The 144,179-nt window shown below is 32.8% G+C and overlaps 8 protein-coding genes across 9 annotated transcripts in view; 4 read left to right on the top strand and 4 right to left on the bottom strand.

The window, feature by feature from the left end:
- The first annotated feature begins 3,039 nt into the window (after positions 1-3,039).
- On the top strand, positions 3,040-5,773 carry LOC106787158. Its single transcript, XM_014749276.1, has 5 exons — positions 3,040-3,550; positions 4,002-4,109; positions 4,172-4,387; positions 4,502-4,822; positions 4,894-5,773. Exons 1-5 carry the CDS (start codon positions 3,197-3,199, stop codon positions 4,978-4,980), a joined length of 1,086 nt encoding a protein of 361 aa, XP_014604762.1. The 5' UTR covers positions 3,040-3,196; the 3' UTR covers positions 4,981-5,773.
- A 53,073-nt stretch (positions 5,774-58,846) lies between these two features.
- Positions 58,847-65,600, top strand: LOC106787166 (otopetrin-3-like). The gene is made up of 10 exons (XM_014749286.1): positions 58,847-58,872; positions 58,952-59,113; positions 59,326-59,567; positions 59,747-59,922; positions 60,152-60,318; positions 60,657-60,921; positions 62,537-62,787; positions 63,169-63,302; positions 63,388-63,623; positions 63,737-65,600. The coding sequence occupies exons 1-10, from the start codon at positions 58,856-58,858 to the stop codon at positions 64,031-64,033; spliced, it is 1,947 nt and encodes a 648-aa protein (XP_014604772.1). The 5' UTR covers positions 58,847-58,855; the 3' UTR covers positions 64,034-65,600.
- Positions 65,601-69,301: 3,701 nt separating this feature from the next.
- Positions 69,302-71,637, bottom strand: LOC106787165 (RING-box protein 1A). The gene is made up of 5 exons (XM_014749285.1): positions 71,504-71,637; positions 71,334-71,361; positions 71,097-71,218; positions 70,710-70,795; positions 69,302-70,552 (listed from the first exon to the last, which is right to left on the bottom strand). The coding sequence occupies exons 1-5, from the start codon at positions 71,627-71,629 to the stop codon at positions 70,540-70,542; spliced, it is 375 nt and encodes a 124-aa protein (XP_014604771.1). The 5' UTR covers positions 71,630-71,637; the 3' UTR covers positions 69,302-70,539.
- Positions 71,638-71,722: 85 nt separating this feature from the next.
- LOC106787164 (vacuolar-sorting protein SNF8) lies at positions 71,723-72,992 on the top strand. The gene is made up of 2 exons (XM_014749284.1): positions 71,723-72,731; positions 72,827-72,992. Exon 1 carries the CDS (start codon positions 71,937-71,939, stop codon positions 72,690-72,692), a length of 756 nt encoding a protein of 251 aa, XP_014604770.1. The 5' UTR covers positions 71,723-71,936; the 3' UTR covers positions 72,693-72,731; positions 72,827-72,992.
- On the bottom strand, positions 72,688-75,533 carry LOC106787163 (myosin heavy chain, clone 203-like). Its single transcript, XM_014749282.1, has 7 exons — positions 75,242-75,533; positions 75,064-75,148; positions 74,498-74,984; positions 73,415-74,426; positions 73,219-73,347; positions 72,989-73,150; positions 72,688-72,898 (listed from the first exon to the last, which is right to left on the bottom strand). Exons 1-7 carry the CDS (start codon positions 75,277-75,279, stop codon positions 72,871-72,873), a joined length of 1,941 nt encoding a protein of 646 aa, XP_014604768.1. The 5' UTR covers positions 75,280-75,533; the 3' UTR covers positions 72,688-72,870.
- Positions 75,534-76,944: 1,411 nt separating this feature from the next.
- On the bottom strand, positions 76,945-80,902 carry LOC106787162 (RIB43A-like with coiled-coils protein 2). The gene is made up of 8 exons (XM_014749281.1): positions 80,840-80,902; positions 80,242-80,761; positions 79,746-79,886; positions 79,090-79,253; positions 78,314-78,554; positions 77,612-77,839; positions 77,153-77,259; positions 76,945-77,086 (listed from the first exon to the last, which is right to left on the bottom strand). The coding sequence occupies exons 2-8, from the start codon at positions 80,362-80,364 to the stop codon at positions 76,945-76,947; spliced, it is 1,146 nt and encodes a 381-aa protein (XP_014604767.1). The 5' UTR covers positions 80,365-80,761; positions 80,840-80,902.
- A 3,684-nt stretch (positions 80,903-84,586) lies between these two features.
- On the top strand, positions 84,587-139,575 carry LOC106787160. The gene is made up of 8 exons (XM_014749278.1): positions 84,587-86,092; positions 130,671-130,806; positions 132,150-132,345; positions 132,689-132,899; positions 132,978-133,302; positions 133,389-133,655; positions 133,754-136,799; positions 136,981-139,575. The coding sequence occupies exons 1-8, from the start codon at positions 85,540-85,542 to the stop codon at positions 137,368-137,370; spliced, it is 5,124 nt and encodes a 1,707-aa protein (XP_014604764.1). The 5' UTR covers positions 84,587-85,539; the 3' UTR covers positions 137,371-139,575.
- Positions 139,576-141,239: 1,664 nt separating this feature from the next.
- Positions 141,240-144,179, bottom strand: part of LOC106787161 (centrin-2-like) — a 47,472-nt gene continuing 44,532 nt past the window's right edge. For both annotated transcript variants that reach the window (XM_014749279.1, XM_014749280.1), the window contains exon 7: positions 141,240-143,821. In XM_014749279.1, coding sequence (XP_014604765.1) covers positions 143,739-143,821 — 83 coding nt within the window. In that variant the 3' untranslated portion in view covers positions 141,240-143,738. The remainder of the gene's footprint in view (positions 143,822-144,179) is intronic.

The raw sequence follows: 144,179 nt of genomic DNA, 5'->3' as shown, positions 1-144,179 counted from the left end.
CCGGAAGAATGATGGTTGACTACACACCCTTAGGTTCTATCCTACAAACTACCCCCATTCCCTACCGCCATTATCATCAAACCGACTAAAATACATTTCGAAAAGAGATTTTAGATGAATAGTACTATTGATGACAAGCAACATTTCATTCAAATCTCGATTAAATCCTTTTCATTCGAATTATTCCTATTAATTTCATTCGAATGATATTCAAATTCATTTATTCATCATTTATTTTCTTCTCGAACCATTTTTATATACGTATTTGAGTAATAAAAAATACTATTTAATAATAAGGAATAAACGTAATATACAATTTTTAGCGCATCCTAAAATATCTTAACACCTTTAGCGATCATTTCGGAAAAAACTTGTAACATTTGCAATTAATTGTTCTTATCATTCGAGTGAATTTTGAAACGTCTACATTTTACCAATCGTTGGTTGTTTACCATTCAAGAAAATCGCGTTCAGTAAAGAAGATTTAACGTCATATTAATGATGCATTAATTAACATGAAAAAGATATAAATAATAGTAAAGATGAAATATTAAATGAGCAATTATTTTGATTTTAAATTGTATTTTTATTTGAACAAAATATAAAATATATATGATAAATTATCAACGAATGGTATCTCAACTGCTGATAATATAGGAATCATGAAAACAAAATTCTGTTTGTTTAATTATAAAATGAATAAGTTAGTTAAGTGAAACTGACCTCTTTAGGATAATAAAAGGACGAATAGGCGAATCATTTCGCACGATTACGTTTGTTTGATCGATAAACATTTCTCAAAGTTTATTTTTCGGTATTAACTTCGGTTGCTACTAAAATGACGTGTGCTCTTGGATAATGGTGTAGGTAGAAGAAAAATCGTTCTACCGTATTTTACACGCTGGGATAATTATAAATAAAAGGACAAGACAAAGTGTGTGGATATTTTATCGTCGTTATGTGCGATCGATCGAGATGGAAACCTAGGGCGTATTGTTACTCTACCAAGAAAATAAAATCAGTTTCAGGCTCGAAGTATGTATGCACGTATCTATGTATGTATGTTACGCTGCGTGAGGGGTTACAAATAAAATTATTTTCTCTCGGATACACCTAATTTAACCAAATTTTATTCGCTCTTTTATTTTATTATGAATTTTTTCCACGAAAAAAGACATTGCTAAACTTTGATTCATTTAAAATGATAAATTGAGAGAGAACGCATTTAAATCGAAACAAACGCAATATTTAATTCTAAAAAATTGGCTTGAGAACAAATTATTAATAAATTATTTTTAATATAACAATCAATTTGTCATTTCCAATGTGAAAAATTGATGAAATGTTGGTATTCAAATTGTTTGTGTGCATCTGAATGGAAACAATTATTCTGCTTACTATTTAAAACACATCATGATGTTTTTTAAATGTTATTCTTTATAGATGGGAACGTCAAATTCCAAAGGATGAAGATTATTGGCAAGAATATTTTCGAAAAGAAGAACTAAATCTAATAGTAAGAGATTTCTATCCAAACTTAACGTTTTATCCTTCGATCCAACACTATCCTCGAACTTTAAATAATAGAATTCGTAATAACGATGACGCGAATACTTTAAATAATTTAATTTGCAACGATAATAAAACTTTTTTAGAATCTATACAGAATGATACATCATTTAAGGTAAATTTGTTTACGAAAGACAATAATTTCGTGAGTAATACTTCATTTACTGTTCTTCCTGGTGCATCGGAAAAGTCTTTTACCAAATTTAATGCATCAAACAAAAAATTTAAGATGTCTGCTAAAGAAAATATTTCATTAGGAAACAAATCTTCTAGTTTATTTCCCGATAATGATCTTTTCAAATATTCTACTCGATACGCTCACGAAGCTTTGAAACGTTTAGCCAAAAAAATGCATTTTAGTAGAAGAAAATTAAATGAAAGAACGACAAAAGTTTGTCCATTGGAAACAATGGAAGAAGATTCTAAAGAAATTGTAGACAAATCTGAAGAAAAATTTGCTAAGATTACGCGTACATCGTTGCAATTCTTATCCGGTTATGAAGTTGACGAAAAAGTTGTACATTATTGTCCACGTACGAGCTCGTCGAGAAATTTTTTAAACAAATTACCAATCATGTCATATTTTCCACGTAGAAAAAATCAAGATCGTTGTCTTTCGTGTTTATACAAATCCCTCGAAGAAATTGGTGCATCTTTAAGTAAAAGTGAAGACGAGAAAAGGAGAAAGAAACGAATACTCGAAGGAAAACTATCAATTAATTATGATAGCGATGACGATAGTGTCAATTTTGTTGAATTAAAAGATCAAGAAAATGTAAATGAATTCAAGACGTACGAAAAAGAAATGAAATTCGATCTAACGCAAGAAAAAAAACATATTGTTGAAGAAGACAAACTCAGTTTGCAGGGAATACAAGGAACAACGAACGAAATGAAAGAAACTGAAGGATTGTTGCAAGTATCGGAATTAAAATCGACGACTAACGTTGGTAAAAAAATCAAATTGGAAAAATCCGTGACAATGTCCTTGGACAAATCCAAAGAACCTGTTTCAAATTCGGACGAGGACGAATCGAGTATTACGTACATAGAAAATTCTTCGACTAAATTGAAATACAAACCGGCTTGTCACGTGCCAACAATTTTGTGTCACCCATTGGAACCATTGAGAGCATTGAAATTAAGAAAATCAACGAGCATGCAAACGCGTATGGCAATAAACGAATCAACGGAATCAACAATAGTCGAGTTGGACGATGAAAATCTTAAAATTGCGTCTAAAAAAATTGGAAAAGAAGAAACCCTAAAAGATTCTAAAAACAATCTTACCGAAATTGATTCGAAACCTGTTAAGAAATTGACAAAAATCAAATCGGTTTCAGAAAATCTGATACCCGATGGCGACGAGGATGCTACTAATGTAATTAACGATAAGAAAAATAAAAATCTGTTAAGAAGAAGTTCTAGTTGTACGAATTTCGAAGAAATTTTAAAGGATTTTACAAAAGGTACAGAATTCGTGTCACCTGTGTTGCATTCTTTGAACGAGGAAGAACAAGAACAACCTAAACAACAACGTTATTCTCTGTTTACGAAAAATGAGATCGAAGAAACATTAAAAGATTTGGAGATACGTAATGTATCACCTATATTAGCATTGTCTACTATGTGCGATATGTTTTTAAATCGAATTTTAGAATTGAACGACAATAGAGATAAGAGTAGGGATAAGATTGCAAAAAGTTTGGTTAAATTATTGATAGAATCTAAACGTTATACGAATCCCGATAAATTTCCTTCTGATCTGATTTTTTCCTCTAAACAGCGACCATTGTTAAACGGTCAACGATTGAGACGCATCCTACCCTTAGATTCTTACAATCTGATCGCACCTTTTTTGGGAATGCCTGAACATTATCCAAGGTTACCCTTCTCCCTTCCTAAATTACTGAAATTTCGAACGACCAAACAACGATCTGATCAATCTGATTCTACCCAAGAAATTTCGGAAGATTTAATCGTACGTTGAACGATAAATAAATATAAATCTCGATTAATTTGATAGAATAAAATAATAAAATAAAATCAGAATAGAATAACCCTATAGGTATTTACTTATTGTTAATATTATACGGGTTAAGAAGTTAAAACACTGTTAATAATGCAAAAGGTAGGATAAATTGTCGCGTGACGTAGCACTGCGTCATACTTAACCCAATCATGCGATTTAATCTCGATCAAACACGGCTCGGTTATCACTTTGCTAAGTACGCAACGAGAAAATTGTCATTTGGCATAGAAGTGAATTTTAGCGTGCACCGGAAAAGAAATTAACCCGTGTTACTGAGTTTTCGGTTTTCACATATTTTTTAAACATTTAATTATTTTCTTCTATCATTATAATCTCCATGAGAATAATTTATTATAATCGTCTCTAAAAAAATTGTATTAAATTATTATTTAATTCATAGGTACACCCACCTAAGTCCATGAAAGATAGCATGATTTTAGACGATGAAACGAAAAGAACACGATCGAATAATCCTTACGAACTATTTATGAAGAAGGAAAGGCGCAAGGTAAAAATACAAAAAAAGGTATTTTCCAAGTTATTTCTTTTATTTGAAGTGTTGTCCCTTAGGCTATCGTTTGGCGTCCCTTGACGGAATCCGACTTGAGGGGCTACGATCCAGAAGCTACTCTTCGCATGAGAGCCGACAAGATTACTACAGATATATGTGAGGAATTTTGCGAATGGTTGAGGAGTTTAGGTGGATTAGAAAAAGGAATCAATGAAACTGTTCTCAAAGACATGTTCGAAATTAGCTTCTCAGCTGACGTATGCAAATCAACTCAAGTGAGTTAATCATTTATATTATACAAAGATCCTATACACAATATTATTCTGCACTGCGATGTGATATTACAATGTAATTAAAAATTATTTGTTTTTTAAAATCAAAAAAACAAGATTAATGTAAAAGAAATGGCAACAGTTCCGACAGACGTAGCCTTGGCAAGATTATGTCAAAAATCAAGCGTATTGGCAACAACCAGAAAACAACTGGAAAGAGATGCCAAAGCTGAAAGTAAACCTAAACGCGTTTTGGCATTTGGCACCTCGATGCCATCCGAATTATTATTCATACCACCTGAAAATCAGGTAAGGGAAAAGTGGTTAGAGTGTAAAAACGTACCACTCGAACTCGAAACGATGGACGTTGTTTGGGATGGGATTATTCATTTGAAAAGCGTGCAAGCTTTCATCAAATGGCTTCATCTTCATCCTGAGGTATTTCAATTTATATTAAATATTTTCTTTTCTAATATATAACGATTGATCATTTTATTTTATAATCATAGGTAAGCCTACCGGAAATATTCAAACGTTCTGAAATTACGAAAACAAATGAAAAAAGTCATGCGAAGGAAAAAATCAATGCGGAATGATCGATTGATAAACCGTATCGTAAATTTGTCGTTAATTTATTGAACGTTTAGAAGTTTATTTGACGAGTTAATCGATTCTAACGAATATAACGAAAGAAAATGTTTTGGTAGATGAGATATATGTACACTGTCGTCGTGTAACCAACGATTTAGCTCGGATTTTCAACGCGCAAACACCAGCAGGCGTGCCAACCAATAATACCGTTCGATAACACGATACCAAACGCCTGTTTCATGTATGTGGCGTACGGTTAACCCCTAAAGCCAACGCAGTATCCCCAAACTATTAGGAATCGACGGTTAAAATTCTAACAGCGTTAAACCAAACCGTTCATTTGCCTATTCGACAAAAACTATCAAAAATACTGCCGAATAATCTTTAATCATTCTTATTTTTATGTTTAGGGCTAAATTCATTAGTTAATTACTTCATAAAAACATAATATATTAAAGTATACTATTTTATAATTTTTCATCTTTCCAAATTTTTCAATTGTAAATTTACAAAAAGTATGCTTAAGTAAATTGGGTGCATTTAGTGTCGAAAAATCGTTAATGGAAGAAAGTATTGATAGAAAATCTTGCATGTTAGATGTATAACTTATGAGATCATCGTTAGGCACCTTCCTCCCTTATCCCTCCAGCCCTTACCCACCTGTCGATAATGACGTAGGACTGTCGACCATAAGAAATATTGTAAAACGTAAATTTAAAGCAAAACTCGGCTTCGTGGCATCTGCTTGCGACAGGAACACGTTCGGAGGTATCGTTTTTTCTATCGCATTGGTTTCAAACCCGGTAAGAATAAAGAAAAAAAAAAGAAAAATACATCTGTGCAGTATTCTTCTTCTTCTTCTTCTTCTTCTTCTTCTTTTTCTTTTGATAGGAGACATTTGGATTTCATTTTTTATCCTTAACAAATAATTTCGCGATAACGAGGATGTCGGATGATAACTTTTTTTCGTTCGTTTTTAAAAATCGGTGCTAGAGTTTTCATTTTTATTTTAATAAAAATAAAAGATGGATAGGAGTAATTAGTATTAACTTTTACAGTAATCATTATTCTTCGATTAAAAAACAACGTAAATTAAAATTTGTTCTTAATTATTTGCCTCCCGAAAAAAAAGGCAATATATAAAATATTCAAAAGAAGAAGAAGAAAAAGAAAGAGAGAAATTCTAGATGGAAATAGGAAAAAGTAGAAAGGAAAGGACGGTGTCCTAGAAGTTGTAGGTACCTGTAACTCGCGCAAACACGTGTAAAAATCTAAACCACATAGACCGCAAAGACACAGTCGCCCAGTCGACGGTTTTCCTCCTTTCCCTCGCACGTTAATTGAGCTAAAAGGAAGGAAAAAGAGCACACGTACACAACACACACACTCACTCATACACCCACCCACCCACGCGTAGTAGTACTAGGTTTACAAGCATACTCCTTTGCTATTCGTTATTCGCGGAGCTTTTTATTCTTTCTGTTCCAGGAATTTCCCACGAGGCCTTCCTCCCCCCTTTCTTCTTTAGTCCCTTTTACCCTCTTTCTTTCCCGCTCCTTTTTTCTATTTCACTTGCTAAAGTAAAAAAGAGAGAAAGAGAGAGAGATAGATAACAAGTTGATGGTAGTATAGGTGTGTGTGTATACACATAGAAAAATGATACAAGTTGTAGTAGAAAAGTAGAAGAAGAAGAAGAAGAAGAATAAGGGAAACGAAAAAATGGAGACCCCCGGAAGATGATGATGATGGGCACAAAGGATTCTCCTGCAACCAGAAAAAAAAAAAAGAACGGACGAGCATGGAAAACGAAGAACCGAATGATGAGAGAGGAACGAGACGTAAGCTGGACCAACCAGAACTAAGGGAGGAGGGTTGCAACGCTCGTGGGAGTTGCAACAGGGGAAAGGAACTTCGGAAAAGAATATCGGTGCATTGGTCATCGTTTCGGTTCACTACGAACGAAGATTTTCGCTCGAGCGAAAAATTTAACAAGGCACACGCTTCCGATACCGACAATAGCCAACTTTCTCGACTACCCTCAACCCCCACACCCCTTCTCCGTCCTTATTCTTCAACCCCTCTCACCCTTAAACAGAATGCTCCGATTTTAATTACCTCAATTTCAACTTCCACTTGGTCGTACCATTATTCCCTTCGTCTATTCGTCTGTCTGTCTATCTGTCTAGGATTGGCAAATGAAGGAAAAGTTAAACCGATCGAACTGTTGCCAGAGAATTCTTCTTTCCTGTCTTTGAAAATTTAGGTTGGTAATTAGGAGATTAGTCGATAGCAGAAAAAACGTTTGAATGTTTTTCTTCATTAATTGTCTTATTTTTTTCTTCGAGATTTATATTTAATTCTAAAAAATATAATTTTAGTTTGTTTTTATTGTACGGACACACGAATACGTGTGGAAAATAATTTGACGAATATTTATTGAAAATTGAATGAGAATATGATACGATAGAATTTATTGAAAATACGCAAGCTAATATAATATTTACCATCGTATGTTTAATATTAAATAAATAAATAAATAAAAATCGATTGGCAACGCGACTCGTCCTAGTTTTATTTTACAAATCTTCGATAGTACAATCTACGAAAGAGATATTATAATAATAATAATAATAATAATAATAATTAATAGAAAATCAGAATATAATAACGAAGAAAGGAATTTCCAAGACGTCTAACAACCATGACGACGACTTTGCAAAGAGAAATACTAAAGAAGTTAAAGGGTAGAATAGTAACTAGGGATAGGCAGAGAGAAATTTCAAACAAACCCTCGCACGGTACCAACCTACCTACCTACCTACCTACCACCCATTTCTATCTCGATAATAAACGAAACGACAGATTGTAATTACATGTACCAAGGCGATAATAGTATAAAACCGCAGAAACGTTTTGGAATTCAGTCCTGTTCTGTTGTAAACGTTCGTTCCTACGAGAAACTGGTTTTCCCTGTTTGCCAGTTTAATTTTCCTATCGTTGAGTATCGTTGAGTATCGTATCGCATCGTATCGTATCGTATCGTATCCTATCGTATCGCATTGCATCCCATAGCAAGCCAGAAATTTTCTGCTTAATCGAAATAACGATAAACCATAATAGGAATATGCATTAACATTTTACGTTTTAGTTATACCGTTAAACAATTAAACGCTATTATCATATTCCCCCATTTTTTCTTTCTTTTTTTTATATTTCATTGAAATAACAATAAACGCGAATAATTTCTATTCAAAGAAACTATAATTTTTTCTTAACAATTCTCAATTGCAATTATTGACAATTAATAAACGAATCGATAAACGAATATTTTTTATTCAAATCCTCTGTCAAATTCCTTTAGATTCTTGATCTTGATCTTTCTCTTTCTCTCTCTCTCTTATATTCATAGGAAAAAAATAAGAATATGATAAAAAGAGTGAGATAGGAGTATGTATACATGCATGCATGCATATAATGCATAGAAGGAACGAAGAATGAGAGAGAGAGAGAGAGAGAGAGAATCGTGAAGCAATTCTTCTCGTATTCCCTTCGTATCTACTTTGCAGTCAATCTACTTTACGAAAAGCTCGACTATCTACCTATATACCTATCTATCTACCTGCCTACCTGCCTACCTGCCTACCTACTTCCTTCCTTCCTTCCTTCCTTCCTTCCTTTCTTTGTGACTTTCTTTAGAAATCTCGAACGAGAAGTTGCGGCAAGAAAAGATAGGCGATCGAAAGGCAGAATAATTTTTAACTGCGAACTTGCCGAAATGAATAATACATGATCGAAAAGAAAGAGATAGATATATACAGAGTGTACCCGTAAAAAAGGTGGTATAACCAAATGGTGAAGCGGGAGGGAAACGGGAATGATTGTAGATGTAAAAATCAGTCGACAAAAAAAATAAGTAACAAATATTTTCCCTTTTCGAAATATACACTCTGTCTAGAGTAAGAACATGTTTCGTAATATGTAGGTGAAACTCATTTCTGGAATGTACAAGGGACACTATAATAATTCATAAAATATAATCATGTGGTCTGTACTATTTAATTTTGTTTCAAAGTAATGCAACTTTTATGTACATTCATAATTTTGGATCTAAATTAAAGAGTGATCAATTCGTATACCTTTTTCTGTTAAGATAAATAATTATTGTCAATGTGTTTGGAAATATTTAAATGTGTAATAATTTTGTTGTTTGCATTCTGCAAACGAAAATACACTTTTTTTTTGTTTTTTTAGTAGACCTTAATTTAGCTGACAATGTTCGGGGGGAGGTGGATTTTTAATTATCGAAAAATGCGATGTTCGTTGCGTAAAAAAAAACCTTGTGTATAGGTCTCCCTAGGAAGAACATTTAGAAAATCAATGACGAGGGAACAAAATTAACTATTGACTTTAGTAAAGGCACCAAACTCGAGCTCATTAAGCGTAGGTACAAGGACGTTGACGTTGTGACATCGAACCCACTTAATTACTTAAAATCAAGCTACCAATCGATAACGACTTTGTAAATTTTCTAATAGAATGACCGTCCATACGATACGACGAAAATGTAAAATCGATACAAGCAAGGAACACATTTATATTTTATTGGGTTTCACCGATAAGTATATTATAATATTATAATTTCCAAATTTGGAAATTTACCCTGTAGTATTTTATTTAACAATAAAGGAAACATTGTAATATTTTCAATGAAAAATTCCATCCTTGATATATAACAAAAGAGAATTATGCAATATAAAAGAGATTTAAACTTTAAATTATGTTAATATTTGTAATATCTTATTATTCAATTTTAAATTATCTATTATTTATTCATTTGAAGATCTTATTAACGACATCATCGGTGTCGTTTCAATGTAATTATTAAGAACCCAAAGTTACAAAACACTCATAAATACTTCTCAGTTAAACCACTCAACTCTGGATAAAATAGTTTTCAAGTATTTATAGTAACATGTATATACCTTACTTTTATATATATATATATATATATTTACATTGAAATCTTACAAGTGTAACAAACTTGTGAGTTTTGTGAACTTTGGTTAGTTCGAACGGCAGTAATTCGTCGGAAGGGAATATTTTTAAAAATGAAAAAAGGAAACGAAAAACGGCTGATAAAAAATAAAAAAAATAAAAAAGATAAAGAGAGAAAGAAAGAAAGAAAGCCGACACAAACAATGAAAACCAACTATCCCTTATTTCTTTTTTTTTGTTTCGTTCAAAAACACAGGTGGCAAAGAAACGTGCTTCTAGGGCGATTCGCTTCGTAACACGTTCGTCGCTCGTGACATACGAAACGGTATAAAACGCGTAAGTGTATCTATCGTAGACCATACACATATACACTATCGAGCAACACATATACAGTGACTCTAAAAAATATTCTAAAACAATAATCACGACTAAGCCTTACAGTTCCATATTTTATTATTTATATTAAACAATCATATTGGTTATTGTTTTTTAACAAACATATATAATTTATTTAACAAATTGTATCATTGATTAGAACTCGAACTATCATTTAATTCTAATTATTTCTATACGACAAAATATGCAGTCTCCGAAGATTTATATGGTTCCCATGTAAATTTTATACTTTTATTCAGGTTAAAAATATAATATATATATAAATGATTTCATTCATTTATAATTAAAAAAATAATAAATGAATTATTGTTGGAAAGAATAATTAGAACGATTTATAAACGACCAAAGTATAAAATCTAAATAGTTGGTAATAGTTTAATGGCTGAATATTTTTTGGAGTCACTGTATATATAGGAAAAAAAAAAAAGAGATACAGAAATAAAAGAGAGAGTGTGTGAGAAAAAAAGAGAGAGAGAGAGAGAGAGAGGAAGAGACTTGTATGTATACTCTTTCGTAAATCATTTGCGGGAAACATTTCCTGTTACCGGTGCTAACTCATTCGATCTATTGTTATAAAAGTATCTAACATGTATTTGTTAATTGTTGTTTTCATTTTCCGCAAGTTATTTTCTATCTCTGTATTATTTTGCATGTATATATATATATCTAGTTTTTTTTTATTTTTTATTTTTTCACTCATACGCGTATTTATCCTCTCTACGTGGTGACAAAGTAAATATTAAATTTATCGAAAAGTTTGTGCCGATTTTAAAAAAATTATCTCTAAAAGTTGTACAAATTGTTCTATTTTTTGTGAAGAGTGCATACCATTTATTTTTATAATGAATTATTCTGTTATATACGAAATTTCTTTGTATTCAAGTTCATAGTATACTGTATCGTTGAATTCGTATTTATATGGGCTTTAATACTGTTAAGTCAAAAATACTAATTGCTATTTAAAAAAATAAATGTAGCCGCCGTAAGAAACATTAGGAAAAGAATTTTTCTTCGATTTTTTTTTTTATTGCAATGTATAGTCAATCAAAAACAGATTAAACTTTGTTTAAAGTATTATTTTGTCAGGTTATATATCGCAAGTAATTAAAAAATCGTGACTAGTGTTATGTGGGACGACCTGTATATATATATATATATATATATTTGAAATATATAAAAATAAATATATAAATAAATGGTTTACTTCACGTCTGAGATGTCTACGCGTCGGCACCTATGGACCATCGATCCGGGAACAGAACTCTGTTATCGTTTTCCGGAATAATCCGACGATAAAATAACGTTAAAGTTAACGAANTATATATATATATATATATATAGATATGAAGTATATAAACGTATATATAGAAGTAAATGCAATACTTCACTCTAACGACTTCCACGCGTCGGCACCTATGGACCATCGATCCGGGAACAGAACTCTGTTATCGTTTTCCGGAATAATCCGACGATAAAATAACGTTAAAGTTAACGAAGTGTGGACCTAACGAATAAACGAGAGTTTCTTTTGATCCGCGATACAAAACGTGAAACTGCTTGCTTTATCTCTCTCTCGAATTAATTGGCAGGAGGCAGGATTTAAGAAAAAAAAAAAAATATCTGAGGTGAACGCATATAGGAGAAAAATAGAAAAACAAAAAGAAGAAGAAGAAGAAAAAGGGGGATAAAAAAAAAGAAAATTTCGTAACTAAGAAAAACTTCAAGGTGAAGCAGGAAACGTTCAATCACTATATGGGCTCCTATAGAATCTTCCCGATTGAATCGTTAACAAATACCGATCCAAGTTGGTATAAGAGAGTGGGGGATCCTTGTAAAGGAACGTAATGGAACGTAAGGGGGGTGTGTTAAAGAAGATGAAGAACCTTAGCTGCCCTTACTGCTTTTACTGCTGGTTAGAATGAAATTTAGTTTTCCGTTAAACGGAACGTCGATGCAGCCTATCCCTGCACGAATTAGTTATTACCAGTTGAAAGAAAATGAACCTAAGAAAATCTACTTTCCTTAACTAAGGAAAAAAACAAAACAAAATATATATCTCGTTGACCAAAGTAGAGTCAGCAAACCAAAAAAAAAAAAAAAACAAGTCGAAAATAATTTGATAATTCTTTCTACTTAGAAAGTTAATTACAAACAATTCCAAAGCGTGTATTAGACTTGTTCCTAATTCTCATAAACGTTTGCAGAAACGAATCTCGTTTTCCTACTCGATTCAAAACCCGTAATGAACTTTACCCGACATCCGGTTTCACCCGGAAGGCCACTCCCAATACTACGGTAAACCTTCTCCTCCTCCTCCTCCTCCTCTTTCAGTATCGTTACATAGACATTCGTACGAAATACAAATGCGTATACTGCACGTGCATGTAGACAGAGGATATACGCAAAACACACATATACAACTAAAAACCAACAACGATTCTTCTATTTCGTTCGTGCGTCACGTACTTCCATGTATTATTGTAAAGGACGGTTTACGTTGATGACGAACCTTTACCGTGTTTCCTCCACCTCCTATTACCCGGTCCCCTTACCCCTTATCTCCCCGCCTTTTATGTTTCTGTCCGAGTTGTTCAGTCTTTCGGTATCCTTTGACCCGTTGACGTCTCTGTCCAGTTTAAATAATTTCTTTCGTAGTATCTGTTTGCGTTTGATATGAACGGTAAAATATAGAGCTGCGATCGAAGCAACCCTTTTAACTCCACCCCCCACACCTCCGTTTTCCTTCCAACAACCCTCCCCCTCTTCTTTTACACAAACGATTTAAATTCCGATCAATGTCCAATAGTGCAAAGAGTAATTAAAGGCTAAAGGTTTGCCCAAGTTTTTGATTAAACGCGTGTTAAAAACAATTAATGAAAGAATATTTTCAATTGTATTTTTTTTTTTTTTTTTATGTTTTTACGTTTCTTTATTTGTCCTCAAAAGAAATGGACAAAGTTTTTAGTTCTAAATTTGATAGACCCTCTGGTTCTACTTTTTTTCGAATTAAATTCGGTGTATAAGTTTGTAACCAACCATTGGTCAATGAGAAATCGGTTAACCCAAAGAGTTCAATGGGGAGAATCGTTGTCAGTGAGAAAAAAAAACAATTAACGATGTTTCGAAGGACTGTAAAAAAAAAAAAAAGAATGAAAAGGCGGCACTGGTTTCCCTATTTTTTGTTTTTTTTTTTTTGTTTATAAATATCATGCATCGCAAAGAAGATGATGGACGACGACGATTGGAGAAAGAGAGAGATAGAAGAAACCTCAACCCCCATGAGAGAATTTTTGCGTAGGCTTATATTCAAACGCGTGTGACATCGGCGGCCAACCCTTCTCTACTTCTTCTACTCCTTCTTCTTCTTCAAAAGTAAGCAAAGCAATTAGACAGAATTATGAAAGGAAAGAGAATGAGAAATAGTATGAGAGAAAAAAAGAGAAAAAGCAAGAGAGAGAGAAAACGCGTGTAAAAGGGGAACAAACCGGGTGAAAAGTGGGTGGTCGACACTTCCACTTGGTTTAACCAAACCCTCGGCCATGGGACGAGCATACATCGTCTTCTTTTCAAACCCTCTCGAGAGATTCGTACGCGTTACCAGTCCCTACAGTATATGCATTATATACATATATATATAAAACAGTATTTTAAATTAACACGCGTTTCGATAATAACCAAGACAAATTATTTCTTCCACTTGTCATACATCCATTTATCTTTCAATCCAATAAAATAACATATATATTTTAGAAATATTATCTTATGAAAAATCTTGTTAAAATATTGTCAGAATTTTTTTTCAGATCGTATCTATATATATCTATTACATATATATAAAACATATAGAGAAACATACGTTGAAAACGTTTCTATTATCCATTAGTAGAAAAAGTATATAAATCCAATACACGCTTATGTGGTATCCACATGTTCGATCTTACAAGAACCCAGCTAGAAAGCTTCTCTCTCTCTCTCTCTCTTTCTTTCTCTCTCTCACTCACTCTTACGTTGTGGAAACGAACGAAGAGTATGGGGGATCGATAGGGGATGCTGAGCTCTGCATAGGGTGGCATAGGTTCGCATCGTTGCAGAGAAGGCCGCAAAGTATATTTACATACGGAGCCTCGGTCAAAGCCTTTACTTTGCACCGAGTATTCATGCACTCCGTTCCTGTCACGACATTCTACGCTGGACCGAAGAAAATCCACCATACTCTACTCTACTCATCCCTTATTCGACCGAATTTAGAATGATACTCTAGGATTCTGAAAGATACGCGTATGAAAGGCTATAAATGTATATATACCGAAATAACAACTATCCCAGGAGTCTCATACACATGATATTTAACAAGTTTAAAATGGATAAGAATCGTGTTAAAGATCCGAATAATCAACAAATTCAAAAATTCATTAAGTTCCCCTTTTATTTTAATCACTATCGAATAAAACAAGCAATTGTTTTAACAACACAAATATCAAATTAGTATTGTATAATCTAGTAAAAGTTAATTTCATTTGCATTAAATTAAATGATAAGGTGGATAAATTAGATCAGTCGAACTTTATATAATAATATATTATTTTCATATATTATTTTCTTGATATTTAAAAATAGAAAAAATATATTTTGTACAAGATTAAAAAATATAATAAGAATATAATATTTCGTATCAAGGAAAATCAATCAAAGTTAATCTAAAATACATTTGCCCGGAGTTTGTCAGGAAAAGCAATAGAAGTAGGAAGAGCAATGGGGGTCGGAGTTTCTCTTTTGACACTGATTTAGAAGCTATAAGTCAAATCCGACGCGCAATTACCCTCCTCCCATCTCCCCCATCGTCAGGGACACCCTCAATCGCCCTACAGGCTGGCTCCTCTTCCGTTCGCCACAGGGATGCCTCCTCGCGTGATTTTACCCTACGGGTTTATGTCCTACTCGAAAAATTGTTGAAAAAATATTAGTTCGAAAAAAGAACGTTTTTCTCGGTATCGAATTTAACTTTTTTTCCTTATCTTATCTTTTTTTTCTTTCCTCTACTTTTTCTTCTTCTTCTTCTCTTCTCCTTTTTTTTGTTTTTATTGTATTTTCTCTATGATAACAAGTTTCCTGTTTCATGGGAGAAAGTAGGGAGAATATAGAGTAGACGAGTTTCGATGAGTTTATAGTCGATGAGAAAACTGTTGGGTAATCCAATTTTCGTAACGCGGATCGGTTTTTCGAGTAGCGTTTACAAAATTTTTCTTTAGAAAATTTTTCTATAACAAAAACAAGTAGCACACGCGATTTACCAAGAGAGTATTTGTAACTAAACGATAATATCAATCGATTATCGGATAAATGTTACGCAATCGATATTGTGAGAGAATTTATGAAATATTTTACGATTAAAACGTGTGTCAAATGTTTCCTCGTTTAAAAAGGACTACGATTGAATAATTAATCTATGTATATGTGTGACTGTGTTATGTGAATTGGTAATAGAATTGAATCTCATTTGAATTTGTGAAATAAATTAATGAGAAAAATTTAGTCAAACGAATAAACAATATACCACTCTGCCCACGCCAGTTCGGTATATTTTTATTAAGATTTTCCTAGTTGAAAATCTTTTTTTTTAGGTGAAAAGGAATGCGTAGGAGAGATTATCAAGAAGATTTCTCATAGATACTTGGATACTCGGAAGTGGGTGGATATCATGCTAGGTAGAGTAATCCAAGTCGTTGGCAGGTGCTTAGGAAAGTTTCAATTGTACTCTTCGTGCGTGTTACCAGCAACGTTGCTACCCCTTCATCGTCTCCCACGATACTGATAAGCACTAACCCAAAGTGAAACAGAGAGGGAAAGAGAGAGAAAATGAGAAGGGTGAGGGGTTAAGATGGAGATAAGGTTAGAGGAAGGATTGGTTGGTTAGCAGGTGTACACCACCACCAGCAGTAGCAGCAGCAGCAGCAGCTTTGCGTTTGGTACTCGAGTGCTAGTAATATTTATTAAACGATATTTCCCTAATTATCTCTGTTACGAGCTACTCCTACTCGCGTATCCGAATCTTCTTGCAAATAAGTACTCTCATAAAGTCGCGAAAGAAGTTGTTCTTGTTACATTGGTCGAAAGTTAAACTATTCTCAAAAGTGTAGACATAAACATCAGAAATGTGGAATAAAAAGAAATGAATACGTTTTACAAGCGAGTTTTTCCTATTTTATCTACCCTATCTTTCTCTCTCTCTCTCTCACTATCTTCTCTCATTTCTTTTTTCATTTCATTTGTTTCTTCATATTATTTCTTTATTATTCACTTCATTCTTACACCGTTTCTGCTTCACTCTTTTCGGTTAGATGCAAGAAACTTTCGATGTTACCTCCAAAAAAGTTTGATAATTAAACACCCTAGAAATCTAAACGTTGTCTTATTGTTAATTTAAATCATTCGAAAATGTGTTTGCCGTATTATTTTTTACTGTTATTATTTAGGTAATCATGAAAAATTATTGGGAAACGAGTTATTCGTTGATTTTTAACGATTATGAGAATGAAAGTGTATTAACGATTGTACAAATGATCTAATAAAAATGATCGCAAGTAACGCATAATAATGGTAAAGGGCTTATAAAATATTCGAAATAACAGTTAACCGTGAAGAGTGAGAGAAAGAGAGAGAGAGAGATAGAATAGTAGCTGGTTCGATAAGACACCTCTCCGTATTCTGCAAGACACCACTATTCCTCTAAACCGAAGAAAAGAATCTCGCCAACAACAGTTTCCTCGCTTTCGAAACGAGCTTCGTTATCGCGCACGATGTTTATTACAAGAAGTTGGAAAAGCTCCCGACGATAATTGGATGTCTTAAAGAGTCGAAAAATTGGTACCCTCTAAAGAACAAGAAGAACACGAAAATGAACAAAAAGGAACATGAAAGAAGAAGATGCTTTCTACGAAAGAGAAATAAAACACGAAATAAAAACGAAGGAAATAATAATAATAATCATAATAATAATAATAATAATAATAATAATAATAATCGATTCGCAAGCCGACCAACGATCTTCTTCCAAGAAAATAGGGGTTGGAGGAGAACAAAAAAAAAGGGGATTTGAGTTCCGTAAAATAAAACATACAAAAATAAAAAGATCTTCGATTCAATTTCGCACTAAAGGTTTGTCCGAAATAATAAACTATGATAAAGTGAAAAACGAAAAAGAAAAATTTGAGAAAGATGGGTGTACAGTTGGAAAATGTAACGATCAAAATAAACCCGGCGGACAAATTCTTCTTTCGTGGACTCTCTCTCTCTCCTCTCTTTCTTTTTTTCTCTTTCTCCTTTCTCCCTTCCCTCAACCCCTTGCAACACCAGAGTCGTGTGATTGCGCCTCGAAATAGAGCGGAATAAAATTCACGGCTCTCTCGAATGGGAAGGTAATTACGTGTAATTTATATTACTTGCCATTGACATGCAAATCCACGAGCCATGCATGTCTGTCCCTGATATCTTCCCTCTACCAACACCCCACCCCACCCCTTCCCCTATCCTTTGCTCACACCTTTGCTAACCCAACCCCCTACTCCCATCTTCCCCCCTGTCACCCTGTGACACCTTCCTAATTCGCCCATCTTTCCGACACCCAACTACTCTTTCCATCTTTCTCTCACTTTTCTCGACTACCAACTCAAACTCAGCTCGTTTCACAATTTTCTACGACTTCTAACTCCATCCGAGTCCCTTCTCTTCTTTGGTACTACCACTACCACCACCACATTTCTCGGTAATTTCGTTCATTTCTGCACTAGGTGGTCAGTGCAATCGCGGACCGTTTAAAATGACACTATGAAAGAAAATAAAATGCATCAAGCCTTACCGAAAAACGTTTCATCTTATCTTAACATTTCTTCTTCCCTTTTTTTTTTAATCATTGTATAAATGATATATATATTTTACGATTAATCATCGATCTAGATTGTAAACGAATGTTAAACAAACACTTAAAGTATAAGTATTATAAAAGTCTCATTGATTTAAAATAGAAATGTCGAAGAATATATTCGACGACTTGTTGCTGGGTGGATCGTACCACCATAACCACCCCATAGCTATTTTAATATCAGATTATTCGTCATATAGTTCGGAGGTTATAGGTGCCTAGAAGAGAATTAGATATTTCTCCAGTTAATAGATAGAAATAAACGAACGGATAGATGATAAATAGATGTGTGTATGAGTGAATGTATTTGTGTGTGTGGGGGATAATCGGGGATAGAGGAACGAGCCCTCTCGTTGAAAGCGAGAACGAAAGGGAAAACGAACTAAGGGAAATGAAGGATAGACGAACGAACGAACGAACGATTGAACGAACGAACGAACGAACGACGGCTTAGATACGCTCGAATTGACCAATAGCGCGACCAGTCTTTTGATCTAAACTAAAATACTAGCCCGAAACAACGGGCAAAGCAAATCTGCTCAAAGTGCTTGCTTGCTTGCCCTCTTCAAAGTACTTCAGTTTCGTTCATCTCTCTCTCTCTCTAGTTCTAGGCTACGACATACCCCAATGACCAATTATCTTTGTATCTTTGCCGATGACAAGCGAACCGCGCGTAAACTGTCAACAGGGGAAAGGGTTTCGAACGTGTCAACTTATCGGCAAAACCTTCGTCAGGAAAGAGAGCCCAACTCTTTCTCTTCCTCCCCATCTCTCTCTCTCTCTTCTACCGAATCATTGTATAGTTTCTTTTTAACCCTTTTTCCCAAAAGTTGTTATCTTTCTTTACAACAACAACAACCAAATTCCCTACCGAATATTTTGAACAAGGTGAACAAATCTTCAAATAACTTAAGTGTTTCGCTTTTGTGTGATACTTGGTTTTTTATTTTTTTACTTTGACGAATTATTCGAAATCGACTCACCTTCTATATACTAGTTTTTTATTTTATTCCACGTATTGAAAATCGAAACAATAGTTATCCGATGTGAAATAGAACAACGCGGATTATTCTACGTTCCTCTTAGACGTCTTAGTAACTTCTTGCAAATTAACGTTTAAACGTCTCTCGTTTGATCTTCGATGAGCTTTGATATAAGCGTAGGAATACTACTACGAAATATTAATATTCCGAGATGAAATGAATTCGGTGAATCCCGATTTGTATGAGTATGACAATTAACGTGGAAATATAATGGATCGTTAACGCCGTCCTCGTTAACCACCAAGAACGTTTTATAACTATATAACTATATATAATATTCATTCGCGATATTTTGTACGCCAGAAACAGTAACGATTATTGTTACATCTAAACTTTTTTGTTTATTACCCCCCGTAATTGAATGCATTCAAACAATAAAAATATATATATTTTTGATATTATACTATATAATAACATATAAAAGGGATTAATATTAATTACATTTTTTTTTAATACGATAACAAATAATTGCCCTTTTTAAGAAATCCAAAAATGATTAGGGTAGAATAAGATTTTTCAAACGAATATTAATCGACAACAACTGTAACGTCATCCACAATAAAACAAACAAAAAATGTAATATTAATAAAATATAATTATATATGTAAAAAGAGTTATAAACACTAATAGTTGATTAGTTCGACTATTTATTCAAAAGAGTAGAAAGCAATCTACGAGCAAGCCACAGAAGTCCTAGTTTTGGTTCGTATCAAACACACATAGATAAAATAACGACAGTAGCAGAGTATCACAGGTTATCTAGGTACTCTCGATGTCTCCTTTCATTTAGCATTTCCTCGTTCTACGGACTAATCTTGCAATAGTAATCCTCCTGTCCCTTCGTGAAGGGACATTGCGCGCGATTGTACACGTTAAATCAAATCGCCGACGTGACGTTCATTCCTAAATAACGCACGTCGCATACTAACGCTTCCAAGTTCCTCTCTCTCTCTCTCACACACACTAACTAACTCTCTTTGACTCTCTTTTCTCTGAAAAAAATTAGCAACGAAATTAAAACATCATTCGTTATACATAGTTCGACTAACTTTCAAACAAACTTCATGAATATTTTCATAAGAAAAAAAAAAAATTAGTATAATAACTAATCGCTGTGATATATAAAATTTCAATCCATATGATAACAGAAAAAATGTTGTTCCAAATAACGAGGGATCAAATCAAAATTACGTTGCAATAATTTGTTCATGAATTTTAACAAACGTCGATGAAAACAGTATAAGGGTGGAAGGTAGTAGCCGAGTCGTTTCCATCCGAGAGAACATTGCGTTAATTCCAGCATGACGTTACATTAATTCCAAATTGATTTTGAACAAGAACAGGGTGGGAGGGAGGGAGGGAGAAATAGAATAGGAAAGATAGAGAAGATGCGAGAAGACCGAAGGGCAGCAGCAACCCGGTAACGTTGTTGCGTCTCTTCCATGACGAAGGATCACCGATCCACGGAATACCCGGCTTAGTTCGCTCGTAATTACAGGCCCAGGACAAGGCTTAGCCCTTCCTTATTTATAAGCGAGCTGTGCCACGACTTACGACATCGACTGACTCACGATAGTGCTGTTCTATCCCTTTTCCCGAGCCAGGGTTTGTCATTCCCTGCGATCCTCATTTCTGCCATCATCAAATCAAAATCCTAAAACTTTACGCGACGTTCGGTAATCCAAAAAAAAATGTAGAACAAATTTAACGACATGTTAACACTGTGACGGAATCTGAAATCTTAGAAACAAAGTTTTAAGGGTTACGGGATTGCTTTTTATTTGTCGACATGCCATTGGTATATACTATATTTTGATGAAAGAAAGTGAGACGTGTCTCAGTTTATCCTAACAATAAGTTAAAACCAAGATCGCAATTTAAAATCCGCAGCGCGCGCATCGCCGCTAACCGTTGGTCACGTCAGCGGTGATCGCATAAGGGAGGGTAGTTAGGGTGGAAAGGAAGGAAGGAAGGAAGGAAGGAAGGAAGGAAGGAAGGAAGAGGTTGTTCGGAGGGAGAACAGGGAAGATGGTAAAGTAGTGGTACAACTAGAAATACTAATAGTAGTGGTGGTAGTAGTGGAAACGGTGTAGTGGTGCTAGGGTGGCGGGTGGTGGTAGTACCTGGTGCAAAGTAGAAACTAGGGGTTGAGGGAAGGTAGATGAAGGGGTAGTAGAAAGAGAAAAGAATGGGAGAGAGGGTGCGAGAGAAAGGTGGAAGCGGTAGGACACCAGCAGCAGTAGTAGTAGTAGTAGTAGTGGTAGGAGGAGGGGTCGGCAAGTGGCCGAGAGGAGTGAACGACGGAGGTGCCAGTGGCGAAGGGTAGAAAAGGGAAAGGGCTCCAAAGGAGGAGGGGGAGGGTGTTGTAATGAAGCCTTGGCGGGAAAGGGAGGAGGATAGGAGAGATGGGTCGATGAAGATGAGAAGAGCGAGGGGAGGAAGAACCTGCTAACAGGTCGAAAGAGAGAGGGAAAGAGGGGTTGGCTCTTTCTCCTCGAAACTAGGAGAAAAAGAGAGACGGTATAGTTGTTCCTACGAGGAGAATACTGAATGAAAGACGGAGATAGATAGAATGTGTGTTAGAACGAGGAACGCAGATATATATAAATGTGTGTGTGTATATATAGGGGATGAGGGAGAGAGTTGGACGTATGCAGAATAACGAGGAAGAGGGAGAGAGATAGAAATAGAATGAGCGAGCGAGACCGGGTTGGTCAAGTGAAGTGGGGTGTTTGAGGGAAAAGGAAGATGTCACGGCACGATGCTGCTGCTGCTGGTGGTGGTAGTGCTGGTACTGGTGGTGGTGCTGGTGGTGGTGCTGGTGCTGGTGGTGGTGCTGGTTCTGATGGTGGGAGTGCGAGAAAGGGTGGGAGGACCAACGACACCGCGAAGAGAAGAGAGAGGGGTTCTTCGAACCAAGGGACAGCGCCATAAGAGGGTTGATGGTGGCCCGGGGTGCCCCCGGTATGCCAGTCGCGCGTCAAACTCCCGAAGGAAAGCACGTACGAAGGTTCGACGTTACGCTACCGTCGTATAACTACCCCTAAAAACTACTCCTTTTAGTTTTTAATCCACGTACTTTTATTTTTTCGGTTCGAATCCTATTGCCATTATTTGACGAAAAATTTCACGAAGAACTTCACGTGTTTCGTTGGTTCCTTTTTCTTCTTCTTTCTTTTTTTCATTTCCTGCGTTCGTAATCTTTTTCTATTTTCCTTTTCTTTTTTTGTTTGTTTGTAATTTTGTCAAGGAGTGTCTGGACGTTAACAAAATTGGACACGGTCAGTGGAGCAGGTGTTGAACGTCTCCTTCAACAAAGATCCATCGCGCAGATCCTTTCCCGGAAGATCTTTTCTACGCGCTGCTTTAATTCTACAATCTCGTCTCGTACTTAAAAACAAAAAATAATTCCAAGAGGAAGAAGATGAAGAAGAAGATGAAGAAGAAGAGAATGTATCGACAGGTAACGTTGTTCTTTATTGTTTCTTCATTTTTCCATCATACTTTTGAGAAAACACTCATATAGGTCGCGTAAAATTACGATATAATATTCTGTCTTTATGCGCGCGCATTCTTTTTCTTTTTCTCTCTTAGAATGTAATAAAAAAAAAAAAAAACAAAGAACAATTTACGCGATTTACATTCCTTTGTAGAAAATCGAAACACTCTTTCGTATCGATATTCTCGAGTATTATCTATGACACGTTTTTTGTTATCAAACCTGATGTACGAATTATCCTATGAATTTCAATACGGAAAATGAGAAAAGAACCCTTTTATTACGTCGTATTCCGTCTTTAAACCTACCTTGCCAATATTTTATAGTAGACATTTTTATTCGTTTTTCATGGATGCACGTATAACGAAAACGATCGGTATTTTCTCAGTTAGAAATTGTCTTTCTCAGTTCTACGTGAGAACGTAAAACACCCATTTTTATTCACCTTGCATCGAACTATTTTAAAACTGTGTGATCGTTTATCGATAGATTTATTGATCAAACTTTAAAATAACTTTAAGTGGAATGTATAAAAAGAAAAAAATATCCATCGTTTTTCATTTTGTTGTAAAATGAAATTAATTCGTATGAAAGATAAAATGTTGAAAGAAATTAATGTAATTAATTACTTTGACAGAAAAAAATTATTCTAAAACTGGTTCTATAAAAATGGTGATTTTATCCCGTTTGACCGTCCCACGTTTAATTACAAATAATTATATTTGAAATGTGGCTATACGACTAATAATATAACGTATTTAACAATATCAGGGTGAAATATTTTTCCAACGCCTACACACGTAAACTAAAAACAAATATTATATTAAATAATATATATCCATGATCACTAAAATATATTACTTGAAAATTTAGCTCTCTTACTAAATTTCCATGTTTTTCTAGATTAAATTAAATGAACAACGTATCGTGTTACGATATCAAAGTAACTAGATCAAAAAAAAGTGCAGAATTTTTCAGATAAAAAAGAAAAAAAAAAGAAAAGAATTATATTTAACGTAGACCAAAAGATAATTTCTTTTCATCGATCGTAAAAGGAACAAAGATCGAGTATTATCAAAAGACAAGCAATTACCGTATGCGTCAGTTGGTCCAGTTGACTAAACCCAAAGAGAAAGTATCCAATCCCTATTGCGTCTTGCACAGTCACATCGTTTTAATCTCTACGTCCTTCCTTTCCTTCCCTTTTTTTTTCTTTTTTCCAACAAAGGACTATGCGCTTTTTAATATGCGACATTCCGTATAGCTTAAAAAAAAAATGAATAATAAAAAAAAAAAAGAAACCCACCCCCCTGCACTCATACATTTTTCTCATCAAACTTTTCGACCTAAAGGTAATTGACTTATTTAAATTATTACTATCATGATATACAAATAATGAAATAAAAAAATACGTCAATCAAATTGACGATGAAAAATATTATAAATCTTTTTTTCTATCATTGTATATATTATTTATTAAAAAACCGTTCGTCGAATAGATAAAAATTCGAACTCGCGGCCGAAATGAAAGTTCGGAAGAGCCGGCCTCTCGAGTTTGTTTAAGTTTCTCGTGAAATATCTGTACGCATCGTTCCTTTCTAGTTTCACGAAGCCTCCCCTTTTATCATCCCTCTTCCCTCATCCCTCCGTTTTACCACCGAACCTCCTATTCTACCTACTCCTTCGTCCTACCCACTTTTAACGCTCGATCACGAAAGTTTCTCGTTTAAAACCTTGTGTACCATTGTCGCCCGTAAAAGCATCCGTAATTTATTTTACAACATCACAGTCGTTACTTCCGTTTCCTTTAACCGTTAATTTCCTAACCTTTTCCTTTCTTTTTTTTTCCCCCTCCCCCCCTTGACTCTTTTTATCATTCTTCGTAATTTATCTTGATACTACAACGTGATTTTATTTTTATTTTTCTTTTCTTTTTTCTACATTGATATTTGAATAAAAAAATGTACACCGTATATTATATAATATGACATTAAAATGCAAAATTTTGTTGTACTAATTTAATACGTTTTTAACATCGAAAAATTACAATACTCCGGTAAATTGATATTAACGAAAATAGCATTATTCGCGAATTTTGTTTGATAATTTTAATTTGCTTGACGGAAATTATTATTAAAAACTTCAATGTAAGAGTAAATGAGATCTATTCGATTTAATCTCTTGGTGTTCGAGTGTTTAACATCGTCATTGAGTCACAGTAATACGACATTTAAACTTCCCTTTTCTTTCTCTTGAAATTATAAGAGGATAAAAAATGGCAAAGTTCGTTAAATGGAATGAAAAATTTCTAGCTGAACCGGGTATTAAAATAAATTTTCTCTCTTGGATCTTTTCAACAAAATTATTACTGTTTTTACGAATAGAGAATGGAAACGGGATAAGGAAAGATAAAGAAAGAAAATTCAGATAGAATAATGTATACATTTGTAATCAAAAATAAATGCAAAATTCAAAACACGAGTGACCAAATCAAAAAATGAATGGTTATTGATAACTATATCAAATTTATTCATACGTTTGCACTTTTTTAGTTTTTATTCGATAAAGAATATAGAAAATATTGCATATCGTCGAAATAATATTTACATAATATTTTCCATATTCATATTAAAAAAAAAAAAAAAAAAAAAAAAAATAAAAGAATAATACTTGAAAAACGTCATACTAGTTGTACGAACAGTTAAAACAATTCTGATATTAAATACGAATATCGATAATTATAAAAGTGGACTTATAAAAAAGAACTTACTTTACGATTTATGATTTAAGTAATTATCTACCGGTCATAATTAACGTAACAATTATTTATAAAAAAAATACAAGAAAAAAGAGAGAAGAAAAGGAAATAATATTAATATTAATAATTTGATTATAACTCTAACGAATAAACTTCGCTGTCGCGTAATTAACAAGTTGTTGCACGATTGTAATATATATATATATACAAAATAAAATAAAATAAAATAAAAATAGAGAAAATATATAATAAAAGGGGTAAAATAAGGATAAGTAAGGAAAAGCGAGGAAAGAGGAATGAAGCGATGAGATGATAACTATCCCTGCCGACAACGAATAAGGTGATGGCGACAAGCTACGTAATATTCAACCCTCGGCTAAACAGCGCGAAACTCCTGAGAGAAGCTGAAACGACGTTTAAGGAAATCTTCCCTTAAGTCGAACGCCCCCGCCCCGCCTCACCCGTCCCGTAACGTTTAACGCAATTGGGGGGCTCATTTAAAAATCCCATCAAAAATGTACTTGGAAATATCTGCGTGCTCTTACCCCCATTCCTACCCACCCCCCCCCACATCTCTGTCTAACCCACACCACCTTTCTTCTCACTTTCTCTCTCACTCTCTCCCTCATCCTTTTTTTTACTTTTCTTCTACCCCTCGAACCCCCTTAGGCTATTTCTACAACCCAACCAACGATCATCCTTCTCCTTTATCCTATCTCTCCTTATTCGGCACTAACCACCCCCCAACCCCAACTCCAACCCAACCCCTCTTCTTCTCTTTTCCTTTCTACCTTTCTTTTTTTATATCCCACGTTTCAATACTTCTCCAGTTTCCGGGGGCTGGAAAAAAACTACCGGTTAGCATCGACGAAAAGAAATTGAGACCGAAAGTATCCACTGATTGGATTGTAACTTCGATTTACGCGATGCTACGTTTTTTTCTCCTCTTCTACTATTTCTTACGTAACATTTGTACACACGCAATTTCGTATTTTCCAAATCGAGTCTTTTGCAAATTTACCGCGATCTTGTCGACTAGAATAAAGTGCATCATTGACATCCATATCCTTCGATTCTGCAGTCTTGTTTTTCGAGATTTGATATCTAAAAAGATTAAGAAAACAACATGAAATACATTTGAAGAAAATATTCGGAGATGAAGGTAAAATATATTTCAAAAATAATATAATTATATTCTCTTGTCTCTCGATAAAAAAATGATTAATTATCAATAAATAAAATCACATGATATACAATGATTATTATTGTAATAACGTGAAAAATATATTCCCTGCAAAAATGAGGGGGAACAAAAATGAAACTAGACGTTTAAACACGGTACCTACTACGAGTTCATTAGCAATCGTCAATAATTGAAAATCTTATTCCGCGAAAGTTGATCTTCGTTATTCGTAAAACAGGATGAAACGAATCTAGCTAGCTAGCTAGCTAGCTACTGTACGAGTGACCAATGAGCTGAGTCGTTGAAAGCTCGAAAAACGAGCGCTGTGAATGATTCGATGATTGCGCTTGCTTTCTCGAAAATTCGTTTTTCCTGACCGAAGAGCAAAACGATGGAAGTAACGAGCCCCCATTGTACGCGAACCACTTGATTTTTCTTTTTTTCCAGCCTAAAATTATACCCCCCCTCATCCTTCCTTCTCCTCCTCCCCCGTTTATATTCTATTTTATTTCTTTCTTTCGCTTTTTTTTTTTTTTCAACTATTCGTATATGCGATCGTACAGATCGATGATTAAATAAAACAGACGGTATCGTTTAAAAGAATATTTTCTTTTTTATTTTTTTCTTTCTTTCTTTCTTTCTTGCTTGCTTTCTTTCATTTTGACGGAAAATATTGCGTCAGGATAGTCGTTCGTTGCATTATCGATAAAAATAAAAAGAAAAAAAAGAAGAAAAAAAAAAGAAAAGAAAAAGACTATAACTTGCTCTGGCGAGTTGTTTATTCTTTTTTTTTTTTCTCTCTCTCTCTCTCTCATCGAAGGGATAAAATATTTTATTGAATGAAACTCTTAAAATTTTATGACAGCGGGAATCGGGTCGCACTTTTTTACGACATCTTTCCCTATCTTTTTTTCTCTCACTTTCTCTCTCTCTCTCTCTCTCTCTCTGTGTTTCGCGGTGACGGGAAAGCAACGATGCGAAAAGCTGAGCTTTCCAGTCAATAACAATCGTAGCGAAGTGTACGCCAGCAAAATTAAATTTCCGTTGTTCGATCGGTACTCATGAGAACACCACCAACTCGTCTCGTTCCCTTCCGTTCCCTTCCCTTTCCCTTCTCGTTCCCTTCCATTTCGTTTCGTTTAGTTTCGACTCACTCGTTCGACAATTTTTCTATTTGCGCTTCGCGAATAAGAATTCTTCTACGACTAAATTAAGAAGGAACGTGTTTTCTATCAATTATTATAGTTTTGTTATCTCCCTTTTTTCCGATAAACAATCCTAAATGCAATTATTCATAAGATTTCTACGTTGTTTCAAAAAAAAAAAAAAACATTCCGATAGTTGTAAAATAAATATTTAAATCGATGATCGATCCATTTGTTGCCTAAATTATTCGATTGAGGATAAAATTATATTTTTGTATAACAATTCGGCGAGAGTTTTTCTTGTTTTTTCTTTTTTTTTCTTTTTTGGAGGTTAATATAAAGCTTAGTTAAGACCGAACTCGAAGAAAAGATGAAAAAGTCAAGACGTTATCGAGTGTTAAGAGGCAGCTTCCGGCGACGTTGTCCCTTTAAAAGCAACTTCCCGTCGCGATATCTTAATCTTTAATTATCGCGCCTTCCTAGCACCCTTAATTATGACGTAATTGCAATTAGATAGGGTATCTGTGTCCTACAGGAAAAGTTCGACGCCCGCAACCTAAGGTCTGAGATAGGTCTAAGGTTTAACCACGTCGATTAAAACTTCAGTACGATTATTTCAAATGTCACAAACCAATTATAATTGGTCGAATTCAAATAATTCTTATTAATGTTTTCAATTATGGTAAATTTATATGTAAATCATATACGTTTGAATAATTAATTGTGCAACGGGTGCCATAAAAATCACTGACTTAAACATCAACGTAAAAAAAAATCCTCATAGGATTCTCCCAATGAAATCTTTAGACAATTCAAACTTGGTTCTAACAAAATCCTAAAATATACCTCGAAACACAACCCTATTACAATTCCAATTCAATCTGAAACCTAAACGCAACCGTAAAGCCATCCTATTTCAGTAAAAATGCAATTCTAAAGCAACCATCTTTAAAGCTACTGCAATTTTGATAAAACTCGAACAAAAACCTTAGATAGTTTTGATAGAATTTTACAGTAATTCTGACATAAGCTTAAAACACAAGTTTCCAACAACCCATTGAACATAATTCTACAATAATCCATATACAAACTGAAAAACAATATTGAAGAAATCCCTAAAGGATCTCTAACACAAATCATAATCCTGACGAGATTGATGCAATTCTGTCAAAAAATCTAATTGCAATTAAAACGCAATCTTTGATTCACGCTAATTAATAAATACAATCTTAATACAAGTTTATCACATATCTTAAATAAATTCAATTGCGATCGAAACAACACTGACAGCATCTTCACTTTACTTCTAAATACAATTGTACACAGAAACCAAATGCAATCTTAAATCAAGTCTATTAAAATCCCGATACAATTCTAACTTAACTTTGACAGAATTCGATTGAAATTCTGTTATAACCAAGTCGACAAAGTTATCGTATATCTTCGATAACATGATTACTGAAACTTTGAACAAATAGTATTGATAATAATGAAAAGTATAAAAAAGAAAATAGGAGGAGGATAATTTTAAAAGATATTATAATTGTATAAATAATAGTAATAGTAATAGTTTCGATTTTAGATTCAAAGTCGATAAATAATACGTGTTAAGAAAATAGGAGTATTAGCCCTGTTAGAAAGATTCACGCCTCGTCGTCGTTCCTTTAATGCATTCGGCGATGAATATAAAAAAGGGAAAAACGCATTAGGGTTGCGTCATCGGGTGGAACGCGCTAGACTATATATTTTTTCCAGGAAAGACAGGAAACGATTACCCCTTGGTGCGAACGTAATTACGATAGGACGAGGAGGAGGAGGAAGAGGAGGTAGGGGTTGGAGGGGGTGGTACGAGGCTTACATGTAAATTGCTGCTTAAAGCCCGATCGTGCGCGTCAATCCCACCAGCTTAGATTAGAAAAAAGCAAGAAGCTTCTTACATGCCTGACTAGCCACCGGGGCTCGGTTGCCTGCCCCTCGTTGAAAGGATAGAACGCAGGAAAAAAGTAGAAGAAGAAGAAGAAGAAGAAGAAGAAGACAAAATGAAGTAGACGAAGAAGACTTGTTAAAAGAGAAATGGAAGAAGAAAATGAACTAGAGACGGGAACTAAAAAGAAAACAAGAAGAAGAAGACCAGACTAGACTAGATCAAGCGAATTGCATGTCCACTTTGGCGATGAAGAATTTTTTCATCGTAAATTTGATCAATCCGATAAATCTAACACTTTTTTTTTATCTTTTCAAAGTTATACTGATTAAATAATAATTGCAAGATATAATTGGTAATCTTTGAAATTTGCGTAAAGATTATGTTTAACAATTAGAATTGATTGCACGGATTTATTGCATACGATAAATCTAAACTTCAAAGTCTAAAAAACATATTACAAATAAAGAAAAAAGAAAATAAGTTAAATAAAGAATGATATTTCTTAAAGATTTAGCCGGAATAGGATGTTATAGGGAAAAAATTGAGTCAGTGCCAATAGATTTATTCGTATAACTGTATATATATATATGCATATGTATATCTATCCACCTATGCGTTAGTAGTGTATCTATGTATATAAAAGTATTTTTGCATTCCGTTATAAAATACTCTCGTCTAGAAGAACATTCTCTGAAGAATATCGTAAGAAATGGTGAAGATATATAGTTGCTCGACAGCTCGCACCAATTCTCACATAGGAAAAATGGAAAAGAAACGTAAAAGAACGTTGACGTACTACCTACCTACCTATCTACCAACCTATCTATACACACACATACACATAAATATATATATATATATATATATATATATATATATAGGTGTATAGTTATAGGTAAAAGGAAGTATATTCGAGCCCCCAACGTCGATCCTATCTGCAAAGCATACGTCGGCCCTCGTTTATGTATTTTCCTCTTCCTCGAAAGGGATCGAGAGTGTCGTGAAAGGAACCGTGAAGAGTCAAGAAGACCGTCTCGAATCGTCTCGAACTTCTCTAACGTGAGTAGGAGCAACGTTGAATTCAGAGGATGATTGATTTCACAGATAAATTCCGCGCCTCTTGCCACCTACTCTTACCCTGACGCAACCCTTCCACCCTTCCACCTTTACTTCCATCGCGTACCCTTCGATAACCATATTTCTTCGCGCGAATTCAAAGGGAGAAGAAGCTTTTTACGAATAACGCACCAAATTGCCTTCGTGATTATGTACATATATATCATATATATATGTATGTATATATATATATATCGATATCTTCTTATATCTCACGATAGTCGCATTTGTAAAATCATCGTTACGATTTCAAATATGCTACACGAAGAAATTGTCCCTCCCCTAATTTTTCTTTTCTTTTCTTTTTTCTTACGCACGATTTATTTATCTCACGTGAAAATTATTCATCGAGTTTTGAATGTTAACTTTTTGTTCACGCGATAATACACCTTGGACAAATTAGAAACTATTGAAAATACCGTGGATGATCGTTTAAAAAAAAAGAAAAAAGGGAGCAAATTATTTGTTTCAATTGTTTTACCGAAAAAGAAGAAAAAATTAAAACGGAAAAAAACAGGACCAGATATAAACGTTAATTGTTGTTGATTGGAAAATATAAAACGCGTAAATGGGGATACTTCGGCAAAACGATGAGATTTTGTTCCCATGGGCAATGTTAGAAAAGACAAATGTATATAATACTAACCGGTGTTACTCGGAACGATCGTTTGAAGAGCGTACCAAAAAATCGTGAGCCCTTTTAACGATTGGAAATGGAAATGAAAAAGAAAAAAATTAAATTCCCCGTTTCCGTCTCTAATAGAACGGTGAACTATTCGACGTCGTTGTCGTCGTCGTCGTCGTCGTCGGTTGCAGCATTTCGAGGGAAACGACCGACGATCAAATTAGAACCGAAGCCTCCAAGAGTTGTAAAATTTTATTTTATTCGTCGGGGGACGTAGGCGGGGGTGGGGGACTTGGGGCAACCGGCAATTCGGTTTAGATTTGTCCTTGCCAACTTTTTTCTTCTCTTTCTAATTTTTTTTTTTTTTATCAACGATTCGAATTGACCATTCGGTTGCATGCATCTTTGATAGTTTTGACTCTTCTTTAATCTGATTGCGATATTTTGTTTTTCATTGATCTCCGATTAAAAGAAAAACTATCGCGTCACAATTTGATAATTGTTTAAATAATAATAATAATAATAATATAAGGGGTGTGGAGAGAGATGTGTGCGAAATAGTTTGAATAATCTGATGATATTGGGATGTTGTTGCTCTATCGATCGATCGATCGATCGATGATTGGTGCAAGGCACAATCTCGAAAAGAAGGATTCTCGATAAACGTGGACGAATTGAAGCCAGAATCGGTTGGTACCTGCCACAAATGCTCTATGAACGTGCATCGTCGAACGAGGAGGATACCGTTGGTTTGCGTCAAGAGCACGTGAGAGTTGGAATCGTATTCCTGGTAAATATCCCTTTTCTATATAACCCGAATAGTACCTAAAGAAGTATATAGGAATCAAGAGAGAAAGATATAGAAGTATATAAGTGAATAAGTTAGTGTAGATATATATACACACATATATATATATGAGAAGTGTATGTAAGTGAATCCAGTATGTAACAGAATGAGTTGGAAGTATTTCTGCATAGGTATGTGTAAACGTGAGTGAATGAGTGAGTTAGTTAGAGAGAGAGAGAGAGAAAGAGAGTATGAATGTATGAGTGTAGGAGTTTACGTGTGAGAGAAAAGGGTGGTGGAGGTTGCACCCGGAGTAATAGCGGCTGAACCATCCGGCAGAAAATCTCTTTCGCTGAATACGTTCTCTCTACTATGGGGAAACGAGATAGAGAAAGATAGATAAAGAGATGAAGTGAACGTGCATGAAAGATAAAAAGAGAGAAACGTATTATAATGGATATATACGCAAGCAACGGGGTGCAATGCATACCAAGGCCTTTCTAACCATTTACGTGTACTCAACCCCCCCACGTTTAGGCTGACTCTTTTTAGGCCGCACCTGTAGGGTCACCTTCTACTGGTCAACCCTGTATTATCTATCCTGCGCATGCGAGAGAGAAATAGAGAATAAGAGAAAGAGAGAGAATTGATCTCGATCCGGCACTTTGCAAGCACAGAATAGTACCACGACGATTACCCTTTTACTGTGTACGTTCTATCTACGTGCACGTGTATATCTGTGTGTGTGTGTGTGTGTGTGTGTCAGATAGTCACGATTATCGGCATTGTTCTCTCTCTCTCTCTCTCTCTCTCTCTCTTTATCTCTTCTAGGAATATCGTTCTATTATCGTATCTCCTCATTTAACGCAATCTTCCAACTATTTGATTTCTTCCTAAGCTCGTTCTCAACGTACGTGCCTCTTTACTACACCTTTTTTCATATAACTGCATTATTATACTTACTTATTATTACCGATCATCATTCTCTTTCTTTCTCTCTCGAGAAATTAAACTTCAATTCGTGGAAAATGTCGAGGATCTTTTTTTTTTAATAAGAACTAAACAGAGAGAACTTGGTAAAAATAGATAGAAGAATTTAGTGACTTTGCACGTTTCATAAATAATTAAAGTTTCATTTGTATTGTTCAATGGTCAGGGTTTAGTCAAGATCATTAACTTCGATGTGTTTCGAATAACATCGTGGATTTACGATAACTATCTCTCTCTCTCTTTGCGGTATACTCGTGTGGTACACTAAACACATAGAACAATTTTTTTTAATAATGATACTCAATGATACTCGATCATTGATAGCTGCAAACCAAACGTGAAAAGAAGGATTCTCGGTAAACGTACACGAATTCCACTTCAAACGTACCAGATTGCATTTGCTTTCTACGTGTTTGTGCATGTGCATCTGTGTGTTTAATTTAATATTATTAGGTGTCTTTGAAGTTTATTTATCGAGAAAATTATTGGGACACCCTATAGGCACAAAATTATTTATTACACATATTATATATATATATATTCATTTATTTAGATACGTTTATATATAAAACTCTAGCACATGTGTTACTGACTGTTTGCATGTTTTATATTTAAAATAAAGAATGTTCCTGCTGAGAACTCACATTAAATTATAAATATATACATTTTTAAATATATAATTATTGAAATATTAATTATTAATTAGTCGATTGATGATTATTATACAATTGGAAAGAAAAACTATGAAAATATGTGTTGGCTCTTGAATTGTTTGAATTTTTCATCGAATTCCAAATGAAACAAAAATGGTTCAATGAAATATCGTTAAACGAAAAATGTATAATATTACTGTTAACTCGATAGAGTAGTAGTTATAGCATAATCGATTGGTGGAGGATTAAACGTTGAAATTTCGCGTGTCGTCGTTTTGCAAGGTCAATTTCATCATCATCATCATCATCATCATTGGACACACACACACACACAAACAAGCGGGTAGACAAAATTCCTCGGGTAAATTCGCGGCAATAGTTGGTTAGCAACAGAAATCGTTTGGATTTCATGCGACGTTTTCCGTTTATCAACGATTACTACAGTCGAGACTGTATTTAATGAGAGACAGGGCTAATCGCTTACGGCTCGATGAACAACGAACAAGCGGTTAATGATCCGACGTTATGGCTGGATTATGAAGTTGAACGACGATCATGATCGCGCCTATATGACCGGCACGTGCAACTATATATATATATATATAAATAAATAATTGTATATACACGCGCGAGAGAATCGTTCATTTGGCCTAATCGATTAAATCTACGCGAATACAAAGATTCAAAATTGGACAAATATTTTTCTTCCATTTTGAAATAGAAATTTATAAGACCGAATTGATTACTATGAATAATTTGACACTACCTTTGAGAAAACTCTTCATGCAAACTCTTCATGCAAAATCTCTTATCTTTTTTCCCCATAGATTTAATTTTTTTTTTGTAATAATTTTTTCAATTAAATGATATTACTCGCGTAAATGTTCGTAACAAATGTTAAGATATCGTTATTGCGAGGAGCAAGTTATCGATTTTTAATTAAAAAGATATAAAGAAATAATGTACGTATTTAAAAGAAGAAAAAGAAAACCAACCAACCCCCATGCTCCTTCCCAAAGAAACGTTACGTATAATTTTCGTGCTATTCTATTGAAATTAAAAAAAAAAAAATAAATATGATATTTCTTAAGAACAAAGATACATCTTTTTAATTAAAAATGTTACATCGTTAAAAAGCTCGGAGGAAAGGTTACGACATCGTCGTTAAGAGTTAAAAAAATGAAATAGATAGATAGATAGATATAAAAAAAAAGAAAGAAAAGAAGAAAGAAAAAAAAAGAAGAGAGAAAAATAGCAGATAGATGGAGAGGAAAGTTTATTCGATTTGAGCAGTAAATTCGAGGTAGATCTGAATAATCGTAAATCGGAGTAACAACAAGGCCGTAACAATGGCGCATACACGCGGGTCACCTAGTTCGTTCGCAAAAATTAACGCTTAAGCCCCGCCACCCCCAACCCAAACCCCAATCCCAACCCCAACCCCCCTCAGATAAAGCAATTCTAAACGATCGTTGATCCCGATAAGCTTCGGGTTAGCGTACTCGGATATTCGGCGCATTCACCGACACATACAAACGTAAAATATATATATATATGTATATATACACATACACGCAAACATGTGATAGAGAAAAGCCACGGTAGTATACATCGCTTACCGATCGTTGCCATGACTCGTTGCAGCACGTTCATGCCACGACCTATGCTGCTACTATTTACTGCATCTTTTTTTTTTCTCTCTTCTTTTTTCCTTTTTTTTTTTTATCCACCTGCTACCACCCTTTTAGCCACCACACACACCCCACACGTACCCCAACTTCTACCCTATACGCTACGCTCTTTATCTTTCTCGTATTTCGTAGCACACGGTGGTGATATAGGCACCTGTAGTAGTGTATACCTTGGAGTTATCGTCCTGATATTTTCGGCCAACGGATTTAACCCCTTTCCTCCTCCCCCCCCCCTCTCTCTCTCTCTCTCTAACGCTACCAATTTCTTTCCCTTTTTTTCTCTCTCTCTCTACTCTCTTCGAGAGCGTAGGATTATTATTCTTTTTCTTCTTTTTTTTTCGTTTATTTCCTGTTTGTTAAAAAATAGGAAATATCGATTCCAACGAGCAACGGGCAAGAAACAGAGAAACTAGAGATAGAAAATATTTTGTCGAGTATGTTACTTGAGTTATCGATACTCTGTGCTAATGGTACTCGAATTTTTCTTTTATTTTTTTTTTTTTTTCGTTGGTTCTGTTCTATTTCTTTTTTTTTCTTTTTCTTTTGTTTATCGAAGTTTCGTTTCTTTTCTAGTTTTAGTCAACTCACGATCGACGTACTCTCTCTCTCTCTCTTTTTCTCTCTCTTTCTACGCATAATTAAAGTCAACGAGAACTTAGATTGGCGAGAATTTCGCAGTCGTTCCATTCCTTTCCTTTCGTTTCCTTTCGTTTCGTTTCCTTTCACGAGCTAGTGGAAGAGATTGATGCTTCGCAGTTAGAGAAACTTTAGCGAAAGTCTTTAATTGGAAAAGACGAACGAAGTAAGAGTAAGTAGGTGTTACGAGAATAGAGATGGATGATGACCTTGAATCGTGTATCACTCAAACGCCATTTTTATTTATTCGAATGAAAATCATCGAGAAAACGATAAGGAAATCATTGATTTTTATTTATTATGATTTGTGCAACAATTATATAAAAATTGGAATGCATTGAAGAAAAATATTGAAATGAAATAATTTCGGATAGTAAACGAATTTATTTCGGAATCCTTCTCGTATTACATTTCGTTATAAATTTTCTCTTTCGTCATGTTGCCATCTTCAAAATTCTCGGGGTATTAGACGAATGGAAAAGGACGTAGACTTATGCGAAAAGGAGGTTGGTTATATAGCGAAAATATAAGGATGAAAATCTTTCCTCCTTTCGTTCCTCTATCTTCTTGATGCTTTCCAAACTAAACTACATTCACCATTGGTCTTTTTTACTTTTACGTGCGAACAGTCGAGTTCGAGGAATTTCAAAAGCAACATTCTAACACGTGAAGGAAGACGACGATTATTATTAAACGATCCTTCCTTCAAATGAGAAAATCAATGAAAACTTTTATCAACATTTTCAACAACAACAACAACAAATCATTTGCCATCGATATTACTTTCCTTAAACTTTTATTCCTATCATGAGAAAATTATACTTTATACTACTTACAAAATTCCATTCTCTTAGGATTTTAATTATAACACCATAATAATAAAAATGGTCGAGAATAAACGTAGGGTGTTAATTCGATAAATATGATTAAGCTTAAGAATAAAATGTTCTCTCTCTCTCTCTCTGTCGAGAAAAAAAAGTAAAAAAGAAATTATTGGCTGACCATAACGGTCCGTAACTACTACTACTTAGGTAGTACCTTTGGCTGGCTTATATCGACTTACACTACTGCGGTTGCCTTAATCTCGAAGCATATCCCTACTATCCAGTATCGAGTAATTCCTAATGGAATCTGTTGAGAGTAAAGGAAAGGTGGAAGACGGAAGGTATATCTAAATTCATTACAGTCTATTTCACGAAGTTTAATTAAATAAGAAACTCGAAAGAGGATCTTTCCTCGAATCCGATGAAGAAGGGAAATGAAAGAGAAAGGACAATAAAGCATTTGATAGAAAGGAACAGGAAGAAGAAGAAAAGAAAGAATAAGAGGAAGAAGAAGAAGAAGGAGAAGAAGAAGAAGAAGAAGGGAAAAGTATCGAAAGTCGAATACTTTGAATTAAACGAGCATCTATTTCTTTTCATTAAATAAAAAGAGAAATAAGATACACCTTTTGTTTTTTCTTCTTTCTTCTTTTCTTTGAACGTTTAACATCTTCTTTATTTTATTAATATTTCCCCCTCTGACTCTCTTCATTCTTCATTCGCATACGTTTCGTGGTTAAATTACTACACGTAGATCTGTATGATATGTGTGTACACGAATATCCCGCATATATAAAAATAGAAATTTATTATTATGTCAAAAGTTGACGTCGGTCAAAATGAAAATGTAACTTTTACGTTAATCGAATAATCTCGCGTAGGATATTGCAATATGTATAGTTATATAAAAATTCGTGAAAAAGACTGTAAAAACGGGTTATGGTAAAATGTGTAGGTTAGAAAAGGTCAAAGTAGAATTATCCTTTGACAATTTGTTACAATTAATGAAACTTTGGTTAGTCGTATACGTTAAGTATGACAATTTTTTTTTTTATCCTATGCTGATATATGGTGCCTATAGATGTATGTTTTATCGTTTAAACATTGAACAAGTTTTCTATTTAATATCGTAAAAAGAATCTATCGTTTTGCCTACACAATAGCATGACTCTCTCTCTCTCAAAAAAAAAAAAAAGATCAGATGCATAATATTTGTTCGTTTGATCGTTGGGTTACTTGTAATTCGAGAAAGAAACAAGAGGGATAAAATATAACGACAAAAAAATTAAAACAAAAAAAAAAAGAGGAAGAACCCGGGCAACGCTTGTTCGATATTCCGGCGAGATTGAGCTGCGTAAAAATTCATAACGCGTATGACAAATATTGGAAAACAAGCTTGTCCAAATTTTATTTTGCAATCAACGAGTCGTAGTATTATAAAAAGAAAATAATCAAAAGAAAAATAAATTAGAGCGCGATACCAAAAAATCTCTCTCTCTCTCTCTCTCTCTCTCTCTCTCTGACTTTAATTCAGATCAATGATTCCCGCATATCGCGTGAATAAGATTAATATATAAATGTATCATTTCGTATACAATTTGTATTTCTCGATACGAGTGAAAGAAAAAAAAAATTACAAAAAATTACATACTCGTAATGGAAATCATCCCTTCATAAAACGGATAACAACAAAAATATTAATATATCACTTTACCGAATAAAGAATATGAAGAAAAAAGAAAAAAATAATAATAAAAGTGAGAAAATGAGTGTCTCAATTATCATCGTCTAGGCGACGTTCCAATTTTCTAGTGGAAAATCGTCTATGTAAATGAGAACGTCCAGAAGGACATTGCTTTTCAAAGTTACCCCCCTATGACAATGAGAACGTGCGAGTGGCATAGACGTACATAATACCAACACATACACACACGCAGAGACAGATCTTCTCGAGCAACCTCTCTCTCACACAAATCCACACATAGAGAGAGAGAGAGAGAGAGAGAGAGAGAGAGAGAGAGAGATGCAAGCACATATTCTCTCAATATAGCAGAGACAATGAAGTTAGTATGAGAATGAGAGAAGACTAGAGAGAAAGCTGTCAGATGGCAAAGTCATGATAGTAGTCGATGCACACCGTGCCAAGAGCTAGTATTCGCGAACAACGCGTCTATCCTGTTCATAGACGCGTTCATATGGCACAATGTGTGCGGTTACAGTACTAACATAGATGCTACCCAACTTGTGCTAGAGTCACCGACTAACTGAGAGTAACCAATTGAAACAGAAAGAGAAAGAGAGAGAGAGAGAGAGTATGAGAGTGAACATCCAACCAAACGACAACGACAACGACAACGACGACGACGACGATGAGGAGAAGAAGGAGGGTGAGGGTGTGGGTGGAGGGTGTGGGTGAGGGTGAGGGGGAGAAGGACGAATCGTATCTCAAACGGAAGGCGCAATGCTCATTGTTTCAACTCCACGCTCCTCTCCGACGTTTGACGACGCCGGTGAAACAGACGTTTCCTTCAAACCAAACGCCCACAACTTTATAGACACCCCATCCCCCTGTTGTATCGTTTCGATCAACGCGCTCTGCTTGAAACTTCTATACGTAAATATGTTCACGCGTAAGATTGGATTGGGTGGGAGAGAGGGTATCCTCTATAAAGTTATTGAATTAATATTTCCTAAAGTTTCGATTTGTTTTTTTAAACACGCGAGAGTTTTCTTTCTTAAGTAATCAATAAGTTTGATTTAATCGATATTGTCATTTTTGGATAATCAACAGGATTGTGTTGAATTTTTCTTTCGTGTCACGTTCGAGAATCTTACGTCTCCCCTTAGTGGGGATTTTTTTTTATTCTCGTTTGCATAATTATCTCATAGTTTTCTTGAATAATTGTTATTTTTTTTAAATCGTTACGCGAATACTACCTTTTGTATAATTAAATATATAACAATACCTTTTTTGTTTGAAAAAAAACAAACTTTTGTTTCTATTTATAAAGTGTGAAAACTTGGGATGGGGGTGGGAGGGTTGTTTAAGAAATTAACGGGACGATTAGCATCGCGTGAAAATCGATCTCGAGTTTCGAGAATGAACGAGGACCCTCAAAGAGAAGAGGGTGGAAAGGAAACCACCCTGCTCGAGGCAGCCGTTTACCTCGTTCACTCGTTCATTCGTTCGTTTTATTCGTCTTATCGCTCGGTTTACTCGTTCTAATCCCTTTGTGCCTATTTCTATCTCTTTCTAACACACACACACACACATACACGTATAACGTAGGAAAGAGAAAGAGCAACAAGACGTATGTATGTGTGTGTGTGGGGATGTGTAGGGGGTGGCTTAAACCATTCGTTGAGTGTCTCTCTTGCCTTACGATTACTTCCACCACCCTTTTCGCGAATGAGCAAGAAGAACGCATCACCTCCAACCCTTCGACGACTCCCACCACCATGATGAACACAGTCAGCCTCGACTGAACTTCAGTCACCCAGCTGGAAACGTTACGCTGCGTTTCCATCCGAGCAACTAATTCTACGACAACGATGAACTAACGGGGTACTTCAATGTGCATTCTATTAAACTTTATTTATTCAAATATATTCTAAACACATATTATTTTTAATAGAAATTTCTCGACACGATATATATATATAATAAACATTCAATATTATTTGTTCTATAACACGATTATTATATTATTTAACACCGTGCAAAATATATTGTGTATGAAATGTGCGCGTGAAGATATATAAAAAAAAAAAAGGGGTGAATAAATGAAGGGTAAGATGTAAGGGATGAGTGAGTAAAAGAAGTGGGGATTAGCGTTGAGTAATCGGTGCTGTGTAAAACTGAAGGGTAAGGCTAGGCTTACTACTTGTACGCGACTATGACGATGATCATTAAACCGTAACGAATAGGAAGAAGATCGATGAAAAAGATTGAAAGGTCGTTCTTTATAAGTATTATACTTAACTTTAATCGTCGTTTATAACGAAACCGCAGGACACGTTCATCTAGTTGCTGATCACGCTTATTCTTTCTACCAGACACTCATGCTGTTAGGTTATATTTATTAGCCTAATAGGACCCCTTCTTTTCCTACTCTTAACGTTTTTTCTTTCTCGGTGTTAATACTACGAGCTGTACTTTTCTTTTCCCCATAGATAAAAGACACGACGCTTTTAACATTAGCCCTTTCTTTGCTTCCGAATAAAGTGACTACCGACTGAAAAAGAATAGGAAAATAAATAGTAACATTTTAGTTACTACTCGTTAGTAACTAAATTATTACTCGGTAAAAATTTACCGTATCGATTTTAGAGAGATGCACTTTTTTTTTAAAAAAAGAAAATAAATTTTAAATCGATTGAGGCCCTATAAAAAAAATTGTATAAATCAGCGTATTAAAATTTTCAGACAACGACGACGACGACGACGACGACGAACCTCCGGTACGTACACCGTTCTCTAGTTTTCCTTTTCTAAATGTTAATTCGATTACGTCTTCGAAGTAATGTTTAATAAAAAAAAAAAAGAAACAAACCCTTGGACGAGAAACAGAGGAAGGAAGGAAGGTAGGTAGGGAGAACACAAGTCTTGTGCTTGGAGGGCAAAAAAAAAAAGAAAAAAGGGTAATTTTATTTCTCCGATTTTAAGCGATGCTCCGAGCCCTAATTTTGTTAAATGAGTTGTTTGCTAACTCGGTTAAATTCGCAAGCAGACAGGCGGCCAGCCAACCAGCCAGCCAGCCAGCCAACCAGCCAACCAACCAGCCAACCAGCCAACCAGCTATCACCCGATCCGTTCTGCCGACCAACGTCGAACCGGTCGACAGGGTCTCGTACGGGTAATGGTTTGACATGGTTATTGACGTTTCAGTCTGCAATCTAATTATTTGATATACGTGCTTGTCTGCCATCACTGTGGAATACAGATACGTCAACCATCAATGTCCTCCTCTTAGCGGCTTTGTCATTCCTCTTCTGTCACTATACTAAACTGCTACTACTCGTTATACTACTTGTTCTTTCTCGATACTTCTGTTACACCTTTTAATAAAAACAAAATTACAAAAAAATAGACAATCTTAGAAGCCCCTACTTTCGTTCATACTTAAATTCTACGATAATTGGTCAAAACGATCGTGTTTGAATTTTTCTTAATATCATTCTATTATAAAATTCGCATCACAATAATTTAATTTATAATATATTGTACATGTAAATGTTAGTTAGAAAAAGTAAAAAATTTCAGGGACAATCTGATCTATATTATTACGTATATATAATACCTTTTTTAAAACAATGATGGGACAACCTAAGATTTTCTCTAAATCGGTTAGAATTTGTTTGTTTCTGACAACTAGTATCATATCCAAAAGATTGTTGATCGAAATATTCGTGTAGAAATGTTCTAGACAACTCATAGACGAGTACTTGTAAATCTAATGAATATTATTAATGTACAAATGATTCTAAAATTATTTAGATACCTTATAATTATTCCATAATTCAGGAACTACGTTGACCCGCATCAAACCGAAATGCCGTGGCATCATCTACGCAACGGAACAGATTTACTGCGGTTGAAATGTCATTCAATTTTGATTATGCACGGTACGTAATTTTGTCATCGATGTAATTCAGTCATCGAGAAACATTAGTGTCATCTGTCAGCGTGAAACACGTTCATTTGTATAAACGTGGAAGCATCGACATATTCGGTTTATATCTACCAACCAGCTGCGGACGTTACCAACGTTTGAAAAGTGAATAGTAATATTGTCGATACAACGATCACAAATACGAAAGTTAATCGATATATGCATATGTAATATGCAACATCAATCGAAATTTTCAAGTATTCGAGAGAGAGAGAGTTCAGAAAACACTTTACGGAATTCGATTAGAATAGAATTATTATTTTCATTTTATACACATATTGTTTCATTTATTATTCAATCGAACTTGTTCTTCGTTTTATTTTATTATTCACCCCTTTTACGGGTTCGAGTTACATTATTACGAATACCTTTTCTCACCCCTTTTATGATTTCCACATTTCTAAAGAAAGTGTCGCGTCTTTTACCACTTTTATGAACTCAACGGATCAGGGTTTGGTTTCTTTTTTCTTTTTTTTTTTCCTAACAAAATTAATAATATAACGCGTTAGCATTATATTGGATTTAATATTAGAACTATGGGCAATTAATGTACATTCATTTCTATCGTATCAGTTAATTTGCAACGAATCATTCGGATATATTTTAATCAGTGTTTCCCAACATATTGCAAACGTTCCCGACTGAGAGCCAATTTGAATATTAAGGAGGTCAATTAGCAAATTGACATCACTTCATCAACGTTTTTGTTAAAAATTCACATTCACATTCGCATTAATAATTAATCTTATATTCATTAATACAGAAAATCCAATCGATAACACTTTCACTCTTACCCTCGTGTGTTTATTCGAAACATTTCTATCAGTTTGATAATTTCTTCTAAATGTTACGAAATTAAAATACAATCCTCGCGGAATGAATTAATATTGTCGATGAAACGTTTCTCGAATTAGAAATAAGTAATCAAGATTGAAAAATTATATCGTAAAAAAAATATTACATTATTGAACAATTTAAACTAATTAAATAATAAAAGTTGAAAGAGATATGCAAGAGAAAATAAAAAAAAACAAAAGCAAAAAGAAAAAGATAATGACAAAGGCAGTAACAATAAGAAGCAAGAGAAAAGGGGAGGGGGGGGGGGGGGTTGGGAGAAAATGTTAACGGTTGGTTGTAGCTTGAAGGTACTAGAAAGGAAAGGTATCCCGTTCAACCTATATATTAAGTATGTATGCGAGTATGGAGTACCTAATTACTGTCTGATCACAAGGGGTAGTTGGTTGTACTACTACTACTCCATAACAGTGTTACGTTATAGGCTGGCTTGCAATATACACTCGTTCCCTCATTCCCCTGACTACCCCATGACTCCCCCTTGACTCCCAATTCCCATTTTCCCCTTACCCCTTTGCACATCAGAGAAACAACAACAGTATGCGTCTTTGTTCTTGGTGTTGGTAGTGGTCCTTTTCCGGTCCTTCCATCCTCTACATACATACATAATACATACATACATACTACTACTATTACTGCAATACAACCTAGCGAGCGAATCTCTGTAAACCAAACTACTTACGAGCGCGATGGTAGTTTAGCTGCTGGTGCACCATAGTTTCCATGCTACGCCACCGTCGCACTTAACATAATTACAAGGACGCTCGCTGTCGCATTGTTTCGCGTCACGATGCCTTCGGGACAAACGCCGATAAAGCTCTAACTTTCCCTACTATCCTGTTGTTAGTTTACCACTAGCCCTTCCCCCCCCCACCCCGACCCTTCTTCTTCTTCTTGCTGACCAATTTTCACTATTATTTTACATATATATTATATAAACGCGCGTGTATTTGTATATATAGTTTTTCTTTTAATATTTTATTCTATTCTTTGCACAAATATATATATATATATGTTTTCTATAATTTAAATTTATTATACAAATGTATTATAAAATGTAATTAAAACAAATATTATTTTGTCAAACGAATCATCGAGTATGCTATAACATTATCGTCATATTTCTACAAAGTTACATTTATATATATATATATATAAAAACATATTTTTGAAAATTACAATACAATAATGAAAACTTTAGCGTGTAACTTTATACGGAACCAACGAATCTATTAAAATCCGAACCAAGAAAATGAAAGCAAAAAAACCGAAATAGGAGATTTTCGGTGTAGCGCGTGTAAAGAAGAAAAAAAAAAGAAAAAAAAATACAGACAGGAACGAAATCAAAGGACCAAGTAGAAACGATCGAATTCGGTTTTGGGGGATAGGTGGGTGGGGGTTCAAATATTCGCTATAGTCAAGAGAGAAGGAAATTCACTAGCTTAATGTAAAAAACGAGCGCTTTAGCTGACGCCTCGACCTATGCGCGTGCGTGCATGCATGCACTCGTGCACGTTCACACACACAAACAAATTCACATTCACATAGGATAGACCGATTCACGATGATCCTCGGCACTATGAAGTCGCCTTTTTAAGCTTCCCAACCCCACACCCCCTCTTCTGCACTCCTCCTCCCCTTTCCCCGATATTCTCTCGTCTACTAATAGGGTGCCCTGTCAAATTGCGCTTTTCACGAACCTGTCTCTCTCTCTCTCTCTCTCTCTCTCTCTCTCTCTTTCTCTCTTTCTCGTTTTTTTCTTTTTTTACCTTTCTAGCTATAGAGACGACGGCTTTTCTATGGCAAAAGAGCACAGTTACGAATGGAATGTATGGGTGCACATGCATACACACAGGTTGCACACCACCACCACTACCTTCTACTACTACCATTTCTCCTAATCGCTAGTACTCCTACGCATACCACTCGAATACGTGAGAACTACTCGTACGTGTTGGTTTATACGAAATTGTCATCACTGCATTGCAAGTTACTTTGGACAAGGACCTAACAATACTACTACTATCATACTCTTTTCCGCAATAAGAAATTTACTATCCTTGAAGAAGACCACTCACATTTCTTTTGGGATTATTATATCTTTCGAAAAAGTAACACTATCTTATTTTCCGTTAGGTTTTCTTCTTCTCATTTTTATTTTCCCTTATCTTTTCATCTACGTTTTTCCTTTTTTTTTCTTTTTCATTTATTAAATAAATTGTAATTTATTTATATCTCATATAATGAAAATACTTTTACATTAATATAATATTATTTAAAATATTTAGTGAAATGGGTCGGTGAAAGGGTTATCGATAATAGCTCAAACACACTCATACATACATACATACACACATACACGCATGTATATTCATCGTAGGGAGCTTATCAAGTTCATTAGGGCAACGATTAATCGAGAGAACAGAATGTTTAACGATCGGCAGCTTATAATTTTGTTGCATACCCCGACATAATATCATAAGCACTAATTAAATGTGAGTCATGCGTAACGATCGCCCTGATAGGCCGACTACCGTAATTTGACTGCGTATTACCACCGGGATGTAATAGAATCAATAATAATTATGCACGCGTGAACGTAACAGGTAAGTCCTCTTAATCGTCTAACAGTTATTCTGCTAACCGGAATACCGGAATCCTGTATTTTATTCTTATTATTGTTATTATTATTGTTGCAGTTGTTGTTTTTGTTATTATTGCTATTCTTCTTCTTCTTCTTCTTCTTCTTCTTCTGATAAAATCCATTCAAATTTAATTTAAACCATTGCACAGATTATTGTTAACACAGATACAAGAGAGAAGAGTATAACAAATAAAAATAAAATAGGAAGGGGTTGAATAGACTAAAGGGGGCATAGTTGAACGAAAAACAAACGAACAAGAGATAATATAATTGGTTGGTTTCATTTGTATAATAAAACAAAACAATTATCATTAACAGAACGAATGATTTTCGATTTGAAATATATCGCAATCTGACGCAAGCTCATGGGTCATATTAGATATTTTTTTATTTTTTTTATAGTTAGCATAAAAAATGCAACACATAGAAATGACAAAGAAGAAGAAGAAGATTCTATGAGATTGTTTGTTCTAATCCAAGTAAAACGAAGGTCCTATTATATCGGTGTGATAAATTACAGATGAAAAATGTAAGAAGATATGAAATAATTCATAAAAAAAATGATGGTCAACAGGGAAGAAAAGTAAAATATACAATTATTGGACGCAGACGTCCGGGTTTCGTGACAGGCGAGCCGTTTCATTAAACTTGGTTCGTTGTCGACGAAACCTGCACGATCTATGACCGCATCAACGATTGTGGACAAGATTTTTCTACTAATTTCAAAAGCTCATCATCATTATCATCGTCATCGTCATACCGATCTACGAAGAAGAACGATTCAACGAAAGAAACAAAAAAGAATAAGAAACAAGAAGTGAAGATGGTTCGTTCCATCATTGATTATCTTTCGACTCCTTATTATCGGAAATTAATCGCTAAGGAAAAAGGGGCATACAAAAAGAATGAAGAAAAATAATGGGGTGACGATGAAGTGTGGAAACGTGACACCACGTGGAAGTAAAGAAAGAACGAAAAAAAAAAGAAAAAAATTGGAAAAAATATGTTAAATAAAGGAAGAGTATAAAAAAAATAAAATAACGTGTCACCTGCAACGACGATGATTAACAGCAGTCTACTATGTAACAGGTATAGTATATTCATTACGTTGACTTCTTCTTCTTCTTATTATTATTATTATTCTTTTCCACGCGAAACGTCACGTGTGTCGCGTGTATAGAAACAAAATGAAAAATAATAAAAAACAAAAAAGTAATAAAAATATAAAATAAAAACGAGAGAAGGGGAGAAAAAAAAAAGGATAAATAAGGGAAGGAAAAAAAGGAAGAAAATTCAACGGCTGTCGTTAATTACCGAAGTCTCTCTACCTCCCCCTTTGGATGGTAGTATGAAATTAGAGAGAGATTAATATCGGCAGCGATAATATAACGCAACCACCCCCTTTTCCCTCCCCTTGCCCCTGCCACTCCCTCCCTAGTAGCAGCGGCTGCGTCTGATGGAATAAAAATAAAGTCTGCGAGCACAGATCCCCTTCTTCTTCTTTTTCGTTTTGTTTATTTCTTCCGAAAGGGAAAGAAAAAAATAGAAAAAGAAAAAAAAAACCCCATATTAACAAGATCGCAACTAAAAGTGGGGATCGAGTACGTGTAATAGAGTTTTGAAAAAGTTGTTTGGTTTGTTAGTTAACAAAAAACCATTTTCCCTCCCCGTGTGTTTATAATATTATGAAGATTTATTTATAACACTTTTACCGATCGTGAATAATAATAGAAGATAAAAATTGTATTAGAGAAATATTTGGGTTTATTAAATTAATTAATAAATAATATATAAAACGTTCACACCGATTATTATTGTCAATTGAAGAAGTAGAAAATGCTGTAATAGAATTTTTTGAAATAATATAGAATAAAACGTGAAAATAAATTTTTTAAATTGCATTTGCAGCGATTAGAACGTTTGAAATTTTACACAAATGATTTTCAAACAGTATTCCACGTAACTTTCCCAAAGATTAAACGAATCGTTGTGTTAAATATATTACATTATATTAATAACATTTATCGTATTACGTAGGAAAGGTATCATCAAATATTACTATACCCATAAATGTTCCATTGAACCGAAACTGTTAAGAGACCGCTATTATAAATCATGCAATACCCATGAAGTTTGACTGTATTTAATTTATCCCTGCATTAATACCATTCTATAAAACTATATATTACAGAAAAAAAAAAAAGGAAATATATAATATAATATATCGTTGAGAGATAAACTATATGTGTGTTATACATGATAAAATGAGTTTACCTTGATCGAATATTCTTCCAACAAGAAATCTTAATACAAAGTATACATTACAAACAAACAAAAAATAAAAAATATATATATAATATAATATATCCTTGTGATAAACAAAATGAAATGAAAAATATGAAAATGAATATAATTAACGCTATATGTATATTATACATGATAAAACAAGTTTAACTTGATCGAATATTCTTCCGACAAGAAATCTTAGTACAAAGTAAAGGGCTCGTATTATCGTAGTCGTTAGGCGATAAACTCTCGGTTCTATCCTTTCGTTATGCGTCAGACATACGATAGGAGAAAATGCGTTAAGGGTGGAAGGAGATTGGGGATCGTAGCAACGTTGCTACGAAGTAATAGTAATAGTAATAGTAGTAGTAGTAGTAGTAGTAGTAGTAGTTGTACTAGTAGGTATGCATCACTCGAGGTCTGCTTAGGGGTTTACTTAACTTGAGATTAGCTCGAGGTTAATTCACTTAGAAGGAGTCGGGCTCGGGCACTGCTTCGGGCTGCTATTAGGTATTACTACTAGCATTAGTATTACCAGTTTACTCGAGCCCCGTTACCAGAGAACATGCGCACACACCATGGAACTGCCGTCGTCGTCCTCGTCCTCGTCCTCGTCGTCGTCTTTCTCTTTCTCATTCCACTTTGTTCACATATGTTCCCTTCCTTCCTTCCTTCCTACCCCTATGTATCTTTCTCCAACCATTCTCTCTCTTTCCTTTTCTATCAACCCGTAAATTCTACTATCTTAAGTTGTTACAAGATTCGTTATGAGAAAGTCCTTGGTATCCCTTAATTAACTCCAAGATTTCGCGCTATGTTAAAGTAAAACAAGATTTAGGATTACTACGCGCGAACTACGATACCTTATAAATGTTTTAATTGGGTATCTAAATATAATTCTGATTATTTCAACATTTTTATATTTCATATCATTTTAAATGTGTGTTCCATGGTTATTAATATTGACTTTTATTACACGGTTTTATTATTGTATTTTTTTCCTAAACAAAATTCGCACAAATAATTTTCAAAATATTTAAATTATACGAAATTTTTTGAAACATACAATCAAAAGAGCAGAACGGTTTATATATGACACAGTAAATCAACCTTAAACAAAAAATATTGTCTATAGAAGCCGCATAAAAAAAAAGAAAGGAAGGAACTTATGGGACAACCTAATAGACCAACACGAACACTTTCACGTTCCGCGTGAACGAGGATCTCATTCGTCCGTCGTTTAATGACGTTTCCCTTTTCCTTTCTTTAATTCTTTTTTTCTTCTTCATCCCCCAATTCGATCCTCTAAACGAGAAGAAGATTTTTTAGGTTTTTTTGTTTTTGTCTTCTATCGATCCAACAAATATCTTTCAATTCCATTTCAATCGCATTTACACACACACACACACACACGATCCAATCTCGTTGAATTACGCGAGATCGCTAATCGCATCGTTATCGATCTTTCGTTGGTTGGTTATAAAATAGCATGGATTTTCTCTTGAATAAAAAACAAAGAATCACAAAAAAAAAGGTTGACAGAGAAAGGGAACGTAAAGGTGGAAAAAAACCGGTTTGCGTTTTCGCTTAAACGCCAATCGGGATTCGCTTGTAACGATTCGAATGCGTAAGAATGGCGATAACGAATCGTTTTTTCCTATGTCGAAACGATCGAAAAAGTGAACATGAATTCTCTCGTTCGTGATCGTCAATCGTGTGTCCACGTGTATGGGTCGTACGCGCATGTTCAAAGAATCATTCGAATTGACCGACTGAAACTTGTTCGATAGAAAATAAACTTTACGATTTGTAAAACCGTAAAATCAAAACTATAAATTTCTCTTCTTGATTTGTTAATTGTACATTTTTGGGGAAATTTATTTCATGAAGTTTTTCATTTATATCGAGTATGTTTCTTATATAGTGTTATACAAAATGTAAGAATCTATGTGTGCTATATGTTCATTATTAATTATTGTATATATTATAATATACTTTGTATATATTTCAATAAATGAAATTATTTTCAGTAAATAAATTCTTTGATTAAAATCTGTGTATGACGATAAATATAATAATAATAATAATTTAAAAATAAAATAATAAGAGTACTTTACTGTTGCATAAAATTAAACTGCACAATTTTAGAAAAGAACAGAAAAAAAAAACAAGAAAAACGGGAACAAATTAGATTAATAAAAAAAAAAAAAAGAAAAATGATTGTTCATTTTTAGCGACAAATTAACCACCCTCACGGTAGATTGCATCAAAATATTATACTTTTTACACGATTGCAACAAATATTGATATTTACTACTGAAATTGCATAGAGTAAACCGGACATCCTCGTACTACTTTACTCTTCTACAAAAACAAAAAGAAATAAAATAAAAAGAAACGTATTTCACTAACTATACACAACATATAATATATATATAAAATATTCATTGAGAGGTTTATTCGATACCTTCTGTCTACAGTAATCCCTTTTTTAATACTTTTTAAACGAAAGGATACTCGAATAACGGTCAATTTCAATCACTCGAATATAATAACAATAGGAAATACGTTTGACAGATCGATTTCTTTATCGTTTCAGTGCTTCCTTATACAAGATTTCCAATCGCAAAATCCAAGATAATTGACTATGCTAGAAGGTAGAAATATAAAAATGCGAATATCAATATTTACGAATAATAGAGAGAATTATATCGAGAAAAATATTCAATAAATCTCCACATATGCGTACGCATACACACACACACACACATCCAATCAGAAAAAAGAAAGAAAAAGGAAAAGAATAGAGTAGATAGAAATGATTTTAATTATAAACAGTGTTGTATCGCAAAGTGGTGAGCACCAGGCGTGGTATTAAACCCAGAGGGTTCGTTTTTCGTCCCGAAACCCAGTGACTGCTTTCCACTAAAGAACATTCATCCCGTTTCTATTGAAATCTAACCAATCTCTTTCTCTTTCTCTTTTTTTCTCTTTTTCTCTCTCTCTATTCCATCATGCTTCGCTATCACTATTGCAATCCTATTATTTTATTAGAACATCTTTAGATGCTAGGATACGTTCATTCAACTTTTATCTTTTGATAGAAACTTATTATCGGTTGGTTGATTCTTTTTTATTATTATTATTATTATTATTCTTTTCTACATTTTCTTTATTTTATATATTCGATATGTCTATATTGGGATTATCTTTCTGTTCATATCTTTTCTATCAAATTATTTTTATTCACACTTGATATTGAATATTAACTTTTAGTTGAAAGTATATTCATAATTCTAAAAGTCTTACAAATTAATTGAGATTTTTGTAATCTATTCGAATATATGATATTTCGGGGCCTGATTTATCTTCTTTATTCTCAAGTATGACAAGTATATCAAATATATTTTATTGATTATTATTAAACTTAGATCATTGATACCTTATATAATCTGAACACTTTTAAAGAATATTCATTTCTATTAAAAAAAAGTACAAGTCTCTCGAAATTCTCAAAAAAGAAACCTAATCCCTAGAATCGAAAAACATTCTAACAATTTTTAAAACATTAAATTTATCTAAAAAAAAAAAAAAACAGAAACATTGATACCAATAAAGATATACAAGAAACTACGACTAAACAAACAACAGTGCATACATTATAAAGTACCCCTTTGAAGAAAAACCAAATGTGTTGATATTGGAAACATCCGAACGTCATTAAAGATGCATTCTCAACATTCGACGGGTAGGATGGGGGTTGTTAGGGGGAGGGAAAGGTATAGTAATACTCCAATAGTTGAAGTATACGGAGAACGGTGATCGAACTGTCCGAACAAATCATAGTATCGTCCAGTTCGTGTTACTCAGCTTCTATTTCGTTCCTTTACTCTCTCTGTCTCTCTCTCTTTTTTTTTCTATTACTCTTTCTCTCTCTCTCTCTCTCTCTCTCTCACTCTCTTATCGTACCTTCGAAACCATTCTCTCGTTTGCTCGCGAACGTTGGTCGGCGCTAACAGGAAGCGATGACAGCTCTTCTGACAGCCACGTGACGTTTGCGGCCATGCCAGCAGGCATCTAATTATCGTTCCCTATGTGGGCGGACTAAAACTACCGGGTGTCCTTTTACAAAATATCATATTCGTGATCGATCTCGTCGACTTAGTTAATTTTTTTTTATTATTTTTTCTCTTTTTTTTCTTGTATCTATTTCACTCGTCGTTGTTCTTTTTTGTTTTTCTTTCTTCTCGTAATTATTCTCTATCGCAGGAACAATATCTTTAAATTATTAATTTTTCGATATGTATTATATATCTTTGGAAAAAAAAAAGAAGAAAATTATAATAATATTAAATGATTCTCTCTCTGATATGCATTGTATTTTTTTTTGGAAATAATATTGTAATTAATTTTATCTATCGAAAGTATGAGATTATTTTATTTATCATTACATTTGTTTTAAATTTGTATTATTATTATTATTATAACTGGCAAAATGATCTATTATCTATAATAATTATTTGTACGTAACAAGCATATTAAATCAAATGTAATAATAAAATTGATTGTGAAATGATTTGTGACACCAGGTATGTTGAATGTAAAACAAGACATATTCTATAACACACGTATAGATGTATTACAAATAAGAGTCATTATATATTTTATCAGTGTCATTATAATTTGCACCTCGTGAATCATGTTACATAATATAATTAAGAGATAAATAACAGATATGATATATGTATAACCCGATGATAATAAAAATGATCTAATAAGTTAATATTTGAAAAAATAAAAAAGTGGAAAAGAAATTATATTAATAGTTACAATGACAAGAATTAAAAATTGTGCAAGATAACAACACGAACTTGAAAATATATACTGATTAAGTACAATACGCGAACAATATAGACTAAAAAGAAAAAACAAATTACTAGAAAAAAAATCACATTGTTTTATTTCCATAAATAAGAATAAAATAAACGAATAAACGATATTGCTGCGAAAAGGATGGCTGGATGGATTATAATTACGTTACTCGATCGAGCAAAAAGTTACACGATAGATTGTACGTGTAGTGACGTAACTGAACGAAATCGGGTATTGTTCAGAAACTCTGAACAACTCCACCCTATATTTCTCGACGTACGTATTCTAGGGGTAGCTAGGTAGGTAGGTAGGTAGGTAGGTAGGTAGCTAGCTAGCCATAGAACTACCCTCGCTAGCAATACCACCCACCACTACTACTATTACTACCCTTTGCAATGCAATCCCTTCGAACATAGTAGAATCTCTTTTCATCTCTTTTCCTCTACGTTCGTCGTCATCGTTGTCTTCGTCATAGTCGTTGCTGTTGCTGTTGCTGCTTGTTCTGAAAAGCTGTTCCTGATCATTCGCGCGTACTATATTATTTTTCTCTCGGTAAACTAGAACGACAGAGAGGGTATTATAGTGGTAGGGGTAACGTTATCAAACCAAAGCATTGTCTAACTTTAATTGAAAATATTGGAATAAATTTTCCAATAGATGCCGCCAATGAAACCGTCCGCAGCCCTGAGTGCCCACTTTCTCTCTCTCTCTCTCACTCTCTCTCTTTTATACTGTATTCTCTATAGAGAGGTTGGTTCCCACCGGTGGGTTGCTGTTGACCACGATCTACAGATGAAAGAGAATGAGAGAATGAATGAATGAATGAACGAGGGAGAGAGAGAGAGAGAGAAACATCGACAGGTTGGTGAGAAAGGACAGGTAAATAGCCCGTTCGCGGTTCGATTTATAACGGGTGCAGCAGTATCGTTCGTGCAAAAATGACACTCGACTCTTGCAATCATTCGAGCGTTTTTGGACGATCGAAAGAGCGGCAACCAGGCAGGCAACCAGGCAACTAACCAACCAACTCTGTTCATAGGTGGTCCTCGTCGATCACTGCCCCATTGCCTATTTCTCTTTCCATTTTATTTCCGCACGACACAATCACAGGACAAGTCGCATCAACAATTTCAGTGATCCGGCAAATCAAGTTCGGTCCGTTGACTTCGTATTCGAAATATGCATCGGGCGCCGGCATTCGCATACCAACCGAAAGAAATCTTTTTTATCGTTCATACGTTTCCTTTTTTATTTGTTCAAACCTTTTTTCCTTTATACTTTACTTATTTTTCTTCTTTCATTTTCTCTCTCTCTCTCTAAATATAAGATAGTTTAATATATCTTACGTTCTGGATGTTTCTAAATCCGCGATGACAAATAGTAAACGAATAACTAATTAATATTTCTTATGGGTCGTTTTGGTTATTCATTTTACAATAAATAAGTCAAGAGATAAAAAATAATGGGGAAGAAAAAGTATTAGGATTTTAACGAATGTTATAAATGAATCATATGAACAAATACACTAGTCCAATAATTAATATTCTGATATCTTCGCGATTATAACAATTAACGGAGGACACAAATGGATTTCGTATGCGCGCGCGGACGCGCCCTTTTTCCCGGTTTTCGCGACGAACGGTAATGACGCTAACGAATCATCGTAATAACGGCATTTCGAGTCCTCACGATCGACTCTAACTCTCCCTACACCCCCTTCATCTATCTATCTATCTATCTTTTACCAATATAGGCCCTACAATCCCCCCATCTCTCCCTTTCCTCCCTCTAACCCTCTCCTTCTCTCTCTCTCTCTCTCGTTCAACCGCTTATCGAAGTCGATCATTCAATTTCGCGCTGCAAATTGTCCTTGCCGGAAACTCATATCCGGGCACTTCCGGTAGCCCTCCTCCATCTCTGCGTTCCCCACCCCATGAAAGAACCCAACCTATCTCTCTCTCTCTCTCTCTTTCAAGGACGATCAGGAGTCCCAGAAACAGGGAACCACCACCAGTAGCATCACCACCATCACCATCACCATCACCATCACCATAACCATCACCAGGCCGCCATCGCAGTTCAACCCGATGGCTCTTCTTGCTAAGCAGCTAGGAGGATGAGAGACGAACTCTCTTCCGGTTCGTACCCACCCCCCAAACCCAACCCCTTCATCCCTCAACCTATCCTCCTTCTATTCCTCATCCTCTTCTTCTCCTACTCGTCCTCGTCCTCGTCCTCCTCTTCAGAATCCATTTCGCTTCATAGGGCATCATCATCCAGGGACCGAGTTTCACCTGAACTTTACTGGTAGTCCTAGTCTACCTCTCGCTGTTCTATCTTTTCTTTTTTTTTTCTTTTTTAGTCAAGAAAAATAATGAAACAATCGTTAACTCTACGTTAATATCTAACATCATAAACAGAGAAGGAATTTAAGGGATGATAACGAGACCTGCTAAAGCATCAGAATGCATCAACATAAACTGTGATATATTTTTTCTAAAATAATAAATGTTTCTCTCTTTCTTTTTTATCGTTTTATTTCTCTTTTCAAATATCATTACGAATCATTTCCGCACGATTTAATTTCTCATTTACGTCATTACCTTTCTCCTATCCCCGAAGAATAAAATCGCATTATTATTTAAGAAGAAAAAAAAAAAGAACGATGGAAGGTACAAAAAAGTACATCCACGACAGAGAAATAATTGGAATATTTCAAACAAAAATTCTTACTTTCCCGACAATGAAATTTCCTTTTTTTTTTATTTCATCAATTAAGTGTTATATTTAAAAAATGTTCACGCTATTATTACGAAAAGAAAAAAATAGTAATAATGGAAACGTAAGGAAAAAAGAAAAGTCGCGATAACGAATTGATTGACGAAAAATTGAAGTGAGAAATTGATTGACCGATTAGAAATGATGGGGTTGAGAAGTTTGTAACTATATTGCATGCATAGATTGTTATAATATTGGCATCATAGTGGGTATATAATATTCCGCATAATTTTATGAGACTTTTAACATCGCGACAGAGTTTATAGGGCGATCTTTTAGAGCGTAACGAGTACGAACGGCTGTAGAATTACGTCGAGCGTAAACCGATAATGACGCCTGGCATCATCCTTTTACATACACACACGCATACACGCATGCACACACGAGAGAAAAAGAGAGAGAGAGAGAGTGGTAGGAATATACATATTTACCGAAACGCTTCGTGAAAATTTAGATTGTTCCCGCTAAACGATACTAATTGCAACCATTGCAGATACTTGTTAGCAAGCCAAAGGCTCGATTACGTTCGTTCCCTCGTATTTTCATTCGTAATTTTCATTTCAAAGTATATATATGTATATATATGTATGTGTGTATACGTATAAGATCCATGCACATCCATCTTATGCACGAGGAAGAAATTCACGTATGCAATTTTAAGTTTATTCTCAAGATTGGTGATAGTAGTAGATTGTTTCATCTTTAAATTCTACTGTATTTACAATATATTATTATTGTAATATATTAGTAATAGTATATTAAGTATTTGTTAAATAATTACTTAATATACTATTACTGGACATTCTAAGTTTAGATCGCGAATTTCGATTATTCTTCATCTTCAAATATATACGTCTCGAACGAAAATAACAAATTGTAAATATTTGTACGATCAATATATACTCGTTTTTTATTTAGTAGAATAATATTTTTAAAATGCATTTTATTTGTTTGAAATTAGCAGGAAAGTTAGTAGGGACGATTTTAAGAGAAATTTAAAGGATCTTATGTAAATGATGAGTACCAACTATCAAGGGATGATTATACTCGAAATACTAAATCATTTGTAAAACATTTATATCTGCAATCGATGCAACAACAAGAAAAAAAGATTAAAGAAAATCGTACTAAATGCAATATTTAGTTTTGGAATTATGAAATTTGGTTTCGTTTCGTTTCGTGAAACATAAGTTAAAAGGATATCTACAGCATTATCGATAACTCATTAGGACAATGTACATTCAAACTAAATGATATTTATAATTTCGAAGAAGGACCCATCGTCAAGATGCAACACGTTTGTTCAATCGAAACTAAACGATTCTATCTACTTTTCACTGAAATTGGTCAAACAAAATAACATTTCCAATCTCGTTGTTCAATTTACAAACGTGCTAATAAAACATGCAAGTAAAATGAAAGAAAAAAGAGTTATTCCCGATCGTTGGTACGTGGAACTACGAGAGTACGTTCGTAACATTCGAAAACGAAACTTCTGATCCTAACATCGAGATCCTTTTCTTTACTTTTCTTTTCCAAATTGCAATTTTTCATTTTATCAACGAAAGTATTCAATAAACAACATTTTCATACGCGAATAAAAACGTATGCACGTTAAAAAAAAATTGCATTTAAAATTATAAATTATCGTACGAATTATAATAAAATGTGTTAATACATAATTTTCGTTATTTCGAAATAGAATTGTGTTTAAATCGTCCTGTTTTCTGCAAGCAGAGAAAGACAAGGAAAGAGGGGATGAGAGAGAGGTGAGAAGGGAAGGGAAAGGGTGAGGTAGAAACAAACTAGGCTACGTGTGGTTGCTATAATACGCGTTTCATTCCAGTGACGCGGATCTAACGATAACGTCACAGTTTCCCCAGGATTCCTTTCATAACGATTCAAACGAAAGTTTTGCCAGTTTAACGCCAACACACACACACGCATTTATATATATATATATATATATATATATATATATACATATACACAATCGACTAGTTTTACATTACAGTAGGTCTTTGCAAAATTATCATCGATAAATCGTTTTGTATTTTCCTATGTGAAGAAGTATACGTGTTCATTGTTTAAAAAAAAAAACGTTTCAATTTAACCGTTCACACTCGATTTATATTTCGAGAAAAACTGTTAAGGGTGGTTTTTTACTTCACAAACGTAGGACAATAAAGAAAAAGAAAATTAAAAAAGAAAAAAAAAACGAAGAGGAAGAAGAAGAAGAGAAAGTAGTTGGACGCTCCTGCTAAAAATTCAAACTCGCGAATTTACTGTAGAATAAATTTCAAAGTTTTCAGTCAGAAGGCGTATCTTCTTTCTCTCTTTATCTGTGTGTGTGTGTGTTCTTCACATCCCCAACGACGGCAAATCTGAAAAGTTTGACGCATTGTCGTTGAATAATCGGAAACGATTGTCGTGGCACCTTCGAATAAAGAAAAAGATCGTGAAAGAGAGAAAGAGAGAGAGGCATTGTTGAAAAAAAGGGGGAAGAAGAAGATTTTCAAACGCTTTTACTTCTCACTAAAACATTCGTCTATAAATATTAATCCTTTCTATTCTATTCGTAACTGTGCAAATGGCTAATATTATCAAGTAAGTAGATTATTATTATTATTTAATAGAAATTGTATTATACTTTGTTTGTTAGGATTTATTAATTATTATTCGAAAGTAGTGAATCGAAGGAATCAACGTTATCAGTGCCTACGCCAGTGACGATTAATACTGAAATGGAGAACAACAAGAATTTGTCTTCCCATGGAAGAACAAATAATCCGAGAAGAGAAAGCAATGGATTTAATGCTGTTATAAATCACAAGAGAGGACTATTTGGGTAAATATTATTTATTAAATAAAACTATTACTGTTTAAAAATAATTTTTTTTTTGTCAAAATGTGTGATATTAACTGATTGATTTTGAAAACGTATCATCAATTATTTTCTTTGATTTTATTATTCAATATAATGTTATATATCAGTTTAATTTTTATTTGATTGAATTGTTGCAAATGAAAAATATATAATTTATTGTTCTCCATTAACAGAGCACTCATTTCTGGAATAGGCAGTAATATGTCATTGCCATCTTGCATGCCACACGATCAAGATTTTTTACAAGGACAACCTCCGAACTTAGGATTACCTGTTTCACTTCGTACTAATCATAAAAATCTAGATCAGTATCGTTCCGATGACGAACGTCGAAAATTACATCGTACGAATTATTTACAATTAACACCTGTTAATACAGCTTGCGTATCTTTGACTGCTCTCGACAACGATAAAGGTGAATTACATTTATTTTTCCTTCGAATTTTTTAATAAATCGAATAAAAAAATTAATTGAAAAAAATACTTTTACTTTGGGGAGAGAGAGCCATGGTTTAAGTGAAGTATTTTATTTCTATATAATAAAACTTGTAAAATATTAAATATAAGATATATTTAACAATTTGAATCTCTTAGCAAAAGCTCCAATTTTAAAAGTCACGCAATCAACCTCGCAGGATCCGAAAAATAAAAATCTAAGTGATCTGGTATCCACTGTAAGCATGCTTTACGCTAAATTGTTGATAGTAATCGGAATAGCATTACCAATAACAGCAAGCATCACTCATAAAGTACCAATAGTATTAAATCAGGTATGTCGAATAATGCATATCAATTATTTCAATTATCTCTTCTACTTCTTTTTTTTTTTATCGAAAATAAAATATAACATATATGTGAAATGATGTTAAAAAATATTAAAAAACAATTATTTTTTTTATTTTATTAACTTTCTATCTCTCTATTGTTGAACTCTTTTTTTTGTTGTTGTTGTAAATTTTCATACATCAAAGGTTTACGAAGGTAACTGGACTTTTTCAGGGTTTTTATTTATACCTTTACCTTGGAAGCGTTACTTTCGTGATCACCATGTACGCCAGCATGTTGAAAGACAAAGCTGTAAAAAAGCTGATATTGCAGGGCAAAAGACAGGAAGAGACCTTTACCTTTGATGAAAAGGGTGCACGCGTTCACACTAACCAGGTACAATTCTTCTATTATTATTTTTCTTTTTTCTTTTCTTTTCTTTTCTTTTCTTTTCTTTTTACTCCCCTTGTATATTCCATATTTTTATTTCTCTCTTTCGTCATTCTTTATTAACGTAAAAAGATAAAAAGAAAATTCATTTTCTCGTTTACAATTAATTATCTCGAGGAAAACATTTTGATATTGATTTGTAATAATAGATAATAAAACAATGACAATACAAATACGAAAAAATAAACAAAAAGGAAAAGAAAAAGGGTGGTTGTTGAGTTTGAGTAGCCCCAATTTTGATTCCCTCATTTTTGTTCTTCTTCTTCTTCTTCTTTTCTCTCTCTCAGACACAACAATATGGAAGCTTTTGTCTGAGATTCGGTGCTGTAGGATTTGGTGCCGGTTCATTGGTATTTACCGGATTGCAAATTGGGGCGGAAATAGCTTCCGGGCCATTCAGGGCGATTACACCAGCCGCTAGATTACTCCTGATCACAGCTCAGATGCACTTTATATTCCTTAACAGTAAAAATCTTGAATTGGCAAGATTAGGTGCACTCGGTAAATTAGGTCTTATGCATATGATAGCAACGAATCTTTGCGAATGGCTTCAGGTAAGTTGAAAGAAGAAAAAAAAAACAAAAAAAAGAACCGTATTAATTTATTTCGTAGAAATATTATTATTTAATTTTTTCCCCCTCGATTGTAACCCAATACGTTTGTTTGTTAAGAATTCGAATTCGTTGGCACAAAATTTCACACATTTGTGATTATTTAATAATAGTTGGAAGTAATTATTAACAATTCACTGTTTCTATTTTGAATCTCTATTAATAATCATTAGAGAAACACAATATAGACTTTCCTATTCACCTACATAGCTATCTAACCAACACGAATGCACTATAGTATTCACTATACGTATTATCCGTTTAGGTGTAGAACGTGGATGCGCATATTATCAACATATCATTACTTTAACAGCATATAATGAAGTATACACACATATACGTACGTAGTTTATCGTATACTCGGCCCAAATCAATATGACGTCATTTGGGTATAGTAATTCGAATTAATTTAAATAAAAAAAAAGGCTTTTGATTATCGTAAAAAAATAATAAAAAATTCTAAACGTGCCAGAAACAAATATTGAAGGTTTGAAGTATAGAAAAAAAAAAAAAATAATATGAATATGCATAAATTCAACACATCAAATAACAACACACGGCATGGCGCTCATCGAAAATTACGTTCCCATGATCGATAAGCTTTTAATACCTACGTGAATCGATTAAACGAATTTGGTATTTATCGAAATCGAACGTAATATTTATCGGCATCGAATTCTATATGAATATCGAAAACGATTGGCAAAGCCCGCACGCAACCCTGATGTTTGTCGAAATCGAAATCGGCGCTTATCGATATTGAAAATAATAATTTTCGCGATAAAACGGGACGACGACGAACTTTCGGCATTCGAAACAGAGTCACGCGAATATATAACCAATTGGTACACATATCGGAAATAACGCGGACAAGAGTGAGAGAAAAAAGAAAAACAAAAAATACATAAAGAGAGAAAGAGAAAAATTTGCAACGATTTTATTGATCAAAAATTAATTCCTAATTGATTGAGAGATGAAAAAGATTAACCCTTTCGTTTCCGAAATAAACTTTAGTACGATATGTGAGTATGCATTTTATGTGCAAATGAAAAAAGTCCATGGGCACACGCATGTTGCGATTGTTATTTTTAAATAATTAAATTTAAAGATAAATTGCATTAATTTTTTGTCAATAGCGCAAAAATATAGGACACATCGCAATTTCTGTATAGTGCATTCGAGAATTGATTAAAATTACAATCTCATTATAAACATTTTTACATAATATTATATAATATGTAGCATATTATGTTCTATGGTATACTATAGAATTTATATAGATAATTGTTTCCAATATGAGAGAACATATAATACAGAATACCACAATATATAATACTGCAATACCTATATACTGAATTATCTCCATTAGAAATAAGGCTTTTATACAGTATATATATATATATATACTGTATAAAATATACTACTTCTACATAATATATATTACAGTATAATATATTATACAATATAATATATACACATAAGTATCTCTAATATAAAAAGAAAAGGTATTGAATTTTTCTAAGACTTGTCTAAATGACAAAACTTTGTGAAATTTTAGGCTCTCATCGAGGAAACACATAACGAAATTGATCAACTGGGTCACGCATACGAGGGTGAAGAAGAGATGCTGAAATCACTTTTAAGAGATGCCAGTCCTTTTTTATTTCCTTGCACGATCGAATTCAGTTTGATATGTGCGGTAATACTTTTCGAGATGTGGAAAAGAACTGACGAAAGAATCGAAACTAAAGGTATACGTTCTACCAGATCTATGCATCGACTTAGTATCGATTGTACCAGTGCACACAGGTATTCTTTTTTTATTTACATCAAATTTAAACAAATAAAATGTATACAAAAATATTCTAATCCCATCTATTAATTGTGATAAATCGATTTCAATTGTTTCGATGACTATAAAAGAAAATAAAATATTGTCAATCGTGTTAAAGTCTTGATTATTAATTAGATTGTTCGAAAAAATCGTGTCAATTTTTACACACAATAATTCAATAAATAAATCGTCACGAACTTTTCGAATAATTTAATATATTCAAAATTCAATTATAAATCTACAAATGTGTAAATCATTAATCAAATATTAGATCAATCAAATTTCTCCCCTCTCTCTAAAACATTCTAAACGTTAAATTAATCATTTCCAACATGAAATATTACTTTTTTCTTTAGAGGACTCTTTGGTGGAATACTCCTAGTAGCAGCTACAATTTTAAGTTTAATCATGTTCTTCGTATTAAGAGAAACAAAACACAAAATGGCAATCGAACAAGTAACAGCCTTAGAAGCTGCGATCTTATCATTGGGTAATCCACTTAATCCGATCTAACAAACTCTAACTTTAGATTATTATTAATTTAATCGGACTATGTGATATCTACAAAACGACAGGTGCAATAGCTTCGATATCCGGTGCTCTGAAAATTCAACATTTGAACGAGAAAAAATGTTCTAAAACACCAAGATTAGATTCAACCCTTTTAACAGCTGCCCAATCTGGTGTTTACTTGCATTGTCTATTTGGAATAGTTGGTAGCTTGTTAACCATGGGTCCTATGTGGGTGTTATCCTTGATCACAGATTTTTTAACGTTGATACAAAGCACCTGTCAAACTTTACTCGTTAAAGTAAGTTTTTAAATGCTATTTATTGATATTAAAACAAAAATAATGTCTCATATTTTTTTCTTTCTTTTTTAAACATTTCTTTTTTTGATTACAATAATAATATCGCGTTTTAGATCGCATGGAAACGACGTTGTACTACTGGAAAAGAAAAACCTGGTAAAGAACTGATCACGTTTTTAATAGTTGTGAATATAGCATTGTGGACTGTGAATACTTTGGAAAAATCTCGTGCTGGTGTACGTCCAGATCATCTTCATCTGTTTGGTGTCTGGGCTTGGACCATTATTACCCATGTATCCATGCCACTTGCTATCTTCTATCGTTTCCATTCAGCTATTTGTCTATTCGAAGTATGGAAAAGTTGTTACAAGTACAGACCGTCTAACGAAAATTCACGTGCAATTTGTTAAAAAATTGCAACTCAAAAAAACATTATTTCTACCGCAGTCATGTGTTATGTACCCTTATTTCGATCATAAATTATCTTTTTATGTTTTTTAACAATTAATAAAAGAATTTTGACTCTCACACACATAAGAGGATAACGAGAAAGTTTAACTGTATATGAGTATAGTATATAAGACGAAGTACATCTAACTAGATTAATTATTGAAATATTATTAATTAGAAACAATTATTTTTTTAATCGCGAATCTTTACAAAATGTAGTCATGGTAAATTTATTTTTTACTGTATACTATACATTGACGTAAAGAACCAATAGGAGAGAAAAAAAAAAGTAGTATTTTCTTTAAAACATAAAGAAAACGTCTACTTTCTTTTGAACACATTATCGAGAATAAAATAAAGTAATAAGAAAAGAAACTATAATTAATCTCTAGCACACATTTTTTCAAGTCCTTTATATCAACCAAAGTTCGCGAAGCTTTTAATATAAAATGTCAAAATATTATTACACGAGTTCGAACAAACGCATTTCCACAATCCACTCTTTTTCCATCTACCGAAGGGATAGAGATAGACTCTCCTCTTCGATGACCTTTTCATAAAAATTCATCCAAGCGTAAAAATAACGATCCACAATTTCGAATATCGTGTCCACAAAAATAGAGACGGGAAGGGAAAAAAAAAAAAAAAAAAAAACATTAGACCCCTTTTGAAAAAAGGAAAAAAAAAGAAACTGAGAAGACTTTAGGAAAAGTGGAGATGGGTAGGTAGATGATGGGTGGGTTGGTGGGTGGGGAGTGGTTTTCAGTAAGGAGAAAAAAAAAAGGAAAAGGGTATCTCGCGATGAGAATGAGAAGAAAATAGGGAAAGAAGTATAACAATAGTTGGAAATTGACGGAAAGATTTCTACTATCCTTCGGTAAGTTTTATCGATGTACTCGAAGAAGAAAAAGAAAAGGAAGAAGAAGAAGAATAAAAAAAGGAAAAGGGACCGAAGGCCGAGGATAGGGTTGTAAGAGGAGGTTACGAAACGATGGTTGGGAACGTCGACATTTTGATACGGTTTACGCCGTAAACACATTTCGGTGGCAATCACGTCACGAAGGGAGCAAGTCGGTGGTCGAAAGGGAAAGGGAGGGAAAGGGAAGAGCAGTAGCCGATGGTGGATACCTCGAAGGGAGTAAGAGAGAGAGAGAGAGAGAAAGAGGAATAGTGTGCTCGGTGAAGAGCTCTTAGGCAACCCTTTGTGTTGCTCCTAGCACCTCTGCCTCTCTGGCCCTGAAGAGGGCGACCCGGGTTCTCGGGCAAAGCCCTCTGATTTACTTAGCCCATCGAGTGCTCTCGGACTCCTCCGACCAAGAATACTGTATATGCTACTACTACTACTACTACTATTACAACTACTACTATTACTATATACTACAAACTATGCTTCTCGTACCTACTACTGTCCTCCTACTCTATCATCATGCTGATTTAGACGAATTTCTACATCCAAGTCTTCTTCTTTCATATATCTTTTAAACTAACCTACATAAATTAACTCTCATATTAGTTATGACTTTCTCTTTTTAACTATCTCTCTCTCTCTCTCTCTATGATAATTCGAGTCTTATTTAATTTGTTTTTTTTTCTCTTTCAATCTCTGATTTTTCATACAAGATATATTCGTAAAAATATTGCTGATCGAGTATTTAAAAATCTAATTGATCTATATAATAATATTAATAATAAGAATAATAAGAATAATATGTACATTTTTTGTTTGATTTCTTATATTATACTGCAATCTGTAATTAAATTAAAGTAAGATAATTATATTGTACTTTATGCAATTAAATTTCAAATTCGCGAAAAAAGTCATTTAATAAATCCCGTTACATTAGAGTGTCCGATACACTTTTAAAAATTGATTTCGAGGAAGAAGACGGTACTCCGATCATATACTCCGTGCTTTTAAAAAACAATACACATTTATTTCGATTAATTAACAATTATTTCATCTATATCAAACACTAATATATTTTTTATTAATATTTCAAATTGTTTTAAAGTTCTTGACCAGCGATAACATCGAGTTAAACATTTTAACCGTAAAAATCAAAAAAACTTGGATGGCCCAAATACCCTTTTAGACAAACCCTGTAATTTAACATTGCTTTTTCGAGGACAGTTGATTCGAATTTCGGTCGAGTCGTGGTCAAGGGTTCGTTTGATGGAAACGAAGGATGTGTTGAAGAGTACACCACAGATGTCCGAGAAATCCCAAAAATCGTTCGAATTCGTTACTTGTCGCTTGCTTAAAAAGAACTCGAACCGAAAAACAAACAAAAATAAAATGCGATGAGATAAGAAGATCGAACAACTGCTTATTCAAGGAGTCACTATTCTTTCACACTTATCTTACTTTTTCTTCTCCCTATTTTCCCGTTTTCTTTTTTCTTTTTTCTTTTTTCTCCCTCCCTATTCCCCATTCCCATCTAACAAAGATTTACTTCCACTAACACTAAACTCCACAAACTATCACCATTACCACCATCACAACCATTGTTTTATCGCTATTCTTTCGCGAATCTTTTTTCCCCCTCTTTCCTCAAAACTTTTTCTAATCTATTCTCATTTCGATTTTTTCCCAACGCAAAAAATATTCTATCTCATTTCTTTTTTTACCTCTCGTGTTTCGAAATGCAATCCACGATTTTTAACTTAAAGAAGAAGAAGAAGAAGAAGAAGAAAAAAAAGCAACATTTTCGTTTTACTTTCGTCGTCGTCGTGAAAAAAAAAAAAAAAATTATTTTCATTTTTATTTTTACCGCAAAGCTCCTTCGAGAAGGATTTCCTTGATTTTTCCGGACGTTTTATATATTTGACGTTGGCGAAAGAAACGGGTCGACAACAAACCTCCTCCTCCTCCTCCTCCTCCTCCTCCTCCTCCCTCCCCCTTAACCACCCACTCCAAGCAACCCCTTTTGCCCGTTCACACCAGGAAATCTCACGATTTATCGGTGTACCGAACTACCTCCTCACCCTTCCACCCCCACCCCTCTACACTCTTGTGTTTCTTGGTAGAACTCAGAATCCTTCTGACACCCTACACGTCGATGATTTCTATCAGGTGTGTATGGTAAAGAGAACGGATAAGAAAAGGACAACGAGAGGAGGAATAAAAGAAACCCTGATATATCCGCCAAACAGGAGGGGATCTTGAAACGCCCTGCGGATTTATCGGCACCAAGGATAATGGATGGTCTAGACGAGATTTTGGTTTTTTTAGTTTCTTTTTTCTTCTTTATTTTTTTTTTTTTTTAAATAATACCATAAGTAAGTACTTACTACCACCGCGACGATCAATCGAGGCTCGAAACTGTGAAGTGTGAACTTTAAACGTTTGCCAATTTTAAAATTTAACGCATCGTCGATCGGATTGCAGAAATTTTTTTACTTTATTATTTTTCTTTAATCTATATAAATCTTAAAAACAAAAAGATATATATGGAAGATATAAAATATGGATTTATATTAATAATTTTTAATGAGATTTAAACGCGAATGTGATAATAAAACGATTAAGTATATTAGAAGAAATGATGTAAAACTTCAAGCAAACTTAAATAACAAGAATAAAAAGAACAAGAAAAAACAATCTAATCCCCGATAATATATATTTAGTAATAAAAAGTCTTTATATACCGCGATGTGTTAATTAAACGTATTCACCGGGTAACGATAATGTTTAAGATATCTCGTGCAAATGTTAAAGAGAACTGCATAAAGATTCCGAAGGATAAGTATGCTAGCGAATAACAACATTCAAATGGAAAGAAGGGAAATGCTCCGATCGGTCGATTCTTGAGAATGTATTTAATTCGATTGGCCTTTGCCGCCATCGGGCAAGCAGACGAGAAGGGTGAGAAAGAGACAAAAAAAATAAAGAGAGGTAGAGAGAGAGAAAGAGAGAAATAGGAGGGTAGGTAGAGACCATTGTGGGGGTTGAGAGAACCTCTGTTTCCGGAGGAAATGAGGGCTTCGCGACTCTCTCTCTCCCATCTCTCCCATTTCCCCTCCCCCAACTCCCTCTTCCTCACGTCATCACCCACTCCAACCCGAACTCTTCCCTCTCTAAACCCCCACCCACCCCCAGTCATCTCTTCACCATCCGATAACCAAGCATCCTTTCGTGTTCGACAAGGATGACGAAAATCGTATTTATATTCCATCTCTCGAGCTCAGGTAAATATTTCCAGTGGGTACGCACCTGAGAAGAGTGTCGCGAAACGAAATTCTACAGTGTCAAGGGAAAGGGAGAAAGCTCTACCTTCAAAATCAACCTCGTTTCACGGACTACCGAGCTTTTTACGAATTTATCCATAAAGAAAAAAAAACAAAAATCTCAACTTCTTACTTCCTTCTTTTTTTTCCTTTTTCCATACCTAAGACATCTTATTTTCCGCTTATATAATAATTAAGAATTGAGGAAGTTGAAAATTGTCGTTAATTATTTCAATTATTCTTTCATTTCGTAATTTCATATTCATAAATCTGCGCGAACTGCATTACTATTTCCAGCCAAATAAATATATATAAATATAATAAGATATACACGCGAAATATGTGTCAGATTTTTAACGAGGATAATGCAATACAAAGATTTATATATGATAACTGCGATTTAACACGACGCGTATAAAGAAAATAAAAACGAAAAATAATAAATCTATAGAAAATAAAAGAGAAATGAAAAAAAGATAATATTTCTCGGGTGTCGCGAATTCAGTGATAGTATCTTCCCTCTTACGAGGGAGAAGGGGCGGGAGCAGTGGGTGGACGAGGAGGAAGAAGAGGAAGAGGAGAAGAAGGTGAGGGGGTGTCTATCGTAGAAGTCGGTCGACGTTTCACAAATGTAATTTTCGCTGTATGCCCGGATTAGAAGAAGCTGGGCTTCTTCTCTTCGTCGAGTTCTCGTTTTGCGGCTTGATAAGTATTGCCCGATTTGGTTCCTCAATGCATCGCGACTGGAAAAGGTATTCGAAAGATGATCTTGAAACGATCGATCGGGCTCCACATGACGTCAGGAGCCAAGCTGGTTTTATACAAAGCCCGGCTATTCGTGATCAAGAAGAGAGAGAGAGAGAGAGAGAGAGAGAGAGACGTTGCCTCGTACAACCTCGAATCTCATTCAACACCGCGACATCTCTTTTAGGATATAAGGAAGAATATCCATGATTGGAAATATATCGTCTTTTTCCCTTGCCGATAGAAAAGACGTTAAAACCTGTCATAATGTTAGATAAGCTTTATTGAACAATCGTATTTTTCTCCTCTTCTTGTTCTTCTTCTTGTTCTTCTTGTTCTTCTTCTCCTTCTTATTATTATTATTTTCTTTTTCTCCTCTCCTTTTTTCCTTTACAAAAGGGCTTACTATCTAAGTTCAACGAAAAGTAACGTGAATTGCGAAAAATTGATATAAAATTCGTTTAATTTTTAATTTAATTAAATTTAATAAATGTCCTTTTTAATTTTATTTATCGTTTAGCCTACTTGTCAATGCCGCTGCGTGAAACAAGGATGATACAACACTTCTTTTTTCTCTTTTATCTTAAATTATATTATATTCTATTATATTATGTTATATTATATATTATATTAAATTAAATTAAATTGTGTAGCATTGCGTGGTTCTATTTCGATTTTTCGAATAAAGACAGATCGGGATTCGAGACGGTAGGACGAAACTTTTGCACGGGAAAAATCTTTCGGATAATCCGATCATCCTTAGCTTCGCCGTAAAAAGATTATTCGCGGGTAAAAAGGTTGCGAAAAGAATTCGAGGCCGTTGCAGTAGATTCGTTTTCATTTTGCAAATGATATAGTTTAAATTAACTAATATTGAATTAATAAATTAAATATATATCGGGTTGATCGAAAAATTCCTGTCGATTTTTATAAGTATAATTCAAAAATAATATATTTTTTATTGATAAATCGGTATGTGAATTTTTTAGATAACTATGAAAAATTCGTGCTGATTTCGAATGAAAATTTTACAACAGCACATTTATATTTTCATATATAATTTTTAATATGTTTATAAATCAAAGCGAATGTTTCTAGCAACCTAATACATGTAATACATGTTTTAATGAGTGATCAAAAATTATTCGATTTTGTTTTCTTCGACGAAAGACATGATTTCCATAAAATTAATATTAAAGAAAACTTCTAACATGAATTACAGCACATATTCTATTTCTTAAAGATTCAATTATTATTCCAAAGCTTATATCGTCGAATAAAAGATCAAATTAAAGATTCTATCCATTAATTATCTCCTTTATATGTAATCATGTGAGATCAATAAATTTAATCTTAATTACTGTTTTCCCTTTTCATTAACATTACCTTAGTTTAATTATGAAAATCCACGCGTATTAAAGATTATTATTTTATACCTCTGTTGGTTTGCCTATTCCCATAGACTTTGATATTCTTGGTTGTGGAACGCATTCAGTTAATGACCATATCTGTTGAAAATAAATGCAAACAATTATTAACTTATATGTTAAATATGGTCAGCGTATTAAAAAGATATTTAATGTGTTTCAAGTGAGAACACACACAAACACTTTCAAAGCTATAAGAAGCTTGTGTGCTATAATATTTGTTTCCTATAATACTCACTTTTGGAATTCCCATTCACGGTTATCAAGAGGACAAACTTGTCGAGTCTTCAACCATCGAGAGATGCAATGGAAATGGAATGCATGCTATGCAACAAAATTCAAAGCTATGTTATTACATACAATGAACATAATATTAACTTAAAACTTTAAATGAGCCACTGATATACCAAAAAATAATACGCATTATTGTATCATCTATTATAAATTGACCGTACAAATTATTTTCATTTAATGAAACAATTCTAAACTTGCAAATTGGTTTTGTTTGCAAAATCAAACTGGCTCAACAATGAACTAAAGATATATCATTCAATAGGTATTCGATGCAAAATATATAGCATAAATATGTATCGACAAAATCAATGCGAATACTTTAAAAACTTACATTACATACACCCCAGGCTACAGTACATTCATCGCTGGTAGCTGAGGCTTGATTAGCTTGGCATTCGATACACAAATCCATAATATGATTCCGGCAAATAGCACAGTTGTCTACAACAATGTCTAAAATACAAAAAATAATAGAATTAATATTAAAATAAATTGCACATATTCCATGAACCAAAAATTAATTATTTATATTTAAATACGTATAAATATTACTAAATAAAATACATACCCCAAGCCCAAAGTGCCACAGCATTCCACTGGAAAGAAATAAAACAAATGTATATATATGTTAGGATGAAACGACAGAAATGAGGTTAGAAACTAAGTATCGCATAATTGTGATAAATACAATTAATTAAATATAAACATTATATGTTAATTCTATATTTTGTTACATACCTTTTTAACTTCGAAACGTTTTTTTTCTCCTTTACTACTGCTAGAAGTAGGTAACTCAATGTCTTCTTCGTCGATTTCCATTGCGGACGCCATATTTAAATTTGGATATGTTTTACCGAATGACATCTAGTGTTCTATTTAAAAAATATTTAAAGTGGTGCGCTAGACAAAAGTAACACAAAATTAGATATATTTATATGTAAGTGATAATAAATATTATAAATATTTAAAAATGATACCACGATATATAATATTATCTTAATAATTGCAAAATAAGTCAATTAATATCTTACGTATTAACACATATGTCAATAATTTACAAAAAGGTTCCTTCATATAAAATAGGTTATATTTGTTAACAAATTATTTGAATTTATATTCTTCTAAAGAATTGAATTTAATATTTGCCTATTAAAAGTATTAAAATAAAATAATGAGGAGAAAGGCTGGAATTGGTGCTATTCATAAACAAAAATTAGAGCAAGAAAAATACAAAGATAAAGGAACAGAGATACAAGAAAATCAATTGGAACAAATGACCAAACAAATGGAAACCTTTCGTGTCAACTTAGAAGAATTTGCGACTAAGCATAAAAGCGAGATTAAAAAGAACGCACAGTTTCGACGACAATTTACAGAGATGTGTGCATCCATCGGTGTTGATCCATTAGCATCTGGGAAAGGTTTTTGGTCGGTGCTAGGAATCGGTGACTTTTACTACGAACTAGCAGTGCAGATCGTTGAAGTATGTATGGCAATGAATTATAAGAACGGCGGTCTGATATCTTTAGATGAATTAAGAACACGTTTGGTGCAAGCAAGAGGTCGACGTAAAGAACATCAAGAAATAACAAATGAAGATTTGTTAGCTGCGTCTAAGAAATTAAAAATATTTGGAAACGGATTCACAATAGTTCCCATAGGTAGAGGAAAGTATTTAGTCCAGTCTGTTCCAGGTGAATTAAGTATGGATCATACTGCGGTGCTACAACAAGCTAGTCTATCTGGAAACGCACACATTTCCAGGTCGATGTTAGAAAATGAGTTGAAATGGGAAAGAGAACGAGCACAGAAAGCATTGGATCATATGGTCAAAGAAGGATTAGCTTGGTTTGATGAACAAGGAGAAAATGAAACCTTGTATTGGTTTCCTAGTTTGTTTACAGCCTGTATCGCCTCCAAAGAATAATAATTTTTCTTTTTTCTTTTTTTAAAGATAATTTATCAGGTAGGAATTCGTCATACTTAAAATGTTGTTATGTTTCCTGTATGAACATGTATTTCCAAAATAGATATATCTGCCGTTTCTTGAAATATTTACAGAAACCAAGATGTGATATTAATCCTACAATTATGACATTACTATGTCAACTTATTTTATTTCCTTCGATGCTTCTAAAATATATATTAAAAGATACTTAATACACGGAAGAAATTCTATAACTATAATATGGTTACAATAAAAAAATAAATATTTTAACATACTTCGGAAGATTTTGTATTTTGTGTTTAGTTAGTTCTTGTTGAGCTGCAAATAATTCTTTTATCAATTCCTCGTTTTCCTTTCTTAATGCATTTATCTTAGCTCGATGTTCTTTTGATTTTTCTTGAAACTTTGTTGTCATCGTCTTGGCTTCTTCTTTCCACCTTGAGTAATGTGAAAGAAATATCATTAAAAACATTAAATACTTATCAAGGTAAAATATTTCTATTACTTTCTGCTAAGTTTTTGATGAACTTCCACGTGATGTGACAATTCTTTTATTTTTTTATCGAATCTTTCTTGCACTTTATTCATTTGCTCCAATAAAACCAATCGACAACAATGTTCCTTGTTTTCTGGTCTAAAAAAAAATACATGCTTAATATAGAATCAATAATGAAATTAAAAAATTATAAGCTTATGCTTACGTTGCATCTGAATTAGGTTTCTTCACTTCCTTTTCCACTGTATAAGCTTGCGTTGCAGCTATGTTTGCATTTAACCCATCCTGTGTCAAAAAAGTTGCTTTTTGATGATTAAGTTCTAAATTATGAATTTTATTTTCCAGAGAATTCTTTTCATATTCCCACTTTTGCATTTCATGATCAAAAGTCATTTGCAAGTGTTTCATTTCTGTTTGAAAATGATCTCTATCTTCCAAAGATCTAGTCAAACGTTTCTCCAAATCATTGCATTGTTCAATCACATTCTTCGTTTTCTCATTAGCTTGTTTTACCTGATTTTCCATGCTGTCGTTATTATCTCGTTGATATTTATTTACTTTATCATTAGCAGTATTTAATCTTTCTTCTAATTCGATTATCTTAACTTCTAAATGGGAAATCTCTTCGTCGTACTTTTTTCTTTGTGCATCATCTTTGTTTTGTAGTTGACGTTCTATAGAATGCAATTTGTGTACAAAATCTAATATTTTAGTTCTCGATCTTTGCAATGCATCTTCAGAACTCTGACGTTTCTTTTCAAATTCTTCCTGAGAAAACCTGTAATCGTTTTCTAGATGTTTTAAAAGTTTAGTTTTGTGTTCCAATTCCACTTTAAGATCTCGAATTTCAGATGTATACTTTTTAACACTTCTTTCATAGTCGTCTTTGATTTTTGTTATCTCTTCTTGCAACATGGCTGTATGTTCTTCTGTTATTTTAGATAATCGAAGTTCAAGTCTACTCTTTTCTTCCAATATATGCGCTTCTCTTTGTAATATCAAATCTTTTTCTCGTACCGCAATTTCTACTAATTCCAAAGCTTCAGACACTTTATTTTTTGTTTCCTCATTTCGAGCCATCAGAGATGCAGTAAATTTCATGGCTTCGTTTAATTTACTTTCCAATTCTATTTTTGAATTTATTGCACTTTGCTTGTTCAATTTTTCATTAGCTAATTCAATTTTCAATGATTCGACGATCTTTAGATTATTTTTATCTTAAATAAAAAACACATAACACATTATTAGAATAATCAATAAATAATGTAATTAATATAATTCAATATACCTTTCTCTTGAATATCTTTTTGGAGATTTTCATATTTTCTCGCAATGTCAGCTTTTTCTTTAAGCAAATCCTCGATTTTATCTTTGCTAGTTTCCCACAATGCTTGTTGTTTTACAAAATTTTCTCTTGCTTGTAATAATTTCCCTTCCAATGCTTTGATAGCTTCTGAATATGTTTCTTTAACGTTGTCGATATGCTCTTCATATAATTTAGAACTTTTACCATCCGTTTTAAAATTCTTCAATTCTTCTTCCAAAGCGTTCACTGCTTTTAATGCCATTTGCCATAACTGATAGACTGAATCCTTTTCCATTTGTAAAATTGTGATACGTTCTTGTAAATTCATTATAATTTCTTTATTATGTATGCTATCGCTGTTACATGTTTCAATATGAATACGAAAAAATTGATCTTTAACGAGATCACCAATATCTCTGTTATCATTTTGTATCGCTTCAAACATTGATCTAATTTTATTTTGTTCTGCCTGCAACAACAAAAAGTTGTATTGAAAGTTTAAAAACATTTTTCATTTCTATTTTATTAAGAAATAATTTAACACTCACCTTGCAAATATTTAAATCTTTCTCAAGATTTTCCACAATTTCATCATATTTGTGTAATACTGAATTGGTATCCCTATTACTGTCCCTTTAAATAAAATCATAAATAATGACAAATTTAAATAATAAGTATATATATAAAATATATTGATACATTTAATTATGTAACCTTAAAACTTACCCATGTTTTGAGATATTTTCTAAATCCGAATCGAGCATATTAATTCACGCGATGACTTAAAAAACGAATAATAATTATCTTTAATATCAAAAATTATAATATTCATTTACTTAATACTTGGACAAACGAAAATTCGTGTAACGAGAAAAATAATTCTGCTTTTGTAAACACAACACAACTTTTTTACCGACTATACTGCACCTGTTTTACCGATGATGCATATGCAACTGCACCCGCGCAGTACGCGATTTAAATTTGTAAATATTTTTACAGGAAAAACAAAGAAAGAAAGAAACAAACAAACAAACAAACAGACAAAACTTGTTTAGTCATTAAAATAAATACGTGATTTGAATTTTTGAAATACATTATAATTAATTATGTAAATTAAAATTAAAATTATCGATATTACGCTCGCGTAAATATAAACAAAAAAATATATATATATATATAAATTATATAAATCAAAGAACGGGTTCATCGATCAAGTACAGGAGAGACTGAATTTTTGTATGAAACATATTTAAATTCTTCGAAAATCATTATATAATTAAATATCGTTTCCTTTTGATTTAACATTTCACGAATGGAAATGACATTAACCGGACAAACAATTTGTTGAATGTGACTTGTTAAAAGAGATAACGCTTATGCTTCAGTAATAAGCGGTGATAGTATAGGAAGTAGATAAGGATAGCGTTTCTCTTCGAATTGTTCAATTGCTATCAATTATATTGCTGAGTTTACCCACAACCATTTGAGACTCTGTATTACGAACAAGCACCGGTGGCATACATATATATATATATATACTTACATAAATATGTATTTGTGACGTTGTTATACGGTAACTACGTAACACACGTTATAATCGCGTGCAGCATAACGTGAATACGTTATGCATGTTGTATTATATCACACATAACAATATGTCATAACTAAACTGTCACACTTGTACATCCTCATACATACTAAATATCTTGTATATATTTATTGTACACTACTGATCAAAATTATTTGACCACGTTGCAATATAAAAGCATGTTGGTTTAAATCAATGTTCTATGTAATTTTTTTTTTTTTATAGAAAATCAATTTGTCCAGCCAAATTAATAATATTCGTGTAAAATATAATTGTATTATTATACAGAATGTCCCAGTATTTTTACATAAAAGAATGATAAAAGCGATCGATATAAATATTTAATCTTCTTTTTTATTATTTTATAACATGGTAAAATAATTTTGATTGGTAACGTAAATTTCCGTGCATCTGTTTGAAACGGAAATTATATGAAATGCATTTGCCAAGCGTATTTGCAAAAAAAACTGAATACTTCTTTTTCTCTTCTTTTTTTCCCTCCCCTTCTCAACCTTATTACCGGTAATTTATTTTTAATTGTAAGTAGGTATACATGTGTGCATACTTATATATTAATTATTTGTTCGTTAACCTGAAACTGACAACGCAAGACAGAATAATGCACGTATGCATAATTTAATAGAATCTCGTTTAAATGACATATATATGTAATGCGTGTGACGTATTTCTTTTTTCAAATAACTTATTTTTATATTTCTTTTATGGATTATATTTTTATTATAAATAATTGACAGTTTTTTTAGAAATATAATATATATCGATAGATAAAAATTCATTTTTTTTTTTTTAAGAAGAAAAAGAAGAAGAATATAAAATTTTCTCAACGAGTTCCTTTGTTAAATTGTAAGAAAAATTCCGGAAAGTGTTTATTTTTATAAACAACGCGATTCAAATATTTTTGATAAGATTTTTGTTGTTCAGCGAGTCTCAAATTTTCCTCAGCAATTTTCTTATTGAGTTCCCTGAAAAATGATTCGTTAGACACGAATAGAACGAAGGTCAATAAAGGTAAAGGAAAAACCTCTTACGTCCTCTTTCGATCCAGTTCACGCTGATAAGCATTGGCAGTTTCAGCATGAGCGTTCATCAGTTTATCCCATTCCTCGTTCATTCCTTTTTCTTCCAATTTCATTTTCTATATCATAGTAAAAAGAAAAAAAAATAAGTTGCACACCTTGTAAATAAATAAAAAAACAAGTGGTCATTTATTGTACGATTTGAGAATCATAAATTATTATGAATTTTTGCAATAATTTTTTATATTTCCCCATACGAGGAGAAGAAAAGAAAAGAAAAAGAAAAAAATTATATGCAACCTTAAGAAATAAATAAATAAAAAAAAATTGCACGATCTCTTGTGGAAGACGTTACTAAGGTTGAAATAAAATTTATAGACGTGTCCATTCGTTGATAAATGAAATGAAAGATAATCGAAGGAAATGAAATATTTGACATAGATGATTGTCATTGAATTGGTATATTATTACCTCGATTTCCTCCATTTGTTTGACTTGCTCGTCTCTAAAAACCTTGAGTTGATCTGCAGTCATGCCCTTGTAACGCGATGCAAGCGGTTTCTTCGGACCATGGCTGCTCTCCGCTTGCTCGGGGGCTTCCGTCAGGAAATCTCCGGTCACGTGATTGTAGATTTCCGCTTTCTTGTCCTCCTCATCTTGAGCGGCTTCGCAAACTCGTCTATGTTCTTGCTCCTCCGCCTTTTAAATTACCCGATGGAAAGATTTTATAGAAAATCCTTTTATTTTTCTCTTTCGAGATATAATTATTATTATTATTACATTGATCCAACTATTCAAAGATTCAAATTAAACGCGGAGGATCCTATCGATTAGGATTATTTATAACTTTTCATCTCGATGGAATAATAATTTATTCATTGAAACACAGCGGCTTCTTCTTTTTCTTTTTACGTTATTTTTCATCGGAGATTAATTAATTTCAGAGAAAAAAATAGCGTTCGATGATATTTATCTTCTTCAAAAGCTTCGATCAATAATGATTCTCTTCATATTTGATTTTCGTATCATTTTCTATTTCCGAGGAATAAAATCGAAAGAGAAAACAACTACGACAAAATTGTAATCTCTTTTTGATCCGAAAAAGAAAAGAAAAAAACAAAAATGGGAATAATCCTTTTTATTCGAAAGTTGAAAGTTAATCGTTAATTATACCAAAGCTCTGTTGAAACTCGCAGTGGCCTCGTTTAACCTTCGACGACATTCTCGTTCCAAGTTTTCCAGCTCGAGAGCACGTTTGTCCCTCGAGACAACGGCTTCCTGGTACGCTTTCTCAGCATCCTCTCGTTCCTTTTCCGCAATTTCGCGTTCCTTCTTTTGCTTTTCGAACCACCAACGCATTTCCTCTTTTTTCATTCGATCTTGTTCTCGAAAGTTGAAGTCCTCGCCTTCGAATCTTAAAATAAATTAAATACATTAACATAAGAATGATATTTTTACCACGAAATAATCCTGACAATTATCCTATCGATTATGATTACATAAAAAAAAAAAAGAAAAAAGGAAAAGTTTAATAAGATAAACACATTCTTAGAGGAAATTATGAATGATCATTAACGTAAGTCTTACGTGATTTATTACAGAAAGCTCATCATTTTTCAGTTTCAATCTCATAAAATTCTATCTTAATAATGTGAACATAAACAGGAATCATTAGTCGTTATTAAAGTCATATCTTTTGTGTAGTTAAATGTTGAGTGTTCTTTGAACGTACGTAACTCATTAAAGAAAGTTGTAAGATTAAAAATTATATAAATTGTTAATTTTTGTTTTTTTTTTTTTTTACTTTTTTATAATCATTACAGTAAGTTTCATCTATATTTGACGTATAATTTTATTTATTTTAATTTTTAAAAATGATAAAAACATATAGATATTTATTATATTTGATTATATTTTAATAATTTAGTCAAATAAAACATGTGAAATACCTTTGAGCTGAGGCTAGTCCTAAACGTGGATCATCATCACCAACTCGGCAAGGTAACGACGTCTTCAAGGAATCCGGATCGTAAAGATCATAATCACGACGATCTTCGCGTCTCTGATGCAGTCTGCGAAACGCTTGAATTTCTTCATTTATACGTCGTCTTTCCTAAAAGTAATCAAAAATATATATAAACCTAAGGAAATTATTTTCTTATAACACTTTCCAATACCCTTAGAATCAATATATCGATTTTTCTTTTATTTTTAATACAATTTTTAACCTTGTAAGAAGTCCCTATTTTTATATAAAAAAAAAAAATCAATTATTATCGGATATACGCAATTTGTTTTCCAAAAATAAAACAAATCCACGTGTTAGATTCTGTACTTTTAAGCCGTAAATAACCTCTCGAGTGTTGAAAGGATTAAAATATTAAAAAGAAAAAGTTCAATGTTAAATTAAATGTGTAAAAATATTGACTAAACTTTGACAAATTTCAGTGGAAAATCGAAACTCTTGTGCTTGAGTTAAGGAAAAAGAAAAAAAGAAATAAATTCGAGTAAGTTAATCGAAGGATTAGAAGAAACTTGGACAGTTTAGCATAGAAAACACGTTAGACCAATACGTTAGATGTTTAAAATGAGGTCAACCTCTTACCTCTGCCTGTTCCTTTTCCAATTGTAAAGCGATTTTACTGCTGCGAACAAGACTCTCGTCCAGTTGGCATTCCTTCGCACGTTCTTCCTCGCGTTGCTGTCTCTTTTCCTCCACTTGCCGATCTAAGAAATTCTTGTCGATCTTTCATTTTCCGAGAAGAATAATAAACAAATATGCATTACATATATATATGTATATATATACACGCATAGGATGTCCCAGTTTTAATTCGCACTAATTTCATTACTATAAATATAGAAAAGTAAGAAACACATATACGAATTTTTAAATGTTTAATTAAAAGATTATAATATATGACAATTGTTTCATTGTTTTCCCCTTTTCGTTTCCTTATTTTTTATTTATAAAATATTTTGATAATATTTTTTTCACTTGAAAATAACTGGAACACCCTATACGTGTTACGAAAGTCCCTGAGTTAACACAGATGTGTATTGTAAGAGTTAAATTATTAAACTCGTGTCAATTAACTCACTCCGATCTTTCTGAAACGAGGGTTAAAGATTCGCGATTTCCTATCTTCGTCTATTTGTCGTCTTCTTTCGATACTAGCTGCAACTTTTCTATCCTCCAAGGTTGAACGTGGAAATAATAACATTTTTCTGTTTATCAAAGTTTCGCGAAAGAAGCAATTTTTTACGTATGTCAGGTTATAAAATCAAATGTCGAATGTACGTTGAACGTGAATGCGTTCAGAAACCCTAAGAAAAAGCGTAGGAATAATATAGGGGTGAAATAATAAAAAAGGGTGGTGTATATTTCGTTACCATGGCGAGTTTGATCATGATACGCGATTCCAAATCGTATCGTATCGTTTAATTGTTTACTCGGTATTATTTTCTTTGTATTTCTTTTAATTTTTTTTTTTTTTAATGGGAGGAAAGGGTTTTTAATTTTCCACATTAATATAAAAGAATAGAATATTTGTTTTTCCCATTGGTCGAATTTCGTTGGATTTAAAATGGATTGCAGGAATGCACGCAACGTGAATTATTCTGTAAACATATTTTTTAATGCATATTCAGATAGAATCAACTTTTTGATCGATAAATATTTAAATTAAAACGCACCACCTTTGTATGTATCTCTTGATGTATTCGGTTTTAATTAATACTTTGTTACACACACACACACAAATTTACACGCGATTTACAATTTATATATTCTCTGAATATTAACAAAATGATGATAATATTAAAGAAAAAAAAAAGATTCATCGTTATAACAATGGGTTTACAATATTTATTTGAGTTAATAATTATTTTTAACAAATTTTTCTTACAATAGGGAAACGTTTCATTTTAAAGAGAGAGGGTTTGTTCGCATTTTAAGATGTGCGTGAAAGGCGTCAACGAGAACAAAGCTAGACGTACTCTAACTTATATACTAACTTATTTACAACACGAGCATTGCACGCGTTCGAGGCGTGTGCGTTTGCTTCGTTATCGTGTCGGTGCATCAAAGTATAAAGCGAAGATCGTAAACGATCACGAATACTCAATGTGTGATGCATAAATGAACGCAAGAAGAGAAAAGACAAAGTGACGAATGCCAGTCACGATCCGTACAAGTTTTGTACACTTTATATACGACAAAAATTATTATCCTTCTTTTTATTTTTTCTTTTTTTTTTTTAAATTATTATTTCGAACAATATTTTCTCTCTTCTTTATTTTATTTTATATTTTATATTTCTCGTTAATTATATTATATATTGTTTAATTTTACAAAACCGAAATTTCATTTTTCATTCGAATGAAACATGTTTCATTACTTTTTTTTCTTTTTTATTATTTATATAATTCAATTTTATTCTTATTATTTTTGTGTGTATCGATAAAATAATTATTCGAGCATAAATAATTCGCGTTATACCTTAAGCTATACGGTCTATACTTCTGTCTAGGTTCTTAACAGTTGATATTTACAGAAAATCAAATTTTACAACTTCCAAGATCTATTTTAATTTTAATGCTCCACGCTTTCGCGTTTAGTTATATAAGATGCTTATAAATCTTCTTCCGGATACGCGCAAACGAGGGAGAAGCTTGCCGACCGAATTTTACATTGTGAAGATAAACAACAGCCATATTTAAAACGTCTTTACCGATAACACAATCAACACACACACTCTCTCACTCTCTCTCTCTCTTTCTCTTTTCCTTTCTCTTTCTTCTTCTTTTTTATTTCACTCTTTTTTCTCTTCTATCACTCATCATCATCATCATCATCATCATCATCATCATCATCATCATCATCATCATCATCATTATTAAATTGCAACTTTGATCGGAAGATGTCTGTGTGATAAAACATAACACGTAATATGTTTCGAAATTATATGCAATAAGAAAAAAAAAGAAAAAAGAAAAAGTCATTTTTCTAGGAAATGAAGGAAAAAGAAGAAAATCTTACGATTAAGAAAAATATAATTATTTGGAGGAAGAGAGAGAGATATATATATATATAATAATGTTAAACCCCTCTATTTTTTTTTTATGTTTCTTTTGCCAAATTAATAAATTGCAAATCAAAATTTCATTGAACGAATGAAAAATTACAAAGAAAGATTCTTAATGACAACGATTTCTCTTATCTATTCTTTAACAACGAGAATAAAAACCAAAAAAAAAAGAGAGGAAATTTAAACGAGATAACACAGCGTTAATAATAAATAATAATTTCGTGCTTTATCTTTATTAAAATAATTCGAAATCGTATACACCGAAGTGGATCTTTTCATGTGATGATTGTCGGACATAATACATGTCACTTTCTCTACGGCTTTCCTTATTCTACGATGTACAATATAATACAATCATGCATAGGTATGATCCATTATTATTCTACGAATAAAATTCGTCTTGCTTTCGCTCGTATTCCAATTTACAATACGATACGAAATAAAATCATCAAAGTATTAACAGTTAATACCATAAAGTGTTCGTGCCGATTTATTCATAGGCGAATTTGGTGTGCCAAGTTGATTGAATGATCCATCATTTTCAATTACAATTGTATGAATTAATGAAAATAATAAATAACACAATAAAAAATATCAAATATAATTGAGAAATATTATTATCGAAAATTATTCGGATTTTTACTTTGTTGAACTCTTTTGAAAAGAGAATTTATTTTTGTCAGTAGAGATTTATAATTATTTATATATAAAGATATATACAAAAATAAGAAATATTATAATTTAAAGAAAGTTAAACGATATTGTGTCTCGTATTAGTGAGTCGAAAATGATATAAAAGAAAAAGGCCTGTTCAATCACGCGTGAATATCTTCATTGTGAGAGAAATTGGCACGCATACGCGATAAACGCTATCGTAATGTCGAGTACGATGTCCATTACAAAAAGTATGCATATATATATATATATATATATGTGTGTATAATACGTGCATCGTATATGTTTGTTTTCGTATGTTTAGCATGCTCCTCGTAATATCGTCATTCGTATAAATAAATAAACCGAGCTCTCGTACAGACATTATTTTTGATAGTTGTCTGTTTATCCCTATTTATTCCCATCCCCCTGCTCTCTTTTTTGCATAAGAAATTATCAACTTTTCGATTATTGTGTACGTAAATTAATTAGTACGCTGGTAATGAACACAAACCGGAATAATAATCATAAAAGATAATACTAATGTAAGAATGAGATTGTAAATTAAACGTAAATTATAAATCATTCGTTTTAAATGTTAATGCGACTTATTGATAATGTGATTTGAGAATAAAATTTTATCAGTTTAATTACATTTTTCATCACATTTTAAAAATCGATAAATAAGATCATTCTTGAAAATTATAATAGGATCTAAGAAAATGAGACTATACGAATGTGTTATTCTGTATAATACATGAATTTTGCATTACTTTAGTCGAATAATTTCGCAAGTAGAAACGATTTTGGCACTAATCCAATAAATGAATAGGCCGGGCATCGTTCGATCCGAGTTTCTATTCCCTTTTTTATTATTTCTTTCTTTCTTCAGAAAGAATAAATTCGTATAGGCAATTTCGTTTTTTTTTTAGTTGATATCTGATCTGATTGATCGGATAAAGTTAATGAAAATACGAGATCAAAATCGTCAAACTCTAATGGATTGAATTTTAAACGACGTCTAACAATATTATCCATTAAATAATTGAACGATTGATTTTTAACCAATATTTCTGACTTTCTTTTTGTTGACAAACCTTTACGATATTTTGTTCTAAACGAATGATATTTTTATTGAATTAGAATTCGACAAATATTATATGATGTTCTTTCCGAAATTTTGCAAATAAGTATGAAGAATTTTGGAAAGAAAGCATAATGAGGTTTCCGAAAAGATGGAAGAAGATAATAGAACAGAACAATAAGTATAATATAATATTATATTTTCCAAAAAGATTCAAAAATAATGACAAAATAGAGATGTAATATTAAATAATAAATAATTATAATGGAAAGATAATATATCAACATAAATATATTGTTGTCAGAAGATATGTAACATTAACAAATAATTTACATTAGAAATGTGTGAAAAAAAAAAAAAAAAGAAAATAGGAAAAAATAAATTTGTAAAAATATCTTTGATTTGATCGGTCCCTGGTATACACACACTACATATATATATACATATATAGGTTTAGTATTAATTTGCAGTCGCAAGTTTCCACGGCAACACGTATTACCGAGCCCCAGAGCGTAAGATACGCCCGTGGCGAAGCGAGGAGACTCTCGGGCGCCTGCGTATTGGAGTGACGTCATTGGCGAACCGGGCAGCCCATCGCCCGCCAGACATTCAGTCTCGTCTTAGCACTTCGAGAGGTCGCAACTATATATCGCGCGATTGCATTTTATTCTATCCCTCTTTTTATCTCTTTATCTTTATTATTTCATTTTTTCCCTTATTTTGATCGGAGTCAAACGATATATATATATTTATATATATATATATATATATAATATTTAATATCAAACGTAATCGTGTGTTGAACGCCCGAGCTTTTTCTATCGCGTTTTTAAATCGTGATATAAATTAAAAGTAACGACAACAACAACAACGATCGATTACTCGAAGAAGAATTACGATTTCGATCGTGGAAAGTGTCTTTTTAAAAAATAAAAAAAAAAAAACAAGAACAATATTTGAGAAAAAGTTTCGAAGAGTCGAGCGAAGGGGTGTATATTAATATTTTGTCTTTTTGCTTTCGCGTTTGAGTGTCGATAAAAGAATATTTAACCAAGGGGAACAAAAGAAAAAGTAGAAAAAGGTGATTCGTCTATTCGCGTAGATTTGTTTTTTTTTTTTGAAGTTAAAAGATTTGTACAGTAGTATATAGAATAATCGAACGGGGATCGAGGTGGGATTGATCGAGAGAATAGAAAGAAGAAGAAGAAGAAGAAGAATTCTAAGTGGAAAGAGGAAGAGGAGAGGAGTTTCTGAGTAAATTTGGTGGGGAGGAAGATCCTGCGTGTTAACTTTTATCTCCTAACGAAAAGATCGATTTATATAACACTACTAGTGGTGTCACATTGAGGGTCTGTCCATCTCTCTGTCATACATACACACATATACACACACACACAAAAACATACATCACATATATGCGTTGGGTTCTCGTTAGATTGATTAAAATAAAAAGTGTCGTGCAAGTAATAACAGTTAGATATTTTCGTTGAATATAAATAATTGTGTGAAATATTGAAAAGTAAGCGCTATAATATGCGCCCAGGGAACACGTTTATTATTATTATGAGATAATGAGCTGCTCGGTAAAGATCTCGTCCGGGAAGAGTTGGAGCGGATCTCAGAGGAGGATCAGCTCGTTGGCGGAGGAGAATACCTGTCCTTCTCCGAACAACGGCGCTGTTCAAAGTTGCGCCCTCTCGCAGACCATTCAAACGAGCAATAACGTATTGGTCGTATCCTCCCAGCAAACTGCTAACTATAATAATAATACCAACGTTAATACAACATCTAATACAATTGGGAATTTGGAAAATTTAACAAATATTATAAACAATCCAAGTATCGTAACAACGTCCAATACAACGAGTGGAATTTCCGTTGGTTGTCCTCCCGTTGTTTATAATTCTACGGTGGCTTCATCTAACATAGCTGGTGTTTTTGGTGCCGGTGGCTGCACCACCGCTCCTGCAGCAGGCGGCATTCCTCAAAGGATCCCTACGCCACGCCCCGTAAAGTCGATTGCTTCGAAGAAAGGGGAAGACACGAGCAAGCTGCTCAAGTACATCGACGATAACGTCATCGGCAAGAACGGCACCTTTTTCGGACCGTTCGGCCGCAGGAAAGGTCAGTTATCAATATTTTTCTCCTTTTTTTCTTGTTTTTTTTTCTTACAGCCTCGCGACAACTGCATTTACAACTGCATCTTACAAATGCATCTTACAAATAATTATTATTCCGACTTTTTTTATCTAGTATATGTCATATCGTCCCGTATGCAACAGAGACGTGTCAAACTCGTATTAACCATGGGATATCAAATTTATTTTAACGAAACCGCAGACACCAACGACAAAAAAAATTCTACCAACCTCGAATGCAAAAGAGGGTTGTTACTTTTTTTTCCGTTTTCGTTTTCTTTTTTTTGTTTGTTTGTATTGTTCCTTAGGGGTCTTGGGTCGAACGCAGTTCAAATTTCGTAACTCTCATAAATTTGCGATTCGATTTCTCCTGGTACGTATCACGTTAAAATGCGAATTTATAAGCAAGCTTTCGTGCAACCGCCATTTTCGATACTTTATTTGTCACGTCAGTTTTCAATCGATTATTAACAAATGTGCAACTTTGATCTGTTCGAAAGTCCTTTAAATATCGCGAGATAATTCATTCTTCTCTTTTTTATGCTCTGACTCAAATTCTCCTCGAGAAATCAAGTTTATTGTTCGCCCCCCCCCTTCTCAACCCCTCATTTCGGAAATTTATTCAAGATATTTTCCGACCTTTTCGGAATAAAGTTCGGAATATTCGTTGTGTATCTTACATTTTTATTCGTAAGAATCGTGTTTTGATATATTTGTTGAAATATTCATTGTAAAACTAAGCAGATTTTGTGCGAACCTTTGGCATTCGACGATACTAACGTCGAATTTCTCAAGGCCATTTTATTCGAATAGAATTGAACGCCCGTGCCACGTTATCGATTATGTAGGATTTGAAATCCATTTTATCACGATTTGATCGAGACCATATGAATCACTATCGTTTTATTCGACCTGCCACGTGATCATATTTTTTCTTCCTTCCGAGTGGAATTAATTGGAGTAATCTTTTTCATTATTTCTAATCTATTTATATACACCTAATTAAAAAAAAATTGCAAAACAAAATATAAAATAACGTTTTACTTTACTATTTATGCATAATTATAGTGTAGATATAAACGAGACGCGATTTCCGTTCTAGTGAAACCCACGTGCTCGTCGCAAAGTGAATTGCTAAAAGTGCTACTTACTCACGCATAACTATTAACGACCGCGAAACGTACTCACGCGTACAAATTCCTTCCATTAAAATCCTCCTAACTAGATTTACTCTCACGAAGAGTAAAGACGACAACGACGACGACGTTACTTTTCTTAGCTATGCTTAGCACGACTTACTTCCACCTCAATTCTAATCTATTTCGAATTGAAAACTTACTTACTCTACTCTAATATATTATACGCGCCCACGTAATATACAGCGTGATTCATTTATCTTTTTCGCAATTTCTAACAACTTTTTAAATTATGCATCAAATAAAATGTCGTTAAAATAGAAAAACAAAATGGCATAACTTGTCGTTAGAATATAAAATTGGTGAACAAATTTTGTGTTAAGTTTTTTTAATTTGTATTTTTTTCAAAGTATTGTATAAGATCTTGAAAATGAAAGAACAATTTTTAAATATAAAACAAACAAACCTATCATTTTCTTTTTTATCAATAACCATCCAACGTGTTTTTCTTTTTTACAAAACAATTACTTTATTATATTATTATACGTTTTTTTAATATCAAAGTTATTGGAGACATATCGAAACGATGATGTGAGTCACCCTGTACGCGTGCATATCCTCTAATCGTAAATTGTTATCTATATCGAGAAATAGTTTTTTATTATAGCAACAAAAAATAGAATATTATACAAATGAGACAGGAAGTATCGCTTATTGTATATAATATTAATGTTAATGCGAGAATGGTAGTTTAGTAAACTGGAACACCGAACGGAAAAGACAACGCACAAGAGTAAAAAGAAAAAACTTTATTTAAACAGGAAGTTCGATCGTTGCGCTTTCGAACGATAGGATATATCAGTGTGCCATTATTTCAAAAGTCACTTTTCGTGCTAAAGATAAAGAAACTTGGCAAATGTTAACTCACTGACACGAAACAATACTAATTTGGTTTGACCATGCCAACGATGAGTCGACAAGTGTGGAAATCTTCAAATTTGTAATATTTATTTTTCTTCCTTTTTTCTTTTCCTCCATCTTATTCCTTTTCAAAACTCGCGTGATTTTATTTAATACATTTTATACACAAATGTCTCTTTTTCTTTTTATTTTTTAATAATCTTTCGTAACGATCGTAGAACAAAATTTTACGATGAACATAATTACGCGACTGGATGATAGACATTTATTGACTCGTTCCCAGTAATCATTACATTTCATTTTTCACAAACTACCGTCCTTTTATATTAAACGTTTGTAATTTTCATTCTGTCATGAATATCAAATATGCAGTTGGTTAGAAATCTAATTGCCGTTTCGGTCGTCGTTGGTAAAAAAGATAATTCGAGTTATTTTGTAGATTAAAATTCACCATTTTCAAGGTTGTATTTTTTTTTTTACATTCAAATACGTAAAAAGAAAGCGAACCGAAAAAAAAAATAAAGAAAAAAAATCTTATCGACTCCAAACAATTTCTTTTATTTGGGATAAAAGAAAGATACAAAAAAAATAAAATGAAATAATGAAATATTTATTTGAGAATTTAATCGGGAGATGTTACCAAAATAATAAACTGGATCATTCGATCAAACGATGGATCGATTGATCCATCGATCGATCGAACGAATGAACAAACGAACGGATAGAAAGAAAAATTTTCGTATTTAACCTCGTGGGTAACTCGTGTTGGACGAAAAGAGTTGAACAAAAATATTGTCGAGCCGAGCATGGCAGCTGTCCATAATGACTCATCGTCGTAAAATAATGAAAGAAAGAAAGAGAGAGATAGAAAAATACGCACACCTATAAAAACATACTACAGTAAATAATCGTGAACGCGTATGCATAAAACACGGACACCTATAATAATAATAATAACGATGAAACCCATACACTCAGAAAAAAACCATATACGTTTATAATCAACGACACGTATATATATATATATATATATATATATATATTCATAAAAAATATGAACGCTTATATACACGCACACACGTATAAGAAATGATTTATTTTTGATACGCGTGAAACGATAAGAAAAATACATACGCATTGATTCGCTAAGAATATTTTTATCAATGATAAAAAATAACTTAAGGATCAATTCTTAACATTAATACTCGTAGGATACAATTACGTTTTATTTTTTATTTCATCGTATTGGTGGCTCTTTTTTATTTGATCCTCGTAAGACGTCATTCTGATTTCATTTAAAAACGAGATGAGTGGGGAAAGTGAAAGAAAGAGAAGTAGTTTCTTTCTTGTTAGCAAGGGCAAGGTCGAATAAAACATTATTAAATTTCTGTGGTCGTGATTAGAGAGAGATGCGTGGTCGTTGTATAGGGTTTGTGGTATGCACGTATCCACACACACAAACACACATATATAAATATAGTTAGTCACATGAGCGTCATGCAACTGACGCATCCAGCTTCGAGAGATATAGTAATCTATAAAGTGATACGCTATGGATACTTTATTCGCGTTTCTTAACAACATTTTTTTTTTTTTTACGAGATGACAACAAAATATTCTTTCTTCTCTTCCTCTTTGTTTCATCTTTTCTTTTATATTATTTTATATTTTTTTTTGTTACTTCTCGTTTAACCTGTATTTTATTTATTCAATTGAATAACATTTTTGCGAGAGGAATTATTTTTTTACCTCTCCCCCCTATAAATCAAATTAAGTATTCTATTTTTGGTCATCGAATGCTTCTTCTACGTCTTTTCTTTTTTTTCTATATCTATTTCTTTTTTTTTTTTTATTATTAGTTGTTGATCGAAAAGAAAAGATACTCGGTAAGGATATCAACGTATTAATAATATCATTGTGTAATCGTAACATCGAACGTACCACGACCGGTTTTTAAATGTCTCATTTAAAATTCGGAATATAAATTTGATTGCTTTACCTTATTGAAATTTTATTTTTTATTATCTCACATATACGATTTTAACTATCAATAATATATAATTATTTGTGTGTATATCTATATAAAACATTTAATTTATTATTTAATCGGAAAGATATAATATATACGCGTATTTTGTTAAATGCATTTTACAAGGAAAAAAAAAGTATTCAAAGTGATCCTAATATCTCGAAATAATAAATCAAATAGCAACAAACGTAACGTAGCGTGTTAACTTTGCATTATTTAGTTAAAAAGTAATATAAATAGTACATAAAATAGTACATCGAATAGTACAGGTGAATCACCCCGTGTGCACAATTGTGTGTGTGGGTGTACGTACGTGTGTTCCGATAAAAGCAGAAACACGCGAGTTTTACTAAAGATCCCTTTTTTTTCTTTCTTTCTTTTTTTACCGTGCTATTTCCGAGGGGAAAAAAAAATATTGTTTATTAACGGGTGGCCCCATAGAACAAACCCGTAAAGAAATATGTTGAGCAGGACAGAAGTAGGTTAATGTTGCGTACTGTAACGAATTTAACTAGGTCACGCCTCGTTCTCTGTGTGTTTCTATGCTCGTCGTATACACCGACGAGTAAAAGTTTCAAATCGTTTACGTAAAAATCGAATAAACCGAATCATTTTAGAAATGATGCATCGTTTTTATTTTATCAAATTTCAACGCATTACCAAAGTCAAAACAAAATGAAGTAAGATGATATAATAAACGCAGATTATTTTTTAATATTTTTTTCAGATTATCTTATTTTAGATTAGAAATAAAATTAGATAATGTTCGTATCTACTTGAAAGATAAACAAATCACGATTCTTATCATTTTACCTTTTTACAAACCAAGATTTCACGGCCGTTTAATTGTGTATTTATTTTTTTTTTTTTGTTTTATTGCAACTTGACATTGATGAGTAGATTAAATTTCAGTTTTTTTCCTCTTTTGTTTTTTATTTGTAAGAGAGAAAGATACGAGATAAAATTGGATGGTATCGATATGTCGATCAAGGTCAATATTAATTGCTTCGAGATTAATATTTTCTGATGACACTTTAAATAAATATCTGTATGTTAATAAAAATTCAATGCATATGTTATTCGAATGAAGTAATAAACGCGTTGAAATATTTAAGTTTAGTTTTGAAATAATTTCGTATTGTACGGGGGTTATGTAAAATTGTATGTGATCACCCAGTATATAGAAGAGTTAAAAGTGGATATTACGTGCATAGTACGTACAGAGAGACGACGACTTCCTGCATAATTTCTGCTCCGTGTCCTGCATTGTACACCGAAACAAAGAACCATATTCAAGTTGGCCGCGAATAGGCCCGGGGCTTCCATCCATCGGAACACCAAGGCCCTTTTTTTCCTTTCTTTTTCTTTTTTTTTACCTCTCCTCTTTTCATTCCTTCAAAAGTACGAAGGGTTGAGATATCTCGTTCGGTATTTGCCCTTTCTCTTTCTCTCTCTCTCTCTCTCAATTCTCTATTTTTTATTTGAAATTAAATTACCTGCCGAGAAAATATTTCTATTCGATATTTTGTTGTTTATAAATTTGTTAAATAATTTGACAAATAAAATCTCGTAAAATAATTCTCAATGTTAAAACAACGAATTTCGAAATAAATCCAGAAAATTATGCGGAGAATGATGAAAATAAAATTATTATTACGCTTTAGGAAAAACGTGAAAGGGAGATGATCGTGAAAGAGAATGATAAAAAGGACCTTGAACAACGATTTCAAGATGTTTTACTCTCTCTTTCTTTCTTTCTATATTTCTTTTTTTTCTCTTGTTGGATTCCTGCAGCGAGCATCGAATGATTAAACCGATGTAGATGATGGAATTTGTATCTCGCTAAGTGTTATGGTTGAATTAAAGCTTGGCAAACCGCTAATGCGTCTCGACGAATTGTAAACACGCATGGACGAAAATACATTTACGTGATGCCAATAAAATTGAATCAGGAATAATACGCGAAACACGTCCAATTTATCGGACCCACTATACGAACGTCAGAGAAACACAACGTGTTTGCAAACAGTTAACATTTTATCAGATAAAGACTTACGATAAAGTTATCAAGTTGTGGTTATATTAGATCATCGTTATATAAAATGAGAAAACTTACGTGGGAAAAAAGAAAAAACAAAAAAAATTCTTTTCAGAAGAAAATAATTCTATCGATTAATGTTCGATTTCTTATCTATCGCGTGATTATTTTATAGATGATAGATTTTCGAAACCTCCTTGTAATATTCCAATCTTTTATTGGTTTTTTTAGTTTTTTTTTTCAGGTCAACAAGCTTTTACTTTTGGAATTTTTTGTTACCTCGATTTAATAAATAAGATACGGAAGTGGAATTTTTTTTTGGATTATATTTTCATTTTTATTAGCAAAGATGAAAGATTGTAAAATTGTAGAAATTTTTGTCCGTAGTAAAGTAAATTCGGAATAGTTAAGAATATTTAATTAGACTTTGCTAACATTGCACAGACTGTCGGTATTTAGTTTGTTCGTTCTAATATTGTCGGTTCGTTGATACGAGAAACGTACGGGTTAACGAACCCTGCTTTTAAGTTCTATTCGTTAAGCTCTCGCAAAAAGCATCTAATGTTAAGTGATTTTCAACAATGACGTCATCCTAAAATACTTCTCAAATGAATGTTTGCAGTTTAAAGTGAACTTAGGGGGCATGATCGTAATTTGACTCGTTAATCCAATTTAATAAAACTCTTATCGGTATTTAATTACCTCTTTGTTTTTCTAGTATTTGTTTTCATCTTGTTTTTAATAAACAAGCTCCGATTTCGTTAAAAAATTTTCTTATCAACGTGTGTGTGTGTATGCAAGAATTTTATTAGAATTAATTGGTACTACGGTTAGAATTGTAATAAATAAAGTGTACATTTTGTTCTTAATTATGTTAAAACAAAATAAACTTATCATTGAAATATTTTCATTATTTTTTGGTCAATTTCCTCAAATTTTGATATTAAAATTATTAATATTATATAATTGTAGGATTTTAGAAATGTTCAAGTATCATATCGTTAGAAAAACATATCGGATTAAAATGAACAAATTTCAAAACAATATTTCACATTATGCCAGTACGAATTTAATCTCGTGATCATATAACACGAAAATAAACGTTACCTTTTACAGGTTCTATTTCATTTTCGTGCCCCGGAACTCGAGCCTTACACGTTCTTATTTCGTCATCGTTATTTTGCGCGCTTAACAACCGTTGTACGTAATTCTCAGGAGTCCTCAAAGGTGCGGCACTTTTTAATATACTCATACACACACGTGAACGAACGCGTAATCATAAAGAAATAGTTTGAATTCCTTCTGGAAAAGAAAAGTACAAAATAAGTACCGGCCAATTAAGTTAAAAGTTTCATCTTCTTCATAATCGAAAAAATTCATTTCCGATATTCCATTCTTTCCTGAAATATAATCAAAAAAACAAAGTGATACAAAATTGTAATAACATTTAACAACGAATATCTTTCAATCTCGAATTGAATATATATATGATTATAAAATAAAAACAATTTTTATCCACCTACGCGCAATGAAATAAGATAAAAAAGAAACAAATAATGATACTCTACAATTTGTGTGAGTGTGTATGTATATATATATATATGTTTGCAAAAATACTCAACTTTTACTATACACAAACAATTTAGAATTTAGAGCTCGAGTTCTCGGTAGTTTTCAAAGTTTTACTTTGAAGTACTTAAGAGTTAGTACTGTTCACGTATATCTTGCACATCGTTAAGAATATTTTCTTTTTTTTTTTTTATTTACTTATCTCTTTTCTTTGTAGTAAACAAGTAAATATAACTTTATGAAACATTTCATTTATACCATGCCAATTTTTTCGACGTTTTTAAAAGGAAAAATCATTGTGTAAATAAAATTGTGAAAAATGAAGTCACACTTATTTTCCAAAGGTGGAAACATTTTGAAGATTGATCTACTAAAGTGGTGATTTATTATTTACGATAAAGAATAACAGAAAGAGCAAAAGCCGAGTTAGACTTTCTCGTTAAAGGTAAACCTATTGAGGGCAGGTTGCTGTTGGAAAAAAGTGTGAGTAGCGTTCGCGAATAAGTATTCTTCCGGCAGTGACGTCAGTGCCGGTTGTAACAAGATTACGATCACTTCCAGCTAACAACACGATCTGATATGCCCGTTCTCCATCGTCAACCAACCACGTCGTTCCGCAAACTTCTTTTAACCAAATTATTTTTACTTTTTTTTCTTTTTTACAAATTAACCTTAGAACAATCGGAACGAATTTTCTTCTTTTTTTTCCGTTCGATAATTAATTAATTAACAAAAAAATAATATATATATATAATTTATCTGAAAACGAGAATAGAATTGATTTTTCGTTTAAATTGTGGAATACGTGTGTTTCTCTTTTTCTTTTTCATTTTTACGTAAAATTAAAACGAAGATTACGAGTGACATTGAAGAGATAATACAGTAATGTAGGAAGATACTTAATTATTAACATTATTAATACATCGTTATTCTTTTTCTTTCTCGACAAAAAGAAAAAGAAAAAGAAGGAAAACGTGACCGAAAAACGCATCCCGAGAGAACCAAGATTATATCCTTTAGTTTTTTCGCAATGACATCATGCCTATTTCAAAAGTCACGCTACTATCGAATATTTTTTATGATATACGACATGAAAATAAGAAGAAGAAGAAGAAGAAGAAGGAGAATAATAATAATCCAATTTCAAGTGTGATTGATTCGATTATAACAGTGTCTCTCATCTTAGGGGTTGTACACCCCCGATCGAATTGATAGTGATTTTTAGCAAAACGAGAAATAGAATGAATTTATTTTTGAAATGACGGTAGGGCTTAATTTTCTCGTTGTAAAAATAATAATATCATTTAGGATGTATAATGTTACGTTTGTAACGTTTCACGGTGGTGGTACTACGGTGTTGTATCCACTTTCACAAAAGGTAACATGGCTATCTTAATTTACGTCGAATATCTTTCCGTATCGCGTCACGATTCAATGAGAACGTTTTACAAGATAGGTGTTTCGATTTATCCGAGAGATACGATCGGACTCGTTGCAATAAGTTCCCGATTCGATCTTACAAGACGTGTAAGAAGAACGGTGAAAACTGCTTTTACATTGAAGATGGAAAGAAAGAAAGATAGAAAGAAAGAGAGAGGGAGAGAGTAGAACATCGATAAATCTTTTTTTTTTTTTTTTTTGAAACGGACTGTTCTCAATATATTTTTTTTCAAATCGTAGATCCATTCGTCCGAAAAATTCGTACGAATTTCGAAAGACAAATTTCATTGTAATATTTTCTACCAAATATTGAATATTTATTAATAAAAATCAATTTGATTCGTAGCTTTAAAAAGCTACAAAAGAAAATCATTGAAATATAAAATTTAAGATAATCGGAAAGTTACGATCATCATCTTCCTTGCCAACGTTGTGTTCACGATCGTTATTTTCCTTCAAGTACGAGCAGATAAAAATGCATTCGGCGCGGCGGCGGTACAACGATAACTTACAAACACACATATGAGTAAAATACAAATATACGTATGCATACAATGCAAGAATTATTGAGTTTCGTCACGCACGAATCTAACGACTGCGAACTACTATTGCGAAAGATAAAAGTTTAAAGATATGAAATAGAGAGAGAGAGAGAGAGAGAGAGAGAGAGAGAGAGAGAGAGAGAGAAAGAAAAATTTATTAAATTAAACAATTGTTTAGTGTTGGACGTATAATATAATAATAATAATGATAAAAAGAAATAAATAAAATATATACCTATATACATATACGATTTACTTTAGCAATACACTGCACGCGTTAACGAGATCGTAGAAAAAAAAGAATTACCGTTCTTTCTGGAATCTGCATAAAATGTGACCTCGTGCGAGGAAACGGAAGGTCGAAGGAACGTTAAGTAAGTAATAAAGTTGAAAACGTTGTTAAAGGTAAAAGTTCAATATTGTCGACTTTCTCGTTTATGATTCGAATAAAACACTCTGGTGAGAGACAATGTTGTTCTGGGATGCGTGAACATAAAAACTATATTATAAATGGCAATGCTTTAAGCGATCATTATCGAGATATTTTTTTTATATTTTAATTGAGATAAGACCAATATTTCGAAGGAAAAAAATTGTTAGAGAATTTTATGCAAGTAAATTGAATGAATCGTAAATAAAAATAAAATACAAAATAATGCACTTTACGTATATGACAAGAAAATTGTAAGCCCCAAAGTCAGCACTGCGCAGGAGCGGTGAAATAATGACATAAAATAAATAAAAATACTAAAATCAGAACGTTTTAAACTTCATTTTTATTGATTAGGTGCATTATTTCCTTTACACACATGCGCAACTTTCGGAAAGTCATATAAACAATATTTAATAAAAGAAATTTCATAGAGGAACAATGACTCAGTTCAACGGTGGATTTCGAAGGGGACGGTGCACCGATCATATACTCTGTACTTTTAAACAACAATACACATTTCCTTCGATTAATTAATAATTATTTAAACTATATCAAACACTCTAATGTATTTTATTAATATTTTAAATTGTTTGAACATTTTCTAAGTCCATACGGTGGATCGAAATCTTTCGAAAAGGGAACAATGTACCAAACATATATTCTGTGCTTTTGAACAACAATAATTATTGAAAGAAAAAAAGTAAAAAAAAAAAAAAGAAAAGACAAATAAATAAATGTAATATATAAAAAGGAAACGAGGCCGACAACTTGTAAAGAAAAAGTAACGCGATGTAGACACGATAGAAGAACCTGAAACTTAACGAAATACCGTTAACCTGAGTCAAGCTAAAATTCAGGAGATGCACCTTGTCCTCGAGCGTTCCGGTTTCTCCTGTTAAGGACACACGATTGTGCTCCTGCTCCTCCTCGAACCGTCGACTCGATATCGAGGACGAGTTGAAGAAAAGGAGAAAAGAGGAACAACAAGAAGATGAACTACCCGAAAGGCGAGGAAGCCATTTGTTTTTTTTATTCGCGGCATCGGTGAGTCAGACGGTGATATTCTGCGAGACGCATAAAACCCAGTACGGTTAGGTTTAACAACATTTCACCAATAAGCCAGACTCCGACGTCATCATGTTCATACGTTTCCTTTTTTTTTCTCCTTTTTTTTTTTACAGCTTGAATTAATTATTATATCAAAAATATACTCAAACGTTAAAAACTAGGTCTTGCTTCTCTTGCGTTGAACAATTTAATCGGGGATTGAATTAATTTAAGTAATTCTGCAGTTTTCTTTTTTTTTTTTTTTGACGACGATGATAATTAAGGACAATTTTATATGGGTTATATGGAAAGGGTTTTGTGTTTTTTGTTTTGTGTTATTTTTGATTGATATAAGTTTTTCGGTAAAGAGTTTTAGAGATACAATTTTAGATTATATCTCTCTTAATTTTTACACGAACATTGTAAAATATTATTTTATTTTCTTCGACCCACATCAGATTACAGTTAACAAATATTGTATAATTTTGATCGATCTTTAATAATTTCTCGAGAGAAAAATGTTCATACTATCAATATTCGATACGAATAAACGAAACGTTGCATAAATTTCATATCTTATCTTTTATTCAATGGAAATATTAGAAGAAAATTTGTTATGAAGTTGATATATAATATTTTTTTGTTATCGTCGTTATCATAAACTTGAATGATAGAAAACAATCAAAGATCATAGGAAGAATACCATTTTTATTTTTCAATGGTCAAGTAAACGAAGATGACACGGGTAAAGTTGTCGTGATGATGATGATGACATCAATTCGCTTTTTTATTTATCTAACGTAACGGGAATGACCGTAAGTTATCATCTATCGTTAGGCAAAAGAAATATGATAGGTCTCCTACCAGTTTATAGAAAAATAATACAAAAATTATTAATCGAATTCATATAAAAACAAAGTATATTTAATCAAATGAAAAAATCTAATATAAAATTCGAATGGTATTAAAAAAATAATATATACGTAATATGAACCAGTTTCTTTCCAATAAAATGTAACACAAATGTGAACATTTAATCATTGTTGTATTAATGTTAGCATGATATAAAAATACAAAAATATAATGATGGTTAACAAAGTGCACAGACACTTATCCGTCAATGTAATATATTTCTTTTTGCATATTAACAGTGATTTTGTATTTGCACGGTTTTGTTTTAACATAAAAAAAAAAAAAAAGAAGAAGAATAAGAATAAGAAAAAGAAAAATTACATAGAATTAACAATTCATGTAAATCAGAGGACGAGTTAATTTTCTTTTTCAAATAAGGAATGACGTAAGGATGAACATACTAATGAGGAGTGTGTGACATGTAAAATAAAAAAAAGAAAAGAATAATACGAACGAACGAACGAACAAACAAACGTGAGAAATCACAAATGAAAAGGTACTAGTTCGTCGTGTCATTGACGGCATAGAGAGCACAACCATGTGCATATATATATATATAGGTACACGTAAGTGTATAAAAAGAAAAGAAGAAAACTTTTCCACGATAGGAAAAGTCCGCATTGCGCTCGAGTGTGATTGACGCACAGGAGACTTTTCTGTAATTGGCAACACCTCTCGTCGTTGTCGTTGTTGTTGCTGTTGTTGTCTCTTTTTATTTTTTAAACGCAAATAGACAAACTTGATTTGTTAAATCATTAATTAAATATTACGTAATACATATTCTGATATATCAAATTGCATCCTGCGTGTTATATATTATATTATTTGAAAGCAAATGGTCATTTATTTAGGATACATATATTATGCACCAACACATTTTTGTCTATTTAATATTCTAATTGAATTTCAAATGAAAATAGTAAAGAAAAAGTTCTTCGAAAAATCAAATGAACGAAACTTTATAAACGTAATTCAGATTAAAATGTAAATTAAAATTCGTGCCATTCCATAAGGTCAATGTCCATTTCCTGAGTTTTCTAATCACGTGGGTTAACTCAGAAGTTTTAATATCACGTAGATACGTTCGAAGAAAACCGAAGGTGAATTTTCATAGAGTTTCTCATAGATCGAATGGAATCGGCACGCACTGTTCGTCACGCTCGAACATTATGTAACGCCTTTACGCACACGTGAGCACAGACCGGAAATGGTGTGCACTAAACTATCCGTATATATATTCTTATTTCCGTTTTCTAACTCTCTTACTCTTTCACAATACATATTATTCTTTTTCTTAACATTTTTTTTCTTCTTTCCTCTCTTTCCTTCTTCTTTTTTATCTTCGTTGCAATACAAATACACTCGAACACACCTGTAAAACATATATAAATATATTTATATACACACACAGATATCTCTCTCAAAGATACATAAAACATAGATGGAAACGTGTTAGAACTCTTAAAACAGTTATATTCCGCTTATCGTAGTTTGTTTTACGTCTCATATTGATAGAGTTTACTTCTAATAGTAAGCAAAGAATAATAATATAATCATTTTTAAGTTACGACAAAACGTTTCGACGTTCATTATCGTTTAGAGAGGTTTAAAACGTTTCTTTAATTTTTTTTTTTTTCGTTTCATTTTTCTATCGATAACGCTCGAGCACAGCTGACTTTTAATTTCCGATTACTTAATATAGTAGTTGGAGTTTTGTATTTTTTTTTCCCCTCCTAGAGTAACGTCGCCAGTTTTTTCTTTCTTTATTTTGTTTTATTTTTTTCGTTATCTTACGGGGATAAAATTCGAGTCGAGGAAAAGAAAAAAGAGAAAATTGATCGGGAGAAAATCAGGTCAAAATGATTTCTATTGTAAGCGAAACTTTGGATTCCTCCCCTTTTCCCTTTTAGGCGTGGGTGTCTGACATCCGATTCATGATGAGACTATTATTTATTCCCGAATTTGTATGTATATGTGTGTGTATATATAGAGATATATACGCGAAATGGAAACGCGAATATACTCCATTCTTCCTTCCGTTTCTAAACGTCTCTATGACGTCATTTACCAACTCAAAATGGCCGAAGGGAACAAATTGGAGAGGCATTATTCGAACCGTCTTGATCTATAAATAGATGACGCTGCCCGTTTCACGGATAAAGATTTTCCCCACGCGTTGTTTTGCGCGTAAAACAAACGTTTCATTTTAAAAATAGATTCGAATAATCTATGGCGCCGATTTCGTTCTATTAGATCAAAATAATGATACATATTTATGTCCCGACCCACTCCCTCCTGATAAGAAGTTCTTTTTTTTTTTCGAAGTGAAATAAAATTTCTGTAGAAGCAACTAGACGAAAGTAACCAAAGGTACGAAAATATTCGAATTAATTGTTTTATCGTTAAATGCATCTTTTTTCATATTGATTATCTTCCTTAGAAAACTGCATTTGCTTTGAACCTACCCCTCTCTCTCCCTCCTCATCCCGCTCCCGATCTATCTATCTTTCTTTCTTTCTCTCTCTCTTTTGTATTTTTTTTTATACCACAGCGAAGAAAAGAAAATTTCTAATGATAAATACGAGAACGTGAATCGTCGTATTTCAATGCAACTTTCAATAAGATCTCTATTCTTCTTATTCCTCGTACACTTTGTAAAGCTTATGTTAGTTATCATCATCTTCTCGAGTGTACTTATAGTAGTTTCTATCTATACAATTCTAATATATATATATATGTAAGTAGATGTACACACATATGGTATATCTGTACAAATTATTTTCTTTAGAAAGCTTTGAATCTAAAAAAAGGAATATGATAGAAAACGGGACAACAGTAAGGTATATTTTATCTTTTTCCATACTATGGAATTATTTTTATTCTTACGTTTTAGTACTCTTCTTTACATTATATTTGATTTTCCCCTTCATTTGTATGAATTATATTTTTACAGTGATGGTTATCCGAATAATTAGGAAACAACCTGTCAGAAAAATGTTAAATATTCGATTAATATCTTGCATTATGGAGGTATTTTTTGTTGTTGTTGTCTACATTATGCCGTAACACATGCGTCCAAGTTTGAATCTCATTTTACGAGAAGCAGTGAGGTTTGTTCGAGCGTACCAAGGCGGCGACGCGTCTCAAGGTCGTGGTATCGACCCAAAGCCAGGGGTGACTGGGTATTTCTCTCTCTTTTTCTCTACCTTTTTTCTTTTTTTTTTCTCTTACCAACACATACACGTTATTTCTTTCTCTCTTTCTCACTTATTCTCGACCTCCTCTCGCACGAGTCACTCATCTCTCAACGGTATACTCCGTTTTATCTCTTGTTTCTTTACTATACTCTTTAATGAAGTGTATATATATATATATATATATATATATGTTTCAACACATCCCAATTTTTATCCTACCTTTCATTCTTCCTCCTTGCATCCTTCGATTCGCATCCTTCAAAGGTCATTGCGATCGAAACTTTTTTTCTTTTTTTAATGCACCGCAATTTTTCGTTGAGAATTTTGTTCAAAGGGTAGATCGTTCGAGGTTCGTTTAAACAAATTTTATTATCTTTTTATATATTCCTCAAATTATTATCTATTAGTTAAAGGTTTATTAATAATAATAATAAGAAGAAGAAGAAGAAAGAAAGAAAGAAAGAAAGATAAAGAGAAAAATAATTTCACAAACCACGACTCGTGGTTTTTTTTTTCGGACGAAAATTTTACCAAAATATTTTTTAATTTCGTTTTAGTTTGGACAAAAATATTCTATTCGACACAACGTTTATACAAAACTAATATAAATGTATTCAAGATACAGTCGTTGACCGGAGACGACCGAACAGGTGTTATAAATCAGTGGAATTAAATTGAAAATAAAACATGTCACGGTCGACCCAATTTTCGAAGAGACTAAAATACATTTTATTCTAAGATTTGTTATCCTTCGAATTAAATGATCGTAATATTTGAAACCTTGACCCTACCACTCGAGTTTCAATTGGATACAAGCATGATCCTCTCTCTCTCTCTCTCTCTTTTTTTCTTTCTTTCTTTCTTTCAAAACCTAAATTCGTCTTATAGTGGCCTTCCGTAAACTTAGCATTATCATTTTTCATTCCACCCAGAGTGTCCTTCGTTAACTTCATTCCACTCCCCACCGAGAGTATTTCTTTTTTTATTTTTATTTTTATTTTTATTTCTTTCTGTACCTACTTTCTCGAAAGGTTCGTCAATTGAATTTGTTTGATTGGCACGAATTCAGATCGTTTACTTTGGCTTGAATGCAATCGAAGTAAACAATGACTTATATCTCAAAAAGGTATGCTATGCGTACAGAAAAGAGTGTACTTTAATTTAATACAAATTTCATTAAAATCCATTTGCTAAAAGTATAAAAAATATTTACCGAAACTTTTCAAAGAAATTGCAAAGATGCACAATTTACAGCAGTGTATTCTCTTACATTTTATGAACGTTTGCAGATTGATTTATAACTCAAAAAGGTATTCTACGTATAGACAAAAGAGTGTACTTTAATTTAGTATAAAAATTATTAAAATCCGCTTGCTATAAGTATAAAAAATATTGAGGCGAACTATTCACAAAAACGACATTTGTCCAGTGTTGAAAAGAAACAGTGTCCTCTATGAAATTACTTTAATTAGATGTTGTTTATATGCTCTTCCAAATGTTGCACATGTATATAAAGTTAATAATGCACCTAATGCATAAAATTTAAGATTATAACGTTCTCATTTTTAGCATTCTTTTAATATTTTTATACAATTTCTTAAATAAAGCTACACTATAAAGATGTAATTATTACAATATATGTATATATATTTATATATTTTCGTTTTACTGTAATCAATAATTCGAGCAGAATCAAATTGTTTCTTTCTTAATAAGTTCTCTCTCTCTCTCTTTGATATAGATTATTCCAAACAAAGTATCCGTATTATAAAACGGTATAATAACGAGAGAGGAACGTGAGGATATTGACAACACGCACGCGGTTTGCTTATTTAAATCACGTCGTATGCAGTTTTGTACGAGCAAACAGGTTCTAAAGTGTCTATGTAAATTCTTGTTAAACGTCAGACTTAGGAAACAGCAGCGGCAAGCAGGAACGTTTTGAGAAAATAAGAGAAAAAGAGAGAGAGAGTTAGTTGACGATTGACTTTCGACGTTGACAGCTGATTTTACGCGTCGACTCGTCAGGCGTGTGTCTCGCGTCATTTAAAAATATTTATTACCATTTCTGTGTTAACTGTTAATATTTTTTAATTCCCACCCCTCTCCCCCCTCTCTTTTCTTTCTTTTTATTCGTCTTTTTTATTATTAAATAAAATGATAATTTAAAAAGAGATAATACAAAACTTATAGTAACGTGTCTATATAAACGTGTTACTTAAAGTGTAACTCTAATCGTGATATATAAATGATTAAATAAATTTATTTACCATAAACGATTATATACAAAATGCAATCATAGATAATGCAACTAAGTTGTAAGATTGGTACGATATTAATTGCAGAAATATAATTAGCTTGCGTGCACGTATTTAGATAAGAAAAGAAAATGAAAATAAAATAAATAAAAATAAAAAAATAGGAAAAAGGGGGAAAAGAGATGATGCGTATTAAATGTGCCACTCCTTCGTACACGTTTATCTAATCGTCGTATGTATTTTTCTTTCCTCTCCCATTTTTTTATTTGAAATCTTAACAACTAACAGCCTAACTCTCTGTTATAAGTGGGTTAAAAATATTCTCTTAAACCGGACATACGAGCGATGAATCATTCGAGTCGAACTTTCTCGAAAATAGAGGACGTTTCGCGAATTAATATCGAAGGGTTATAAGAGTTTTCCTCTTAGAAAAAAGAATAAGAAAAAGAAAAAGAAAAAGGAATAGAAAGAAAAACGATCGTGAGAAACGTCGTTGCTCCAGTCCCGATTACACTTTCTATTTCTATCCTTGCTCGATCTAAGCTAGATTTTAGATTTTATACTTCCGGGTATACTATACTCTCTTTCTCTTTCTTTATTTCTTTATTTTTTTTTTTCTTTCTTCCATATATTTTTCTCGTAGTTGTTTATCCAATAAAATAACACGAATTTCTACTTTCCTTAAGTTATTTCTGTTTAATCTTCTTTAATACTTATCATTTTGTAATGTCTACGTTACGTCACTTTCTAATAATCTAATTTAATTATAGATTTTTATCTTTCCTCTTTGTGTAATATGAATATTTTTATCTTTACAAACGTGGAACTTAGTTGCATCGAGTCAAAATTAATTGTTCATTCACTTTTTATTATACAAATTTATTTTTTTACACAATATAGTATAGACATTTTTCTTTCGCATAAAATTTATCTCTCTGTCTCTATATTTGATTTTATTTTTTTTTCATCTTTTCTCTAAAATAAAAACAGACAGAAATGTTTTACTTTACTTTTTATTTTTATTTGCCAAATTCTCTCCTATATACTATCCACTTTGTATTATTTATATTCCGTCGTACCTAACACCTAGTAAATTTTTACTATATTTCTTATATTATTTTTGTTTTTTTTTTTTTTTTAGAAAATATTTATTCTCGCGTATATAAATAATCCATAGAAATAAGAATTGATTCAACGTCAACAGGACTTTGCCCTCATGAAATATGTTCTTCTATATATCTCTTCCTCTCTCTTTTTCTCTCTCTCTCTCTCAAATAATTGCGTCATTTCAAAAGCCCACTTAAAATTATAGTATGTTTTTTTCTCATTTATATTTTGTCAGAAAACATATGAAATTGTTTAATAAATTTCGAAATATGCACACGAATTTATCGGACGACCTATATACGTTGTCCGAAAAACGTTATAAGTACAAATTTCGAACAAAATCTATGAATTAATAATATTCGAAATCGTTAAGAGTTATCCATAAAATAATTCAACCAATGCATAAATAATGCATAAGAATAAAATTGATTTAACGTCAACAGGACTTTGTACCATAAAGTTAGTTACTCTCTTCCTCTTTCACTCTTTGTCACAGCTTTGTGTCGACTACGTGCTGGAAGGGACAGGGGGGTGGAGGAGGAAGAGGAAGAGGGGCCAGTGAAACGAGAACGAAAGAGAGAGAGAGAGAGAAAATGTGAAATAGCATAGCMCCCCTGCCTCCTGCCACTTCCCTCCCCCCATGGTTACCATGGTATCCATCGTTTTCAGCCGTCGGGTGCGTCGGGACGGTTCGATCCACCACCCATCGTCGAAGATCGTTGATAACGCGTGCGCACTCTCACATACACACACACACACACATATTCGCACATATTATACTCGTATATATTATCCAACAAACAACCATAGGTGAATTCCTTTCCTCGGTGAAAAGTATCGAACACGCGCGCGCAAAAATATTTGCTCGTTAGTCCGAAAAGTCCGTGACCTAAAACCGTCTGTCTGTCTGTTTGTCTGTTTTATTCGCTCGCGTAAACCTACATTTACACCTACATTTACACTTAGCAAATGTTAAACCTATTAGAAATAATTATTGTATTCGTAAATATTTCATGGAAAAAATTGTTCTACAATATTGCCAGTAACATTTTAAAAAACCTAATTTATTCTACACGAAATTGTTCGAAAATATTAATCGTCTACTTATTTTGTGAAAAGAAAAGAAAAAGAGAGGTAATAAAAATTAGCAACGTCATTTTTGTCGAATAATTTGATATACGTATACGTGTAGGATATATAAATTCACTCACATTTATATATGTACGTTTGTGTAATTTAACAATAAGTCAAAGGATAGATAGACACGCGCGTATAGATTTCCTACTTCCGGCCAATCTCGTATACTTCGAATTGACGAGCTAAGGGGTGCGAAGGGGGACGATTAAGAAGAATGATTCATTATAAGCGATAATACGAATTGAATCTTCCTTTCGCACGACACCATTAATTCCTATATAATCCCCCTTAATTTAATCAATTATTAAAAGACAATGTATAATATGAATTATTTATTGAATTAAATCAACATAATATAATATATATATATATACATAATACTAAATAAATATTACATATGACAAAGAGTCATAGAAAATTCATGAAATCGGAGTAGTTTTTCTTCTCTACGACGGAAAGAGAATCGTTTATCGTTGAAAACAAAACTGCTAACTCAAATGAGACTCCGCCATCTTGTTGATATCAAGTAAAAAAGACGCTAACTCAAAACGAGACCTACCTAAATATCTGACTATGCGGTTTTCTTATTCGTTAGATAGCTGATTCGACAAGGAATCATCAAGGTTTATGTTTCTTCCCTTTTGTTCGTATAATTAAATGTTTGCGAAAACATGATATAAACGCGAACTTTAGTATTTCTCGCAATTTCTATTCGCGGTTTAATTCGAATTGAACTCGTTTGAAGGGATCAATCGGGGGGATACGTGTTAGTGGGTACCTTCTCTCTCTCTCTCTCTCTCTTTATCTTCTTTCAGCTCATCTATTACGTCACGTTTCGATAGATCCGCGTTGGGAATAGGTCTTAAGAGGCTCAATGGAAGATGATACGCCGTCTTTCTTCCTGGAAACGGCGGGTGGCCATACGAACAAGGAGACAACTCGCATGCTCGTTATTGCCATCCGCAAAGAGGATAATCTATGTCCATCCGATCCAAACATACAGTGTCCTCTTTTCTTCAAACTCTTATCTATCGGTTTAATATCAAATTATACGAAGAGACCACCTAACATTCTAATTATTTACTTCTGTTTTATCGATATTATGAAGTTTGTTTAATTATTGATTCCAGAATTAACAGTTCGACTATTAGCATAAGTATTTTGTTTTTAGAATAATAGTACAATTGCGTTTAGTACCGAAATATTTCTCAAATATTATATACAATACTCATTTAAAATTTCTTATAACTTTTATCGAAATGTTTAAATGATTGGACGATTGTTTTCCGTGAGAACATATTGCGAAATAATTTCGGTTCACGGTATTATAGGTTTGAAGTATTTTGCGTTTATTTACTTGCAGAAATGTTGCAAGTTATTCTATACTTTATCACGTTCAACAGCCGCACCTTTTTTACCCTGGAGTCCTCGACTTTTCCTTCTTTTATTTTAGAAAATCCTTTTCATTGTTTCCCCTTCACCTCTTCTTGTTCCTCCCATGCAAGATTGCGTTTCGTTGCTCAAAGATCACGGTCTCTTCTTATCTCACGACACCAACGACGACGTGAACGATCAAAATTCCAAGGAATGAAACGCGATCGTTGGTTTATGGAGTTAGTCAGTTAGTTAGCTAGCTAGCTGACTGTGTTAGATTTGTCAACAAGATTCTACGTAGTATCAAAAACATTGTAATCTTTTTTTTCATTTTTTCTCTTACGTCTGTGAAAGAGAACAAAAATGATTGAATTAATTGAATCACATGTATGTGAGAATTGTGAATGGACGTTGACCCAAATGAATGATTAATATTTGAAAAATTTGACATCATCGTTGTCATTGTCGTAGAGAAATTAACGTAAGACTTATTTTTAGTTAAATTAAATTTTCGTCATGGTGTGTTGACATCAACGATATAAAAAAAGAATAGGGTGATTTGTTTCTTAGTAATTCTTTGACGTCTAATTATTTCTCGCGTGTCGTTGTTTTAACAGAATAGAAACTATTTTATGAATGAACTACGAAATAACTGATTAGATTTAACGATCTTTAGATATTTCCCAATCCAACGATTATCTTTCAAGGTAAATATTACTACTCACGAATAATCACGATTTGATTGGAGAGAAAAAAAACAAAAACAAGTGCTTTTAATCGTTAATAGAAGTAATTATTGTAAACGTCGCAAAATTAGTGTAAGGAGGATAAAGATACGGAATAAATAATTGCAATGTTGTTTCGAAAATAATGCAAAATACATGTTGGATTGTTTTCACAAATCGGCTAGAAAAAAATCGGTAAAACGTTGACAATATTTTTCGCGAAACGTGTATTTCATCTTAAAAATATTGATCATAGGTATTAAAATTTTTGAGAAAATCGAAATAGTATTGTTTGCATTTGCGATCTGATATAATGATCGGATTCGCACTTATAGTAAAATATATAAGCCAGTACGGCCATTATGAATCGGCAAGTTGTGACGATGCACTTTCACGATCGTGCCGAACGAAGCGCTGCAGTGGCCTTCGTAGTAAGTATACTTACCTACTACTACCTATTTCAGCAAACCCAAGCACATTCCTCACCTCACGCCTCGAGTATCTGCGTTTTACAATGAACTCGCAAACAACCTTCTTCCCACCTACCTGTTCGCCCCCGCCCCCGCCCCCGCCCCCGCCGCCGTCGTTGTCGTCGTCGTCGTCGTGTCAATGCTGCGCCCATCCTCCTCCCTTCATTCACAATAATAATACNCCCGCCCCCGCCATCGGCCCCCGCCAACTCAAACCCCATCACCCACTTCAATTCATTTTTCTTTCCTTTTCCTTACACAAACTTGAATCCAAAATTGAGATTGATATTGGAAATAAATCTTTCCACGATTCTCATGAAAATTTCAACGACGACGTATCTGGTACGAGTGTTACCAGATACTATAGTGTTGATGATTCATAAGATACTTGTGTGACAACAAGTGTCACACACGTTTAACATTGTTTTAACGAATATTTCAAATAAGAATACAATATTTCACAATAATAATCATTTCAAAATGGCTACATTAATCGACCTTTTCTATCTCAGTAATCTAAATTCGCAAAAAAAATAGAAAAAGAAAAGAATGATCATCGAATGGGAAACGTTGGTCGGATCTAAGAAGAAGAAGAAGAAGAAGAAACGAACGAACGATAGTTTGATCTTCTAGGTATCGTCATAATTCAGTCATCTTTCTTCCTCTTCTTATCTCGTTCTACCAAGCCGTCTCTCGAAAGATTTACAAGCATGGTTAACGGGAAACGACGAATGCCTGGCTTGCTAACTTACTAGCAAGCAAGCAAGCAAACAGGCAAACAGGCTAGCTAGCTAGCTAGCTAGGGTTTCCTTCGATCGACCTATCCATCCATTCGTTCATCTATCCATCCTTCCTTCTCATTCGTGACCTCGAACATCGACCCAGAGTACCCTCGTGGTTAACAACTATTCGGAGTTTCACGAATACCTTTTCTCTTACCCCCGTTCTCTTCCCACTTTCCACCTCCCACCTTCACCCCTTCTTACTTTGTCTCCTTCTAAACCCTTCCTCAGCTCCCCCCTTCTTTACTTTGTCCTCCTCTTCCATTCCGATCGATTTTACTTCGTACGCCTACACTTCCGGTTCATGGACACGCTAACCCCTCCCCTTCTTCTTTCTTTTTTATCCTTTTTCTATCGTCCACCGTGTATGGTGGAGTGAAACAACGATTTGGAGGTAAGCCAACTCTCAACACACACACTCTTCTTTTATATTTCTTTTTTTTTTTATACTAAAACAAGAACGGTTATTTACTTCCATTGGTGCAAATCCAAAAAAGCCTCTCTTCCGATAAGATTTTTCTTTTATTTCTTCGATTAGAAAAGCCTTCTTCTTCTTCTTCTATTACTATTGACTGTTAACACGCGATCTACCCCTTGATACGATATAACTTCAATTGTTTTCAACTATTTGTTTGATCCAGTTGGGTGGGTATGCAAATAACTCTGTCGAATGTCTTTATCTATTTAAATCATTACTTTGACTTTCTCGTTGTATTTCTTTCATAATTTACCTACCCCTTTTCCCTATTCCTCCCTTAAAGTAAATAAATGAAAAGATAAAAATGTTAGGACAATAATTAACGCGATAATTTGATCAATTTAAATTATTGTTTTCTACACGAATCTTTTCTATATTTAGATATTTGGAAAAATTATTAGTAGTAGCATTTAATTACTAGGTTGATTGAAAAATTTTCTTTAAGTATCTATACATATTGTAAATAACGGAATGAGAAAGAAATAAAAGTAGAATATGCACGCTCACGTTCTGAGCAAGCCCCATCCTCCCTCCCTCTCTTTCTTCTTGCGGATTATCGATCGGGTTCTCGGCTCGGCTGGTTCTCGGTTTGGTTGGTTCTCGGCATGGTTGTTGGTTCTCGGCACGCCCGGATAAGTTCCCCGGGCCAACTAACTCTACGTTAAACATCAAGTCCGAAAAATATCCTGATATCACTTTCTAATATTACACCTATATGTTATGTTGTCCCACAAGTTTTTTCCGCGCCACGTTATGCATGATTTCGAGCCAAATATGTTTTTAATCGTGCAGACATATCTATTGTCCATTTATGATATCGATTTAAATAATTTTCATATTCATCTATATGTAAAATTAATTTATTTGTTATTTTATATTTTCAATTTGTTATTATTGAATTTTTAATTTTAAACTCTTCGCAAATATTTTGATTTACATTATAGAAAATGTACGATAACTCAGGATATGTTTAACCGAGTACAATTCGAACATTTATAATTTCTTATCTTCGTCAAATTGGAGAAAGTAAACGTACAGATCTGAACCAACGATTTCATGTACCTCTCTTCGTGTCTCTCTATTAAAATTATTTTTTACATTTAGATAAATGCATTAATACGTGATCTAAACGTATAAATGCAATCAAAGTTATTAGAGCACCAAACATTCGTTTGATTTATTATACAGAAGATAAAAAAGATATTTTATAATCCCATAGATAATGTCTTACTTTTCCAATCCTAATCTAATATAAGATCAAAACAAGTAATAAATAAATGAAAAAAATAAATATTATATTTATCTAAAATGTAATGTGTTTTTTCGATCTATCGATAAATCAAATAGATTCATTTTGTTTAAATTGCACATTCCAATTGCTAAACATTTTCTCTCTCGTAAATATAATTATGTAGATTTTGTTTTTCTTATTTCTATCGAACTAATTTACTTCTACTTGTAACCCGTTCTACTTTATAATAAACGATTGCTAACTATAAAAAGACTGTTCGATAACGAGGCCAAAGATAGAACTAACCGATATTGGTCCGACATCTTTTCCTACGATCATGCTTACCTTCACAAAAGCAGGAAGAAATTATTAAATATAGAGGAAAGAAGAAAGATTATAAAACAAACAAAACAAAAAAGCAAACTGTGTTTCTGTTCTCTGTTACGGGAGTATAATTATATACGATTTTGTTAGTTTTTTTTGTTGTTCTTATTTTTTTTATCTTTTTCGTTAAACATAATCATTCAACGCCGTGCAGTATAAGTTCCGATAAAACTTTTACCGATTTCCTCGTTCTAATTTGCCAGGAAAATGTTTTCTCCCATATTCCCCCTTCGCCGTTTGTTTCCACCCACATTCGTTGCTACGCGGAAATTCGTGTCTACGTTTTCTTTCCAACTATAAATTATGCATTGTTTTTTTTTCTTTTTTCTTTATTCAAAGTCTGCGAAAACTTTCATTTTACTTTCTTTCTACCTCCGATTTATTTATTTCTTTTTTTTTTGAGAGAGAAAGAAATGAGGGTAGAGAGAGAGAGGGGATTATTATTAAATTTATTATAAATTTTATGTGTCACGAATATTAATAATAATAATAATAATAATATTTCTTGGGTATTACTTGTACACTATTTTCTACTGTGTAAAAGTAATTTCATCAAATGAAAAAATTTGTTTCCGAATTATACCGATCGTAAAACGCTGAAATTTGTTTTAATAAATTTTATGCAACGATTCTCGCAAAACGCACGCAACATAATAATAATAATAATAATCTTTGCTATTACACGCTCACTTTGTTCTTATCCGTAAGAATAATTCTTGGAATGGGAGAAGAAAAAAAAATTTAAATGAAACAACAAAAAGAGAGAAATAAAAAGAAGAGAAAAAAACACATGAAGAAATAGATACTTCCGAATTGGCCGATCGTTTTCAAACGAGTATAATTTTTCAGTCGTTATTGCAATAAAAACGTGTAGGTTTCGTAACACCAAACGTTAGTATAGAATCGGTATAGTAGACATATTATTCCCTGGGAGCGGAATTTTCCATTTCTTTGGGTTTGCGTGACTCCTCGTGCACGGATAATTGCGGGACAACGTTCGAACTACAAAAATCTTACCGAATGCACACATGCCTCGCGATTCTTTTTTTTCTGCAAAAGATTATTGATATTACGTTTTGTGATTTTTCCACAAAATTCGTTTCCGCCTCCTCCTCTCCTCCCCCGCCCCTCCTCTCTTCTCACTTCTAATTTTGAATTTAATTGCAATTGCGAATATAATTAATGCACGTGATCAATTATTTGACATACAAAAAATTATACAAGGACAAGTTTAATCTACGAATAGTAGTAGTCAATTAGATCATGTTTCCCGTTGTGGTTTTAAATGCATATTAGTGTATATATAATGCATGGCTTTTTCATATCACGTGTTTAAATTATCCACCAAAGAAATCGGTGATATGTATGGGCTATTCATTGGATGATTTATTCATTGGCCTTGCGCCAACTGGTATCTGTGATATCGATGATTGTATGTGTGTACATTTGTAGGGCATTGTATATGTTTGTGCGTAGGTTTATACAGGGATGGATGGATGGATATAGATTTAGGTTTATAAAGCGTCAGACTTTACAGTGGCATTGTTTTAAATGGATATACAAATATATATGATACAGTTTAAAATATTATAATATAACAATATATCTATAATTGAGAGAAAACCTAAAAATTATTAACCTAATTTCATTGGTTCGTACACATTGTGTCACACTTGTAATAAATATATAAGACAAAAGTTATATTTAAAATGAAAATTGTTTTACGTATTTACAATATAAGTTTTGTACTATTACAAATAAATGAAAATATAAATAATCATGAAGAAAATTTAATGTTTGCTAAATCCAGCACTGTATACGTAATTCGGTATAAAAGTAAAGATTGTAGGTCTAATTTAATAGGAACGTTGGGACGTTTGATATATTTCAACAAATTTAGGATTCCAAATACGTCGTCGTGCATCTTTTCACTCTCTCTTTCTATCTTTTACTATTTCACTCTCACTCATTCTGTTTCATTGACACGATACTCCAAAACCTGTTTACTTCACTTCTAACCACTCGAGTAGATCACCGAATTACAGCTGTTAGAATATTTTTCTTGTGCAAGGCGGTCTTAATCTCTCGAGAGGATAGTGCTGGCAAAGATTCGAGGTGTTCGTTTATTCTCGTCCGGGATGATCGACCCGCGAAAGAGAGAGAGACGAATCGAACGAGTGTCTTCGTATATAGAAGTACCACTCGATAAAACTGATCCTCTTCAATTCTTTTACACAAGAGTAGTAGTAGACAGTTTTCTTAACGACCCAAACTTTCGCGAAATCGCTTTTTAACAAATCGAAAAGAAAAAAAAAGAGAATAAAAGGAAACATCTCTGACTTAAGAAGAGAAAGTTTTAGAATCGTAAAACGGTTATCCTGAATTTATACTAATCAAAATGAACTTTTTAATATCAACTGTGTATTAATTATATTAATCTTCTTAAAAAAGAAAAAAAAGAATATATGTGTAATTAACGTGTGAATTATGTTAATAAGTTGAATATTCAGTATTAAGTGTTATTGTATTAGTAAGTTTTGAAGCTTAGATCATTGGTATCTGATAAAGTATGGTTACAGGTATACGTGAAATCGATTATATCATCATCGAGTTGTTGTATCGCCAGGTAAGAATCGGTTACCTTCATCAGACTCGTCTGGAAAGTGGCCTCGAGGCAAAGAGAACGAGTCAGTCAGCTGGCTCTGTGTGTTGCTTGCTTGCTTGCTTGCTTGCTTGCTTCTTCTTCTTCTTCGTAAGCTTAAAGTATCGAGTTTACGTAACTCTCGGCTTAACAGCTACAAGTATTTCTTTACCAACACTTTTACGTATTGCATAGTAATATACAAATAAAAATATATGTATTCTAAAATATACAGTAACCAAACTATATATATATATGGTAATACACTTATTGGAATATACTTATAACAAAAATGCACCTACAGAAATATACTTTTATTCTAGATACATATAAAGAAGTATACTAATTCAAGGCTAAACATATAGAAATACACTTATCCATAGATACACATCTAGAAATAACGTTTAAACAAAAATTCACGTGAACAAAACTACTACCATTACTCTTAAACATTGGAAATACTTGTATGCATAAATGTATCAAAATTCACGTGCACAACGAGATGCAGGTACAAACAACTACGCGCATCTAATAAAATATGTACAAATCCGTATACACAAAAATATACAATAGAGGAATCAAAATATAATGATATATATTTTTGCACGTATACCACGCTAATTGATACACCTATAAAGAATATGCATATATGTGTATCTATTGAAGAAATGTACGCATGGATGAACAAAGCGTCTACCATTTTCTTAAACGCTTTCAACGATTACGATATTACGACTAGAACGAATTCCTCCATTTTCTTGCACCTGAAACTGCGGGAAACGCGGAAACATAACATGCAAGTCTTCGAAAATCGATTACTATCGTTCAGTTTTAAACGCATATGGTGTAGTACGTTTGAACGTTCATAAATTATTCTCACGTTCTGATACTGGTAGAAATTAATTTTACGTACGATTATATTTATCTGAAACGTAAATATTCCTATCATACATTTTTCTTTACTTTTTTCAATATCTCCAACTGCGCATTCTGCAAATTAGGATCGTATATAATATTATTACATAAGTAATATATACATATATTGTAATAATTACATCTTTATAGTGTAGTTTTATTTAAGAAATTGCATAAAAATTAAAAGAATGCTAAAATAAGAACATTATAATCTTAAATTGTATGCATTAGGTGCATTATCAATTTTATATACATGTGCAACATTCGGAAGAGCATATAAACAACATCTAATAAACGTTCTTTTTTTAGCATTCTTTTAATTTTTATGCAATTTATTAAATAAAACTACACTATAAAGATGTAATTATTACAATATATGTATGTATATATAAATATATGTATATATATGATTAATAAGATAATAAACATGTAGAATAAATTATCGGAAAGCATGACGTTCGAATATATTTAATAAGATTCGCTGTATTTTGTTCACTTTCTCTATATTTCTCTTTCTTTTTCCTTCTCGTTATCTTTCTTACACACTCACTGAAAGTCGGAGATTGAATTTACGTAAGAGAACGAGTACACAAGGAGAATGCACGCGAAGAAGAGCTGATTTCTAGTACGGAATGCAAAACTTTTCTTATCATATTTGTTTATAGAACAGTTACTGAACTGTTAAGAACCGTACACTCTTTGTCGTCAATTATTATATTTTCCATATCGTAAAAACGAGCAGTAAAAAAAAGATGAACAAATATATACAAAAAATACGTTTACAGTTTGTTTCAATTTTTTGTCCAATATGTAAATAAATTATAGAATTTCTTGAATATATTATATCGTTAGAACATTAATATACCATTCACTTTCGTGTATACGTATTCTATTAACGACAGATTTCACTTAACGAAAATAGTTTCCTTTCGTTTAGAAGTAACTCGCTTTTATGACGGAAATATCCAGCATTCAAAATAACCAAGTTCGCTTTTCTCGCGCACAGGTGAATATTTACTCGAACGTAAATAAGAACACGTTTTGTTTCTTCGACGCAAACATGCAACTAGAAAAAGTATCGGTAAAGTATGTCTACTGCAAATATAGATTTGTTTTTTATATTAATTGTCGCATTATCCAACAGTTCAATAATTACAAATTGCATTGTACAAACATTTTTCTTTGTTTTTTTTTAATCTAAAAAGATCTTTCATACAATTTTTCCTTTGAACTTTTTAAATATGTATATGCGTTGACATTATCCAATTTCGGTTTTTCACAGTAACATATATATTTATATAAGTATGTATGTAATATCTTTGAACTTTTTTTCTGTATTTTTTCGCGTGTTAATCATCGATAGATAAGAACGTTACCAGCAGACTCATTGGCACCATGGAAGAAAACAAGAACGATCTTTATTCTTACACATTCATTGCATCGTGCTCAAGGATACATTTTCTTGGTCTTCAATCGTGAAGAAGGAAGGAGTGAAGGGGTTTGGGGCGGGGGGGATAGGAATGATGTCATTAAAAATAACACCGATAAGATCGCGACAGCTGCAGGCTGGTTAAAACGAATAGAAATGAAAAAGAATGAGATAGGAATAGAAGGAAATGAGAAATTGTGTGTTTACAATTTACTTACTTATGTGTTTTACTTATATATACTCGCGAGATAAATTCATTTTATATCTTTTTTTTTTTTCTTTTCCTTTCGTTAGAATATAAAATAATAAAAATAATCATTCGCATATTCATCCCGATCTCGCGAGGAACGTTTTTCAATGATATTTATTATACCTGTCGTGAATTTATTTCGTACGCGTAAACAGGTTTTATAAACGTACAGGTATACCGAACTGTGTCTTTGGTGCGTAGGTAATTAAATAAATTTATTAACATTAGAATTAACGATACATTATAAATGTATATTCCTTATACTTTCTATCGGTTCAATCGAAATGATTGGTTTATTTATAATATATATATATCTGTGATACAAAATATATTCAATGCATGTTTTCAAATATTAGGGTTAACCCGAAAGTTCACGTTGAGTTTTATAATTAATATTTCACTTGCACATAAAATAATTTGATTGACTACAAAATATTGCACTATCTGTAATGCACGAACTTTTGGTTCACCCTAATATATATATATGGGGATTAGGAATTGGTGACGTGTATTAGAACGTAACAAGAGACAAGATTTTTCTATTTTTTCGAAAAGAAAAAAGGGGATCTGTAATCTTATACGATAGAATCAAGGAGACCTTAGAAGAACAGTAACATCTTCTTCGAGTTACTTAAGCTCACGTGTTATCTTCTATCACACGTCAATGTAAGAATACACAAGAAGCCTCCTCGTTTACGCAATTCAATTTAACAATAAGGGTAGTCCGTGCCCCAACCTGCGACAACTAGAATCCGGACAAAAATCAGCCTAAGTCCTCCGGGTCGATAAGAATCGTTAATACTTTTGATAATATAAAAGAAGTTTCATGTAAAAAAGTAGAGATGAATAATACGGATATACTTTCGGTAAAGTTGGTTGCTTAATTTTCTTCTTAAGAAAATTAATTATACAATTTTATAAATTATTCAAATGAATGATTTTAATTCATATTTGTGTGTGTACAACGTACAGAGGAAAATGATATGTTACGTATAAAATACATATGTTTAATAATTCGAATCTTCTGCAATTCCGTGTAATCTAAAAAAGAAATAAATCTGAAACACGCTTACATATCTGAATAGAAAATATCGAATGCGATAATACTTGATCTTAAAAACTCAGGAATTACGTCATGCATTATACAATGATTTCATTAATCCTCGAACCATGTTATAACAAAACCTTGTTATTATGAAATCCATGTTAAACGAAATACATTTACGATAAAATAAAATAATCGTGGGAGACAAAAATTGTGTTTATTATCAGGGGATCAATCAAATGGCCTAATTTTTGTTTGTTCACTTAATCAGAAATATTTTCTACCGATACAAATTTCCTCAACCATCCAAAGAACAGAATAAAAATTTGCAACTGTAAACCCGTGTCAGTAACGTCATCCAATAAGAAAAAAAAAAAAGTTCTTGGCCAAGTACGACCTAAATTTCTTTCACAACTCCTCCTTACCTCCTTCGCATTAAAGCTTGAAAAATCATATCGATAGGTTGAATTCCGTGCCAAAGACTAACATGACAGAGAAGAAGAAAAAGAATAAGAAAAGAACAAGAAAACTGATCTTATCCAACTCGGTTGATTGTCGAAATGAAATGAAATATACGAGAGGGGTGCACGCGAAAGATAGAAACAGACAGAGATAGATGATGGTAAGATAGAAGGAAAGAGAAAAGCAATACAGTAGTAGTAGTACTAGCTAGTAATAGTAGTTGTATTAGTGCACAGGGAGTGCGATTTTCAGCCTTGACATTGTCCCTCAGTTAGCTACTTGTGCTTATGTAATTCAACTGGCAACACGGAACACACCAGCCACGTGCTAACGCAGCACACGCCTAATGTGGTTGCTCGCGCGTGTCCATGCTACTATCTTCGTTCTTCTTTGCGAATATTACGATTGGTAGGGGGAGGAAAGATAGGTGGGAGGGACGGGGGAAGGAAACTATGCAATTTCTGTTCTAACTTTCATCCTTCTATTATAAATAATATCACAATGATATTCACCAAACTGAAACACACAACTGTACTAACGTTTTTTGCCAAATACTAATGTTTGTCATGATTTCAAGTTGGTTGTTGTTGGGTGGTAGTGGGTGTACGTGGGTGACGCAAGATATGTCAGACTTTTATCGTATTTCGAAAGGTTGCAATATTTTCAAGGCCCCTGCGAACTTCTTCTTCTTCTTCTTTCTAGAATTAATATTATATTTCGAGAATTGTATATAATCGAAAAATATGAATGTTTGTATATACGCGAAAAATAATGATGATTCGTCAGATATTTTAGGATATATTTTTGATTAGTATAATTAGAGAAGTATACTGATAATTGATAATGCAAACACACGTGGCTTTATTTATAACCCAACCAATCACCAATTGACGAGACTCCTACACTCGTCTCTTATTTCATGCAATTTCAATGATAATTATGTGTAAATAAAATAAAACGATTTTTATATAAACGTAGTATTATAAATTGATGCAACATTTCGTGCGTGCAAAACCTTTAACGTCGAATAATAATTTTCTTATTAGATATAACAGAATTGAAAAATAATTTTCTGTTGTTACGTAAATCATTCTTTAATAGTTAGTATACGTAATGTATTGAAATAAGTATTAGTTATTTATGTGATATAATGCACATATCTGGTACTAGAAATCAACTTTATAAAGTGGAGTTTTTCATGGTCCTTCCTTTGTTTCCCTAGCGAGAAATTTATTCGAAATTGATGCGCGCTCGTTGAGCTTTGACTCTCGTAATCGTTAAAAGCCTCGTCGAGCTATCATTTCCAGAGTACCGATGATGTTGCGTGGATAAAAATATAACTATATAGTTACGCTAGCATTGAATTTTATCCTATCGACGATTAGAATTTCAAACAACAGAAAAAAAAAAAGAATAGAGAGAACAAGAAAAAAAAATACAGGCTATGGAAATTTTTCAATATAATTTTCCTATTACACATTTGCATTTCATTTTATAATAATTATTACACAATATAAAATAATATATATATTTGATTGAATGTTTAATAAAATTTATGCTTATGCGAACACTAGATTTTTTTAATAGATGTCACGTTTTTTTCTTTTTCGGTATAAAAACGTGATTGTTTGTCACATTAAACTGAATAAATGCATAATCACAAATGTGCTAGCATAAATCATGACTAATACTCGCATATTTTAAATAACGAAAAAGAAATATTCCAAATGGTGGGATTCATTCAATTTTTTTCTTTGATTTTCTTGCGAAAAATAACCGGATGTGTTGTCATCGCCATTGTTATCATCCTCCAACTCGGTTCGCTTGTTTTGCCAAAGACTTTTCTCCTCGTCAGAGAGCCGGCGCGTGGTGTTTCTTCTCGCATATGTTAAACTCTCATAGCCAAACACATAGCGTGCATGTATTTAAAAACACAGTTATACATATGTGTTGGTAGAAAACGGGTTCGCCGGCTGTTCATCACGATTTCACCTTGGAACACGTGACCAAACGCCCGAAGAAAGCGACTCTAACTTCCACCACAAATGTCGTCGTCGTTGTTGTCTTCGTCTTTTTACCATAATCGTTGTTAGCTTGCTATTCTTTTTTCTTTTTCTAGAGGTTCATTGCACGCACAAACACAAAAGACACGCACACGCGAATAATATAGGAAATGTTATTTATGTTACTTTGCAAAATCCAAGTTTCCAATTTTCTGATTTTAACCAAATTTGTGTTTACCGGGATCATAAGTTTCGAATTTTTATGCAGATTTCACGCCGTTGCACAAATTAGAATATTGCAATTTTCTTTTAGATTTGTTTTACAATTTGTACAATTATTGTATCATTAGGACATTAATTCCTAATCTTTTGTGGACTGCATTTTTTGTTCATTCGTATTCTCAGTTCAGTAATAAATAAAGGAAAGTGTTTAGAAGATATTTTAGCAAGCAGAACATTACAAAAAACAATTGTGTATTTAGAGTATTGACTGTTCCAAGTTTGGACCACGTGCTGCATCCTAAAATCTTACAAACCTCGTGTTTATTTTTTTCTTTGTATACACGACTGATAATCATACGCATTCGAATTGAGCAATAAATGCAGGAAAATGTTTTTAAAAAGTATATTTTGCGTAGTATTAAGGATTTCAAATTTGAACAACAGACTGCACTCTAAAAATCTTGCAGACCGTGGACTTTTTAAACAACTCGTTCACGTTACAAACATCTGAACTGAATAACTCTCGAATTAATGGCACAATTTGATACAAAGTTTCGTTTTAAGAATCTCATAAAGAAAAAGTATATACTATAAAATTCCTGACAAACTGGTATATATATATATCAAAATCATCAAATGAACATCAACTTACATCGGTTCCACGCGCGCATAAATTCAATATCTTATTACACGAAAATCTTATCCTTTGTGTGAATTCAGCTTAAGGCTAACGTTCGGGTATACAATTGCTATGTAAACTCTGCTAAAAATTCGCTCGATTTTACAATGAGTCATTTCGTTAAACGCGTTTCGGTTTCATTCGAACGGTGGGGTCTGTTAGACACAATATTCTTGAATCGAAATTTCGTATGATAATTCAAATATAAATACTAGGAATAGAGAGGAAAGGAAACTTTTAATAAATTTGATTGAAAAATTAGAAAAAATGATAAAGACGTCGATTTGGATGATCAATTTCATTCGCGTTAACACCATTTGTATTTTATTGTTTTCTTTTATTATTGATTCCAAAAATGTATTGTAAATAAATTGTGAAAAAAAATGTATTTGCGAATATAGGATTAAACGTTTCTAGTCCTTCGGATTTTTATGAATGCGTCATTGTTCCAGGGTTAAGTGTTCGAACAGACGTGACAGTGATTCAATCGCAGAAACTTTCGTTATCCAACCTCGAACAGGTTACGGTTAGTAGAAGAACGCTTAGAGTTGTACATAGGCGTTTGATTTACGATTACAAGTTGCATGTTGGAATAAGGAGAGACAGTGTCTCGTTGCTAACAATGCGTTTTACTCGTCGCATAGTGAATTGTGCGACGAGTCCAAGGTCCGAGTTGTTAACCAACATACAAACCGAGTTTATATTCAACCGTACACAGTTGATGCGAGCGAGTTCTGAGATATGAATCTAAATAAATGATACGCGTTTTCCCGTTTGCATCAAGTTAAATTGCATTCTCCAAATTTTTCAATGTTCGTCGTTCGTCCCACGTACGACGGGACGATTGTAATCTCTCGGTCAAGGACGCGGGTGAAATTTATTACAAGAAAATACGAGATATTGAAATAATTATTGTAATATGAATAGAATGTAACCCATTCATATGAATAATATATTCACACAACTCGCATACACACACGTGTTGCAATAGGTATCGCAACTATGGTCAATGTAATAACTGCTAATAAACGTTGTAAAGACAAGAAATAGAAAAAGAAAATAACTAGTAGGAGTATGAAGTTATATATATATATATATTGGCAAAAGAAACTTTACACGCCTCTCGTTGGAAACAATAAATCGTTCGAACAAAGAGAAATGATAAAAGTATTCTTTTCCTAGTGGTAACGTAAAGAATCCTACGTCATTTTTAAATCTTTAATGGAATCTTCGTAACACGTCTCTTACGTCACTAAAATCTTTTTTAACATTTCAAGAATCATTTATCAATAATTTTCAACTATATGCTTCGATGACTTTTATCAAAAAATAAAAGGTGTGTGTAAGGACTGTGTAAGTAAGGTAAAGGTAAATTTCACACGGGAGAACGAACTTATTAACTTTTTCTTTTCTTTTCTTTTCTTTTCCTTTCCTCATCATCGTGTCCACTCTTTTCCACTCCTTTGGTTGTTAAATAAACAGAGAGTGGTATATAATAAGCGGGAGGGTGGAAACCTTTCGAGAGAAGACTTGAGCGTGATACTAAATTTGGAACAAGGCTCATATCCAACGGCGACGTTGGATGCTGAAGCACGGGGTGCTTCACGAGTATTTGTGTGTGATGTGTGGTGTGTAGTGTGTTTGTGTGGAAGCAAAGCGACCTAAATACGAAGGGAACGACGAGCGTGGACGATGCCGGGTCACTTCCATGAAGCGACAGGACCGAAATAGTTCTTCTTTGTTCGCATGATCACCGCTTCTGCTAACGTTCTTCCCATGTATCGCGAGAATACAACCAGAATCAACTTCCTCTTTGCTAAACGATTTTTACAAAAGATAACACACTATTATAAATAAATTAATTAGAGAGAGAGAGAGATATTTTTACTTTATTAATTTTTTTCCTAAAATGATATTCAATATTTTCTAATACCCCTTATCTCTCGTGTTGAATATTATTTGATCACCACGATTACGTTGACGTGTTCTTTTTGCGGAATATCTTTTTTGCGATAATACAAATAAAAAATGTTATTTCTCTTCCCAAAGGTGTAAAACATTTTTCAAATCGACTATTTCGAAATGAGATTCTCTATTGGATATTGCATACAATATTCAAAAGTCTATAAATGAATATTGCAGGAATCCTATTATTGGAATTGGTGTATGGGGTGTAATGTTCTAATGGGTATAATCTAGAACCGAGTATTCCGCTGAGTTCTGCTGTTATTTTATTAGATGTATAGGAATTTAATATAATTATATGCAAAATGATTTTCTTCATCGTATCATATATTGCATTGTAATAAAATTATTGAAATTTTTTAATAGAAAAATAAACCATGTAAGGTAAACAATATGAAATATTTGTTTTTTTCTATCTTTCTTTAGACTTGCATCTCATTAAATAATAATGTCAACTATGATGCATTAAAAAAGAACAAAACTATTCGGTCGTTGTCTTATACTCTTCATTATTATTCGATGAAAATCAATCGCATAATCATATTGAACTTACGTAAGTTGTTTACACCTTATGTGAGAAAAGGTATACGCATGCGTAGTTTTAGTTTATTATCAATGCATAAAACTACGTCTATTTAGTTATGTATCCTATAACAGACTGCAATGAAAATCATTTGCAATGAAATTTTCGTCTTTCGTTCGCATAATTTTGCTCTCGTATTTATCGGATTACTTTGGAAAATGTTCGTGCCGATTTATGCTTTCATAGTTCTTTTTTTTTCTTTGTCATTTGTATCAAATTAAACAGAAAAATCACGTGGAGCCTGCCCGAAATTAGGGTACTTACGTTTTTTTTTCTTTTTTCTTTGTCGACATCGACAATGATATATAAAAAATGAAAAAAAATCAAGTTGCAATTTTGAAAACTGTTTGACAAAATTATTGAATTTGGAAATATCGTAACAGTCATAAATTAACCGATAACTCGATATCACCCAAGGTTAAACGAATTTAGAAGCCCTCGCGATCGATTCCTTAGCTCTTTCTAAAAGAGAATCTAACTTTACCTTTATAATATCATCCTTGCGCAAAGTTTTACGACTCGGACGGCTCCATAATAATAATAAAACAAAAAGAAAAAAATTATTGGAGACTATGCATTACGTTTATTTGTGGTGTACACCAACGACGAGATCTAACCGGTAATTTAACGAAACTTGCCATTTTATTAATACACGTTGAGAAAGAATAGCAGTAATTTCAGTTAAATACTAAAATTACTTAGAATCGCAAGAATCAATCGAATTTTCGAACTTCGAACCGAAATCAATGGGTGCTATATCGAAGACAAAAAATCTGTACGACATTTCTTTAAAAAAAAAAACAACCCTATCTCCTTCTTCCTCCACCCCTTCCCTCCCCTTCCAACCTTCCCAGAAGAGAAAATATTTCCTAGAAATATAAATAACACTCGTGCATATCTTGCATAAAACGCGTGACTATTTTACAAGGACAAACAGTAGGAACACGCGAGACATTTTATCTATTATTCTTTTCTGTTGATAATTAGAAAATTCTTCGTGTAGATTAAAAAAAAAAAAAATAATGGTAAAGAAGAAAAGTTGGAAAAAAAATTATTGGAGAAATAATTAAACAAACAAAAAAACACACACATACAAAAAAGAATTGCATCGAAGCTCGTTCATATCACATTGACACGCATTGCATATGTGCTGCACGTACGATCAATCAATATATACCTCTACTATTCGCGTGTCTATACATAAATGTATGTAGTTTTTACGTGTTGAAAATTCCATGATACCGATTCCTGGTAATATACGTATGGGGAAAAGGATGGAGAAGAAGAGGTTATAATATAATCGAACCTGAAAACTAGGTCGCGACCGCTCGATCAACGTCCAGTCGTTGTCTGTTGTCTTTTTAACCTCAACTCAACTCAACTCAACTCAACTCCACTCAACTCCGATGTTTGCTCTTGTACCTTATCTCCTTTCTTTTCTTTTCTATTCTTTTCCTTTTCCTTTTCCAATTTTTTATTTTTTCTCTATATATTTTTTGTCTATCTTTGGATTTTCCCCCTTTGATTTCTTCGAAGAAATAATGCAACACCATTTACTTACCTTCGTTCAATTACTCACACAGTTACTTACGTTTATTCGAATTACCTATGAATTTTTCCTTATAAGGAACAACAACTAATTAATCTATGAGAGTGTTGTTTAAAAAAAAAAGGAAAGAAGAATAATAAAATGTGGGTTTCTTTCCATCACCCTTTCCACCCCTTTCCACTCATCTAATGTAGAATTTAATCGAATCGATATATCACCTACCGTATTTTTAAATGTCATGTCGTTAAACATTTGATTTCTTATCGTAAATCCATGGATATTCATCCATCCCTTCATTCCTGATTACGAAATTATTCTAGATTCATTTACTTAACTTATGGCAATTAGATTTGTTGATTATTGCGATAGGTGAATCGCAATTAATGTTACGAATGTTTTCTGACTAATGCAATTGCTATTCACTTTGTTGGAATATTTTAAACGATCAGTATTATTATCATCTAGGATCCAGTTGGAAAATATTATAGCAATACAATAAGAGAGAGAGAGATAAAAATAAAGTGGCAATCTCGAAAGGCATTTCTTCGACTTTACGAGTCAATTATTTTAACGTTGGTTCGAAGAATATATATATGTTATAGTAATCGATCGATCGCCATTGAACGATGCGCGTTCATCGAAAGTGTTGCTACGTTTTAAATGGAAATAATAATGCTTATGTCAGAAAAACGTTTTACAGTTTTTAGGACGAACGAACAAACGTTTGTGAGCTTACGACAAAGCCGGAACCTTTCTGTGTTACTCAACGAAAATTACTTTAACATAAATGATTTTGTCAAATGATTATTAGGTTTCTCATTTGGAATTGAACATTTTTCCTTTTTATTGGTTATTGCTTTGCTTCGATTATTATGGAAATTATTTGTAAACGATAGAGTATTTTTGTGAAGAAACTTTTTGACAAAGATCGATTGTTAATAATTATTAATAACAATAAATTACGTTCTATAATTTATTAATCGTATTTGGAATCCTTTTACTTCGTTGTTAGGAAAAATAAAAAAAAAACAAACAAAAATTATTTCATTCAAAATACAAATTGACGGAATGAAAAAATGAACTCGATACAGATATTTCTGACCAAATATATTATTAAAATATTCGACTAATCGTCAATGCAATTATAAAAATAAGTCGTTTGCCAATGGGTTTCGTGTCGTCGTGCCTTAATTCACTTTAAACGATTCGCACGAAATGCGACTGAAGACGAGTTGAAGTATTATATATAGATAACACTCGTTACAGTGTGTGTGTGTCGTATATATCGTATATACCGTAAACCATGGCGTGATTTTAATCCATTTTGCAACGTCGTTCGATACACTGAATCATTTCGTTTTCCTACGTAAACCTGATTCTCATTAAATGCATTTATAATATCACCGTATAACTAATCCCAAGTATTTTTCCCCTATTTTACAATTCTTCCTTACACACTTACCAATTTCTTAAGAAAAATTCATCAAACATTCTCGTCCAAGTTTTTTCCAACCCTGACGAACAAAATACAATTACACGATGCAACTATAAAATGTTATTCGTGATATTCATTCGTAAGATTGAAAAATGACAAGTTGGGTGTTTCCTTTGAAAATCCAAGTAAAATCATTTTTGATTCCTTCTTCCTGAGAACTAGTGAGAAGAGGTGAGTTAGTTTAATCGGTTAATACGCTTCTTGCAAACTTCTCCGGTGCAGTTTCGAAGTGCATAGTTGTTCGAGGTCAAACGGTCGCTCGGCCAATCGTCGTCGCCCTCGGGATTTAGGTCGAACTATGCTTGCGGCCAAACTCCACGTTGCTTTGATTCTAAAGACTCGATTAGGTACTTTTAGAAGGAAACAAAACAAATCATTTAGGAATTAGGGGTTGCTTGCAGTTCATTAATATACGTTTCTTCAATTTTTAATTATGCTTTTTAATTTTAATTACACGATCAACAAAAACTTAATAAAATTAATTTTAATTCTATTACCTCTTTAAAGATTTCAAGTAATACTTCAACGAATAATTAATTACTAAAATAAACTTAGCTTTCGTAAAACATTAATATGAATATCGATTGACGTGATATAAATATTAATTTTCCCTTTTTATTGAAATATTATGCACAATGTGTCAGATAATTGCACTTCATCAAGCTATTCTTGTAACAACTGAAAGAAACGGAAATGAAGATCCTATTCGTTACGACATCATGCGATTCTCTTTTTAAAAAGAGAAAGTTTAACCCATTGTCTCGTGTGAAATCGATGACTTTTTCTTCCTATTATTATTCTTTTAACACTTTTTCTTTTCCCTTTTTTTTTTTTAATTCTAAATAGTAATTACCGTGTAGAGAAATTATATATTTGGTTTATATAATTTATATTGTACAATATATTATAATTCAATGTTTCACATTATCTTTTTACAACTTTCAGTGTATTTTTTTAATGCACCAATTTATATATTTTTGTTTTTGTTGAGTACTTACGTATAGATTTGTTCCCGAATTTTTTCAGAAAAAAAAAACAAATCAGAAACGCGGGTGTGTATTGAATATTCGTTGATATTGATTCAAGAAAACCTTGAGAATAATTAAGTAGAAAAATAGAAGAAAAATATATGATACTTAACGCATAATGATCTAACTCGGATCCAATGGTAAGAATCAATTAAATAGTTCCTTTCCATGGAAAAGTCCGAGCAGCAGCAGCAGCGTGTCCCTGTATATTTCTTGATTTATCTTTTACCCAAGCCATAATTGCGTCATAACGAATGCCCTTCTCGCAAAGTAAGGAGTTATCTCCCGTCGATCGTAAATCTTGAAAAAGCATTTCAGTTGCACGTATAACGGACACCGTGTGTTTCAGTACAAACGTTATTACGTTATTCGATAAGATTCTTGATAGAATATATTGATATCTTCGTGTTTTCAAATATATATATAAATATACATTACTCGTCAAAAGTTTACTCTAATAATTTTCTTCAAAAAATCTTAATAAATAGCTCAACGAATACAAAACAAACAATTGTATCCTAATTAACACAGAGTTATTCGATTAATAGACATTATTCTACCGCACGTTTATTAACTGACAACCTAAAAGTAAAATCTACCTAACAAAATTATTGTTCAACGATTCGCGGAATGAATTTTTCTATCGTGACAGATATTTTGGCAACACTTTTACAAATAATATGAAAAATATTCTCTTGCAAATGCACGGAAAAATGTAATTTGCCAAGATGCGTCAGGGGTTGCATCAAATTATGGTTAAAAGTAAAAACAGGGTGGGAGTTTTTGATGAAAGAACAAAAATAGAATATAATATATATATACTACTAATAAAATTTTAATTAATAATTAAATCCAAAAATACGCGTTCGCGTTAGTTTTGAATATTATTATTATTATTTTCTCTGGATTTTACGTAGCTATTCTTAAACTTTTGATCGGTAATGTATTTTATCGCTGATTCAAACTGGACGCTCCCTGCAAAAATATACGAAAGATACATCTTTCCTTTTTCTTCTTTTTTTTTCTTATTTATTTTTTTACGTAAAACGGACGTTGTGGACATACAGCATACAACGTTTTTTTTTTTTTTTTGATAAGATCAACGTTGTCGTCGTTCGTCGTTGTTAGCTTTTATCACGCGCATGATTTCGCTCTTTCCTATATCTTCGGATAAAACGGAATGTTGCGAACGATTTATGATTTATCAAATATCGTAAGATAAGATGATTTCATATATATTTGATATATAAATATACTTTTCTTAAAGTACATTTTTGTCGTATGCGAAAATTAAGATGGCCTTCGTAATTCGATAAAAAAAAAAAAAAAAGAAAAACTCCGGAATAGAAATAATGTAATTTTATCGAACGATTTTAGCTTTGATATAATTGAAAAAAAAAACTAAACTGAACCTGAAAAAATCTGACGAATCCATGTATAATAATACAAAAGTGCATTGAAATTTTGGAGTCGTTTGAGGGAAACGAGAAAAATCGTACAACCGTGTTATTATTAGTTTTTGCAGTAATTAGTAGATCTTTCTTTCTTTCTTTTTTTTTTCTTAAATGAAAGTTGGTAATGTTATTTGTACGATGAATTATATGATTCTACGAGAAGTTGTAATTTCATTCGTCGAAAGTTTCCCGACTAACATTAGTAGTAATACCGTTTAACATAGAATATAATATATACAAGTATATAAAATAAAGTGAACTTATACGTATAGAGAACAGAGAGCAGTGGGTTTGCTTTCAATCGAGCTCGTTCTTTCGTAAGAAACACCTGCGAGTCATTATCCCTCACCTACTACCTTGGCTTTCCCCTGGCACAAGCCAATTCGATTTCTGCACGCGTTAAAAAATACAAATAAAAAAAAAGAAAAAAGAAACAAAAAAAAAAAAAAAGACTAAACATATACTCAGCTTGAATATAAGTATACTCGAGTGAATACGAGTTCTCCAATCTCGTCATGAATGGAATATTGTTTTGATTGACGTTGATATTCCTAAGCGGGATCTATATTATTCACTTTCACTACGATCCCTAATACATATATCGTCAAACTTTTCATTTCATTTGTGAATCTTTGTATAGCCTTTTGAAAAGTCATGTAGGCAATTATTCAAATCAATTTTTTTCATTCGTTATTTGTCACATTCGCAATTTTCAACATTAATTCGTGATTTAAAAATGATTAGAAAATATTTCGGATTAAACGAATATTACTTTAACGCAATAAAATATGCGATAATAATAATAATAATAATAATTGTTACTTACATTATATTTTGTAATATAATCAATTAAATAACATTGCTCACGCGTATGCAAAACAACATTCTAAAGGAAATCTGTGAAACTCGATCGAGTATAATTATCTGGACACTGTGCATATGTAACCTAATTAATTCTAGATATATTTTAACTTTATTTTTGTTTTATCTTTTTTTTTTTTTTAATACACTTCGATATACAACCGTACACATCTGTTGACGTTAAAAATAACAGTTGTTATTCCATCGTATTCATTTTTTTTACGAAGAAACATATAAATTTTTCTGTTGACTTTAGAATCATTTTAAAAAAATATTACATGAAATATTATATCTCGGGATAATTTAACTTTTCATTTAGTCATTTCTAGATAAGATAATTACGTTTTATTTTTCCCTTTTGTTGTTAATTTGCTCCACTTCTTTTTATGGCACTTTTTTTTTTTCTTATTTAATAACATCCTATGAAGTAAAATGATATGTTTTTTGTTTCTGTACTAAATGAATAATAAAATGCATACGATCTTTTCGAATATGTTGGATATGCACGCGGGAGATTTTCCTACAAATGTGAAACCCATAAAAAGGGGGAAGAGTAGTAAATAATAAGATAATAAATAAATCGACACACGAAAACTTTGTCCACTTCCTCCCATAAATTAATAATAATCCAAACTACAGGAGGAAAGAAGAAAAAAGACCGAAAATCCTCATTTAAATACTTTCCCACAAAGTTTCTTAAAAAACAATATATATTTCATCGGAAACATATTTATACAATTATATAAAATGGATTATCATTATTTCTGTTACAGTTGTCTTCTGCGATTATACAGCAACAGGAAGATCATTGCAATTTCTCGAGGAATATATTGCGAAGGAAGTATTACCATGTTTGGGAGATACTCGTTCGTCAACATCAATCTGTAGTTTACAATCCTCATTGTTCAGGTAATTAATAGATCAACCATATTCTCAGTTATCCTTTTCTACTCAACCACCATCACCCCCTACCGTTCCTATTTAATTAATCCAACTACCTCTTCCCATTCTTCAAAATAATGTGTTCGGTCAGTTTTATTTTTAAAAATTTTTCTTTCTATTTCTTCTATTATTTAACTGAATGAGCACCTAACGAACGATCGTGATAACGATCGAGGCCGAAAGAACGCTTATATGCATTCTTAAACGCAAACGTGTGCATCGCCCGCGGCCACCTGCCAGAGTCAGCAATACTATTCTATACACCTGGTTCTCAATTCTACGAATAGTTTTCCTTCGCGTAACAGCTAACGCAATATTGGTGTCCGTATATTTGTTGTCCCCTGATCACTATTAGATTACTATTCGATCACTATTTATTACGAAATCACATACAAACTTAACGTTATTGATTCTCTAATCTTTTAAGAAAACGTCATTTTTACTTTAGAAAAATCCTAGATACCAAAAGAAACGAACGAATTATCTTAGGTATTAAAATAAAATTAGAATAAGAAGAGAGAATGAAAGAAAAATCGTTTTGACCACCATAATCAAACGACCTTTTACAACGTGACCATAAACGGTGAATTCTTTTTGACTTCTCGTACGTTTAAAAAAATGTGTAATGTATTTATAATAATGAGATAAAGTAACAACAACAACAAAAAGTATATTAAAAGAATATACGATAAATTTCTCGAGTCGCGGCAGTTGCCATTTATTTTATAATATATTTGCTTACTTCAGCAAGAAAAAAAAAAGTATAAAGAAATCTAGAATAAGAAAAATTATGTGAGAGAAATAAAGAGAATGATAAGAAATGCGACGACAACAGGGGTGTTCAACTTTTTACGTATCACGTATACGATTTAATTCTAACAATTTTAACAAGGGCTTGCTGTGCAAAAGTTGAACGGCCCTGGACACTGTAAAATAAAATGAAATAATAAAAAGAAAAAGAAAAAAAAGGAAAGTCATATATAAAAATATTAGATTTTTATCATCTGACCGTATTATTATGTCGATCGTAAAGTATAATTCCTTGCTGACATTTCTTGCGTAGAGAGACAGAGAGAGAGAGATTGGTGCTTACGTATTCGGATCAATAATATTCAATCCGCAGTACCAAACCTATACTCGTACGTTTATTCGTTGATTCTTTTAAGCGTAAAAATTATGAAGAGGGTTGACAATTGCAGGAATTTGACAGCTTGTAAAAAATATATTTATTAGATTAATGTTATTTCATTAAAGTGATAAGTATGAAATTTGAATGAAATAAATGTTATAAATAATGATTTTATCCTTAGGCACGAAGCAAGGGACATAGTTAGGCATGCTGTTGGTGCTGGTGACCAGGATGCAGTTTTATTCACGGGTCAAGGTTCGGCCGGTGCCCTTCGCACACTTCTCAGATTACTCGATCTCTCTAAATCCACCGTAGTTTTCGTTGGACCGTTCGAACACCATGACAACTTACAACCATGGCGCGAATATGGTGTCAAGGTAAGGCACTATTCAAATTGGTTATTGAAAATTATGACTATTCGTACGTTTGTTTAATTCTTTTAACATTTTTATTTTCGTTTAATGCGTCTTCATATTTTTTAATACGAACAACCATACGTGGGTGATACGAGACCCTGATAGAAACTCCAAACTGTTATCCCACAAACGCGCGTGGGTGTTTTATTATTATAAGAATATTTATTTTGTAATCTTAAAAGTTAAACATCGATCGAATGCATTTACGTTAGTCAAATAACATTCCTCCTTTGTGAACAAGTCACATACGTGCATGTGAATTAATAATTTATTAATATTATGTATAAATATATATATATAACAGATAGTACGAGTGTCCGAAACAAGAGAAGGATTTTTGGATCTGAATGAACTTGAACGAGGTTTAGCTAAGATGCGTTCAGAAGGTGTTGCACAAATGATCGGATGCTTTAGTGCAGCCAGTTGTATAACTGGGGTTTTGGCAGATGACGTTGCTACTACCCTTCTTTTACATCAGTATGGTGCACTTAGTATCTGGGATTACACAACTGCAGGTAAAAATTGTCACGAGTTTCTCCTTAAAAACATTTGTCAATTTTATTTATTCGAATAAAATGACATATATCGAACAGCGCCGTATACTCAAATCGACATGAATCCACATCTCCCGGGAATGAGCGAATCAACGGCACACAAGGATGCCATTTTCTTTGCTGGACACAAATTCGTAGGGGGCGTCCAATCCCCAGGTGTCCTCGTCAGCAAACAATTCCTCCTAATGGACGAAATAAGAGCCGAAGACATGAGGGACACTCATCGCTACCTGAATAATCCCGAGTTACGTGACGAAAGTGGAACCGCTGGTGTCGTCGAAAGTATTCGATGTGGATTGGCAATTCAACTTAAGGAAAACGTGACGCCAAGGGCTATCGTCAATCGTCAAGACAAAATTTCTAGGTATGAACACGCATGCCCGCCCGCCCGCTAGGACAATTAATAAATGAAATATCAATGAATCGATTGAAATTGTTGATTTATTTTAGGCAAGTTTTGGCACACGTACGCACAATTCCGGAATTAATTTTACTCGGAAGCGCATCGCAAAATGTCAAAAGGTTACCCATATTCTCTTTTATGGTGCGCCATCCACGTGGCACCTTCCTCCATCATAATTTCGTGTGCGCCGTGTTGAACGACGTTTTTGGAATACAAGCGAGAAGTGGGTGCGCTTGCGTTGGTCGATACGCTCACAATTTGATGGGAATCGATACGGAACTGGCAAAGGAATATGAAAATTTATTGATGCAAAGGTAATTTGACTCGACCAAACAAAGAAATTCTTTTCGTGTTAGATTGATAATATTATTAATTCAAAATATGTTATTATATTTTTTTTGTAATTTTTCAGTCAACGTAACGAGGGAAGCGAGGAATTTAAAACGGAAGCATTGAGGCCAGGATTTGCTAAACTTTCCTTCCCCTATTTCATGTCCGAGGCTGAGGTTGCATTCATATTGGAAGCTTTAAAAATGGTGGCTACCGAGGGATGGAAACTTTTACCCCAATACGTTTTAAATCCAAATACTGGTGAATGGAGACATCACACAAATGGTATATTAAAAGAAAGAAAATTATTGGGAACGATCAGATACACGGACGGTAAAATGAACGCATCCGAAAGGAGAGTATCGGGATCGGGTGTTTTTCCTCAAAGCTATTCGGATTGTTTACAAACCGCAAGAAATATCTTCAATCGTGCGCGTAAAATGGCGCAAAGATATCCGCTGCAAACTGATCGCATTTTTACATTCATCTCGGAACAAACCGAACAATTACGTTGGTTTATGTTACCGAACGAAGCTCAAGATCTACTTTTAGGAAATTCGCAAAACGTTAAACAAGAAGTACCGTTCAATCCGTGTTTAGCCGCTCATAGATTCGTTCATACGACAACGGCAACGAGTACGCACGATAGTCTCGTTAACAGTTTGGCATTGGCCAACGGTATGAGACGTTTGAACAGTGATATTCCACGAACCGGTAATATTCCTATATCGCAAAATTCACCGCGACACCGAAGTCTTCCAGCATTGAGTACGATAAGGAGGAACATTTCAACGGTGTCAGTGTCGTCAACGGCAACGGAAACGAAAAGTAATTCTTCGGAAATCGATGATAAAGGATCGTCGATACGAAACGATAGCGGGAATTCAACGGGACACAAATCACCGGCAACTTGTCCGAGTTCACCGATGCCAGTTCGATTTGCTGTCGGTGAAGCTGTAACACCGTCAGCCCTTTCCTGTATAACTCATGCAGTGGTAACAGCTAGACCAATGAAAGAACAAAGAGATTTGATAGAAACTAGAGACGCTGGACGTGCGAGATGCAATTCTTTGGGTAGCACAACGGGGACTAACAACGCGACCAATCGATCCGGTATGTCATCCTCCTCTTCGCCAATACCGGTCCTCCCATTGAGTCCTCAAACTCTGACGAGTTTAGGTTTGACTTCAGCTCGTTTAGACATCGGTTCGTCGAAACAAAGACGATTACATTGCAGTTGCAGTAGTCAAACCGAATTGAATTCTCTCGAATTAGAAGCTATGAGTAATCTCAGCCATTCTATTTCATCTTTCAATTATCACAACGTCGCCTCGCCCCCGTCCTCGTATTCCTCGGTAGGCGAATACACGGAAAGATTCGTTGCCGGTGGAAGATCTTCCCCGATTTATTCAAACGTCGGTCAAAGATCCGACGACGATTTGAGCGCATATTTGAAAGAAGTCACGAAAGAATTGGCAACCGAGATCAAATCCGAAATTCGCGAAGTTATATCGAAAGTAGACGACGCTTTATCGGAAGCTAACACATCGGAGAATACTCCGCAACATCATTCGCGTAATCATAACGTAATTAATCAAATTTCTACCGAGGATAACAGACAATTGAGGCACGATTCATTTACGGCAAGCGACATTGCCGAATATTTGATGGAATTTTCCAAAGAAATGGCGAGCGAAGTTAAATCAGAGATCAGGTGTATGGTTAACGCTGTCGATGGATTACACAGACACTCGCCTGACGCTTCAGCCTCCGATGTTTCTTCGAATGGATGCGAATCCCCGGACAGAGGAAGGATTTCTCTAACGAATACTTCACCCAGAGTCTCGAATTCGCGAAAACACGGGACATCCGAGATATCTGGGAAAATCGGTGAATTGACTCAACAAGAAAGTAAAATGTCGAGCGAATGTTCGTCGGACGAGACAGTTATATTCGTTATGAAACCTACGGAAACCGAAAGAATGATCAATAGCAATCGAAACAAAACCAACGAGGATAACGATGACAACGACGTGGACGAGGACGTTGACGAGGATTCGCAGGAACGCGGTTGTCCCGATGATATTGCTGCTGACGCTAGGAAGATCCTTCCAAAGATTTATTCGGCCGTTAATTCGGTAAGTTCACAGGACAGTGGGATCAACCTTTCGTTTCACGAAAACGACAGCAACAACAAGTCGTCGTCGATAGATTTAACGGAATTGAAACGTAGCAGTAGCGCCGAATCTAATTCAACTAACAGTTATGGTCGAAAATCTAGGACAGCTATGTCTAGCAACGCGATATCCAATTTAGCTGGTAAATCTTCATCGAAACAACTGGTACGTCAGAACGATGATCTCCTGTCCGAGGACGAGGAGGTATCCTTGGATTTGCGGGAAGAGAAAGACGACCACGTTGACATTGAGGGAGGATTTAAATTCGATGGAAAGGACGAGGATAAAAATGTTTCAACGCGCGTTGTCCAATGGCACTCGGCACCGAGAAATATTTGGAAACCAACGGTGGAGGCTATTCAGGAATTCGATATGATCCGAGACAACGACAGGGTTCTTCTATGTCTTTCGATTCTTGGAAAGGATTCTCTGTCCCTCTTGCACACGTTACATCAATACAGGTTACACGCCAGGTCGAAGGGGATCGATTTTGAAATCGGTGCAGCCACCATCGACACCGGCGAATTTAATCGTGTCGAATCGATCAGACACCTCAAAGCTTTGGACGTTCCTTACTTTTACGAAGAATTGATCGTTGATACGACCACGAATGCAGCTACCAACGAAACTCAAAATCAGGAACCACTTTCCAACGAAGCTTGCAGCTTTTGCAACAGATCGATCAGAGCACAGTTGTATACAATCGCGAAACGTCACGGTTACAACGTGCTGGCACTTGGTCAACACTTGGACGATCTAACCGAGGGATTCCTTTCCTCTGTTTTCCACAGTGGCCAATTGAAAACCATGAAAGCTCATTATTATATTCGTCGACAAGATCTTCGCGTTATAAGACCGTTCGTATACGTCAGTGAAAAGGCTCTTAGACAATTCGCTCGTAGCAAACGACTCGTCCCCCACGAATTTAACAAATCGGCTGATCTTTCGGAGGTGAGTTCATTATATTTTTCTTTTCTTTAAAAACAATAAAAATAATATATTTCTATTTTGAAAATATGCATGAATTTGTTATCGTATACGAAAGTACTGTGTCGCAATAAAAAACTATCATTTTTCTATAAAACGCGTCGATAAGAAATTTGTGTTTTAACGAGTATCGTTTGTTTTTCAGAAACAAAAACAGAGCAAAGATATCTTAATCCAACAAGAACGAGCATATCCACGAATCTATTGGTCAGTACGTACGGCACTTCGACCATTAATAATATCCCATGGACAATTGCCAGAATTCGACATGACATGCAGTAATAGTTCGGGAAATATGACTAACAGTCCAAGTAGCAGTAGCGGGGTTAGCAGCATCAGTACTGCTAGCAACAGTAACGCGACAACAAGTACCAACAATAGTTGTAACAATCAACAGAAAAGGTATAGAAGAACTAAAACGAATTCCCTATCATCGACATCGTCGAGTGGGGGTGGTGGGGTTGGTCATCATTTGTCAAATCAACGGTTAAACGATGATAACAACGACGAAACTGACGAGGAACCGGTCCTTTGAGGAGGACTCTCCGCGAGATGGGATTCTAAACGGCGTCCTTCAGTCTCATCTTCGCGTGCACGTAGACGAATATTAGCACCGTCAACCTCGGCCATTTTAATACGAAGAAGACGACAACGTTTTGCCGCCATGACAACCGCGGCCATTGTCCTTCCAAATGAATAAGAATTGTTCGACCATTCAATTCACACAATATCAAATTAAATTAAATTAAATTAAAACTACAAAAAAAAAAAGAAAAAGAGAAAAAAATAATATGTAACGAGAAACAATTCCTACGAGATTGTCCATCACTTTTTCGCTAACATCGATGATGATACTGATACTGATGATGATGATGATGATGATGATGATGATGATGCATACATCTTAGACATTGAAGTTTTGACAAAATTAATTACGAAGACGACTAACAAGATCCATCGAATATTTTTCATTGATTCTCCTACTACCGAACACGTCGGTCTTTTTTTTGTTATATTTTTTTTTTTTGCTAACATAGAATATTCTAATATCTATGTACGTGTATATGTGTGTGTTGACTTTAGCAAAGAAACTTTTTGAAGGAATTAGGAACTCTCCTATATATATATATTGGATTCGAGTGGATTTACATTGGAATGAGCAGCTAATAAGTATAACGAATAAACATTTGTTTTTCAATTGGTATGCAAAATGCTATACCGATTTGTTTATGTGGGTAGAGAAACGATCAACGTTGTTATAATTAACTTGGACTTTTGTCTAAGACGATTCGTGATATTAAACGGACTATAATAATTGTGTTTTAATATCCCCTCATTGAAATCGTCTTCTCTCAAGGATAAATATAACGTTATCGTCGAGTGTGTGAGTGGTGTAGGATTGTTAATTAATGAACTTGTTTTATCGAAACTGCTTCTTTATATGCGCGCATATATGTATGTCGTTAGAAATGAAATGTTAATCGAAGAATTTCATCGGGATAAATTTTGTTGTCAAATTATTAGGATTGATTCTTCTCATCGTATATTAGTATTTAAATGAATAAACCGATTAGGAAAATGGATAAGCGTCGAGATATATTTATAAAATGTGAAATGAAATTGACAAGATGATAAAATGTTTTTCCATTTGTCTTGTAAATGAAAATAAAAAGTAAGGGAGACTGGAGCGAGGGGATAGGAAAGAAAAAAATGTGCCGAATATTCGAAAAAAAACGATCCTTTTCAAGCGGTCAAGAAAATGATCGAATTTTTAATATATTCGATACTTATTAATTATTAAATATATTTAAAGACGAACGCGAGATAAATATTAACGTTTAGATTTTTATTCATGTGTTACACGAAGAATGTATGTGTTTTCAATTGTGTTAATAGATTTTCGAAATACTTATTTATCTTTCTTTATTTTTTCTTTTCTTTTCTTTTCTTTTCTTTTCTTTTTTGTATTATATTCCTTTTGTCATTTTCGAGTCTCACGTGACGCTTTATCCAAATTTCCAAAATTAATTTCGCATTGTTCGCAGCCATGTAGCACGGCATATTGCATGCACGCATAATAAAAATCGCTTAGTGCAACAATCACAGATCAGGATTTAAATGAAGAAACGAATAACAACGCGAAACGTTGTTGTGTGTTGTCTTGTTGTTTGATTGATTAATTAATTAATTAATTGATTAATCGAACGAAAACATGATACACAAGAGAGAAAGCTTTTTTCCTTATCGAGTGATAATAATAGTTGTTCAAGAAAGAAGAGGAAGAGGAAGAAGAAGAAGAAACGGATTTAATTATGGTCATCTTTTTAAATGGACATCATCGTTAATTAATTCATGCTCCTTTATATCCTGTAATCGACAATTAGATCGAAATAAGTAGTTGCGAAATGAAGAATCTTTTGCGGCGTGCGGAGATATGAAATGAAATGGAAATTGTGAAAAAGAAAATGATAGAAAATGATGCAACACAAAAAAAGGAACAAAAAAAAAAAAGAAAAGAAAAGAAATAAAGCGATTAGACGATACGCGACCAAAAAAAAAAACCAACAACAACAATTAATTAATCGATTAATTAATTTTTTAAAGGATATATCCGTGTTACGTTGTAATAAAACGTTTCGTCGTAAAGAAAAAAACATTTCGAACTATTGAACACAATTCTTTTTTCCAACGCGACTTTTCCATATAAATGCATAACGAAAGTAACAAAAAAAAAAAAAAAGAAAAATATTAAAAAGAAATCGCGTACATCGAACGTTTACAATTTCGACAAATATTCCTTCCGTCGTTTTTTCCGTCATTAGAATTATCTTCATTCACACTCGTGCACACGGATAATTCTATACGCGTAAGTCAAAAAACTAAGTTGTAAATACGGTATAAATGTAAAAACAAAAAAAAAGAAACAAACCAAATCTCTTCGATCGTTCGGACGAATTTTTTTTTTACTCCCGACGACGACGACGACGACGACGACGGACGTGATCGTAAAAATAAAAAAAAATAAAAAATAAAAAAAAAAAGGTTTCGTCATTTCTCATTCATTTTCAACGGTGGAAATGAGATATCGATAATATTTTCTATGGTCGCGTATTGGATGCATCGTTTTTATTTTTTTTTTTTTTTGATTGATAATCGTTTTGACCGACGATGAGAGAGAGAGTGTATATGCGTGAGTGTGTGTATGTATGTGTGTGTGTGTGTATGCGATGGATTCAAACCGATCGCATATCACACTTATTAACGTAAACATCCCTATAAATATTAAAATATTTTATGGTGCGTGTGTGCATCGAATTATTCAATTAAAACGCTCTCGTATGTGGGTAACTATGTTTAAAAAATTCAATTGGCATCGGAAGAAGAAGAATAAGAAGAAGAACAAGCAACGTTGAAATATGAAACAAATCGATAATGCTAAGTGAAATTAATAACGCATAAATAATTAATAAGACGTTTTAATTGTTGATATAAAATTCGTCGAATACGAATCAAATCAAATCTGTAATACGAAATAGTGAATGAAAATCGATGCAAGTGTTGATGCATAAATCGATAACATGTTTCAACGTGTATAAGGTTTGGGAGGAAGAAAAAGGAGAAGGTTTTACCATTTTCCTTATATTTATTTTTCTTTTTTTTTCTTTTGTTTTCTTTTTGTTTAACGCCGTATACAAAAATCCATAGGTAAAAGAAAAACGACGGATAGACACCACGGTTGAAATGATTTCTTCTCGACTTATCGTAAATTTTCAACTTCCTTTTCTTTTTTTCTTTTTACATCTCATTCGTTGTAAGATAAAACGAAAGAGAGAGAGAGAGAGAGAGAAAGAAAGAAAGAAAAAAGATCGGCAAGCATTTTTCCGTCCTGCATTTTGTGAAAATTAAATTGAAAAATGACGATAGTTTATTGCGACGAATAAAAAGAAAATAATCTTCGATAAAAGTGATTGCTGCGATATTAGAAAAAAGGAAAAAGAAAAGGAAAAAGAAAAGGAAAAAGAAAAAGAAAAGGAAAAGGAAGAAACTCGAATCTACGAATGGTCGGAAGAGAGAAAAAAAAAAGAAAAAAATCGTAATATGCATTATAAATATCATCGTCGTAAATTTTCTTTTACGTATGAGATTGTGAGAAGAAAAGGAAAAAAAAAAGAAAAATAAGAAAATTATTCGCGATACGGCTAATATATAATATAATTGTATGTTTCGCTGTTATTAGAGAACTCGTAAATCTCGCATTATAGCTCGCATGTAAAACGCACGCAACTCTTTCAAAGAAAAAAAAAAGATAGAAAACAAAGAAACAAACAAAAAAAACAAAACGAGAAGAAGAAATTGCGAATTGTCCATCTTGTCGGAACCAAGTCTTTCCTGTCGGGCGTTGATTTTTTTTCTCAAGAATTCGTTTCGTCTCTGCTTCGCGAATGAGAGACTACTATTGTGTGGGGAACGATTGAGAAGAAAAATTGGGTGGGTGGTCAAAGAAAAATGTCAGATTCGAAAAGTATAACGTGAAGGGAAGGGTTAAAGGATTCGAAATAAATGATGGAAGAAGGATGAACGAATGAAAAGAAAAGTAAAAAGTAAGAGAAATAGTTGGGAGGAGAAGAAGAAGAATATGAAGAAGAAAAAGATACGGGGTGGTTGTGTGCAAGATGAAAGGGAAATTTTGGATCTATATAAAAAAAAATCCTTACGAATAGATATTAATTATATTTTCCGAGAATTACGAGAGGTCATTGTTACTGTAAAGATATGTAAGTTTATTTATCGCTAATAAAAACGAATGTTTAAAGAAAATTTGACGGGGATGATTCGACGATTGCCACCATTAACCGATTAGGTTACCCTCCGACAAATATTTTCCTCTTGTAATGAATTATTTTTTTGTTTCTCTCTTAAATACATAGTAGGTAAGTAACGAGAAAGAAAGAAAAAGAAAAAGAAGAAGAAACAAAATCAATCGTGACCAAGAGTTTGTGTTACCTTATTAATTTATTAATTTGTTCGATTAATTTTTAGCAATAGCATGCGACTTTTATTTATCGTGTTTGAATAAATTTGTAATTAACAAACATCGTATATCGACATACCTCATTATTTAAACGAAGCTGTATGTATGTGATTTCACAAAAGCTAATAATCCAGATAGATTCGATGATGATTGATGATAATGATGATGATGATGATGATTTTCAAATGAATAAGATTTATTTATTTCTTTTCATATAATCGTCGTGTATCGTTTGCGAGAAATATTTTGTCTTCTAGTTTGTTTTAAAGATCCATTTATACTTTAAATCATATCTTTAATTAGTGCAGTGTGTAATCATTTTTTTTTTTTATTTTATTTATTTATTTATATTTTCATTGTTATATATTTAATATAACTTTTGTCGATAGAGAGAATTAAAGTGCAAAGATCGAAGGATTTCATTTTTGTTTATTATGCTCTTTAATCGAGCATGTATCATCGTAATATCGAATTTACATCGATCGGCTTATCTAATTAAAAAGATTGGAATTTATTTTTCATTCCCGAAGAGAGACGATATTTAAAAAGAGATGTTATTAATTGGCCAAACATTGAACTCGTTATTTTTTTCTATGTTTTTTTTTCTATCTCTTTTCTTTTATTTTTTTTTATTTTTTTCTTTTTTTTTTTGTTTCATTTACGTATCGAAATTTCACAACAACGAGATTACGAATTGTTTTGCTTTTTTTTTTTTTTATATATATATATTTTTTATTAGTTTTTGGATTCACGGATTCGCGTATTTTTTTTTTGTTCTTGTTTTTCTATTTGCGTTCGAAATCGAATAAAAATTCCAAAAGCAGTGTGTATTTGTATGTTCTCTCGCATGTTTTGTGCATACGTGTGAGTGTGTAATTATTTGTGTTTCTGTTCATGCGCGTGCACGAGATAATACATTAAACCTAGAGATAGCTTAAAATCTATTACAGCTACTTGACACAATCACATTAGTTTTTTTTTCTTCGAGAATAAAATGCAAATATTTTCATTATATTTTTTATAATTTTCTTTTTCTTTTTTTTTTCTTGTTCTCTCACAGTGCGTTGAAAAGTGCCAAAAGAATTTCACTCTCACATCAGAGTTTCTATTCGAAATTTACGTAAATGTTTAATAAACTCGCTTACATACACACGCAATTATTTGTTTAAAAGTATTTAAACGAATCCGATGAAAATTGCCGATACTTTTCTTATTTTCTTTTCATAATAATAATAATAGTAATTGTTATTAACTACTATTCGACATTTCTTCTCATTCGTGTTAATCAGAGAACACGTTTTCATTTGAATCACATAGAAGAATTTTAAATTCCCTATAGTATAGTTTGTTTTTTTGATTTTGATTTTTTTATTCTTTAGCACTTTTGATATAATTTTTCTTCTTTTCGTTCTCATCAAATCGCGCGACGACAAAACACGAAATTGAATATGAGAGATTAAAGCCCATCGAGAATTAAAAGAGAATATTTACAAATGAATAATAATTCATTAATTTTATTTGCGGTGCGAAATTGAAAACTAAAAAAAATAATAGAAAAAAAACTAACGATGGGTCACGCGTTTTCTACGGGTTCGAAATTTAGCAAACTTTTTTGTTTTTTTTAATTGGATAACATTAATTTTGTCATTAGTATAGAAGTCATTGGAAAAAGTAGAAGAGAGAGAAAGAGAGAGCGTGATAGTGTGAGAAATAGTTAAAGAGACAGATATAAATAGAAAATAAGATAGAAGAGAAAAATCGTTAATATGGGAACGATTTGTGATACGTTTTCTTTTCTTTTTTTTTTTGTGGTTTTTTTTCTTATAAAGATCAACCATCATCCTGATCAATCGTGTTGCAATTAATACTCGTTATGTTGGAGATTGTGATTCCTCTTCTTCTTCTTCCTCTTCGTCCTCGTCAATGCCAGGTTCACCAAGAGCATGTACGAATTCTGAAATATATATATATATACCAAATTTATTTTAAATAAGAATATTATTATTCATCTAGAATAAAGAGTAATTAAGTAATAAAGTAATTTTCTAAGTATATTATAGCAATTATATTTGGATTTGTTTGGGGAGAGTTAAATATTTTAAGATAATGATAAAAAAACAAATATTTATATAATTATTTGTATAAATTAATAATAAATATAATATATAATATATGATACATATTAATCACAATATGAATATATAAATATAAAAATGATATTAAATTGAGAAATAAACTCGTTCGATCTAATCGTCGAAATTCAAAAATGAAAATATCATTTGAAATGTTTTGTTTCTTTTTATCACCACCTT

The sequence above is a fragment of the Polistes canadensis genome, unplaced genomic scaffold (genome assembly GCF_001313835.1).
Source record: "Polistes canadensis isolate GaletaPanama2010 unplaced genomic scaffold, ASM131383v1 scaffold_94, whole genome shotgun sequence".
NCBI classification, from domain to species: Eukaryota; Metazoa; Arthropoda; class Insecta; order Hymenoptera; family Vespidae; genus Polistes; species Polistes canadensis.
This window is presented reverse-complemented; position numbering and strand designations above follow the sequence as displayed.

What these genes read in the sequence shown, in the direction of transcription:
- LOC106787158 (XM_014749276.1), top strand. Translation starts at nt 3,197, where the DNA reads ATGTGCGATATGTTTTTAAATCGAATTTTAGAATTGAACGACAATAGA. An exon ending in AAATTTCGGAAGATTTAATC is followed by an intron (nt 3,551 to 4,001) that starts GTACGTTGAACG and finishes TTTAATTCATAG; the next exon opens with GTACACCCACCTAAGTCCAT. An exon ending in GGCTTCATCTTCATCCTGAG is followed by an intron (nt 4,823 to 4,893) that starts GTATTTCAATTT and finishes TTATAATCATAG; the next exon opens with GTAAGCCTACCGGAAATATT.
- LOC106787166 (XM_014749286.1), top strand. An exon ending in CACAAGAGAGGACTATTTGG is followed by an intron (nt 59,114 to 59,325) that starts GTAAATATTATT and finishes CTCCATTAACAG; the next exon opens with AGCACTCATTTCTGGAATAG. An exon ending in GATTGTACCAGTGCACACAG is followed by an intron (nt 62,788 to 63,168) that starts GTATTCTTTTTT and finishes TTTTTTCTTTAG; the next exon opens with AGGACTCTTTGGTGGAATAC.
- LOC106787165 (XM_014749285.1), bottom strand. Translation starts at nt 71,629, where the DNA reads ATGTCATTCGGTAAAACATATCCAAATTTAAATATGGCGTCCGCAATG. An exon ending in TGTGGCACTTTGGGCTTGGG is followed by an intron (nt 71,219 to 71,333) that starts GTATGTATTTTA and finishes TTTGTATTTTAG; the next exon opens with ACATTGTTGTAGACAACTGT. An exon ending in TAGCCTGGGGTGTATGTAAT is followed by an intron (nt 70,796 to 71,096) that starts GTAAGTTTTTAA and finishes TTTGTTGCATAG; the next exon opens with CATGCATTCCATTTCCATTG.
- LOC106787164 (XM_014749284.1), top strand. Translation starts at nt 71,937, where the DNA reads ATGAGGAGAAAGGCTGGAATTGGTGCTATTCATAAACAAAAATTAGAG.
- LOC106787163 (XM_014749282.1), bottom strand. Translation starts at nt 75,279, where the DNA reads ATGCTCGATTCGGATTTAGAAAATATCTCAAAACATGG. An exon ending in AAGATTTAAATATTTGCAAG is followed by an intron (nt 74,985 to 75,063) that starts GTGAGTGTTAAA and finishes TTGTTGTTGCAG; the next exon opens with GCAGAACAAAATAAAATTAG. An exon ending in AAAATACAAAATCTTCCGAA is followed by an intron (nt 72,899 to 72,988) that starts GTATGTTAAAAT and finishes TATATATTTTAG; the next exon opens with AAGCATCGAAGGAAATAAAA.
- LOC106787162 (XM_014749281.1), bottom strand. Translation starts at nt 80,364, where the DNA reads ATGTTATTATTTCCACGTTCAACCTTGGAGGATAGAAAAGTTGCAGCT. An exon ending in GGACTAGCCTCAGCTCAAAG is followed by an intron (nt 78,555 to 79,089) that starts GTATTTCACATG and finishes ATTTATTTTAAG; the next exon opens with ATTCGAAGGCGAGGACTTCA. An exon ending in GAACTGGATCGAAAGAGGAC is followed by an intron (nt 77,087 to 77,152) that starts GTAAGAGGTTTT and finishes ATCATTTTTCAG; the next exon opens with GGAACTCAATAAGAAAATTG.
- LOC106787160 (XM_014749278.1), top strand. Translation starts at nt 85,540, where the DNA reads ATGAGCTGCTCGGTAAAGATCTCGTCCGGGAAGAGTTGGAGCGGATCT. An exon ending in CTGGGATTACACAACTGCAG is followed by an intron (nt 132,900 to 132,977) that starts GTAAAAATTGTC and finishes TATATCGAACAG; the next exon opens with CGCCGTATACTCAAATCGAC. An exon ending in AATCGGCTGATCTTTCGGAG is followed by an intron (nt 136,800 to 136,980) that starts GTGAGTTCATTA and finishes TTTGTTTTTCAG; the next exon opens with AAACAAAAACAGAGCAAAGA.